Source organism: Corella eumyota, chromosome 2, assembly GCF_963082875.1.
Source record: "Corella eumyota chromosome 2, kaCorEumy4.1, whole genome shotgun sequence".
Lineage (NCBI taxonomy): Eukaryota > Metazoa > Chordata > Ascidiacea > Phlebobranchia > Corellidae > Corella > Corella eumyota.
The window spans coordinates 8181133-8295826 of NC_137491.1; the positions used below are offsets into that span (position 1 = coordinate 8181133).

At 31.6% G+C, this 114694-nt stretch overlaps 12 protein-coding genes across 16 annotated transcripts; 4 read left to right on the plus strand and 8 right to left on the minus strand.

The window, feature by feature from the left end:
- Positions 1-12532: 12532 nt before the first annotated feature.
- Positions 12533-15518, minus strand: LOC145743916 (nucleoporin NUP35-like). 3 transcript variants are annotated; one of them, XM_082561984.1, is made up of 11 exons: positions 15435-15518; positions 15244-15344; positions 14898-14956; positions 14620-14708; positions 14379-14455; positions 14107-14210; positions 13918-14030; positions 13688-13832; positions 13198-13399; positions 12849-13004; positions 12533-12700 (listed from the first exon to the last, which is right to left on the minus strand). In XM_082561984.1, the coding sequence occupies exons 1-11, from the start codon at positions 15445-15447 to the stop codon at positions 12626-12628; spliced, it is 1134 nt and encodes a 377-aa protein (XP_082418110.1). In that variant the 5' UTR covers positions 15448-15518; the 3' UTR covers positions 12533-12625. The 3 variants fall into 3 exon arrangements, with proteins under 3 accessions (XP_082418110.1, XP_082418109.1, XP_082418112.1); XM_082561983.1 differs by having other exon boundaries at positions 12533-12733; XM_082561986.1 differs by lacking the exon at positions 15435-15518 and having other exon boundaries at positions 12533-12733; positions 15240-15308.
- LOC145743917 (large ribosomal subunit protein eL27-like) lies at positions 15516-16248 on the minus strand. Its single transcript, XM_082561987.1, has one exon. It carries the CDS (start codon positions 16190-16192, stop codon positions 15782-15784), a length of 411 nt encoding a protein of 136 aa, XP_082418113.1. The 5' UTR covers positions 16193-16248; the 3' UTR covers positions 15516-15781.
- Positions 16249-16631: 383 nt separating this feature from the next.
- Positions 16632-19563, plus strand: LOC145741163 (tyrosyl-DNA phosphodiesterase 2-like). Its single transcript, XM_082558693.1, has 9 exons — positions 16632-16738; positions 16848-16978; positions 17143-17266; positions 17453-17571; positions 17679-17785; positions 17975-18067; positions 18197-18274; positions 18367-18501; positions 18713-19563. The coding sequence occupies exons 1-9, from the start codon at positions 16683-16685 to the stop codon at positions 18854-18856; spliced, it is 987 nt and encodes a 328-aa protein (XP_082414819.1). The 5' UTR covers positions 16632-16682; the 3' UTR covers positions 18857-19563.
- On the plus strand, positions 18796-25454 carry LOC145741162 (putative sodium-coupled neutral amino acid transporter 6). The gene is made up of 13 exons (XM_082558691.1): positions 18796-18830; positions 21075-21152; positions 21263-21445; positions 21673-21839; positions 22028-22109; positions 22320-22461; positions 22890-22971; positions 23194-23381; positions 23677-23857; positions 24092-24216; positions 24372-24462; positions 24558-24706; positions 24967-25454. Exons 2-13 carry the CDS (start codon positions 21124-21126, stop codon positions 25042-25044), a joined length of 1497 nt encoding a protein of 498 aa, XP_082414817.1. The 5' UTR covers positions 18796-18830; positions 21075-21123; the 3' UTR covers positions 25045-25454.
- LOC145741164 (ankyrin repeat domain-containing protein 40-like) lies at positions 24952-27559 on the minus strand. Of its 2 annotated transcripts, none has more exons than XM_082558694.1 (6): positions 27417-27559; positions 27086-27242; positions 26830-26980; positions 26325-26504; positions 25648-25841; positions 24952-25591 (listed from the first exon to the last, which is right to left on the minus strand). In XM_082558694.1, the coding sequence occupies exons 1-6, from the start codon at positions 27533-27535 to the stop codon at positions 25523-25525; spliced, it is 870 nt and encodes a 289-aa protein (XP_082414820.1). In that variant the 5' UTR covers positions 27536-27559; the 3' UTR covers positions 24952-25522. The 2 variants fall into 2 exon arrangements, with proteins under 2 accessions (XP_082414820.1, XP_082414821.1); XM_082558695.1 differs by having other exon boundaries at positions 25574-25591; positions 25719-25841.
- Positions 27560-27717: 158 nt separating this feature from the next.
- LOC145742315 (histone deacetylase 8-like) lies at positions 27718-28824 on the minus strand. The gene has a single exon (XM_082560096.1). It carries the CDS (start codon positions 28822-28824, stop codon positions 27718-27720), a length of 1107 nt encoding a protein of 368 aa, XP_082416222.1.
- Positions 28825-29390: 566 nt separating this feature from the next.
- LOC145742011 (cilia- and flagella-associated protein 221-like) lies at positions 29391-35081 on the plus strand. The gene is made up of 22 exons (XM_082559742.1): positions 29391-29520; positions 29592-29718; positions 29845-30032; positions 30117-30212; positions 30381-30591; positions 30792-30960; positions 31086-31201; positions 31338-31466; positions 31605-31746; positions 31958-32138; positions 32333-32504; positions 32710-32774; positions 32872-33003; positions 33152-33340; positions 33434-33646; positions 33723-33808; positions 33936-33978; positions 34051-34151; positions 34285-34380; positions 34516-34632; positions 34737-34805; positions 34919-35081. Exons 2-22 carry the CDS (start codon positions 29610-29612, stop codon positions 35016-35018), a joined length of 2724 nt encoding a protein of 907 aa, XP_082415868.1. The 5' UTR covers positions 29391-29520; positions 29592-29609; the 3' UTR covers positions 35019-35081.
- A 138-nt stretch (positions 35082-35219) lies between these two features.
- LOC145742316 (uncharacterized) lies at positions 35220-41453 on the minus strand. Its single transcript, XM_082560097.1, has 13 exons — positions 41300-41453; positions 40535-40763; positions 40148-40371; positions 39946-40057; positions 39281-39855; positions 38788-39121; positions 38494-38670; positions 38273-38369; positions 38071-38170; positions 37829-37973; positions 37529-37723; positions 37129-37358; positions 35220-37003 (listed from the first exon to the last, which is right to left on the minus strand). Exons 1-13 carry the CDS (start codon positions 41451-41453, stop codon positions 35556-35558), a joined length of 4020 nt encoding a protein of 1339 aa, XP_082416223.1. The 3' UTR covers positions 35220-35555.
- Positions 41454-42067: 614 nt separating this feature from the next.
- LOC145741987 (CTD small phosphatase-like protein 2) lies at positions 42068-46399 on the minus strand. Of its 2 annotated transcripts, XM_082559703.1 has the most exons (13): positions 46219-46399; positions 45796-46000; positions 45493-45623; positions 45294-45367; positions 45009-45101; positions 44587-44721; positions 44072-44260; positions 43851-43990; positions 43684-43746; positions 43522-43601; positions 43291-43417; positions 43115-43210; positions 42068-43027 (listed from the first exon to the last, which is right to left on the minus strand). In XM_082559703.1, the coding sequence occupies exons 2-13, from the start codon at positions 45973-45975 to the stop codon at positions 42953-42955; spliced, it is 1383 nt and encodes a 460-aa protein (XP_082415829.1). In that variant the 5' UTR covers positions 45976-46000; positions 46219-46399; the 3' UTR covers positions 42068-42952. The 2 variants fall into 2 exon arrangements, with proteins under 2 accessions (XP_082415829.1, XP_082415828.1); XM_082559702.1 differs by having other exon boundaries at positions 45796-46399.
- A 7591-nt stretch (positions 46400-53990) lies between these two features.
- On the plus strand, positions 53991-66368 carry LOC145743694 (uncharacterized). Its single transcript, XM_082561726.1, has 3 exons — positions 53991-54107; positions 62884-63308; positions 64209-66368. Exons 2-3 carry the CDS (start codon positions 63000-63002, stop codon positions 65121-65123), a joined length of 1224 nt encoding a protein of 407 aa, XP_082417852.1. The 5' UTR covers positions 53991-54107; positions 62884-62999; the 3' UTR covers positions 65124-66368.
- A 10355-nt stretch (positions 66369-76723) lies between these two features.
- LOC145742919 (mannose-P-dolichol utilization defect 1 protein-like) lies at positions 76724-86260 on the minus strand. Its single transcript, XM_082560762.1, has 7 exons — positions 86098-86260; positions 85764-85829; positions 85501-85633; positions 85233-85293; positions 84853-84996; positions 77123-77305; positions 76724-77033 (listed from the first exon to the last, which is right to left on the minus strand). The coding sequence occupies exons 1-7, from the start codon at positions 86177-86179 to the stop codon at positions 76989-76991; spliced, it is 714 nt and encodes a 237-aa protein (XP_082416888.1). The 5' UTR covers positions 86180-86260; the 3' UTR covers positions 76724-76988.
- Positions 86261-87503: 1243 nt separating this feature from the next.
- On the minus strand, positions 87504-114215 carry LOC145742857 (uncharacterized). The gene is made up of 5 exons (XM_082560685.1): positions 113960-114215; positions 104754-105031; positions 97953-98048; positions 90180-90356; positions 87504-88921 (listed from the first exon to the last, which is right to left on the minus strand). The coding sequence occupies exons 1-5, from the start codon at positions 114088-114090 to the stop codon at positions 88527-88529; spliced, it is 1077 nt and encodes a 358-aa protein (XP_082416811.1). The 5' UTR covers positions 114091-114215; the 3' UTR covers positions 87504-88526.
- Positions 114216-114694: the final 479 nt, after the last annotated feature.

Sequence of the window (114694 nt, forward strand, 5' to 3'; positions counted from 1 at the left end):
TGAAATCTCAAAACCTAAAATTTTGTATTTTATTAGACGCGCATTGGCCTAACTAACATTCAAGATAAAACATTTCGGAAAAATTTTCAGTAAAACAAAAGTATGAGGTAATTTTTATTTTGGTTTTCATTATATTTTTGGCCAATGATATTGCATATAAATTTTTTAAAAAAAAATAAAAAATTTTAAATCGAAAAATAATTGTTGTGTTAGAACCGCACAGGTCCAATCACCGTGTTTACAAAATATTTTTCGAAAATATTAATATTCATAAAAGTTATGAAACTTTTATTAAAAATTTATGAAAACTCAAAACCTAAAATTTTGTATTTTATTAGACGCGCATTGGCCCAACTAACATTCAAGATAAAACATTTCGCGAAAATTTTCAGTAAAACAAAAGTTTGAGGTAATTTTTATTTTGATTTTCATTATATTTTTGGCCAATGATATTGCATACAAATTTTTTGAAAAAAAATCAAAAATTTTAAATCGAAAAATAATTGTTGTGTTAGAACCGCACAGGTCCAATCACCGTGTTTACAAAATATTTTTCAAAAATATTAATATTCATAAAAGTTATGAAACTTTTATTAAAAATTTATGAAATCTCAAAACCTAAAATTTTGTATTTTATTAGACGCGCATTGGCCTAACTAACATTCAAGATAAAACATTTCGGAAAAATTTTCAGTAAAACAAAAGTTTGAGGTAATTTTTATTTTGGTTTTCATTATATTTTTGGCCAATGATATTGCATACAAATTTTTTGAAAAAAAAAAAAAATTTTAAATCGAAAAATAATTGTTGTGTTAGAACCGCACAGGTCCAATCACCGTGTTTACAAAATATTTTTCGAAAATATTAATATTCATAAAAGTTATGAAACTTTTATTAAAAAATATGAAATCTCAAAACCTAAAATTTTGTATTTTATTAGACGCGCATTGGCCTAACTAACATTCAAGATAAAACATTTCGGAAAAATTTTCAGTAAAACAAAAGTATGAGGTAATTTTTATTTTGGTTTTCATTATATTTTTGGCCAATGATATTGCATACAAATTTTTTAAAAAAAAATAAAAAATTTTAAATCGAAAAATAATTGTTGTGTTAGAACCGCACAGGTCCAATCACCGTGTTTACAAAATATTTTTCGAAAATATTAATATTCATAAAAGTTATGAAACTTTTATTAAAAATTTATGAAATCTCAAAACCTAAAATTTTGTATTTTATTAGACGCGCATTGGCCTAACTAACATTCAAGATAAAACATTTCGCGAAAATTTTCAGTAAAACAAAAGTTTGAGGTAATTTTTATTTTGATTTTCATTATATTTTTGGCCAATGATATTGCATACAAATTTTTTGAAAAAAAATCAAAAATTTTAAATCGAAAAATAATTGTTGTGTTAGAACCGCACAGGTCCAATTACCGTGTTTACAAAATATTTTTCAAAAATATTAATATTCATAAAAGTTATGAAACTTTTATTAAAAATTTATGAAATCTCAAAACCTAAAATTTTGTATTTTATTAGACGCGCATTGGCCTAACTAACATTCAAGATAAAACATTTCGGAAAAATTTTCAGTAAAACAAAAGTTTGAGGTAATTTTTATTTTGGTTTTCATTATATTTTTGGCCAATGATATTGCATACAAATTTTTTGAAAAAAAATAAAAAATTTTAAATCGAAAAATAATTGTTGTGTTAGAACCGCACAGGTCCAATCACCGTGTTTACAAAATATTTTTCGAAAATATTAATATTCATAAAAGTTATGAAACTTTTATTAAAAAATATGAAATCTCAAAACCTAAAATTTTGTATTTTATTAGACGCGCATTGGCCTAACTAACATTCAAGATAAAACATTTCGGAAAAATTTTCAGTAAAACAAAATTTTGAGGTAATTTTTATTTTGGTTTTCATTGGGTCACGTGATATTTTTGGCCAATGATATTGCATACAAATTTTTTGAAAAAAAATAAAAATTTTAAATCGAAAAATAATTGTTGTGTTAGAACCGCACAGGTCCAATTAACGTGTTTACAAAATATTTTTCGAAAATATTAATATTCATAAAAGTTATGAAACTTTTATTAAAAATTTATGAAATCTCAAAATCTGAAATTTTATATTTAATTAGGCGCGCATTGGCCTAACTAACATTCAAGATAAAACATTTCGCGAAAATTTTGAGTAGAACAAAAGTTTGAGATAATTTTTATTTTGGATTTAATTAGGTCACGTTATATTTTTGGCCAATTTGCATACAAATTTTTTGAAAAAAAATTAAAAATTTTAAATCGAAAAATAATTGTTGTGTTAGAACCGCACAGGTCCAATTACCGTGTTTACAAAATATTTTTCGAAAATATTAATATTCATAAAAGTTATGAAACTTTTATTAAAAATTTATGAAATCTCAAAACCTAAAATTTTGTATTTTATTAGACGCGCATTGGCCTAAATAACATTCAAGATAAAACATTTTGCGAAAATTTTCAGTAAAACAATAGTTTGAGGTAATTTTTATTTTGGGTTTAATTAGGTCACGTGATATTTTTGGCCAATGATATTGCATACAAATTTAAAAAAAATAAATAAAAAATTTTAAATCGAAAAATAATTGTTGTGTTAGAACCGCATAGGTCCAATTGCCGTTTTTACAAAATATTTTTCGAAAATATTAATATTCATAAAAGTTATAAAACTTTTATTAAAAATTTATGAAATCTCAAAACCTAAAATTTTGTATTTTATTAGACGTGCATTAGCCTAACTAACATTCAAGATAAAACATTTTGCGAAAATTTTCAGTAAAACAAAAGTATGAGGTAATTTTTATTTTGGTTTTCATTAGGTCACGTGATATTTTTGGCCAATGAGATTGCATACAAATTTTATAAAAAAAAATAAAAAATTTTAAATCAAAAAATAATTGTTGTGTTAGAACCGCACAGGTCCAATTACCGTGTTTACAAAATATTTTTCGAAAATATTAATATTCATAAAAGTTATGAAACTTTTATTAAAAATTTATGAAATCTCAAAACCTAAAATTTTGTATTTTATTAGACGCGCATTGGCCTAAATAACATTCAAGATAAAACATTTTGCGAAAATTTTCAGTAAAACAATAGTTCGAGGTAATTTTTATTTTGGGTTTATTTAGGTCACGTGATATTTTTGGCCAATGATATTGCATACAAATTTTATAAAAAAAAATAAAAAATTTTAAATCGAAAAATAATTGTTGTGTTAAAACCGCACAGGTCCAATTACCGTGTTTACAAAATATTTTTCGAAAATATTAATATTCATAAAAGTTATGAAATTTTTATTAAAAATTTATGAAATCTCAAAATCTGGAATTTTGTATTTTATTAGACGCGCATTAGCCTAACTAACATTCAAGATAAAACATTTCGCGAAAATTTTCAGTAAAACAAAAGTTTGAGGCAATTTTTATTTTGGTTTTCATTGGGTCACGTGATATTTTTGGCCAATGATATTGCATACAAATTTTTTGAAAAAAATTAAAAATTTTAAATCGAAAAATAATTGTTGTGTTAGAACCGCACAGGTCCAATTACCGTGTTTACATAATATTTTTCAAAAATATTAATATTCATAATAGTTATAAAACTTTTATTAAAAATTTATGAAATCTCAAAATCTGAAATTTTATATTTAATTAGGCGCGCATTGGCCTAACTAACATTCAAGATAAAACATTTTGCAAAAATTTTAAGTAGAACAAAAGTTTGAGATAATTTTTATTTTGGGTTTAATTAGGTCACGTTATATTTTTGGCCAATAAATAATATTGCATACAAATTTTTTGAAAAAAAAGAAAAACATTTTAAATCGAAAAATAATTGTTGTGTTAGAACCGCACAGGTCCAATTACCGTGTTTACAAAATATTTTTCGAAAATATTAATATTCATAATAGTTATAAAACTTTTATTAAAAATTTATGAAATCTCAAAACCTAAAATTTTGTATTTTATTAGACGCGCATTGGCCTAACTAACATTCAAGATAAAACATTTCGCGAAAATTTTCAGTAAAACAAAAGTTTGAGGCAATTTTTATTTTGGTTTTCATCAGGTCACGTGATATTTTTGGCCAATGATATTGCATACAAATTTTTTGAAAAAAAATTAAAAATTTTGAATCGAAAAATAATTGTTGTGTTAGAACCGCACAGGTCCAATTGCGGTGTTTACAAAATATTTTTCGAAAATATTAATATTCATAAAAGTTATAAAACTTTTATTAAAAATTTATAAAATCTTAAAACCTAAAATTTTGTATTTTATTAGACGCGCATTGGCCTAACTAACATTCAAGATAAAACATTTTGCGAAATTTTTTATTAAAACGAAAATTTGAGGTAATTTTTATTTTGGGTTTAATTTGGTCACGTGATATTTTGGCCAATGATATTGCATACAAATTTTTTGAAAAAAAATTAAAAATTTTGAATCGAAAAATAATTGTTGTGTTAGAACCGCACAGGTCCAATTGCCGTGTTTACAAAATATTTTTCGAAAATATTAATATTCATAAAAGTTATAAAACTTTTATTAAAAATTTATAAAATCTCAAAACCTAAAATTTTGTATTTTATTAGACGCGCATTGGCCTAACTAACATTCAAGATAAAACATTTTGCGAAATTTTTTATTAAAACGAAAATTTGAGGTAATTTTTATTTTGGGTTTAATTTGGTCACGTGATATTTTGGCCAATGATATTGCATACAAATTTTTTGAAAAAAAATAAAAAATTTTAAATCGAAAAATAATTGTTGTGTTAGAACCGCACAGGTCCAATTACCGTGTTTATATAATATTTTTCAAAAATATTAATATTCATAAAAGTTATGACACTTTTATTAAAAATTTATGAAATCTCAAAACCTAAAATTTTGTATTTTATTAGACGCGCATTGGCCTAACTAACATTCAAGATAAAACATTTTGCAAAAATTTTGAGTAGAACAAAAGTTTGAGATAATTTTTATTTTGGGTTTAATTAGGTCACGTTATATTTTTGGCCAATAATATTGCATACAAATTTTTTGAAAAAAAATAAAAAATTTTTAAATCGAAAAATAATTGTTGTGTTAGAACCGCACAGGTCCAATTACCGTGTTTACAAAATATTTTTCGAAAATATTAATATTCATAATAGTTATAAAACTTTTATTAAAAATTTATGAAATCTCAAAACCTAAAATTTTGTATTTTATTAGACGCGCATTGGCGTAACTAACATTCAAGATAAAACATTTCGCAAAAATTTTCAGTAAAATAAAAGTTTGAGGCAATTTTTATTTTGGTTTTCATTGAGTCACGTGATATTTTTGGCCAATGATATTGCATACAAATTTTTTGAAAAAAATCAAAAATTTTAAATCGAAAAATAATTGTTGTGTTAGAACCGCACAGGTCCAATTACCGTGTTTACATAATATTTTTCAAAAATATTAATAATCATAATAGTTATAAAACTTATATTAAAAATTTATGAAATCTCAAAATCTGAAATTTTATATTTAATTAGGCGCGCATTGGCCTAACTAACATTCAAGATAAAACATTTTGCAAAAATTTTAAGTAGAACAAACGTTTGAGATAATTTTTATTTTGGGTTTAATTAGGTCACGTTATATTTTTGGCCAATAATATTGCATACAAATTTTTTGAGAAAAAATAAAAAAATTTTAAATCGAAAAATAATTGTTGTGTTAGAACCGCACAGGTCCAATTACCGTGTTTACAAAATATTTTTCGAAAATATTAATATTCATAATAGTTATAAAACTTTTATTAAAAATTTATGAAATCTCAAAACCTAAAATTTTGTATTTTATTAGACGCGCATTGGCGTAACTAACATTCAAGATAAAACATTTCGCGAAAATTTTCAGTAAAACAAAAGTTTGAGGCAATTTTTATTTTGGTTTTCATCAGGTCACGTGATATGTTTGGCCAATGATATTGCATACAAATTTTTTGAAAAAAAATTTAAAATTTTGAATCGAAAAATAATTGTTGTGTTAGAACCGCACAGGTCTAATTGCCGTGTTTACAAAATATTTTTCGAAAATATTAATATTCATAAAAGTTATAAAACTTTTATTAAAAATTTATGAAATCTCAAAACCTAAAATTTTGTATTTTATTAGACGCGCATTGGCCTAAATAACATTCAAGATAAAACATTTTGCGAAAATTTTCAGTAAAACAATAGTTCGAGGTAATTTTTATTTTGGGTTTATTTAGGTCACGTGATATTTTTGGCCAATGATATTGCATACAAATTTTATAAAAAAAAATAAAAAATTTTAAATCGAAAAATAATTGTTGTGTTAAAACCGCACAGGTCCAATTACCGTGTTTACAAAATATTTTTCGAAAATATTAATATTCATAAAAGTTATGAAATTTTTATTAAAAATTTATGAAATCTCAAAATCTGGAATTTTGTATTTTATTAGACGCGCATTAGCCTAACTAACATTCAAGATAAAACATTTCGCGAAAATTTTCAGTAAAACAAAAGTTTGAGGCAATTTTTATTTTGGTTTTCATTGGGTCACGTGATATTTTTGGCCAATGATATTGCATACAAATTTTTTGAAAAAAATTAAAAATTTTAAATCGAAAAATAATTGTTGTGTTAGAACCGCACAGGTCCAATTACCGTGTTTACATAATATTTTTCAAAAATATTAATATTCATAATAGTTATAAAACTTTTATTAAAAATTTATGAAATCTCAAAATCTGAAATTTTATATTTAATTAGGCGCGCATTGGCCTAACTAACATTCAAGATAAAACATTTTGCAAAAATTTTAAGTAGAACAAAAGTTTGAGATAATTTTTATTTTGGGTTTAATTAGGTCACGTTATATTTTTGGCCAATAAATAATATTGCATACAAATTTTTTGAAAAAAAAGAAAAACATTTTAAATCGAAAAATAATTGTTGTGTTAGAACCGCACAGGTCCAATTACCGTGTTTACAAAATATTTTTCGAAAATATTAATATTCATAATAGTTATAAAACTTTTATTAAAAATTTATGAAATCTCAAAACCTAAAATTTTGTATTTTATTAGACGCGCATTGGCCTAACTAACATTCAAGATAAAACATTTCGCGAAAATTTTCAGTAAAACAAAAGTTTGAGGCAATTTTTATTTTGGTTTTCATCAGGTCACGTGATATTTTTGGCCAATGATATTGCATACAAATTTTTTGAAAAAAAATTAAAAATTTTGAATCGAAAAATAATTGTTGTGTTAGAACCGCACAGGTCCAATTGCGGTGTTTACAAAATATTTTTCGAAAATATTAATATTCATAAAAGTTATAAAACTTTTATTAAAAATTTATAAAATCTTAAAACCTAAAATTTTGTATTTTATTAGACGCGCATTGGCCTAACTAACATTCAAGATAAAACATTTTGCGAAATTTTTTATTAAAACGAAAATTTGAGGTAATTTTTATTTTGGGTTTAATTTGGTCACGTGATATTTTGGCCAATGATATTGCATACAAATTTTTTGAAAAAAAATTAAAAATTTTGAATCGAAAAATAATTGTTGTGTTAGAACCGCACAGGTCCAATTGCCGTGTTTACAAAATATTTTTCGAAAATATTAATATTCATAAAAGTTATAAAACTTTTATTAAAAATTTATAAAATCTCAAAACCTAAAATTTTGTATTTTATTAGACGCGCATTGGCCTAACTAACATTCAAGATAAAACATTTTGCGAAATTTTTTATTAAAACGAAAATTTGAGGTAATTTTTATTTTGGGTTTAATTTGGTCACGTGATATTTTGGCCAATGATATTGCATACAAATTTTTTGAAAAAAAATAAAAAATTTTAAATCGAAAAATAATTGTTGTGTTAGAACCGCACAGGTCCAATTACCGTGTTTATATAATATTTTTCAAAAATATTAATATTCATAAAAGTTATGACACTTTTATTAAAAATTTATGAAATCTCAAAACCTAAAATTTTGTATTTTATTAGACGCGCATTGGCCTAACTAACATTCAAGATAAAACATTTTGCAAAAATTTTGAGTAGAACAAAAGTTTGAGATAATTTTTATTTTGGGTTTAATTAGGTCACGTTATATTTTTGGCCAATAATATTGCATACAAATTTTTTGAAAAAAAATAAAAAATTTTTAAATCGAAAAATAATTGTTGTGTTAGAACCGCACAGGTCCAATTACCGTGTTTACAAAATATTTTTCGAAAATATTAATATTCATAATAGTTATAAAACTTTTATTAAAAATTTATGAAATCTCAAAACCTAAAATTTTGTATTTTATTAGACGCGCATTGGCGTAACTAACATTCAAGATAAAACATTTCGCAAAAATTTTCAGTAAAATAAAAGTTTGAGGCAATTTTTATTTTGGTTTTCATTGAGTCACGTGATATTTTTGGCCAATGATATTGCATACAAATTTTTTGAAAAAAATCAAAAATTTTAAATCGAAAAATAATTGTTGTGTTAGAACCGCACAGGTCCAATTACCGTGTTTACATAATATTTTTCAAAAATATTAATAATCATAATAGTTATAAAACTTATATTAAAAATTTATGAAATCTCAAAATCTGAAATTTTATATTTAATTAGGCGCGCATTGGCCTAACTAACATTCAAGATAAAACATTTTGCAAAAATTTTAAGTAGAACAAACGTTTGAGATAATTTTTATTTTGGGTTTAATTAGGTCACGTTATATTTTTGGCCAATAATATTGCATACAAATTTTTTGAGAAAAAATAAAAAAATTTTAAATCGAAAAATAATTGTTGTGTTAGAACCGCACAGGTCCAATTACCGTGTTTACAAAATATTTTTCGAAAATATTAATATTCATAATAGTTATAAAACTTTTATTAAAAATTTATGAAATCTCAAAACCTAAAATTTTGTATTTTATTAGACGCGCATTGGCGTAACTAACATTCAAGATAAAACATTTCGCGAAAATTTTCAGTAAAACAAAAGTTTGAGGCAATTTTTATTTTGGTTTTCATCAGGTCACGTGATATGTTTGGCCAATGATATTGCATACAAATTTTTTGAAAAAAAATTTAAAATTTTGAATCGAAAAATAATTGTTGTGTTAGAACCGCACAGGTCTAATTGCCGTGTTTACAAAATATTTTTCGAAAATATTAATATTCATAAAAGTTATAAAACTTTTATTAAAAATTTATGAAATCTCAAAACCTAAAATTTTGTATTTTATTAGACGCGCATTGGCCTAACCAACATTCAAGATAAAACATTTCGCGAAAATTTTCAGTAAAACAAAAGTTTGAGGCAATTTTTATTTTGGTTTTCATTGGGTCACGTGATATTTTTGGCCAATGATATTGCATACAAATTTTTTGAAAAAAAATAAAAAATTTTAAATCGAAAAATAATTGTTGTGTTAGAACCGCACAGGTTCAATTACCGTGTTAACAAAATATTTTTCGAAAATATTAATATTCATAAAAGTTATGAAACTTTTATTAAAAATTTATGAAATCTCAAAATCTAAAATTTTGTATTTTATTAGACGCGCATTGGCCTAACTAACATTCAAGATAAAACATTTCGCGAAAATTTTCAGTAAAAAAAAGTTTGAGGTAATTTTTATTTTGGGTTTAATTAGGTCAAAAGGTCGCGGGAACAATTTAATGTACGCGAAATAAAAAAATGTTTTTTTGTTCTTTTAATTATTTTCGAAAATTTCTTTATCTTGAGCATTAGTTATACTAAAACAGTTCTAAAAAAATTTAAAAATCAGTGTCATAAATTTGTCATAACTCTCGGAAATATTAATGTTTGCTAAACAATTTTTGCAAGCACGGCTGTTAGAACAGTGCGGTTTTATTAGTATAGTTACCTTTTTATTTAAAAAAAGAAAAAATTTTAAACTTTTTTACTAGTGTGCTAGGTCACGTGATCATATGACCACCCCTATGTACGCAAAATACAAAAAATTGATAGGTTGATTATTTTGAGGAGTCTATGTTGGGAATCAATCCTCGGAACTCAGTACTGAGAGTTGTGGGCCTTTCGCACTGAGCTAACTGCCACGACCATTCAATGATGCAAAATTGTATACATAGCTTAAGTAAGCACTTGTAATAATAAAAAAAACTAGATTTATTTGATAAATAAAATATGGTTCGAAAATATTTGATTATTTTTAACATAAATTTTTATAAATAAAATAAGATATGCATAAACATTAACTAAGAATATTACAAACCTTTGATTTTTAATAAACAAACAAGCATTTATATATATAATATAAACAAAAACTAATATTTAACCCAGTTTTAAGTTGGTGATATTAGGATATAAATTATAGTAAATTTTAAATTCTTAAAATTGATTTTTATTAAATAAACAAGCATTTGAATATGATAAATAAACGAAAATTATTTTTCTAATATGTTTTTTAATTACTTATATTATAAAATACATCATACCAAATTTTTAATGCTTAATGTCGAACTTTAATTTTTAATGAACAAACCAGCATTTAAATATAAAAAACAAACAAGAAATATTTTTTAATTTATTTTCGAATTATAAATATTATAAGATAAAACCGACCAAAAATTGAAAACCTAATAACAATCTTTAAATTTAAATAAACAAACACCTATTAATTAGTAATTAGTGACAAAAATTAAATTCGTTTTTGAGTTACTAATATCATGATATACAATTGACAAAAATTTAAAAAATTAATAACAACCTTTAAATTTTAATAAACAAATACCTATTATTAAGTAATTAGTGATAAAAATTAAAATTTTAATTTATTATTGAGTTAGTAATATCATAATATACAATTGACCAAGATTTAAAAAATCAATAACAACCTTTAAATTTTAATAAACAAACACCTATTAATTAGTAATTAGTGATAATTAAATGTCGTAAATAGGAGGTTTGCAATTCGTTGGGATAATAACAAACATACTAAAAATTTATAACTTTTAGAAAATTTAATCTTTAAATTTTAAAAATAAAATATATTAATTAGTAATTAGTGATATTTAAATGTCGTTAATAGGAGGTTTGCGATTCGTTGGGAAAATAACAACATACTGAAAATTTAAAATTTTTAATTTTAAAGAACAGAAGTTATCGTCCCTCAAAATTCGGTCAAATAAGAATAAAAACAATAATAATAAATATAATGACAATAACAATATGTTTCGAAATCTAAGATTTCGAACCATAATAAATACACTGACAATAACAATATGTTTCGAAATCTAAGATTTCGAACCATAAAAAAAGGTTAGAGCAATTTTATATCTTGCGTATTAACTTATTTAAGGTTTATCAGGCAATAAATTTTTGATAAAAGGCAAATTTTTAAATCAAAATTTTACTTTAATGTAAGAACAACAGTGGTTTAGTTATTATATATGTAGAATATTTAAAAAAAACATTATAACATGGTAAAGTTATTTAACTTTTATTAAAAATATGCAAGGTCTCGAAACTTAAAATTAAGTATGTTAATTATATATAATACTCCAATAAACATTAAAGATAAAACAATTTGCGAAAATCTTCATTCAAAAGTTGAAGCGATGTTTAATTTCGAGTAATAACTTACAGCCTTATCAGGCTTACCCACGTGACTATATGACGTCATTGCGTAAATAAATATAAAAAAAGTCAAAGGTTTAAATTGAAATTTGACTTTAATGTAATAACTGAAGTAGTTTAATAAACACATTTTTGGAATGTTTCTAAAAAATATTAATATATAGTAAAGTTATTAAACCTTTATTAAAATTGTGCGATGTCCAAAACTTTAAATTTAATATTTAAAAAAGGCGCATTGTTAACATTTAAGATAAAACATTTTTTTATTTAAAAAAAAAACAAAAGTAAGAGTAATTTTGAATATGAACTTACTTACAGCCTTATCAGGCCCACCCAATTTGGCGGAAAAATTTAAAAACAAAAAAGTTAGGACAAATTTTTATTGGCCTATTTTGACAGTTTACCTTCAAATAATGTTTCTCTTTTTAATAGTTTACCTTTTTAAGTGATTTCTCTACACAGGCGTTTTCGTTGTATTAAATCCAATGCACGACTCAATTTATAAATTTCTTTGCAAACAATCGTACTTAAACCACATGTTTACCCTAGGACATGCAGACTTCGAATGAAGAGAAGTTTTGTTTCACGGTTGATGATTTTAAAACACGTGTTCAAAAAAAAGGCAATTAAATAACGAGCTAAGAGCTTTGAAAATGCTTAAAATCTTATTTTTAACGTTAATTAAATTATTTTTTTGCAACCAATTATTTTATTAGTGAGACGTTTATATTTTGTAGTTTACATAATACTAATAACCTTTTAAAATATTACTCCTTTTACCTTTTTTTATTCTAATATACAATAAATGTGTTTGTAAAATTATTAGTAGATATTTTATTTTAAATAGTATAAAAACAGTTGCAAATAAAAAAGCTTAAGAATGCAGTGATAAATACATTAGGAATAAACAAAAACACTAGCCAAACAGATAGTCCATCGCCTTTGTTATAACTCCATTTGATTTTTGTGGAGTACTAACATCATTTACAACCTTTAAAAAAATGTCCAAAATCCAAATCAATAACTGTTTTAAAAACATTTATTTAATTGTTTTAAAAACATATTAAGTGTATTTCTCACATTTTATACTAACTTTGGCAGAGGTAGTTATTTATGTATTAAAATGATGTATTTATTACCTTTGTTTCAGAGGCAGAAGCATTGTAAGCGGAAGTAAGAGGTCTGATATTTGTTCGTCTTCCTGTTGGTGTGAAACAAGGGGTGGCATCTAAGGAAGGAGAGGTTATTAAGGTACTGTTGGATTGCACAAACGAGGCACATTCTGGCACAACTTTCTGTAAGACAAAATATTAGGAAATTCAGTTTCAGTTTTGATAGTCAATCTTAGTGTAAAATTTAAACCACCAGTTCATTGTTTAAGGAAAGGTAAATTGAATGATCTTTTTAAAAGCAACGAACTTAGGTCAGTTTAGCAATTTAAACAAAATGAATATATTATAAAAAACAAAAAGTTTCGAATTTATTTACCATGTCAATACACGGTATAACACCAATTATCATATTTCCAGGAAAAACTTTTCCATTTTTACTAAGAGCTTTTTTGGCTTGCAAGGAACTTTCAAAATGAATATGGACATAATTTCCCTCATTATTGGCCACTTTGTGATCTAATATCGAACCATATTGCGAGAATCTTTGCAAGATAAATGAAGCACTTGAAGGGGGAAATCTAAAAAATTAAATAAAGTATATAAGTATTTTTGAACCCACTACTAGACCTAACCAATGCTTTGTTAGCAGATAAGGACAAGGTATATATATTTTATAATCGTTTTTGTATATATATATTTTAAAATTGTTTCTTTTTTAACATCAAAATTAAATAATTGAATCACATTTACTCTAGAGTAAAAAAGGAACAAATAGAAATATAACTTAACAATCTACTTCTAACAAATTGGTCATTCTTTGAAAAAAATAACAAAATACATATATACTATGTTAATAAATATTTTACCCAAACACAGTAACCCAGGTGTTATCAAGTTGTACATCACTGGTTAACCTTTCACCCTGTGAGTAAAATGGGTCAATTTGGTTGGGTGACGAAGGGGCGGGATTTAGTTGGGATTGACAGGTTGTATTCATACTTTGGTTTGGACCTGCGTAACAAATCATGATAACTTAAATAAGAACTGAATTTTTTCAAGATAAAAAATAATTTTGAATGTATATTCATTTTATTACCAGTAAAAGGAGATCGATGTGATTGCGATCTTTCCATTAAACCAACTGTGTCGTTTAAGAGTGTTGCAACAGGCGGAGCACCTGCGACCTTTTCTTTTATGTCATTTTGTCGCCTGTACAAAAAAGGATAAATTTAAAAACACTTTAAAAACAAAAAAATATATAAACTAGGAAAGTTTATTGTCTTACATGGCAGTGTGAATGGTATGGTGTAGTCTTGATGTGGGTGAAGTTAGTCCTGGTATCATTGGTGAAACGCGCTGGTTCGGTGACACATTTACACTTCTTACATTCTAAAATAAAATCAAATTCTAAAGTTTTACCTTCAAATTCTATTTTAAATGTTGTCGAAGTAGTATCATGCTAAAACATTTAAACACAAATGTTATTTTTTTCATGTAATCCAAATCGAAATTTTAAAAGATAAAATTCAAATTATTTTAAAAATAATATTAGTGTACCGGATTAGGGGAAGGATTGTAACTATGTCTTGCTTGAAAAGACAAATTTGAGAGTTGGCTTGTGTATGTATCATTACCTAAATAACAATTCAGAATTAATACAAATATATACACCAATTAAACAAGAAAGAACAGAAATATTAGTATTACAAAATATTAGTATTACAACAAAAATTGTTAAATTACTTTTTTAACCATTCTTGGAAATAATAAAAACATCAAAATTAAACGAACAACTCACCAGAGTGTGGTCGTTGGGAATGAAAGTCGTCCATCAAAGTTGAAATAGGGGGAGCTCCTGTTCTTTCTCGAATATTTCTATGACCACCACTGTTAACGAAAGAAAATGTTTAACAAATGAAAATATAAAACACTTAAAATTTTTCACACAATACAATCACATTTATTCGCACAAAGAGTAAAACTAAAAAAAAATGCCCTTAAAAGGTATAAGTTAATATAAAAAATCGTAAGTTTTAGTTTAAAATAATGTTTAGCAGTTAGCATGCTCATTCTAACCTTACAGATGGTGATTGTTTGTTTGATCTATAATTGTACATCTGTGATTGTGGGGACATCTAAATTGTTTATTTTAAAATGTAATAAATTTTTATTCAGCAATTCTATATAACAACTTTTTTCTATATAACAACTAATCAGTAGTTTGAAAAATACATATAAATATATATGTTTGTACTGTATGACAATGAAGTGATTTAAAAATACCGCATAACAAGTATATTTGTGCAGTTTCGCATTCTAAAGGCAAATTTTACAGTTACACTGTTAAAAAAAATAAAACTACAACATGTGTAACTAAAATAAAAAAAGATATCCATATTAAAACATAAAAAAACAAACCTACAGTGCTTGTATTGGTGATGTCTCCCATGAGATATCCGGGTAGAAATTGACTTCCATGAGATTGAGGAGAAGTCATGTTAGGTGATCCTATCGACATTGGTTCTATAAAAAAAACAAATCAATTTGATTAAAATAAATTTAAAAAAAGGCTAAATAAAGTAACTAAATTTTAATATAAACTTTAAAATGTACCTGTAAAATCCATTTTCAAGTAGTTTTAAGTGATTTATTTTACAAATTAAAACCGGAATAACACTTGCCCTATTACTTAAATCTACAGCAAAAAACACCAAAGTTAAAAAAACAGTTTAATAACAAACAATTGGTTATATGTAAGTAAACAAAATGATTATTGTGAGCAAAACCAAAATTAAATGTTTAAAGTTGAGCAAGTGGTATACAATAATTTACATAATAAAAGTTGTTAAAATTAGAAGTCCAAATCATTTACACAAACATTAATACACCAAAATAATGTTTTTAAAAGTTTTTCTATTTTGTGATGTTTTCTCTGTGGAGGTTTTGTAAATGGATATAATTTAGAATCTTAATTTTTGGAAAAACCATTTGTTTTTGCCAGATCTGTATCGATCTTCAAACTTTGATTTCACCTCACGACGAGCCTTTCTTCGTCCTGCAGAATCACGAATTGCCTCTTTGTTTACAGTCGCTTTATCTACCGGAACGTCGACAGAGTAACGTGTGGGCATTAAGTGATTGTAATTTACGACTTTGACGAAGGTCTTGATCTTGTTTCGCTTCTTGATCTTCTTTTTTGACATTCGCTTTGTTACTTTTCGTGGGTAACGGTCAATTCCAGCAACCAAAGCATGTCCATATGGCCTGTCATTGGTTCCCTCGTCTTGGTTCTTAACAATTATACCCTTTCTACCTGCATAACGCCCAGCTAAAACCAAAACAACCTTGTTGGGTTTCATAAACTTACCCATCTTTAAATATATGCCTTCACTAAATTAGCATAGGCCAAAAAGAGCGCAACGTGCTGAGAAAGACTGTGACGTCATGCAGCGCCCACTTGTAAAAAATTAAAACTAATAATTATTTGTTTTTCCTCAAAATTTAAATAACTTAAATTTAAAATTTTGTATTTTAATCTTAAATCATAATGTGTAATAAAAACTAAAATAAATTTTTAGTAATTTAATATAATTATTTAAATTAAATAATAAATTTTTTTAAGTTTGGAGTTTTTTTTTAGTAATTTTTGTTCATTGTTTTAACTATAAAATTGCACAAAATTTTAGTTCATTAAAACAAAAATACAAACACAACAAATAATTTTTTTTGTAAAGTTTTTTATGCAGTATTCATAAAAATTTTCAAGCGAAGTCATATACCGGGGATTTCCCTATTTGGATTGCCCGCGTGCTTCGAAACAAAGCAAATAACAATCATATTCATCCAATTCACCTTTTAAATATGAGTGCTAACGATGCTCCTCAAAGATTTCAAGAGATTGTCGGAATAGACAATTTGTGAGTTAAGTTCTCAAAAAAACTTTAAAAAAGATTTGATACTATAGTTCAGTTCTTATCTAATATATTTCGCTATTTATTAACTTTTATAAATCATTAAACCATATAGAGAAATTGCTAAGTACTATCTGGAACTTGCGAATGGAAGTATTGAACAAGCTGTTGCTATATTTATGGACGACACAACTGAAGATCAACCAACCGTTTTATCCACGACCACAAATTCTGCAGACAAAGACAGTAGGCTTGACAGGATTTTTGGAATTATAGCTTTAAAAATACTTTACCTGTTAAACATTATAAAAAAGACCTGTTTTGTGTAGAAATTTGAAAATATTATAAACAGCAATTTGTGCTGTTTTAAAAAAAACATAGAAAAAAACTTATATATTATATTTGTATAGCCACAGGTAACCAAATGGTAGCAAACACAGCTTTGGGAGTAACTGTATTAGAGTGGAATATTCAGGGTCTTCATCCCATGTGTATGAGAGAAAGAATGGTTTCGGTTGTTAATGAAATTAGAAAGTTTGTTTCCTCAATCTACCTAAATTTATCTGAAAATTATATATTTAGCAGTACAAAATTGTTTTAAAAACCTTAAAACATTAAATGTCTGACATTAAATCTTACTATTTGTATGCTGTATGGTTTTTACTAAGGTCGTAAATGTACTTGTTAATAGATTACATACAATACTTGATTAAATTTTAGATTAAAACCTGATGTTGTGATGTTTCAAGAGATGGTGCCACCAATTCTTCAATACCTGAAAAGTAGCTGTGATGACTATTTTGTGTTTTCACCCCCAGTTCCACATACAAACACAATGGGTTTGTGTATTCACACTACTTTGCCATAGTATTTAATTTAAGTAACTATTGTTTTTAATTATTGTTATAGTAATTATATGTATTAACTCACATTTTAATTATTTTAGGAGATTATTTTTGTTCAATGTTGTTCCGAAAATCAACTTTTGATGTTAAATCCTTGGACACATTAGCTTTTCCATCTCGCCAGGGAAGGTTCCTTTTAAAATGTGCAGTAAGTATATATTTTTTGAGTAGTATTTAACCTTTAGTTTAATTTACAAATTGTATACCAAATTAATTTTGATTTTAAGCTAAAATTAGCTACATAGATTTGGAAATAATTATTGTTAATATTATGTTATGCCAATTTTAATTGCCATGTTATCCTAATTTAAATAAAATAGAAAGTTATTTTTATTAGGGGACTTGCAATGGCAATGAAGTTACTGTAATGACTTCACATTTGGAAAGCACTAAACCAGGAATGAATGAAAGACTTAAACAATTTCAAATAGTATAAAAAAAATTTTAACCACTAATAAAATTTGTAAATGTTAGCATATAACCTTTCCAAATAAACCTAATAGAATTCCAATATTATCCCGTTTCACAAAGCGAATTTCAATCAGACTTGAATTTACAGGTATGCTCAACAATGAAAAATGAATCAACACAAGACACTGTAATATTTGGTGCTGACACAAACCTAAGAGATTTCGAGGTAATATAGACAATAAAACACAGACAGTGATGTGAAATTACAAAACTATTTTTATAATTTAAAGTGCCCAAACGCATTTTTTAAATGTTTAGGTTGCTAAAGTAAAAAAAGAAAATCCAGAATTATTTGGCCACGTTAAAGATGCATGGGAGCAATTAGGTTCACCTATAGATCTTAAATATTCATGGGACTTGCAGAAAAATGACAACCAAATAAAAGGCGGAATGGTATTTATTATCTATTTATTAGTAGTAAACACCTCCCATTAAAAATGATACTTTTTTAAAACCCTCATTTTATATGTTTAACCGAAATTGTTTTTACATAAATGTAACATAGTAAATGAACGTAAATAAAAAAAATATATAAGGGATGTGTTTACGAAGTATATAAAGCTTATTAATTATTATGATTATAATTTATTTTTTATTTTTGCAGGCCCGTTTGCGATTCGAGCGAATCTACACAACCGCTGAATCACCACTTAAAATTCAATCAATGAAATTCATTGGCACCGAACGATTAGAATGTGGTTTATTTCCATCTGATCACTGGGGTTTGTTTACTGAATTTAAACCCTAATCAGTTGATGTTGTTTGTAATTTTGAACGTGTGTTTGCGTACACTTGTATTTGACTATGCCACGTGTATTTGCTTGTTCAACACAATTATCGTAATCCAACAGCAATTTCATATGCTTATAAATAAGGTAACTGCATCAAAAATGACTACATCTGAGCTGATCGATTGCAACGCGATTGTTTTTATAGTATTTCGCGAAAGTTTTTGTAAAAGTAAACTTACTTTGCCTTTTGTAGTTAAAAGACTTTTGTTATAAGAGTACTCAACGTTGAAAGAAAAAATATATGCTCGGTTGAACACGTATAAAACTTGGCATTCAAACCTGTCTAACGTTGAATATCGCATATTATGCCCTGGGATACATAACATACTTGCGAGAAAGTGAACGCTGTATCCGCCTACTACGCTAACCAATGCTAAACGATTAACCGAAATTTAAGAAGGGGGAAGGGACAAATTTTCATTGATTTGTATTGATAAGCTTAAAAAGTAACTCAGAAAAAGAGATAAGGCCTTCTCGTTCTTCTCATTCAAGACTTACTATAGTTTACGCCCCCTTTAACAATGAAATACTTAGTTGTCAAGGATGGAAAATCGAGACAAAAGCCAAATACTTGCTTTGATAGTGGTGGTAGTTGTAGTAAAAGGAATTGCGACAAAAATAATATTATTTTGCTCTCTCGTTTACCTATATGGTAATTATGTATAGTAACTAGATAAGAAATGCGTTGCTTTTTTGTGGATCAGCAAAATTTGATTTGTTACCAAGTTTGCATTTCGAGAGTGTGCAAATATTTTTCAAAGTGTTGGCGATAGGTACAGAGTTTACATGTGTGATTATTTTATAATTTGCAATGTGTTCAGTAATTATTAACTTACGAAATCAAGCAACGAGTAAAAAAATTGCAAAGTGCAATCTTTTAAATAAAAACTTTTCAATAAAGTCTTTGCCACGTTTCTAAGGTAGACATTTTTGAGATAGCAAGTGGGTATCATATAACCTGTGTTTCTACTGAAGTGATGCAATGTTTCGCTAGCAAATACCAAAGCTACACTACATTGCTGTTTCTTGTAAGAATTTAATCAGAATTGTCATAATTTTAGGCCATGAATACATTCGTTTCAGTTTAAATAAGGCAACAAGTGGCTAGGTTACCAAAAAATCCAATGACTAAAATTGATTATTTGTTTGCCTTTGTTTATTATTTTTACTAAGAATAAAGAAATGATTTATTTTTATTTTTGATATGCAAACATCAAAAGAATTTTTTGTAAAGCGTTGTTTTGTTGTCGCCTGTGTTAAACATTGACAGCAAATTTTGCTGATGCATTAAATTTCATTGTAGTATGACCGGAATGTCCAGTTGATTGTGTGCAGTTAGGTTTGTCAACACAAAAGTGACATCATTTTGAATAAACCATCAGCCTTTCTAAATATTTAAGACGTTTTTTCAATTTATAAATAGAAGTCTAAAAACGTTGAAAAAGTTGTCGAAGTTAGCGTATGTTTATGTCTGGCGTGGTTAGGAGGTAAATTCAATGCGCGCCAGTGCAATTTTTGTAGAAAAAATGTTAAGTTTGGTATTAGCTTTGTTTATGGAAACAGCACGTTTACTTTTTTTTTATCTACGGCTATGTCCAGGTCAAATAACTTTTTCAAAGAAGTATGTAATAAAATAGTTTAATAAAGTATAATATGATACATGTAAAAATATAAAAATTGTTTTGCTATTCTTTGAAATATAAAATATTTGTATACGTCAATTGTTTTAAAATTAAACATGGAGTTTTTCACATAACCAACATTAGGCTATATAAAAGAAAACATATTGTTTATAGTTAAAGTTAAACTCCACAGCTCATCGTATGTTTTACTAGCAATGTGTAAACTATGGTAGGCCAGTAGTCAGGACATGTCGGAAATTGGTTTGATATAAAGCAATCAATTTTAACAAATTTGCAGTTTTGAGTAAACCACTAATCTTTGCACGGGTTTTTACCACAGCTGTCAGCGTTTGGTATCATATTACACATATTGAACTAGACGGCAGTTTCCGAAACGCAAATACATTACCCTTTAGTGGAAATGATGGAAATATCAGTGCGGTTTTTGTTCTAATTCAAGCTTTAGAAACAGCCACTAACAGTTCTAGTAATGAGAATTTGAATACTGTGAACGCTTTTGTTTAACAATTTAAATATTATTTTTATGTTTAAGGCTAGGTAATAAGATATATTTGCATTGGTCATATCTTACTATAACCATCATGGAAAAAGTAGAATTAACTTACAAGGGGTACGTTGTATTTATTTTTAACTAACATTACAAATTGCCAATATTGTAAAATATATTAATCTTGAGAATCTTTTAATACCTTGAAAATTGCATTTTTATTTTCTCAATAGAAGTTCACGTGGTCGACTTAGTCAGGCTGAACTAAGTGCTTTAAAAGAACGTCGCATGAGCCAATATGAAGGAAATACCGCCGGTATGCCGTTATGCATATTCAATCTTATGAATGCCATTTTGGGTAGTGGTATTCTCGGGCTAGCAAATGCTGTGGTCAACTTGGGAGTTGTTTTATTTTCGTGAGTTTATGTCAAGTTTAATTCTTTTGATAGTTCAAATAATTTAGGTATATTGTTAAGATATTTGTGGCGAAAAAAAGACCACAAAAAACTAAATACATAAATCTAATATTATCATAAATTTATGGTTCAGGATTTTAAAACATTTTGTTAATGCGAATAGATTTATCATTAACATTCCCTTTAGTATTTGCTGTTTGTAATAAACTGGTGCTTATTGTTAACAGCATTATGTTGGTTGGTGTATCTGTGCTGGCATTCAATAGTATTCGATATCTCATTGAAATGTGCGACTACACAGGCATATCATCTTACGAAGCCATAGGGCAAGCAGCGTTTGGAGTCAAAGGAAAAGTTGTGACAGTGGTCAATATATTTGTCCATACGCTTGGAGGTAAAATGCACAAAGCTGTTACCTTTAACTTTTAAATAAAAAAACGCTTACTTCATTTCTACGAAATAATGGTATAAATGCCTTTTTGGTATATGTAAAATGTGTTGATGGCGGCAAAAAAAATAAAATATTATGAAATTTAAATTGTGAAATCCAGACTAACTCTTGCTAATTTTTTTTTGTTGCAGCCATGTGCAGTTTTCTCTTTATTGTCAAATATGAATTGCCGGAAGTAATCAGAGTGATTGTAGGGGCTGGAGAGTGTGATGTGTAAGCCAACAATTTATGTTTTCAACTCTCTCTTTTAAATAAAATACTATTGGGTGTTAATATAATCCAACCATGTTAAATTATCGATTTTTGGTTATATTTAATCCTTTAATCAATAAAAATATCGTTAATTTAATTGACATCATACAGTACACCTTTACTTGACTACTGTTTATTCTGTTATCTTACGTATTTGTCGTTTTAATATAGGGCATGGTACTTAAATGGAAACATATTGATAATCATTGTGACCGTGGTAATAATTATGCCATTAGCAGCTGCCAAAAATATTGGCTTTCTTGGGTACACAAGTGGATTTGCAATGGGCTGTATGATATTTTTTACTGGCGTGGTAATATTAATAATTTAACTTTTAACGTTTTTATGGTTCATTTTTTTTTAAATTATATTTTTTTTTTTATAAAATTATAATTATATTTTTTTATAAAATTATAATTTTTTTTTTGTTCAATATTAAAACTTTAAAAAATCAACATTGTTGAATAACTATTTAACTTTTTAGATTGCAATGTTACTATTTACTTTTAAAACCTTTAAAAAAAACAATTAAAAAAAACGACTTTATTGCGGTTTTATTATAAAAACATTTATTTTATTGTTAAGGCAAATATTATTTTACGCGAATTTAATTGCATTTAAATACCTATCTATTCAGATTTGTATGTTAACAACACGTTAACGACGCTGTTGCGCCAAATTTTGTTTATCGCAGTTTAACAACATTTTTTAGAAATCACCTTTTCCCCGTTTATATTTTAGATTGTTGCTGAGCATTGGATCATTCCGTGTCCTATTAGAGAAAATGAACATCACGATGTAAAAAGTGATCAAGTTACAGAAGGTTTTTATCACAAGTTTGATCTAAGTTCTATATAAACAACAAACTTTGTCATTTTTGTTGTGGTTAAAATTCAACCACCATTTGCGTCATAGCAGCAAAATTTTTTTCTATCTTTAAGCAGTCATGGCATTTGTTGTTATAGTATATTTAAAAAGTGTTGAAATAAATCAAGTGAAGTAGGCCCAACATAAAAGAAAGTACCTTATTTTTTTATTTTTCCAGACTTTATCTCGAACGTAACAACCATGGCAGCGGGTGTCATACAAAACTTTACTGATAATATAGTGACAAAAGTTGAGGTAAACCATACAGAAATTTGTGAATCTAGAACATCTTCGATATATCAAGAATTTGAAGAGGGCCTTGAAACTCAAACATGTGACGTCAAATATGTAACTTGGAACAGCAAGGTAAGTTTTTAATTAACTTTCTATTTGTTTTTCTCTTACGTTTTTTATAAATTAAACAAGCCAACAGAATTTGAGTTAGCATAACGTTCAAATCTGGCCAAATTTTTTAGAGAATTATTACATAACATTACCACAAGGTTTTTACTGCCACAGAAATGTTTTTTAACACTGGTTAAGCAAAAACAAAGTCAAAAGGTACCCTTTAAATAAAATAATATTTAAGATTACCGACATTTTTTCCACGTATAAAAATATTAAAGGCCTACTTTTAAGATTGTCCTTAATGTTTGAATAGAGTGCCTACGCCATACCAACGATGATATTCGCATTTCAATGCCATGCATCGGTTCTACCTATCTACACAGAACTAACCAATCCTACCTCTGGGCGAATGAAAAAAGTCTCGATAATCTCCATCACAAATGTTTTTATTCTTTACTTTTTAGCTGCTCTTTTTGGTTACCTAACATTTTACAGTAAGTAAAGTATTATTATTTTTGAAATGCAGGTATATCAAGTACCTTGACGTAGATGGGATTATTTTAAACAAACTACTATTTACTGTGTTTAAAAAAGTGCCTGTTTGCGTGGTGTACCCATTAACGTTTAATGCACATCTATTAAACGCACAAAGGTTTTAAAATTTTTATGTCTAAATACGTCGCAAGCTTATAGTGATAACTCGACAAGTTGTGTTCTCTAATTTGCAGGTGCGGTTGGCCCCGAATTATTGCTCATGTACAGTGCTTACGATCCAACAAACCCAGTGATTTTAGTCTCCAGAATAATGGTGTTGATTTGTGTTATATTTTCTACGCCATTACTGCATTATCCGGTAAGTAAAGCGACCTTACATAAAAAACTTTCAAATTAGTTATCAAAAATAGATGTAAATGTTTTGCAAGTATGCTGCATACAATGCAGAAAAGACTTATTTAAATAAGACCAAGTGTTTTGGTACTACTGTGTTTACAAAAACCTATTTTACAGGCACGAAAATCAATCATTATGATGTTTTTTGAAGATAAACCATTTTCATGGTTCCGACATCTGGCAATTATGGTTATTCTGCTAACCACTAGTAAGTGCATAAAATGTTTAGAAATTTTAAGGTGTAATTACACATAAAATTTGTGGCTTTATAATCTCCACTTGATTAACAATTTTTGTTTGTAGCAAACGTTTTGGTTATTTTTGTCCCAACTATTCGTGACGTTTTTGGTTTTGCTGGTGCAACCTGTGCATCGATGTTGGTTATTATTTTACCTTCGTTGTTTTACGTAAGACTGGCACCTGGGAATCTAATGTCAGCTAAGAAAATAGTGGTAAGTAAAATATTAATTTTGCTTTTCAATTCGATTTACAATTATCTGTTTAAAAACAGATATATTTAAAAAATGGCATAGTAACCGACAGCATAACCACATCACTATTTTTAAGTATTCCTATCGGAAAATTACTATGTTTGCCTATGGCTATATAGTAAAAATTCCTAAACAACAGTCTATGACAATTAACATACAAATCTGTTTTTATTTTTAGCTGTGGTAAGAAAAATAAGTAACGTTTTTATGTTTTTTTTCAGCCGATAGGTTTAGTTATAATCGGCGTTGGTTTCATGATATTTAGCATGGTTCTTATTATCATGAGCTGGTTTAATTAAACCAACCAAAACAACCATGAAAATCAGTAGAAATAGAAGTGGAATTTTTAGAAAAAAGTTTTCTATTTGTAATAATGCTTTTTAAGCAGCATGTCCATAAACATAATTATCTAAAACAAATTAATTTTCTAATTTTTAAAATGTCATCCATTAAAAAATGTGAGTAATAATTTCGTATACGGCACCAGGTAAAACTTGCATCTATTCATATAAAAGTTTTAAAAAAATTATTGTAAATATCGTAATTTATTTAGTTTAAAAGTAAAAATTCTTGTAGTTGAAATTCTAGTGCAATGCAATTACTTCAGAGTTTAAGCCTCTATTGGCTGCTGCTCTACATTGTAAATTATGTCATAATTTTCCTTAATTATTATTGAACAAATGTTATAGCTTTTTAATAAATAAAAATACATAAAGAAATGGGTATTTTTTGGTTGGGCAGAAAAAGGCTCGTTTAAAAGATAGGTAGATAGCTCGTTTAAATGATAAAAAATTGTAATATCACTTCAATTTCTTGATAATCAGTGAACCTTAATACATCAGTATCCTAAAAAACAACAAAGTTAAAGCATATTTCAAATATAAAATTAAAATATAATTCACCTTGTTTAATATTGTGTCAGGAAGTTTTCGAATATTTTTAATAATTTGTTTTTTTTTATCAATGGATAAACCTCTGTACAATTCGTCAGTTAAGTCATCCAGAGTGATTTTAGTTTTCCGATTAAAGGAAATTTCAATAAAATCTTGATTCTTAGCAGATTTATCAAAAATTCTAGCTTTTAAGACAAGTTGATCTAAGATATATAAAACAGATTTTATTTTTTTTTACTTTTACCATGTTAAAACTTGTTTTAACCTTTAGCAAATACTAAATGTTTTAACCTTTAGAAAATGCTAACTTAATAAATTAAAAAAAAAAATTTTTCAATTTTTTTTTGTATATATTTTTATCCTTTATGTGGTCGAATGCGCGACCTAAACATAGAGTAGCATTAGGTACTTTGACCCAGTCTCGAGTTGCCTGTGGCAGTTTGGGATATTATAGATTATAATTGGTAATTTTACTGCTGAGTAAGTGTTGGCTCAGCAGGAGTTTATACTGTTTATAGCGCCCTACCTAAGGGCGATACAGCATGAGAGCAGTAAGGATTGAACCCACGACCTCATGGTGGTGTAGCAAGTGTTCTTACCACTACACTACGCTGCCGGTTAAATTTCTAAAATTTCTACTTGATATTTTAAATAAACATTTGTTGTTCAAAAATTTTCCAACTTACCTGGATGAATAACCAGTCCCAACGGGCAATGTTGTAAAGTTTGAGCTGTCTGTATTAACATGATTGATTTGGGTTGATACCAAAACCCATTCTCTCCATTAGAATTCGTTAAAATCAAATTATTTTCTTCATTGCTGGTATGTACATTCCGATGCTCAATTGTTTTATGGTGCGAGGATGCTTAACAGAAACAGTAACAATAAACTAAAAAACTTAATATATTAAGTAGTAAATATAAAATATATATTTTTTTTTTTCAAACCAATTTTCTTGTCAAAATATAATGTATGCAACGTGTGTAATACAGTGTAAATAAAACGCTTTGGTATTTTGTAGCTGTCCAGTTTAGTTTCAGAATACTCATTTGTGTGTTAAGTACATTTAAAGGGACCTTACTAACAATTAAAACAATCAAAATAATATTAATTAAAATCTTTTCCACTTTGATTGCACACCGTATTAAATTACAACTGTTTAAACGACAAATATTCTTAAAATATATTACCTACACTAGATGTGGGTGGTTTAGGTGTCTGAAATGGAAATACTGGGTTGGATAAATAATTTGGAGTAAAATTAACTGCTAAGCTCTCGTTGTTTGTTTGACTTGTTTTCGCGGATGTAGTCTCATAGTTTTGTGTTGTGTTATCCTTGTTCTTCGGCAAATGATTTAAAAAATGCAATTATTTATGAAATATAAAAAATATTTCCCTTGGTTTATACCAACTACAAAAGATAACGTATCAAATAAAAATTTTTACTATATCTTCATTTAAAAGTAACTTTATTCCTTCTTTGGTTGCAACTTGGATTGCTGTTTTCCCATCAAAGTTTCTGATGTTCGGATCACCTCCTGCTGCTAGAAGTTTCTTCACAATTTGGGTGTGTCCTCTTTTGGCAGCCCAATGAAGAGGGGTCCTAAAAATTAAAAGAATTGGTTAAAAAAATTATAGTTTGGTATCAATTTGTTATTATAAAATTTAAAGCAAAATTAACTTTAGTATTTAATAGAAACTGAGAAAAATATGAAGGTAAGGGCCCATGCTGCTTTGTTTAATTTTGTTTTTAAGTATAAATATAATATTAGCTTACCATCCATTTGAAGAGTTTTGAGAATTGACAAAGATGCCATTTTCCAACAAAATTTCAACATTTTGAGTGTCACCCACACAAGCTGCCTCCCTTAAACTTTCTTCCATATTTTCTTTCATTTATTTTCAGATTTAAACAATGAAAATTTTCTGCAAAATATTGAAAAAAATCACATAATATTATTTTAACTCTGCAGTGAAAAATTTTATAAACTATTAACAAAGATTAATAAACATATTTTTAATATATATACTTAAATAAAATAGGCAACAACAACTGAATTATTTGTTTTAATCTGTTTTTAGTCTGGTATTTGATCGACATTCTGAAGAATATGTTTAATAAGAGTTGTAACATATTCTTTAGTGTTTAAGTCTGTTTTATAACTTTGAGTTATCGGAAATTCAAAGTCCAAGCCATACTCCAAATAGTAATCATGATCTGGAATTTCTTTATCAAGTTTTACACCCAAAATAGCAGCAGTTACTTCACACCAGCATTTAGCAACATTAGCTTCCTTATAACCTCCTCCACCTAGTATCAAAGTAGGAAGATTCCAACCAAGAACTAGCTCAACACACGAAACTAAACTTTTTGAGGTTAAATTAAACGACGCCATTGGATCACCGTTTAAACCATCTGCACCAACTTGGCAAACCACTGCATCTGGCTTAAACTTTTCTTTTAGCCGCTTTAAAACTTCATTACAAATTGGAATGAAAGTTTCATCTTTAGCCCCATCTTTTAGGGGGATATTCACTGTATGCAAGCGCCCCTTTCCCATTCCAATGTCCGCACAAAAACCAGTACCAGGAAAAAACCCTGCCTCGAACTTGTGAATAGAAAAAGTAAGAACTTTATCAGTCGTGTAAAAAGCCTCTTCTACACCATCACCATGATGTAGGTCCACATCAATATACATTACTTTTTGGTAAGTTTTCCTTAACTCCAATATGCCCAACACACAATCATTGACATAACAATACCCAGATGCCTGATCACGTTTCGCATGGTGCCAACCACCTGCCCAATGTATAGCAACGTCACATTTCTTTTGACACAATAACCATGCACCACAAATACTACCACCAGCAACGACGCAGCAATATTCAAACAGATTAGGATAAATTGGACAGTCATATCCTAACCCATAAATATTTTCACTGCTTTCATCAAAATTTGGTGTTTCAGTTTTTTGCAAAAATTTTAAATAGTCTTGTGAATGAAACATGCTTAGTTGATTAAAACTTGCCTTAAAGGGTAAAACATTTCTTGTTTTTTTTAAGAGTCCACATGCTTGAATTAAGGAATGAACCATAACATTTCGTTTTTTAGGTGGAATATATTCATCAGAGGTAGGAAGATATTTTGGATTGCAAATGTAGGCAACTTTTCTATACTCGGCCATTGTTGTATTATAGATTTAACATAAAAACTTCAAATAATGTTTAAACTTTGCACGAATCTTTCAATTAAAAAAATCAAACCACGCGAAAATTAAAATTTCGGTGATTTCCCAAAGTAACAAAACATTAAATTTTTTTTATAATCAAAAACTATCCTAACCTTTAAAAAAATAACCTTTATATTTTTTTTTAATAAATAAAATTAAATGAACAATTTGGTTAAAGTTTATTGTTTTTTACAATTTTTTAATCAAAGTAGTAAGTAAACCTAAAACGCTTGTTGGCAAATTTACACCTGGGTGATTACCAAACGGTTGCTATGATACAAAGACACCAAAATGTGTTTCATTCATTCATATTTACAAAATAAATCAAGTTAATAATCATTTTACCTTATAAAATTAAAACTTTATGCCTTATAGTAGTGTTACTTGTATTTAGTTGTATAGATTTATTATGTATGTAGTTAAAACAGTATTGAAATTTGTTGTTTTAGTTGTTTAAATGTAACTTTAATTTATTAAATTAATATTTTAACATTTACAATAATCCTATTTGTTTTTTATTGGTTTTTGTTAGATTTAAAAGCAATTTTGTTAAATATTGGTATGACAATAAATACAAAAAGCAGACAATATTTCTGCTTTTTGATTCAATAATGTTTCTTTAAAAAAGTTTTATTGTAAGAAGCCTAAAATGTAAGTATTTTAAACTCTTTATTGACTTTTAAAAAATTTAATATATAGCTTAAAGTTTAACTTATTTTTAGACGTAAAAAATAAAAACAATGGCGACTTCATTTGAAAAACAAAGATTTTCAAAACCTGAAAATATGTTGCAAGATTTGGTTAGTCCAAGAAAGAAATTAAATGTTCCTAATCACATTCTTGATACAAGTAAGCTATGTTACTAATGAAAATGTCAATTGGGAGTTTATAAATGCATAACAGCTATTAAAACATAGCATATTGTACATATAAACCTTTCTTTTTTAAATTTTGAAATTTGAGTTATTTTTTCAGAAATTTTTAACAAATTGTCACAAAATTCAATAACCAAAATCCAACCCAGTGTGGTACATTTTGCTGGCTACAAACTTCATAAAACAAAGAAATTGACGATAAAAATCTGCAATGCTTCGGCTGAGAGACAAAACTTACATATTGTACCACCAGCAACAAAATATTTTAAAATCCAATACACAAAACCAGTAAGTTTATAAAGCCTTTTCAATTTTTTACAAATATTTTTAAATAATATCTTAATTTAAATTTGGTAATTTTAATAAATTTAGACTCGATTTGTTCCCGGTTTTACAATTGATGTTGTGATTAGTTTTACAGCAGATGAGTGGAGATATTATTATGACTGTATTCGAATTCACTGCAAGGTAATGCATTAAAATCAGTGTAAATTAAAAAAAAATATATTTCTAGAAGAAATTATTTTTTTAAGTTGGACGTTTATTTTTTATTCAGTAGCATTGAATGGGCTCAAACTACATTACTGTAAATGTTCTTTAATATAAACATGTTTTATAATTTTAATATTGACACAGGGCGAAGAAAACCTTATTGTTCCCCTCCATGCCTTTCCTGTTATGGACACATCCCATTTTCCTAAGAAACTCGTATTCCCTCCAAACACAGCAACGTTGGGGGAAACATCTGTGAAAAGACTCCCGCTCTATTCACATTGTCCTGTTGATTATGAATTCCAGGTTACAGTGTGTCAATCCCACCCAGCATTTCATGTCCACCCTCTCAGTGGTAGGAATAAGATTTATTTTTTAAACAAAATTGTAAAGTTTGCCGGTTATAGCCCATACATTTGTAACTTGTATACAAAATTTTTACCACATTTACTTGTGGATGGTTTATTTATTTGGTTTAATTAGGGGAATGTAATAAAGTCCAATTTAAAAAAGTCGTCAACTGGAATAACTAAATTGTTTTCTTGTGTTTTTCAGGGATAGTTCCAGGAGAAGGTAGAAATGATATTGAGGTGACATTTACACCAACCGAGTACATCACAGCTCACATGACTATACAACTCGCCATATCTCAATTCAACAGTGAACCACTGACATGTAATATTACTGCTAGCTGCGCACCATCTAAACCCATGCAGTTTTCAAAGTATATTTATGTGTCTAAGATCTTTAACAAATTCTTGCCCCCTAAAAAAAAGCAAAAATTTTCCATAACTTCATAAAAAATATGCGTTTCATTTTGTATCTTAATGTATGTTGTGTTATTGCCAGATCTGTTAGAGATTTGGATGAGATCTACAAACAATCCAAATTAATTGGGCCAAATTCATTTACCCCCTCTATCCTTCCAAGAAAAAGTTTAGCTGCTCGCAAAAGAAGATCACCAGGTACTTATTTAAAAAATTAATTTTTATTTAAATAGTAGCCTGTTTTGATTTCACTATAGCATATCTCGTTTAAAAACTAAATTTATTTTATAACATTTTTGATTTTTAAAATATGTATTTGTTTATTGTTGTTAAGGTGTACCTTCCAAAAAAGACTTTGAATATGATGGACTACAGTTCCCTGTAAGAATAAACACTCAGCATGCTGTTAACAATGTTCTTATTCAACAAAAGGGAAAACTAAGAGTTAAAGATTTAAGAGAAGGTTAAAATATATATTTATGCTATTTCGAATATAAAAGAACAGTTAATTGTTTTTAGATGTGTTTTTTAGGTATTCATGCTTACAACTTTAATAGTTATTGGTTTAAAAAATCTTTTAACAACCTTTTTTATCTTTTAGCTGTTCTTGCATCCAATGTAGCTGCAGTCAAATCATCGACATCATTGGTTTCAGTTGAGAGCACACGACAGATGAAAGAGGCTGAGTTTGAGAAAATTGTTCGACAAGATACAATAGAAGAAAGAGCAAATCAACTTCGATGGTAATATGTTGCTAAGATAGTAGCATTCACAAACTTATAAATTATCTTGTCATTATTAATAGACCAAAAAAGTTAATAGAGAAATTTTTATAACCAAATATTTTTTCCTGCATTTCTTATCGAAGCAATCCCGAAACTGGTTGTAAATTAAACTATGCAAAAATAATTGCCCGGTTAGGATAAAAGTTTAAGTTTTTTAATATTTCTTTAGGCAAGTTCACTTGGGACAACAACCAATGAGCAATGACATGAAAGATGCTGTACTGGACTTTCGAAAGCTTTCTCAAAATAATTACAAGTATTCAAAAATAAAAGATCCAAACACGCAGGAAGAACTTCTAAGACCAATAACTGAAAAAACTTTTCGGCGTTCAAGGAGAATAGCTAACAAGGTATATTTTGTGACCTTATGCCATTATTTTACTCATTTTCATTTAAGTTTTTTAGAATATGATATTATGTTGTTTGCAAATAATAACTATTACATGTATGCACAAAACATATAAAAAAAGTTTTAGTATTTGAGAATGGCATATTATAAGGTGAAGTGCAAACTCTTAATTTTGAAATCAACTTTTTTATACAGAACAGTGAATTCTCTCCAACATTTGACTTGTACAAAAACAATCCGTGGTCAGTAAGACATCGAGCTTTATCACGTTTTCAACAAGCTGCAAGAACTATTCTAATTCGAGCAAGAGCCGATAAAAAAGTTGTGATGCTGCAGAAGATGGTGCAAGACTTTAAAAATGGTCTTGGTAAGATAACTTGTTGCATTTTAACAAAACATAAATAATTTTGAACAACAATAATATTTGGTATTACTGTGTTTTTTTTGGGGTTAGTTTTTGCTTTTCTATGTAGTTATGGTAGATAAAATATAGGCGGTGAGAGAAAAAAATAATAAAAAGTGTATAAATGTTTAACAATATGTATATATACATACATATCTTCTTTTTTTAGCTCCAAATAACCTTCCAGTAGTAAAAAGCAGTGAACTTCTGCCAGCTGGAATGTCACCTTTTCAGGTAAAACATTTTTAATATTTTGTATTTATTGCTCACTGGTTGTTTAAGTAATTACTTTTTTTTTTTAACTTGACTTGTAATTCTACCATTTTTTCAGGTTGAAGCACATGATCAACACGAAGGTGCACTTAATTCAGATCCAACTGATCTAATTTCCAACTTTGTTCCAGCTAAAGTTAAACCCTTCACCTTTCCTGTGTATGTTTCACCCGATACTAAGGACGACATTGTAAGACATTTTAATCTTATTACTTTTACCCATTGGTAAACCATAGTTGTTTGCGCATTAATTATCATAATATTGTTGCAACTTGCAGCCATTTTACTTGAGCACTACAGCATTATTTTATAGATTTTAAAAACACAATTGTACACAGGCGCCTGATGCTTTGGGTGAGGTACCTATAGATACAACAGAGGTATTGGCAAAGCGTGATGTTCCATTTAATGACCTCGTCGTGCCCCAATATTATCAACTTGCGGGCTACAAGAGATATGATATTGCTGATGTACTGAAAAATTATGTTCCACCAGGTCTAGCGAGGAAATTAAAAACCGGAGCAGAAGTAATTGTTTTTAACTGTAAAAAACTTAAGAATAAATTACTTTTTTATCAAAAACCTTTGTTGGATTTTAAAATATATTTACAATTATTTTAGGATGAGATAATTCATGTCACCTTACCTTCTCAACTAACCCAAGACAAAAAAGCAGATTTGGATTATTCTGAAGATACTAAAAGTGGAAAAGAAAGTGAAATTACCGTGTTCTCTGACAAAGAGCAAAGCATGCAGGAAGATGTGCAAACATCCGGACTGATTCCTCCAACTGGTTTGTTTAAAAATCCAACCCCACACAGACTTCACATTTTTGTAAGTAAAAAGAAATAACTTATTTTAAACCAAATTGTAGTTGTTGACTAAATATTTATAACCTTTTCTTTTTTAGAACCGAGTTCCTGGTTTGCAGCAGAATTATCTTCCATTACCACAAAGTGAAGTGGACCAGGATTACCACTTATGTCCAATACCACAGTAAGTACTATAAAAGAATTGGCATGCTATTAAAAATGAAATATTTTAAAGAAAAACATTGTATTTCAAAATCTAAGTTCTTTAGAGGTCATAATTATCAAAGTTTTAAAATTCAATTTTTCTTTAGATACACAGTTCTTCCTGGAGAAAAGAAATTTTTAGACAGAACAGTAAGTTTTTATCGTAACATTTTCAGATATGTATTTTTAAATTAAATATTAATACCCACATCCATTTTTTAGGATGTAATTAAAGGTGTCATGTCTTGGAAAAAGTTCTCTTCTCATGGAATTAATGCTTTCTCCAAAAATCTCACTCTAACCAATGTCTGGCTTCCACGATGGTAATAACTAACATTATATAAACATTGCTTTTAAATTTTAAACAGCTAACCCGGTAACATCAATACGTTTAAACACCCCAGGCGTAAAAATGTGGGATTTATATAGTTGTGACTTAATATTGTTTTTTTTTAGGAGTGATTGCTTCAGTCAAGCAATAGTACCATCTTTCACACCAGCTTTTCTTAACCAGCTACCATCTGAAGATGAAAAGAATATTATACCAGATGAGTAAGTAACACTTTTTTTTATAAAACAACCCCTTGATTTTAAAAATTTGTTTTTATATAAAAAAGTGGTTTAAATAAATCATTACTCAGGTTAGAAAAACTGCTTAAACATACACATTTTTACACTTTGTCTCAGGGATCCACATTCAACTTTTCCACTTCTAACACCTGAAATGGTTAACTCCCAGTTTCAAATGGAAAGAGAACTAAAAGAAGAAGCTGAAAAACTTAGCAGCGAAGAAGACAGCAAACAGTAAATTTACAATGATCATAAACTTCATACTTACCTAACTATATTTGTTGACTGAGAAATAATTACAATATATGTCATATAAAACCTTTTTTTCATATTGTTAGGGATACTTCTATAGCAAATCAAGCATCTTCAAAGAGCATTGGTATATCTTTATTGGGACCAACTTCAAGGTAAAACATTGGTATTAGACAAATAATATGATGTCTCCATTTATAAATATACATTTTAGCATAATAGCCAGAATTTCTTTAATAATTTTAGATTTAAACTCTTTTCTGTTTAGGGTTGAAAGGCAAGAGGAGTTGGAATTATACACACATAACCAGTTTGACAAACTTGGAGAGCAAATAAGAGAAAGGCACAAAAACTTGGACTTTAACTAATAAGTTTTACATTTGATTGTAATTATTGTTTTATATATTTTTATTACAATAAAGTTTTATTTTATATTGGTCATGCTTTTTTGTTGAAAACTGTGGTTTCCAAGGTATTCAATACATGTATAATAATTTTATCTCATTTAAAAAAATTAAGGTATCTAACCATATATCATATATTACCTTAAATTTAAAAAGGAGTTTGTGCTAGCAAAAAATATATTTTGTGTGAAGAAAAAACAAAATTAAAACAGCATAAGTGCATTATTAAATTAGTGCAGTGCATAACAAAATAAATTTCTAATCTTAACAAATAAGAAAATGGGGTTCCCTAAATACATACTATATTAAAAGCTAAAATGGTTAATTGACCCATTACAGTCAAACATTGCTAGTTGTACACTACTTTTTTAGAATATAGTTAGTTTTGTAGTTATGTTTCGCTTTTGTTTGGCTTTGTGAAAACATACAAACAAATGTGAAAGATCCTTACTTTGTTATTCCATATTTTTTTCTGCTAGAATCACTAAAAAAAGTTCAGTGTCAATTTACCAAAGCATTTAAAGTGGAACTATTTGGCTCACTCACATATTTATTTAGATTTTGAAGATCATCATTGATATTTGGTAGAGTAATCACATGTTTAACAGATTTCAAATTAACGTCTTCATCAGTTACCATTTCTTTTTTGTTTGAAAAAGAAATATCATTGTTCATAACCAAATCAGACTTATGACCTTGGAGATTAGTTTTGGCATCTGAAGTTTCAATTATGCTCATGTTTGTAATCGAACTTTCTTTTTTAACAGAGTCACTTTCAATGGTGCTTAGATTTACAGCATTTTCCTTGTCCACTGGGATAGTTTCTTTCTCCTTTGCCTCATCTAATAATATACTTATTTCTTTCTTTAACTTTTGGTGTTTGCTTGTGCTTATCCCTGACTTGGGTCTTTTATTTGAATTATTTTTTATTTTCTCTACAGACATAACTTGGGAATATGGGTTTACGTTTCTGTTAAACACATTTCCTTTTGCGTGGATGTTTTGGTTTAATTGTAAACTAGCTGGTAAGGTTGGTTTAGTTTGTAAAACTCTTTCTTTGTGGTTGCTTTGATTTTGAACTTCAGCCATCTTATTGTCGCTAGGCTTTAAACCAACTAGATCATTATTGGCCTTGTCGGGTTTTACAGCAGTATTTTTAGTTACTATGGCAAGATTATCATTGTTTTTGGTTTCTTTGTTGATGCTTAAATTATCTTGCCAATGCTTTAATATTTTGTGCCCTTGTTTGTTTATAGGGTGAACTACAATAGTTTTTTGCTTTATTTCATTACTGGAATCCTTTTTAATTGGAACAGGTTTGAATTTTATAACACTTTTGCCCTCAATTGTATTTTTATTTTCTTGGTGATTTACAGGTTTTGTTATTTGGAGTTTTAAATTTTTGGGACTATCAACAATACTTTGTTTGGTGATTTTAGGTTTCTTTACCAAGGGTTTGGGTTGTTGGTTGGTATGAATTTCTTTTGAATTCCCTTTTTTTCTTGAACGAGTTCGTTTGTTTTTTTTCTTGCGCATTTTTGTTGCAATTTGGAGAAAATCTGGTATTGGTATTTCCTTTAATTTGGGTGCATCATTCACTCCATGCAGGTCGTGTGTTTCAATATAATTGGACCTCACTGTATTTTGGATATCCATGCTCTTTGGCTCAGTAACTTCGTTAACTGGGTTTCCACTGGGAGGTAAGTCTTGATTGGCATCATCCACAGTATTATCTTTGTTTTCTTCTGCCTCACCAGTTACTTTAAAGTTGCCTGATATTGAAATATTGTACAAGATATTTACACTTTCCTGTTTTTCCTGAGGATGTTCATTATCGTCAGAATCACTTTCAGATGATGAATTTCCTTCCTGTTGGTGTTTTATTCGATGAATTAACTCACTAAGGTCAGTTTTACTTGCATCTCCAGATTGTATTTGTCTCCATTTTACTAAAAATTAAGCAAATTGTTAAAAATAGCCATTTATTACACAAAAATAACATTTAGTATACTGATAGCATAAAATAAAATAAAAGCTGTTTCATCACCAATAATAAATGTTAATCATAACTTACACATCATTTTTGCTTTTCTCAATGCCCTTCTTAATTTAGCTTTTCGTTCAGCCCTTTCTCGTAAGTATTTAGCGTCCTCCAACTCTCTTTCAGCTTGTTCAAGAGATAATGATTCTTTTCTAAGCAACCATTTTTGGAAAGCAGACTCAGCTTTCATTTTCCGATTCATTTCCATCCAAACATCAAGGTCTTCGTTACTTTCTTGCTGTGCTTGATCTATCTCATTTAACCTGGAAGCACATTTGTGGTTGAAAATTAACACAATTTAGTGTATTTGCATAATGAGTTTACCCACCTATATCAAATTATACATTAGCAAGCCTAATTACTACAACATAGTAAAACTTTTCACAAAACTAAGGATCAGTATGTTTAGATGTTAGTAACAATTTTTTATTACCTTTTCTCATTTTCTTTCCTCTTTAACCATTCATCAAAAGATAAAACTTTGTTTTGCGATTTCCAGGAATCGTAATCATCTTTGATATCTGAGAATTTTTCTTGTTCCAATATTTTACTTTTTCTTCTCTCAATTCTCAATTCCTCATCTTTCTTTTCAACCCAGATGGAAAATTTGCGCTCTCGTAAAATTTTCCTAAAACAGTAAATTGTAATATTTAATTAATCTTGACTGTGACAAAAATATTTAAATATTTTTATACTTTATTTAAACTTTAATAAAATTATACATCTATCTTACAACTCGGTTTCATCTTGATCTTTTGTGTCAACATTTTTCTCAGGTAATTTGTCATGTTCTTGTTTTTCTTTTACCCATTCTTGAAAAGTTTTTCCGTTTCTGTGAGATTTATTTCGCTTCTGATTAGTATCTTTGGCAGCAATTTCTAAAATATAAATAGTTCTAGTACAAAGGGGCAAAGAAAATAACATTCTAACAAATTACATTTTTAAATGTTAAAATATGCAAAGTCAATAAATTACCTTCTTTAGATTGTTGTTGAACATTCTTTGATTCCAACCATTCATCAAATGTTTTCCCCCATTTTTGCCTTACACCATATTGATATGATTCGTTTTCATTCTACAAATACGAAAAAGAATAGTGTGTAAACACAAATTTTGTTTCTACAAAAGGTTGTTTAAAATTACATAACAATTTAATAGCTGAAAATTTCAATCGAACCTGTATTTCTTTGCTTTTTCTTTGTCTTTGCTTAGCTGCCATCCATTCAGTAAAAGCCTTTTCATTTTTTTGTCTTCTTAACTCTTCATATCTTTCTCTAAATATTAATAATAATAAATATAAATAACAAAATTAAATCACTTATTTCTACAACTGAAATTAATGTGTTGTACCTGTTGCTTAGTCTTTAAATTTTTTTATTGTACTAATAACAAACTTACTTTTGTGCCTTTTGAAAGCTCTCCAAGTCAATAGTATGTTTTGGCTTTTCCTTTAAAATTCTTTTTCTTTCTGGTGCTGTTTTTGGAGGAACATATTTTCTAGGTTCTGAGTTAATTGAATTAACAGAAGTACTGGTGTCACTCTTGCTATAAATGTGTTGCATCGTAACTACAGATCTATAAATACAAAATTAAATATTTATAGATAAAATTCTTGTCCAAATTTAAACATAAAAATTTTTAACAAAAAAATTAATACTCAAATTTAAAAAAGAAAATTTAAAAAATCCTTACTTGCAAGATGAAATGTCCTTGATTACATCAATGTACTCTGGGTTGGGTTGTTCCCTTACCAATACTGGTTTTAAAACAGAAGGTGTAACTTGTTTAAGAGGGACCAGTGGGTTTGAAACAGTGGTTACTTTTTCATCAAGCAGGTACAAATTTGTAACAGATGCATGAAGTTGGTGTAATTGTAAATCTTCTGTCTGTTTTTTAAATGTGCTGGTTGTTTCAGACAATTTGGGTTGTATTTTGGAATGGATTTCAGAAGTCTGGTTGATTTTTATTGGTTTTATGGGAGTTGGTGTTTTTACATGAAAAAGATGATGTTTCAACTGGAGAGATTCTATTAAAAAATTAAAACTAAAATCACAAATCAGAATGAGCAAATCAATTTTTGTAGGTTTCATTATGTAAGGGATATCGAATCTATAGTACAACATTAAAAAACTAATAATACAATCAATAAATAATAAAACAAGAACAAGATAAAACAGCATCTTACGTTTTAATAACTGTGATCTTCTCTCCTGCTGTTCTGACAATTTGACTTGAAAATGAAAATCATCTCTGCCATTTCCAACTGATTGCATTCGGCTATTGTATTTAGAAGGAATAGAACGTGTGGGCAACCTTGTGATTTGTGGAGGCAATTTCGGATCATTTTGTTTTTTAGCATTTTGCTGATAATTGAGAATTTTTCTTTCATAATGAATGCTTGACTTCGGTCTTTGTCTTAACTTGACATCATTTAATAATTTTGTTTGGTTAACGGTTGAACTTGTTGGTCTTTTGGGCTGGTGCTCTTTATTAAACTTTTGCCAGGACTTTTCCAGCACAAAATCCTGATTACTTTTTTGAAAAAACTTTTTAGCTGGCGGAGATGGGGGCTTATGTTGAACTTCTTCAACGTTTTGTTGTTGAAGTAATGTCGGTTTTGTAACATTGCTAAAATGTTGTGGGGATTCAGAACGTGTTATGCTTAGTGACCATTGGTTTAACCATAACCATCTAGCACAATCAATAAAACCACATGATACTGCGATATCCAAAGCTGACTTGTTCTTGATGTTTCGAACTCTAAAAATAAATTGAATTTAATATTACTTTATACATAATCTATTAAATTACAATTTCTCTCAAAATATATTTAAAACTGGTTAATTTTACCTTATATTTGTCCCATATGCTACAAGTAATTTAATAACTTCAATTTGACTATGAAATGCTGCACAATGTACTGCAGTGTTGCCTAGGATTGAGTTTTGATTGGGATCAAAATCTAAAAAAAATTATTTTTTTTAAATTTATTCAAAGACTTTTTTTTTTAGATTTGTATGGTCAGTGTTTTTTAAATTTAACTAATTTTTACCTGATTTCAAAATAGTCTCGCAAATTTTAGTATTTCCTCTTGCTGAAGCAACAAACAATGCACAAAAAGCATCTTCCCTCAGTGAAATATCTTCATTTGTTTTCACATCATTCCAAGATTGTCCTTGGAACTTACCAAGCTTAGGAATGGCATGCAGAAGCTCTTTGTTATTTCCCAACCATGCTGCTCTTACAACATTATCCCATTGGGGTGAGATTTTAATGCTAAAATGTAAGACCTATTTACTAAAACCAGTACTAGATTATTATGTGTAAAAACACTAACTTTAATATAGATAACACACACACACAAATTTAAAAAAAAAAAAAAAATTAAAAAAAAAATTAAAAATATAAATGAAAAGATTAAGTACAAATGAAACCATACCATAATGTGGCTGCATTGTTAATGTTTTTTCCCAGCTCAAGTCTCGTTTTATCATCAAGCTTATTTTCTTTAACATCGACTAATGTAATGATATGAGCTGGAATGCCACACGAAAGTTCAAGAATTACCTTGATTGCTGATATCTCAGTGCCATTTGATATGTTACGTAAGGTTCTTATTTCAGGAACAGATAATTCTCCGTATTTTGATGAGTCACTTCGGCTGTCGCCTGCTTTAAAGGGTACAGAAATATCCAAGGTTTACAGATAGAGATTATAATTAATAATATATCAAGTAAATTACGCTTATTATGTGAAAATACTGCTTAATTTCAACGATTGCATAACTTTTTCACTAGTACACCTAACATGTTACTTTTATCCACGTGCCTCGAGTGAATCACGTGACTGTTTATTTACGTAACGCTTTACTAAACATCCCCTTTTAAAATAGAAACAGTAAACAAAATGTATGTTGAGGAATATAAACATCTTAAGTTACTTCATAAATGAACTATTAACCCTAAGTATCTATAAACAACATTTGATAGACGTACATCTAAACAACATTTGATAGACGTACATCTGTTTTAGATTAAATAAAATTTATCAATTTTATACCGAACTTGAGCAATAACCCATTGTCTAAATAAAGAAATTTTCAGAAAAAATAAAAATTGGCTATGTTTTGAGGTTTTTAATGTTGTAATAATTAAACGTCAGAAAATAAATTATATTCTTTTTAATGACGAAAAGTCGAACTTACCTTTAATTTTCCAAGTTGGTAGACGAACGAATAAAACAAAACTTTTAGCTTTGATTACCGGTTTGTCCTTTTCTTGTTCTTGTGAAAAATCTTGTGAGGTTTTAACAGCATCACGTAGTAAAGGACGCCAAGATGTTGGGTATTTAACTTCCATTTTCGACTATTTTAATAAGATAAAAAAGGTACTAAATTTTCTATTAACATATTTTAATATATTTTCTAGTCAACATGTAGCTTTTCTTCCTAAAATGTAATAAATTACTAGCGTCCGTATACTTAAATACTTAAAGGTAGTAAATTTTAACAATCAATAAATTTTATTAGCGTTTGACTATTTGTTTTATACGAGGCTACATCGTGGTCATAACAACATCTCGTCCCGTCCAAATCACTAGGTTAAGTTTGCTTACAAAATCCACAATCCTTCCTATAAGCGAGAATCTATTTGTTCGCAAATACAATCCGATTGATCCATTTACATTGTCGTTTACCTGCTTATTAACGTGATGGCTTCTTTGTTTGCTATCTACGACATATTGTGGAATAAGAGTGGTGTTGCCTTGACTACTTGTCGATTGGTATCACATTGTTTGAACAAGGATGGTAAAAATCATTCCTAATGTTTGTAAATGGCTGTGATCTACGTCAGTTTCTCTTAAATCGTGTTTGTTCTATGTTTGTTATCACACCTAAGTACTAATAAACTAGCGTATGCCTAACGACCTTAAACTTGTACAAAGTCGCAATAATATAACTAAAAAGTTCGGTTATGGCAGATAATTTATTTACAAGCAAGCAATTTTAATGCAGCATCGACAAATTGATGTCAGAAATGGGTGATTATTAGGATTTGTTAGTTTTCATGATAACACATAACACAACAAATAATAAGATGAACTTTTCGTTGGTAAAAAAAATAAAAAGTTTGGCTTAAACTTGAGTAAAAATCATACAATACTAATAATACCAGTTTGGTTATATTATTACACCTTATTGTATTTTTATTACACGGCATTACTTAAAATTATGACAAACTTAACATAATATATAGAATTACCGGTAATGTAAAATGTTACCATGTATAAAAAAAATAAAACCCATATCTACTATTATAAAAAAACAAAACATATGGAACAACTTCTAATTTATAATATTTGTTACTGTTTTTTTGTTTGTTTGCATACTTCATAAACAACAATAGGCAGAAAACGATAAATTTAACATGACAAAGTACAATGTAGGTTGTATTAAACGTTCATAAAATTTGGTAAGTCAACTCTATTTCAACATTAACATCATACAAAAATAGTTCATAAACACAAGGGGAATAATGATTTGTACAAGAGTAGTTAAACAATTTTTAAATCAAACTTTTAAAAAATTTAAACCAAATTTATAACATTACAAATAAAACAAAAAATAGGGCAGTGATTGCTAACTGTGAAAAATCAATTATGGCAAAATATTACCATTTTTTTTAGATCTAAAAAATCTATAAAAAGTTCAACAAAGAGAACAATAAAATCTGTTATAAACTTTAAAAAACTTTTCTTACTCTATATAAACACATATAAAAACTGCACTATATAAGTTCATCCCAAAAAAACACACTTTAAAAAAGTCTCGATTACAAGAAATTTGACAACTACATGTTTATTCGTCATCGTCACTTGGCAGTAGGTCGTGCATTTGAAATTGTTTTTCCACTAGGGGTCGCACATCTCCTTTCTATAAAAAAATATTAATATTGTATAAATCTGACATAGTTTATAACAACAAAAATTGAGTTTTACAAATTTTTTAAGTTAAATGTACCTGTTTGGTTAAAGACTCCAGAAATGGGACTAACTTGAGAAGTTCTCCATCATTTTTGTCACTAAACCAACTTTCGATTGGAATTCCGTTTGATAACTAAGCATTATAATAAAACAAATAATTTAAAAATTCAATTTTGTGCTATATTTTGAAGGTTTAGGATAATTAAGTTATACCTGATATGCAAAAGCTTGTGGAGAATTATCGATGATAACAGTTTTGCTTAAATCTCTTCCTAAAATGTTTAAGTCCTTAATGTAGTTACCTTGAACACAAACACAATGCTCACGAAATAACCTGTGTCTGTTGGGTCAAAATATTTAAATATTGAGTAAAAGAATATATTTAGACATAGGTCCTTCATACATGTTACAAAAATTTATTGGTTTTGACCATTTTTTATTTACCTGACAAATTGTTTTCCACCATCTAACATATTTAAAAGTTTGTCTGCATAAACTCTTTTTGAAGCAGTGAATAAGATGATCTGTACAAATAAATAAAAATGTAAAAATGTTGTATAAATCAGAAATTATTCTGTAACAATTAAATAACTGTACAAGCCTTACCTCATAAATTTTTGCCATTTTCTCTAGAAACTCTTTATAATCAGGTCGGGTTCGAACAAAAACCTGTAAAATAAAAAAATGTATTTAAAAAACAATCAAAAAGAGCCAATGTTTTTATTTAAAAAATTCTGACATATAAGTAATTCTTTATAAAAATAACTACTTACTTGATAAACAACATCTTGAAACAGAACTGAGAATGTCAAATCAGCATCTTCCATTTCATTGAGACTACAATGCACTAATGTTTCATCTAAATCCAGAACCAAAGAAAACTCAGGAGAACTTCGAGTTTTAAGAGGAAGGGCTTAAAAAAAATATTAAATTTGAAAATTTTTTTTATATTACGCTTTAGTAAAGAAAGTCAAAACAACATAGAGAAAACTACCTGGCTGACGACATCTTTGCTCCTTGGTAAGTGGAGGAAGATGTTTAATGAAGTAGAAAGGGTCGAACACCTCCCAATCCTCATCCTGACTACTGGATGCAACAGTGGCCGGGGAGGAAAGTTCATAGGACACAGATGTGGTGGAAGAGCTCAATTCAGGAGTAATCTCCTCCTCCTCAACCAAGTAAGCTAAAAAAAAATTATAAAACAAAGTTGACCTACAAGTTAAAGCTAAGCATGTAAACAAAGGCATTTATTGTTTAAATTTTAAGTTTAAACTAGGTTTACTGTTTTGCCAAAAATCCATGTTTCAAAAAAGAAAACATTTTATAGAAAATATACCAAATTTAAGTTACAAATACTTTTACTTTTTAAAGCTTTCTATACCCCATTAGTTTTACCACACAAACCACAAAATTATGTAACATCAAAAAAGTAAGTAAACACTAAACCAACATTTACTTTCAGTTTCTTGTAAATGCCAGTATGTAAAAAGTATTATAAACAGACATTACCGCTACTTATTGGCTGATCAGGAACTGAATTTGAATCAATGTCGGTTGTTGATGAAATTTCTGGGACTTGTTCTTCTAAATGTCCAACCTGCTCATCTGTGCTTGTACTCGATTCACTACTACTTACTTCCTCATCTGAAAAAACAAGTAACTTAGAGTAGCAAAAACAAGTAACTTAGAGTAGATTATTATAAGACATGTATTGACAAAGATGAATGGAATATAGCCAATCAAGAAGTTGTTCAAAATACTGTTAAGGAAATAAAAACACAAAGCAATACATTTTACATATGCAATTTCCAACAAAATTTTCGTGTGTATATGTGTTAATTTTTAAATCACTTACTTTTTGTTTATTTTATTAATTTATTTTTAAATATTTTATCAAAAATTGCATCATAGAGTTTTAAAACCTGGCTTACCTACTGCCCCAAATAACTTGTATACAGGTGAGAATATAGCTCCTAACAACGATGTCTTTTTAACAGATTTCTTTCTTTTACTTCTTCTTCTTCCTATTAATAGCCATGAAAAATATTTATAAAAAATTTACATTAGTTGAATTTGATTTAACATTGCGCAACTTAAAACTACTAATTTTTTTTTAAGTAAATTCCACCAAGGCCCTTTGTAGTAATTTTGACATAAACTAATTTAAAATCTAATAAACTATGCTAAGTATTATATATATAATAAATTTTGTTTACCTTTCTTTGGAGTAGGTTTAATAACTTTTTCTACCTTTGCAATTGGTTTTTCTTCAGTATTTGACACTGTTAACCTGAAAAAATATTCACGGTTTCACAAAAATACTAAATGCACAACCTAAAAATTATTTAAAAGGGTAACAATATAAATATATAAAGAGGAACCAAAAGAATTTAAAAAAAAAATGTTTAAAACCACCTTTCATCAACTTTTTGGGTTACTTTAGGAGTTGAATGAATTAAATCATTATTTTCATCAGCAATGTAAGCACATCTTCGTCTTTTCTTTATTCTGTCTGCTCTTTGCAGTTGTGGAGTCCGATTTTCAGTCTGCAAAATAAGAACCACATAAACAAAACAAATTTTAGCCCAATATAAATATTATTAATTAAGTACATTTCATAAAAAAGGGCAATACAATTTTAATCAACACTTTATATATCCAAATATATACATAAATTTTTTATTCTAAAAATAAAAAATTTTATTTTAAAATTCTTACATCCTGATTTGCAATTCCTGATCCAGAAATAAATCTTTTTAGAGAAGTGAAAATACTTTGGGGAGTAGTTTGTTGTGAAACATCACCATCCCCATCATTTGACAGCTTTCGTTTATTTGGTCTTCTCGCAGGACTGGTTTTTGTTTGCTTCCCCGAAACCTGCCTTTCTCTCAACTTCATTTTTATGAAAAGTATCAATTATTATCTAAATGGAAAAATGCAAACCTATAACCAGCATATTCCTATAGTTGTGAGCCATAACTTGGTTACTGGGCGGCTGGGCGATAGAAAACAGTCGTTTATGTTTAATTGTGGTGAGTCCTTTAGATTAGTTTTAATTTGTCAAAATTTACATTAAAATTAACTTATTGACATCCAAATTGTACTTCTGCAAAAAGGAACTGCTTGACCATACTAACGCACCTGTCCAGTCTGCCAGTTGACTTTACATAACGTAAAAACAAATTTAAAATACAGACCAAATTCGAATAATTGGCTGGTTTATAACAAACTGTATTTAAAACTGTTATATATTTGCACACTCATATAGCTATTTGTTTAAGCACTAGACAGCTAGACTATACCAAACATTTTCATTTTTATATAATCCTAAACGGTAAAAAACGTGAAACAAATTACAAATCAAAACATCAACAAAACTAAAATTACAACAACATTCAAAAAAGTCCCGGATGTAGTAAACAAGTAGCCTCAAACCAGCAGAAATATAAATTGGCGGCAATTTTTTCCCCAAATTCCAAAAATTCTAACGTTGTCTGTAATGTTGAAAATAATAAATAAAATACATTGAAAAAAATTAATTGAAGCGTATGGCACCAAAACTTGAGGCTAAAAGTTGCGTAAATACAAACGGTGGCTTGGTGATTTTGGGCAAAAGAATTACGCCCTTTTTTTATTTAAAAAAATATAAAGCATATATTGAATAATTTTAAAAAATACAAGCTACACAACGATTGATATTAAAATAATATAACTTATATTGGTAGGTATTGAAGGTTAAATATATTCTCTGATTAGCAGTAGCCGTATCCAGTATTTTATCACTAACATACCCATAATGGTTTTTTGTAACCAAAAACGGCAAAGTCTCTTTCGTATATAGCAAAAAGTTTCCGCTTTGTTTTAAGTGGTATAGTTTTAAACATTTCTTCGACTTTTTCGGAATTACTGCGATATGTTTTAGGCCTAAATAAAGCCTCAGAAATTTCAGCGCGGATTCCCTGTACATGTTTAATATAAGAAATGTCTTCATTTAAACTTTCAAATTTCGCAATGTAATTGTATGTGAACATGCACGGTTTGCAAACGTGAACGTAGGGCAACCAGTGGTAGTCATTTTTAACCATTTTATCGTTTGCAAGAATTGCATTTACAAAATCTTCGAAAGACGCAGTTCCTACTGGTGCAGCAGGGTCGCTTGGATTTGATCTAAGTTCTTTGTATTTTTCGTAAATTTTTTCTGACATTGGCCCGTAGTAGCTTGTGTAACCTTCTTTACCAGGAATCATTTTGTTGTTAAACGCCGAAATCAAACGTTCAAATGGATCTCTTACAGTTATAATCTAAAAAATAATTGTTTAAAATAAGGTAGAATAGATTTTTTTCTACTCTAAAAACGCTTATAAACTCACATTTAAAGCATTTTTCCAAAATAGATGCACTTCTGTAAAATTCCTTAGCGAATTTAATCGGTGTTTAGATTTAATTGTATTAAATACATCCATTCCAGTTATTTTGTCAGCAAAAAAATCATCCAAATTGTAAACTCCATCTAATACCAAAACACCTTGCTGCCAACTCGTACTACCACATTTTTGAAGCTCACATACTGTAAACTAAACAGGAAAAAAGTTGTTTTAGGTAACAGGCGCAAAATATTTAGAATTTGTGTTAACCCTGGTCTTGGGTAATTTATAGAAAATTTACAGGCTAGTGCTTGCTAAATACACGTAATTGTCACAACTTACATTATAGTTTCTTGAAAACAGTGAAGCTGGGTTTGCATTTAAAAACGTATTACCGCATTTTTGTTTATATTTCTCACACGCTTTTGCCATAGTTGCTTGCCTTTCTGCTTGCACGTGTTCCATCGCCGCAAGAAATGCAATTGTATCGTTGGTATTATTTACAAAAGTAGTCGGTACAGTTTGAAGATCCACCTCGTCATTTTCTGTGGTCGTGACGTTTTCATATTTTATTGTAACTTGCTGCTCCGATTCGTAATCTCGTTTTACAACTTTAACACGCTAATAAAGTATAAAAGTTGTATAAAAAATTAAAAACTCTTTCCAAAGTAGTACATACTGAGTTACATATTTTTTTAAACAAGTCAACTATTTTTACAATTTTTAAACCACACGAAACGTGCAATGTATATCAAAGTTTTGATCGTTTACCTGAATATCTTGAATTTGAACACGGTATATAATCTGCACTACGAACGAAACGGTAAGACCAATTGATATACCCAAGATAAGGCCATAAGAAAATTTCATGGTATTTACTATCTGATCTTACACTTTACACAATTAACTGGTTTACAATTACCACCATGCCCTTGGTTCTAGGCGATTAAACCTGTTAATTTAAACCACCAACTTAACCAAACGAAGGTTTTGTGTACAATGTATTTGTTTCTAAGCAATGTTCTAAAGAAATTATACTCGTTGACCATTTTTTTGACAATTGTTTACCGCCTTAGGACATTACGTAAGACTAAACTTTTAGCAATAAAAATTTATTTTTGTTTTGCGGTTTTTATATTTATCTTTTTTTGCGATGGCAACTCATCAAACAGCCTTGGATAGCCGTTTTACGATATAAATTTAAAACCAACATTTTTACCGAAAAGAAACTTTATAAAATATTTGAAAATAAAAATTTGGGATTTTGATGTTAAAAAGTTGGTTTAACTCTTTTAGCTTTTAACGTTATTTTATATGGAGGAAAACGACCTTTTGAATTGTTCCTATTTAACAAAGAGCAATTGTTGGCTGAGATTCACCACAAAGCAGAAAACAGACTATTTTCATGTCGCATTGTGTACTATATAATATAAAACGTTTTTGTGACACGTGCATTGTACAAAAAAATTATATTGTTCAAAATTACACATAAATCGACGGACAATGCTTGTAAAAAATCGTCTAATGGATAAAAATGGGGTTTCAAAAGACTCTTTAAAACTGTTTTTGTATTCGCTTAGTCTTGGCAATCGATTGTAGGCCGCCTTTATAAAGAATGATTGGCTTTTCTTAATAGCAGTGTATACAATTTACGATATTATTAATAAAGAAGTTTTTAAATCAGAGAACATAGTATTGTGGGCCTGCTTTTGTCTACAACATTAACACTTTTATTCCTTTTCAAAGCTGTAAAAGCACTATTGAATAAAATTTCACTTTACAAAGGAGTTTTATTCGGGTAGAATATAAAAGCATAGCGTTTTGAAGAATTACGAGCGTTCTTTAGGAAAAGCTGCCGTTAATAAAGTTTAAATTTTGTTGCAGAAGATTTAATATAAAAAAAGCTATTTAGAACAAAACTAAAAATATAAGTAAATCTATAAAGAACCCTAATTAAATGTCCCTGAGCTTAACCAGAATTATTGCCATCAAGTACGTCGATATTTATAAAAGGATATTACAAGCTAGCTTAACAAGCACTGGTGGCTTTTAGATGGCGGTTAAACTATAATTTAAATACTTGGATATTTTAAGGGATGTACGATATTGACCAAGACTGCAACTTTTTTATCAAAAATCGCAATCAAGATTGATCTAATCTGTATAGATAATTGTAAGTAGCATCAATAAACATAAGTAAAAATAGAATCTGTATCATTATAAGCGTAACTAGAAAGCGCCATATTAACATAATATAAAATTTATTTATTTTAGGTGTTTAACTAGAATTATTGTTTTACTTGGAAAAAATGTTATATAGGGTGTTTTCAAGATTAAAATATTTAGACTAAACAACAAATTTTAAAATAGGATAGCTCCGTGGCGCCTAGTTGCGGATTAACGTTTATAATATTTCAATCCACTTACTGTCCCCTTGATACAAAAATAAATAATATGTTGTTTTTTATATATTTTAGCCACCACTGCGCATATTGACATTTACACGCTTTTGTTTGACAAAATATATTAATGGATTATAAAATATTTTAAAAGTTTTACGTACGTTAAATTGTGCAGTTAAATCAATTACCGAAAATTGGTTAATGTTTAATTTCTAACAGAACGTACCTACTTTTTACCAAATAGAATTTTAAATTCGTATTGACCAAAGTTAACAAGTAAAGCAAAATAACTTTTTTGACCTCAATTAACGTCTAATTTAATTTGCTATACCTTCATTGAACTTAAAAGCTAGTTAACTGTAAGTGGTAATAAAATGTGAAATAACACGGTGTAATTGAACGGTTTATATTTGCTGACGTCACAAATTTAAAGCAGGTGCGAGGTAGGGATAAATTGCTATGACAACTTATTAATTTCCCCAAGGTTATTTCGACATGTTATGAACGGCAGCCATGCGCAACGCATAACCAAATGTAATGGTTTTAATATTAAAATCATAAACATATAATATAAAGGCCATCTGTAAATCAATAGTAAATGTTAAGGGTACATTTAATAATAAATAATAAAACCTATTAAACCGGGAGATGGCGCTAGGTGCTCTTAGACGCTGTAGCTCGTATGCGACCCATTGCCATGTTTTCCTTGATACTCTTAAGGGTATAACTGTTATGCGATATAAAAGTTAAACTTAGGCTTGGACAAAAAATTGAAAAAAATTATCAATTTTTTTATATTTTTTAATTAAACTTATGCCTGGTCATGTTCTTATTTTTCTCTTTTTAAATTTTAATTACAAACAACAAAGTGAATGTTAACAAGTTTTAAAGTTGCTACGGTTTCGATATCAAACAGAACCGTTTTAATTAATTAGCCACCGAATCAAATTATTTTTTATTAAATCAAGTTAGTTTGTTATTGTTAGTTATTACATGTGACGAGCCCAAACCTGAAAGAAATTAATTATTCTGGCATGTCTATACTTGCACACATAGTTTATTTTTTAAATTAAAAACATTTTTATTACGTGTAAGTAAAATTGCATGAAATCATGAAAATAAATAAATTCTTTTAGCGTTTTGCGATTTTAAATTAAATGATTTCCCTTAAAAAATACAGAAATATTTCTTCATATTTTAATTGGAAATCATAACATAATCCAATTTTCCCATCTCACTTCAAAGTTAACGAATGTGTTTATCATAACTCTAATATTCCCAAGGTAAGCGGGGCCTAGTTCAAAGCTGAGGGGAGATATTGAAAAGCGCAATTTTCTTGCAGGATAGACACTTAAGGACCGAATTATCTATTCTGAAAAGCTCTTGACTGACATTCAGTTTAGCCGCGAATTTATGATGAATCCACACACTTTAGGTTTTTTAATATGACTCGAAATTGAAATTCCTGCTAACTGTATACTAATGGATATCGACAAATTGGTAGTTTAGCAACACACATGCAAATTAGGACTGTGTACCAGGAATAAATTGCTGGCTTTAGGGCCATTTTGTTCAATTGCCCATGTAAAATATACGTAACGCATTTCGATATAGAAAAATGTTTAAAAACAAAGCATATTGATCCATATTTTTGCCTGAGTACTGTTTATCGTTCATAGTTTTATTTTAAATACTCAATTTTGTATTTTAAAATGTTGTGTAATACAAAAAGACTGTCTTGGTTTTGTTGAACACTTACGTAGTGAATCGGGGAGGTCTTGGCGGTAGAAATGGCGCCAGGTTTATTGGATTCATGCTGTTCACTACTAAACTGTGGCTCATTGGGAAGATTATGAAGTAAACTTTTAAAAGTATCTTAAAACCGGTTAAATTCCTTAATACCAAATAAACTTGGACATATCTTTAAGTTTGGTTTATTATTTTGAAATTGTGGATGAAAGTATTCGAAAGTATTACCTAACAAAATGTTTAGGGTCTTTCTGAATACTTTCAAGTAAAAAATAACAAATTGAATATTTAACCACGCGACTTTTTGCCGCTTTAGAGCGCTTATCGGATCCAAAATTTCCGCAAAAAATTCCAGTGTGGATTTAAAAATATTTGTAAATGATTTATCATAAAAGACTGAGCGCGAATATTCCTCAAATATTTTTTACGACAACAGCAGCAGACAACGATCGGCGCTATAAAAACATTTGTTTTATGAAATTTGACAGTTGAAAATCGAATTGAATCGCATTAAAACTACAAAATTTTTATCATATTAAATGTGTATAAATTGAATATCTATTATCCTTAAACACATTTGAGCTTGTTGCTTCAAATGTCGTAGGCGTTAATGCCAGATATTATTTTTGCTTCAAAAAAAATGTGTTTAAATCTTTCGTGTTTATATTTCTATATGACGTTTTTTGGATTGGACTTTTTCAACAAGCGTGGGTAAAAGTGAAAGAAAACATGCTCATCTAAGTTTGTATTTATAGCGGTACTAATCGCCCCATATAAATATTATTATATCTCGACTTAACAATCGGGTGATAAAGCACGTTGAAAGTAAATGTAGTTTAACTACTAGCCAAATGGTCTCCTGTATTGTTAAATGCACGTTGATAATACAATAGTGTATAACGTTGGGCCGAGCACGTAGTTATTTTGCCAAGGCATTTTGTTGATTCAATTTTTGGCAGTCTAAGGCCTAGCCCAACCGTCTATTAAAAGCGTGTGCTAATCATAATATTAACCCAACGCTTTTTTATTTTGTTTTCAGCCAGTCACGTTCGGTAGAGGGGAACGACAAAACGGGACGTATTTGCTATTTTAACCGTGTCCTATGGCAACCAATCGTTAGCACAAGCAAAATTCGAATATTAAATTCGCTTATGATGTGTTTGTGCATTTATTTTTTAATCCTATTTTAACGGAAATTTTGTGTTTATCGTTTGCCCAATATTTATTTGAAAATTCGATAATTTTAAAACGGTAACACTTATAGATTACCTTGTTTTAAATTGATGTTAACCCCAACAAAATTCGAAAAATAAGGAACGCTACGTAACTATGGTGTAACGAGTGACCTGTCGTACTCAAGGAAATAAACCCCACCATGCGAATCATAAGGAAATAATTTTCACGATTGACAGAAGGCGAATTAAAATAAAAAAATTATGGCACATTAAAATTTCTAGTAGGCCCCACCCTTAATATATAAAATCAATAACTTAAAATTCTTTTTTTAATAAGACTTTTGCCTAGTTTTGAGTGGTATAGTCTATTTCATAAATTCTACTTTTTTTCGTTTTGGTGATTTAATAAATAAACAAACAAAAGCATTATTTTTGACACGTTTTGCCTAAATTGAACATTCTTTAAATTTTTAGTCATTTTTTTTATTTTTGCAAATTTTCCAAAAAGAATAAATTCTCCATAACTATAAACTTAAATCACAAATTAACCTATAATAAGGGGGTTTATACACATTCAAACAATTTTCAATACAGCGGAACGAATGGCTAAAAATAAAAGCCATTCATATCTAAATATAAACTCAATTATTTTTCACCTTATTTTATTGCCAGTTGTTTACAAAATAATATTTCAAAAATTATAGTGCTTTCCAAGATGTAAATATTCTCTTTTGTAAAATTTTTCTTTGGGCTATAATTTGATACTATGTGCAAAATGGCTTTAAATAGTCTAAACTTATTGAATTAATGAATGCGACTGGGTCACATGTAACAATATGTCTTTTATCTTACAGTTTATGGACACGATAACTTAGTTGTAAAGGCCCTTTTATCGCGAATAAACAAAAACCGACAAGAAAATGCTCAAAAGGGTCGCAATTGTTCTCAAATCTCTATTGAAAATTTCAATTGATTATATGAAATGAATGGAACATCATCATAAAGTGACAAACAAAATAAAGGATCTTTCAATGAACGACCCCCCTTCCATATACATACAATTTCTATTTAGTAGAGTAAGAGCACATTTGTATAGAGCACTAATTTATTTTGTTGCGATTTGGTTAATTTGATTTTGGCAAAAAGTTAGTTTAATTTCCTGTAAAAAATTGTGTAGTAATTTTCGTTATTTTATATTGACAAGTTAAATATTACTTTAACAGGTGACATTGTAAATATATCTAAAGTGTTGGGATTATGGAGTTATATTTATATGGAAATTAAATGGCGACGTATAAGACCTACAATTGCAAATTTTAATTTGGAATAACACATATAAGGTAATTTTGAAAAATAAATGATAAAAAATTAATAAAATTGTTGAGAAAAAGTCACCCTAAATTTGAAGTTAATAATTTATCGTGAGTTGTTCAAAACAAAAAGAAAATCGTTAGAAAAGTTTCTAGTCAACCAACTTTCAAAAACGAATATTTTAAACTAAGACGAATATTTTAAACTAAGACGGAGCGTGCTCTCAGCGGTTTTAAAAGTGATGTTAAGTAAGACATCGAGCCCGATGCCTGTTGACAGACTAAGTCGTCACTTAACTTACGATGTATTCGTTTTTGGATCAAACCGGACGTTTGCTTTTGAGTTATATTAAAAGTAGTTTGTCATTTCGTTCGGCACCAAAATTTAAAAGCTAGTGGTTAAATCACAAAAAAAATATCTTGAAATTTGTAGCTTAAATTTAAAACACCCCCTTAATGTTGCGAATTCTTTTTTTGCTTTTAAAATATTGTTAATAACCCCCCAATCTTACAAGGGTATAATAAGTACAGTTATTTTGCCATAGTTGTAAAGACGTTATTAAAATCGTCTTGGGAACCTTGAAATGAGCCCCATAATTTTGACATTCCTAGATTTGTAGTTATTATTAACGTGAATATTATGACAGTTGGTTGAATTTTTGTTTGGAAGGATGCAACATGTCACAAACTCTTGCGCCAATCAATATTATGCTAGCAGGTGCATATACGTAAATGAATAAAATCTCCCTCAAAGCTTTCACGTCACACGTGTTATTACAAGCATGTAACACGTGATAAGCAACGCGTGGGGACCGGATTTTTATTGGCTGAACCCGGCGTGGGCACGTTAGGGTTGAGCTAAAACGTAAACAACTGGGCCCCGAATATTAAATCGGCGAGGAACGCCATTTCTTGGTTCTTTTATTATTTCTGTCGCTACGCAAACACATTATAACACGGTGAAAATGATTTGGAATTGGAACGTGTCGACCGACATAATTGCCATACAGCGTGACAGGCCTAAATTGACAGCCAGCAAAAAAGGTGTGTCGCTTAATATATGCTTCCGCACTTATTTCGGCAAAAAACTTTCCACGTAAATATATTTGGAAATCGGATCGTAGCAAACGATTTCTTTCGCAAAATGGGACAACATTTAATGGATTGTGATCTCGAGTTCCCATAGGCTATTAGGAGCGCAGGACTTCATTAGCGGCAGCCTAAAACGTATGTCCCGCGCCAGCACTAACATGGGTCGGAGCTCGTACATTGTTTTAAAATGTAGAATGACGCCATCACTCTACCACATGAATAAAAACGGATAGAGTTGCAGTATTCAGCAAGCGTAATCGAACACCTCTGGCCCTTTTCCAACCGTGTCCTTTGTTTTTATCCACCTGTCAACAGGGAAAGTGTAGCAGGAATTAGACTTCTCAGCTCGGCCGCGCCCAGGCCTAGAATACGCAACGAGCACACTGCTATTAAGTAACCACGCAATTCCTAATTAAAGGAAGTTTTCCAATACAGGCCGCGCGAGATCTTTTGTTTTCTTTCAACCGTTCTGTTTGGTGCGAAACCTGACCCGACGAAATCTCGCCTTGTCTTATTAGTGTCGCGTAAGCTAACACGCCAGCATCTGAAGGCACATGTAACTGAATAGGGCAAGGAATTGTTGATTGGTGTTTTAAACATAAACGCTGATTCGTTTCATTGAGGCGAGTACAAAACACCGTTATGTTTTCCAAACGATATCTATAAACCGGATAACCTAACCCGGTGAGAACTGGATGGAAGTAACTTAAGACAACGTTCGCTTGATCTACAAGCTTTCAACAAAGCTGGGATCCAGTTTGGAATCTGTTTGAACGTAATTAAATACCAAACTGATTGGTAAACTGAAGTTGTAAAGTTTGGCAACACTTTAACAGCAAGCAACACAAAAATGACATCATTTAAACTTGCATGACATTCGTAAAATCTTACAATATTGATAAGAAGTTAAACTTTTGTCAAATATTTTTTAATATTACCTTAGTCAATCCTTTTTTTAAATACAAATGTGAACAAAATTCGTTTTCTTTTAATCTAAACCCATTTTCAAATTTTAATTCATTAATCGATATTCTTACTACATATACATACAAACAAAAACGCGCGGTTTCGTTAAATCCTTGCCCCACATTGTTTAAGAGCAGAGTATTTAAAAGTCATTGCATTCATTGAATGGTCGTTGATCTGCCAATCCGTTTACAGCCGTGACACCCCCGTATGGCAAAGCATTAACCGCTTCTTGTAATCCTGTTTGTAGGATTTCTGGCGTCAACTTCAGTACACACTTGCGTCTTAAAGGTAGTAAATTTAACCAAACAACGTTGGGGCGATGGAGTAAATACTTGTTTTTTTACCCGAAAATTTAAAATGTCAAATTGTTTTTTTTTTTTAATTTTTACATTAATTTTGTGTAACTATTTTATTTGAGATTAAGATGCTTTAAATATGTTTTGTTACTAAAGAAAGGGATGATCGATATATCTGAAGCGTTGTTTATCAAAGAACTATTTTTATTTTTCGCTGCCATCCTAATCCACATTTAACGAGTCAAATTGACAAGACATACTACACAAAAACAAGGCAAAAACTAATGAGACATGAAATGATTGGTGTTATGAGAATTTGTCGTTAAACTAAAAATGAGAAAATTTCTTGTCGGGATGATCCAGGTTACTGGCACCTGGTCACGAACCAGGATGTAGGTAAATCTTTGGATTCCAGCAACGAACTGACGACAGCACAAAAGAACGAAACTCGCGGCGGATTTGAAATTAAGGTGAGCGAGCTTTCGGACTCCCCTGTTGGCTTTGTTCTGTAAAGATCGCGTGAGAATTACTTTGTCTTGTTTTCCTTTTTCATATCTCCAATAAAATATGGAAATTACTACGGCTCTATATGTTATTATATTAGGAGAAATATAAAACGAAAATACACATTTTTTTTCAATTGACATACACTTTAACTTTACAAGATTAGGTGAGTTATTAGTCTTAAGGTGTCTTTTATGGGTGAAATTAAACCACATCCATTATTAGCTACTCAATCCAGTGGTCCCAGTTACATCACATCTTATCAGGCAACGCGATATTGCTGGTGTACCCAATATCCTGCAACCCTAGTCCTTGAGGTGATTTATCCATTAGCGTTTAACAAAAGTTAAAAGTGTTACACTTTTTATATTTCTCGTACTTTGCGACAGTCGGAAATTAAAAACCAAGTGACTAAAACACGTTACGTGTGTTTTATTTTAAGACTGATCAGCCCCCCTTTTGCGGAATTTGGCAAAAAAATTGGTGATATATTTTAATTTTATTTTTTTCGGAATTTTAAATTTTTTTTGGTAATCCAAAATTTAATTTTTTTTAAATATTCACGTAAAAGAAAATCTGTTGATTTTTGGGGATTTTAAATTTTTGGTGGCGTTGTTTGTGTGTAATGTCGCCGTCAAAGCCAACGTCGCCTAATACCGAGGTTAACAGACGAGTTAATGAGATTTCAGTAAAAATAAAAGTCAAATCGGAATGATTTAGCGTGTCGTCGCCGCACATTATGTTGGAGCGAATTCGTTTTCCCACGCTGGGACAAAATCGAGCTTGGAATGATGGAGAAACAATAGGAGAGATTAACCCCGGCGAGACCTGGCGTGATTTGTCGAGCGAAGCGCGCGAACCGCAAGACCAGAAAAAAATAAACGGAAGAAATTTTTCTTGGAGGGAGAGGCGCAGTCGTGACCCTAATTTTGTTGCAATGCCCGAGGGAGGCTTTCGCTGAAACGCGATAGTTATAAAAACGTCGAAAAACAGTGGGGTGCCTCGACCTACGTTACGCGCAAACCTAAAAAAGCAAATTCGCTAAGGCCATAAAACCTAGATACGACTTCCCTTTTTGACTGTTTTAAGACGAAAGCTCCTTGATATTACCGCCCGGCAATAATTATAACATAATCTTTTATTGTAGGCTGCTTTGTTCTTCGGCAAGAAAGAGGGCAAGTTGTGTTGAAAATGTGTTCTTATACAAGCCTATGTAAACAAACAACATACCTGACTAAATACTTTCCGATTGCTTTGTCAATTGTGTTTTAAATTCACACTTACAGTATAGAATTTAATGAATGTAAACATTACTATAATCCTCCCCGCTTTGTTTTCGATCAATTGAATAATCGCGAGTAAAAGTAACAAGGCGTTACAATGGCCAAGGGTACTTCGCATTGTAGTACAGCATATCACAATGCACATGAGAGGGATTCAGTAGGAACTACGGAGCGTGCCTGGAATATGATGTAAGGGCCGTCATAACAAAGGGCATTATGTTGTCGTTTATTGTAATCGCACCCACCAGTTCAACGCACAATAGAGCAGAAGTGGCGATTCTAATAGACAACGACGTATTCATACTTTCCACTTCCAAAGATGATATCCTTTTACAACTATACGAGCACTTGCATGAATGGCTCCAATGGGCCATTAATTAGGCTTGGAGTATTTGCCTGCAATTTGTTCCCATACGAGAGCGGTTTATGGCCAGTACAAACCAATTTCATGCCCGAAATTGTGTGAATATTTTTGGATGATTAATTTTGGAATTTAAAAATTAATAACCTAATTTTTTGTTTTACGAAATTAATTTAAAAGAATAAGAAAAATCTGACCGCAGACCTATACATTTTACTCGTCTTTTTCCATGATAACTCTAAAAAAGAAATTATTGAAATAACATCACGTTGCCAGAAATATCAAAGTGTATGACATAATTCAATTTCGATCGAAGCAGAGGGGTTTGTTGTTATTAGGTGGGCGTCCGTTGCTAAAATAACTGCCTTATTTTCAACATCGCGTGCGGCTTCAGTCGGCTATGTGCGGTTTTATTCCAGGCCTGACAGGACTTGTCGTTTAAAATGCTTTTTGGTTGGGCTTATGATAGAAACAACTTTGGGCCTATGAGATTGGAATATGAAAATAAATGTACGAGACTTGCCTACTTCCATACTCATCTGTTTGTTGTTGTTTTAGAATTGAAGATTGTTTTGTTTTACGGTCAAAGGCTTGCGCGATTTTTTATGAGATTCAACGAATTTTTTTTATTGCGGATTTAAATTAGGATTTCTTTCGTTTGCATTCCAAGTTAAATGCAAAATCACGAAACTCGAAATTGTTGTGTATTGCTATTTGTGTCACTTGTCAATATTCCGTTGTCGAAAAATGTGAGTCGTGATGTTAGATAACGATACCAGGTTAATGCCGAGCGTTATCCAAACAGACAACAACGAAACAAAAACAAGCAAACAAACGCGCAGCGCGAGCTTGCTCAGTGCCGGATTATAACCACTCATCACATCGAATTAACGCCAAGGGTGATGTTGTTTTCGTTTTGGAGCATCAAGTTTATGTACACTGCAGATTGCATGTCATTATCCAGCTACAACAAACATTAGAAATGAGGGTGCGCGGTGGTAGTGGTGTACAAGCTGCCATGCGCAGTGCCATCTCTCGAATTGATTTGTTTGTAAGTTGTTTTTTGCCCAGCGTTGGCCTATCGCGCGTAGTTACAAGTCTTGATAAGGTGCACGTTGACGAACAATAGAGATATTCGCCCGCAGGCATTCTAAATATGACCGTGCGCCCAACTTATCGCCGGGGTGATTGCAAGCTAACCCTCTATTGTCTAAAGGCTCAAGTTTAACACGATACCAGAAGCATGCGTAAGAAACAAGTCCAAATATTTTTCTTCAAAATATTACGACGAAAAAAATAGTTCATGGCCACCCAAGTAAATGATATGACATGCGAAAACCAAGTAATAATACTTGTTGGACTGGGACACATTATATTGGGATTACGACAGGCTATATCATTGAAGGTAATGATATCCCAACTTGCGCAAAAACACACATTATACCTTCCCATTATATTAAGTGTACGGATACATCACAAGCTGTAATTACATTATATAGATGACGAGTCAACTTCCTAGTATTATTACTTATTGGTGACTTCAATTTTACTGTATAAGGAGAAACTGTTGAAGTAACATTTTGCCTCATTGAACACTCAAAGCATTTGTTTCTATTTTATTTGTATTTCATGGCATAGTATTTTGGTTAGATAAAATAAATAAATACACGTGTGATATATGGAAAAAATCAAGTGACATTATTCACTTTTCGGTTACTCAGCAATCTCGTTACTCGACATGCATGACAAATATTCAGCCCCAGCCCCCGCATAACTGTTCAAAACCCCCAGGTGGGCCTTAAACCGTTTTCTCCCCACTTTACGGGTCGCATGGTCGACATGTCAGAGTTAGAAAATTGTTTAATAATAAAACACGACCGTTTTTCAGGGGGGACTTGCGTGGAAATGAATCACTTCAAAGTCGTACAAAACTTCTACACTGAAAAAATCAAAGTCCATATTTGTCGCATTTGATTTCAATTAAAAGCAACCACATTGTATTAGGTGCATGATATGGCCAGGACCCATACGCGTCATTGATGGGATATGTTACAAGGGTTTGAAACCGGGTGATTTCTTCGAGACGAGAAGTGTGCGTAAAATGCCACAATATTTCGTTTTGAAGCTCGGGTCATGGTTTGTTGAGATAGGAAAACAAGCGAAACGAGTTGCTGACAAGTGACATGCAAACGCCTATTTCATAATTGGGTTCTTAAATATAAAGATAGAGTAAAACTAAGGGTCCAACATTTGTTTTTTTTAAAATGTTAAAATTTAAATCGAATTTTTATGGAACATTTTTTTAATGTCTATTTTAAAAAAAATCACATTAAATTGATAAATTGAAGGAATAACGATGGCGTGTTTAGGAAAATTTAGAGCGGATAACGCCAATTTCAGCTTCACTGTGCAACCATTTGACCTACTTGTGCTGAAACATTACAAATGTATTTTCCCACAGAATATGATTATAAAGTAAATGACATGCCCAATAAAGTATAAACTTAAACGAAATGAAATCCCCCTATTATAAACAATTACACTAACAAGCAACACCAATAACAAAAACCAATGCTACATTGTTTTAGAATTGACACAATTAGCAACAACAACAACAGATTAGTGTAAGCCTGACACAAGGGCCCGGTGTATAAATGTCACGTGACCCGGTTACGTAAAGTCGTGTGCTTCGAGCAAGCTTAGCCTCGCTAAAAATCGCCAATTATTTTTCGATCGTAATTTGTTCGTAGTGAAAAAACAAACAAGCGAAAAATCCCAAAAAAGCGCACGAAAGTGCTTGAACACCACTTGGCCAAAAACTCGTCCGCTGCGCTGAGCAACTCAATAACTTTGGAACACGTGTTTTGCTCCCAAATCAAGGACCATTACAACTGCTTCTGCTCGGTTCTGAAGAGAGTTTGAGCTGGCTGGGCGACTGTGAAGGATATGTGGCTAAATATATCGAACTTAATTGCAAAAAAGTTTAAATGAATTTTAAAAATTTCTGGTTTTGCTAAAAAAAATTAAGGTTGTATTTTATAAATATAGTAACGTTAGACCTTTTAGCAAAATATTATACAATTATTAATATAAAAATACAATTTATTTTAAAAGACATCTTTTTGTGTAAATATATCATATAAAGAGGCGCTTTAAATTTATTTATAAAAACAATACAAGATTTTTTAATTGTAATTCAAGAATTGTCAATAGTGTTTAAACATAACAACAATAAAAACTCGACTATTTTTATGCCATTCACAACAACTGAATGCCTTTTTATTAGTTGGGCTGTGAATTGAAGCAAGTGGCTATGAAGAGTGTCGTGAATAGAATTTAAAGTGAAAGGAGTATTGTGAAGCTTTATTGTGCATTTCTGATTACAAAAACTCGGATATAGTTGTATAAATTATCGTGTAAGCGTTCATGTAAATAGCCTATCAGCCTTTGTTGTAATGCACTTGAGCACAATATGGCAAAAAATCAAAGGGTATATACGATTTCTATCACAAAAATGTCTAATTTGTATGGATAAAAACCTGCTAAAACCAAATACCAAAATATTTTAAAAGTTAATAATCGAGACTAGTTTTAATAAATTATTTAAAGACTTGATTAAGTATGCATAATAAATTGTCCTTCAAATTTATTATTATTCAAATTTTAAAATACGAAAAACTTGTAATCAAAATATTTTTTCGCGATAACGCGTTCCCGGACTGTAGCCTATCATTTTTATCCATGGAATTTTATTTTAGAGGGTCGATCGCTATTTCGTGCCCGGGTATGGAGCGAAGAGAAAAAAAGCGGGAACGCTAGCGTAAGATAACGAGACGCGGGCTGAGAGAAAGGCGAAAAAACGATCTAATAAATGCCCATTTCAATTGGCATTATTCATTCAGTCTTCTCTATTGTGTTGTACAGTCACACAACAATGTTCAATATCGTAAAATTTGAGATTTCAATAGGCAAAGCCGGGTAGCATTGTGCTAAAGTGTATTGTTCAATAAAGTTATAGACCTTTCGAGATTTAAAGACGCGATATTTTTCGATTTTATTGAAGAAGAGGGCAAACAATTAAAATAGATATTAAGTGTGTTTAGGGATTGAAAATTATTTAACGAGTTTACTAAAGTTTGGTTTGCGATTTTTTATACTTTGAGTGCCTAGTTTTTATCATAAAATTAGCCCACAAAAATATTTAAAACTTCGAGAAACAATCGTTTATTTTTACGAGTATAAAATTTTAAACCCTATGAATATTTAAAAATTTTTAAAACTTTATTTTATTTTTTTCGCAGAAATTTCCAATTTTATTAAGTAGAACAAATTATTTGTGAAACAAATCGATTGAAAAAAAAACTCGCTACAATTTTTTTCTGTTTTCAACTTCAAAAAATCCGAAAATAAATTGAAGATGTTGGCAGTCGATTCTCAAAGCTGGATGCAGATCCCTTACGCAGGCACTGGGGTTCCCGTGGTTGCCAGTAACTCGCATTTACCCCCACCCCCACCTATGACAGGTAACACGACCCCTATCTCTTCGTCATCGATGCATCAGGTCGACATGAAACCCTACATCGAGGGACCGCTCGCGATCGGCGGGGGTATGACGCAGCTAAGCCCGCAGATGATGCACCAAAGCCAAAACCATAGCAGCACCAACTCGGTATCATCAAAGCAAGCGCAAGAGCAAAGAGTAAAGCGACCAATGAACGCATTTATGGTGAGTTATAAAAATATAAAACAACATATTGTGTAAATTCTATATTTAATATTTATTCAATTAAATATTTTTTTACGGAATAGTGATTGTAAATGTAAATTAAATTTCGCGACAGAAGGTTTCGGTAGCGGGGTAGCATGGCGGTTGTAGGAATATATTGAACTCATAAAGTTTTATAGCCTTCGTGTATCAGTCAGCGATTTCGTTAAATTTCACGACGGGCTAAACAATAAAATCCACTTAAATGTTTGTAGTTGCCAACTGTTTTATCAGTTTATTGCAACGCATAGTTCGATGCAAGAATTCGTAACTTTATAACTATATTACATTTTTATATTTATAGAGACATTTTTAGTATGCTTAGCATTACAAACCAAATATATTTAAATAATAAGCTATTTTTTTAATGAATTGCGTTTTGTTTTTAATATTTAATTGCGTTAAACTTTAATGATGGATAAAGTTATATTATTTATGCTTATTTTTTGGTTGATTAATATTTAAGTTAATTCCATTCGCCATTTTGTTTTTGAGCTTGACGAATACACACGTGCTTTTCGCTCGATGACGTCACGCGGTTAGTTCCAGACGTGTTTAAATACAAGTGGAAAATAAATAGGCAGAACGCCAGACATTTGCGTAAAATTTAAACAACAAATTAAGTTTGTGTTTTGCTCGTTCCATTAATTGTCGCTTGCGAAAGCCCCATTGTTATTCGAACAAGTGTAACAATGACTAGTCTGCCGCTCCATTGTTCGGCAACGAAAAGCTTTGCTACAATTATTTTCGGCCTAGTTCAACGCGTTTTGAACATGCGCTTGTCCTAAGGCAATTATTTTTTAATTGACCAGTTATTTCGCGGAAACAAGGTAATAACCCACTTTTTGTTTTTTTGCCCAGGTTTGGTCACGTGGTCAGAGAAGAAAGATGGCACAAGAAAATCCCAAAATGCACAACTCTGAAATTTCCAAGCGACTCGGCGCGGAATGGAAAACTTTGTCCGATTCTGACAAACGACCTTTCATTGATGAAGCTAAACGACTCCGAGCGCTTCACATGAAAGAACACCCAGACTACAAATACCGACCCCGACGAAAAACCAAGGCCATTCTTAAGAAAGATAAATATGGTATGCCAGGTGCGGGTATGATGCAACCTGGATCCGGGCTCCAAGGTTCCGCGCCACGAAGCCACATTTCCCCTTCTCCACTTGACTACGGTTACTATGGTCAGTCGATGATGGCTCCCCAAGACCATATGAGCGGATATGGCACAGGTGCACCACATAGTTTTTCGCATCCCGGTATGAGCAATCCAGCAACACAACGATACGAGCCATCTGCAATGTCGATGTACTATCCAACATACACGGCCCCAACCTCCCTACCAAGCATGAGCTCGCTTACAAGTCAACACAGTGGTTACCCACAGTCTGCATACTCAGTTGGCTCACCTGCTTACAGCCTTGCACAATCACACACTCCAACAAATTCCATGCACAGCTTGAGCGCGGGCTCTCATCACAGTAGCAGTGGCGTACACTCGCCAGCAAACACTAGCCCAGGTGCTTCGTCGGTTACATCGGCCGCTGCTTCATCAGGTGGTAGTCCACTACACCAACAACTTCTACCACCAGCCCACCAGTTTCCCCTTCATATGTACGCACCACTAGGCGAACAAGCAAGCGCAAGTGTAGGTAGCAACGATCCAGTCAGTCCCGGGATCCCACGATTGAATGTTATGCAACCTTCTCACTACCAGATTGCCAGTACAGTTGGCCAAAGTCAGATGCCAATGCATGTCCCACACATGTAAGTTTGTTGACCTAACACCAACATTAACATGTTAAGGCTGACCATGAACATTGCTGTTGCGAAATAAAGTGGATACCAAAGTCTGTAATAGATTTTAATACTGCGCCGAGAGATACCAGCTCGGCTTATAACATACTCTAGCATTCTAGTTCAATTTTAGGTTAGCCTATGTAACTTTCTGTACCTATCACGTTAAGAAATCGCTCCTTGATATTGCTTACATGAAAATCACACGCATATGCTTGGTCCCAACTGTGAAAATCCCTTGTACATAACCAAAGTCACTTATTGTAAGCTCAGCAGTGCTGGCTCAAGGACGCTTTTATGTCCTGTTTTAATTTTTTTAATTTATGGCGCCCGTTTCTTGATGTTGCGGACAGCTTTTGTGGATATTGATTTATTTTTTATAAAATGGAATGCTTAACTCATTCAGTCCAGGTGATCGTTCGTTTTCTATTTAATTTTATTGCGATGTGCCTTCTAGTTTTGTAATTTGCATTTGACGTCTACAAGTACTGTAATGTCCAATCACTGGTTTTATTTTATCAGTACATATTTGATTTTTGAATGTCGATTTTTAATCTTATATTGCATGTCGATACGTTTTTTATTTGCTATTTTTTGTTGTTTATTTCAGCACACCAAATATTGCAGTCAACATGGACATGATTAAAATACATGAGCATGCATTACCTATACAGTTCTACATGTTCAATGTTTGTACAAAAGTTACACAAGTTTAAATTATTTTTTATATAACACATACAGGTGTGTCTGAGTAGATATTTTACACTTTAATTCTTCATAGCAAAAACCAATCGTAAATAGTAGATGCTTAATAATAATTTTGCACTGTATGCACAACTTCAAACAATTCTTCATAAGAACAATTCAAAACTTCATGTAAATTCAGTAATCTTTACATTTGTTACTTCAAAAAAACTTTTAAATTCTTCAAATCAAATATCAAGTTGCTTTTAACGGCTTATTTATTTGTTTTCACTGTTTTGTGTGCTTGTCGTTGAGACCAGCATTTTTATCGCCCTTACACGTACTGCTTTTGTTGTTTCAATATAAACTTGATGCCACAACATTAACTCATAATTATAACAAAAGAACCAACAATTTTTGTATACCCTTGGTTAATTTTTGTTGTTTTTTTTTCTCTGTTTAATCGAAGCACCCTATGGTTTATTGTTTTGTTTGTATGTTTTGCTGTTGAGCAGCCTAAATAGCAAGTTGTAGAAACCAAATAAAAAAATTATAACAAAAGAACTGGTGTGTTTAATCGGCCATTGAATAAAAAATTAAACTTGAACAATAGGTAACAAGGTATACACATTGTTGCAAAAACGAAAATAAAACAATTTTACTACTCAAGGTAGATCTCGTATAGTAAAAGTTATAAAATAGCTCCAAAGGGAAAGTAGTTTTCAGCAAGATGGTCGTTATGCCTATAACCAAAGAACAAACCGTGACGGTAAACATAAATGCTTTTAAAGTGGGTCCCAATATAACTAAAGTATTACTGGCAATTTTACACATAAAAATAAATTCTTTAAAAAGTACATATGCATAAACTTCCAGGAATTAAGCATATAAGAATAAAAAATACCCAACATTATTATCCAGTCTTGTTCAAGTTATTTTAAATTAAAATCTAGCAAAAATAATAAGGTGACATATTTCTGGTCAAATTAAGTCGAAGTAAATTTAAGTACATCTGCTTAGATGCATGGTATTAAATAAGTCCCAGTGGGTGATCTCAATGAATATTAAATAGCTTGTTATTTTGTTCGAGAACCGTGTAATCCACCTAATTCCGTGCAAACAAAAACCCTGCTGGTCCCATAGGGAAAATTGAAAACAAAGAAAATTGATTTAAATTCGCACGACATGACATACCTCTATTATGTTCAACAAATTCTTATTATAATCCAAATTCGATGTGGTGTCAACAAAACAATGAGTTTTGGTAGGATTTGTTTCAATAAATTTATTCACAAAAACACACAATACCCAAAATATGACGCCATCTTTATATTACGGTGATCTATATATATTGACAAGCGAGGCGTATATATATCGACAAAATCTACTTGATTAGTAGATTAAATTTGTCGTGTCTTGTAAATTGAAAGTGGAAGCTTGAGTGTAAACGTACGCCTTAACACCGAGCGTTTGCCAGCCTTAAGTTTTTTTCTGAAGGGTTTTTATGTTCGATGACCAAGCTAAAGGTATGTAGATAAACAGGCATTTGTTAAATATGTTATAAAGCGTTGGTATTTCTACCAAGTTTTCTTAGTTATGATAACACTTTGGTTTGTAAAATTATACATTAAATGATAACCCAATAACTTCGGTTTATGCCTTTTAGGAAAATTTAAATTCTCGCCGTATCGTACTGGGATCTAAATTTTCAAGTGCTTTGTTTTAACTAGTGTCATGACTGACCGTGTAAGCCCCTTGAACGAAGATAAACCAAGTTCCTTATCTTTCCAGGTTTCCCTAATGGTAATTACCTGTCTGTTGGCTTTTGTTTTTCTCACACATTCATCCAGCGACTTGATTTTTTACGCTCATTAGATTTTTGGGGCGTGAGACTAAAGACATCCTACTCGGCCATGCGTTGCGGGCAGGCCTTACATTGGTAGTAGTCGGTTTGGAAATCTATAACCGATTGCGTGGAAATCCACAGAATAAATAGTTTACAGAAATTGAGCCTTAAGTGTTTGGTTTTTGGTGTTGGGTTAGTCAAAGTCACCTACACTTGCTTACATTAGCATTGTGTTTCACACGGACATAATATTGTTGTGTGGTGTATTAGTCGACTCCACTTCAGCTAACGTAAGTAACTATGCGTCATACTCCAGATTGCACAGTATGTAAACAAAGTCTTACAATTTCCCGACATTTTCATATACTGTTACTAAAACAAAAACCAAAGTTGTATTTGTACTGATCAAAACTCTTCAACAGAAGTCAATCTTCTTGCAATGTTTTCCTAATATGTAAACGTTTGCAGTGGGAATAAAATCAAAGTAGGCATAGACTCTTATGTTTGAGGTTTCTTATTTCGGAAAAGTGGGGTCCTCGGATTACTTAATGTGCAATAAGTCATTGCAATCTCACCGTCCCGAATTACATTCACGGCGATTGCGCTGCATTTGAAGCACTTTCCCATGATAAAGGTGGCAATAAAATAACTTAAATTTTTCAAATTTTGGAGGCTATTTAATTTTTCAACAAAAAAAGATTAGTTGGTTATTTCGGCAATATTTATTTAAGTGATATAATTTTATAAATATTTGCTAAGTCACTATATAAATTAAAATAAGTATGTTAGGAGAATAAAAACTTAATTTCAACAAGACTCAAGTACCCTAGAATTACTTCACGACGTTTGTTATGACATATAGCAATCTTTAAAAAACGAAATATATAAGCATATCTTCATCATATATCTTTCATTACTAGACTGTGAGTCCATATTGTTTTGAAATTGTCGTCACAGCGGATATGCTTTTTGCAGCTCCAAAATGCGTCGTTTTGCGACAATTTTATTTTTGTTTAAAAGCCATTTTTCACCGAGACGAGTTAATTGACCGACGCTAGCCTCCGTGGCGCAGTGTTTTTGAATGCATTTGCCTTACAAGCGTGCAAATGGCATTTTGTATTAGCTTCTGGCTTGGTATATGAAACTTTAAAATATAACAGCAAAGTTAATGGATAGTTTTTCTAATAACAAATAAAATTTAATTAGTGTATACCACCATTTGTAAGTAAATTATTAATGTCAAATATTGCTTTTTATAGAAATAAACAAATGTTCTAACAAAATACTATTTCTTTTACTTTGAATGAAGTAAAATACCCATTTTAGGTTACAAAAAAGTTATTTCTAACTAACAAGTCAATTATTTTAGCCACTTTAGTATTTTTGACTAATCACTTTGGTTAAGAGTGCCGACTTAAGGCCCGTGTCGACTCTTTTTGAAATGTAATGGGTCAATGTAATAGTTCAACAACGAAATAAAAAGGTACAATTTCATGCTTAAGTGTAAAGGCTATTGGTGTTTATGTTTTTAAACTGAAAGGACAATACACGTCGGCACACCCTGAACGGTTATTTACAAATCTATTTACTAACTTTTAAAACAATTTCGAGATTGCATTCATATATACAAGTTAGCGGCGTCTGTCTTTTTATTACATCAATTTGGGGTAAGGCATTCATGGTGTAGAATTACTAGACAGAAGCTAATCGTACATAGGTATGCATATATCACTTGGGTTAAATCTTGCTGTAACCGCAGAGGCTAAACTGCTTTGGCACGCGCGTGACGAGCGTTTTACATGTTATAAGTGCTAAAAATTAGCGAAATTCGACACCGAGTAATCGCACCGAACCAGAAACAAATGTGAAAGTTTAAGCGCATATTTCTGTCTGAGATTGGAGGAGGTTTATATGTCACCGGGGCGCGACTGGGCGAGTTTCTCGATAACGTGACGTCATCAAAAAGTGTATGACGTCATCGGAAGATACTGTCATGAAAAAGGCGCGATGGGTTTTTGGCAAATTCTTTGTTAGTATAAGACATCACGCTAGGTTATATTTGTAGTAAATGATAAAAGACAAAACTTTTTCAGTGATTATGTATTTAAATAAACAGTTGTGACAGCACATTTCCTAAGACAATATTGTTCTTAAATCAGCATTCTCTTATTTGCCAAAATCAATCCCAAAAAAAAATGGTCCAAAAACAAGCAAAAAATCACAGAACACGGAAGTGGTAATCACGTGACCACGTGTTCCCACGGGGTTAATACTATAGCTTCCGCATTTATTTAACCCCATCATTGTTATGGCAACAAATTACAAACCAGCTATACTTATTTACATGGAGACACTCTACGGTGCATGTTATGACCATAACACCTGCACCCACGTATGTAACATATGATTTTATTGGGCAATTTTTAAAGTGTTTCTCCCCAAATTACGGTAACCTGACATATTTCGCATTGTTTCAAGAGACATCACTATTAAATACCTTCACCTAATAAATAACATCAAACAGCTGGACGGATAACTATTTATTGTTAACGATAAATAAATAATTGCTCGTTTTAAACAGTAGGCTCTGTTGAATAAATGTTTAATAAATTAACTTATAATGGTATGCAGTTAACTGAATTGCCTTTTATTTTATGTCCTATAAATTCGATTAAAATAGTTGACATAGGGTAGCCATTCTGAAATTTGCGCTCAGTAAGTGACGTCATTAATACACACGCGGCTCTTCTGTTTTGATGTGGCAACAAGTCGTTAAAATTTAATAGTTTAGTACACAGTTTGTGATCTGATTAGGATATTTGTTTTAGTAAATTTTTGTTTACCTTTTTCTTTTATTAACAGCTGTGTTACTAGATCATTTAAATAAACGACCTTGAAATTTTACAACTACAGAAATTAATCACAGTTTTATATGGGAGCTGAATAATTAAACTATTTATCTATATTTAAGTTTGTTATTAAGGGAAAAATGACACATTAAATAATATAGAATATATTTTAAAATGATGCTGCCTTTAATAAAAAATAGCAAAGTCATGATTAACTCAAATAGGGCAAAGGGTAAACAGTTCTTGACATTTTCACAATTAATAATAAAACGATTATTTATCCTATTCAGGTGCTCCAAAATACGCAGAGACTTCATACAAACAGGAATTTCTCAATAACTTACACACAGAATAGTTATCGAGTCGGCTTTGTTGAAAAATACGAAAAACACCCTTACGTGCGCGGGTCTATCATTAAACTTAATCCCTACCGGTTTGCGAGGATCATTAATGAAATTTTGATGGCAAACAACTGATCCGAGTGGATAAAAATTTAATGAAGATTTACCAGAAAGCTGTTACAGTCATTTAATAACTTTACCTCAACACGCGACATTTAAACTATGTAACCAAATTACAGCGTTTAAATGGTCAGATGTTTGTACATGTTGTTTTATCAGTATAATATCGTAAATTGTGTACTATTACATAACGATATAAAAGATGCGTTGTGGTCAGTATAAATCCCCATTCATAATAACACGCGCTGTGACATTTAAAGTATATAAACGAAACAATTATAGACTTAGCGAGATTGCCCGGCATTAACGTTATGGTGTCCGCTGGCTTATTATATATTTATGGGTTAATCAAGCTGCAAGTGGGCTTCTTAAACGCAATTACAATTAAGCGTCTTCAAAGAGTTTCCTTTTGACCACTTCTGAAATAGGCATTTTTGTTTTCGGGTCACCGCTTTTATGTTACTAAACAGTAAGGAAAATAACCAACAGGTGACGTGGTAAGGATTAACTTCGTCACATAAAGCCAAATGTTGAACAAAAAATGAAATTCGAAATTATTTTTTTAGCGATAAAATATCGAAAATGTTTTTTTGGCTACATAATCATTTTTCACTGCAAATCTCTTTTAATAAACCTACCGTGCTTTTTTTGTGGAAAAGCGAGCCTCAAATTTTAAGCTCCTTTCTATATACAAACCGGGCGTGTTTGGTAAAATTTCGTCAATGATTTACGTGCTAACGCGAGAGCAAGACGGATGGATATCAGAGCTAAGCCTCGCTTGATCAAAAACCTAATAACTCATTAAAACCTTCGGCTGGGAAGTGTGCTTAACGCTAGCACAGTGCGGCCTGTGCACACAACAAATATATTGGTCGAGGGCGGTGTGTGATTTGGCGACGAATTAAACATTTCTCGGGCAATTAAATGATCGCAGTTCGGTTGTCAGACGCGTAACTTTTATGGATTGATTCTGGTGTTTGTTGCTTTGCGTTTTTACGAGTGTTTAAAAGAATAAAGTTTGTTGACTGTGGGGTGCTACTATACTCGCTAAGACAACATAAAACAAAGGAGTTATAAAAATCACGTGGTCCATTTTTTTATTATAAAACTATAAAAAAAAGGTATGAACTTATTTTCTACCGCCAATGACCGCCAGAAACTTGTCTAAACGTCAATATATTAAACTTTAAAAAAATCCAATAAACTGACACTAAAAATATTTTTCAAAGTATTTGGGTAATTAATTTTCGGCCACTTAACGGGTGATTTAATTGCGATTTATGTAGTGCTCTCGGAAGCAAACATGCATTCATCACTTGTGCGACGTCCATACATCACAGCGTTAACTCTTGACTTGGCTAAAAAACACTCGCTGACCTTTTCTTAGCACCCACTTGGCTTGCATGTATATAGAGCGTACGATCTCAAAAACGAACGTGGTGGTCACGTGATTTGGAAACGGGGGCTTACTAGACATTGTATATTGTTGTTTGGTAGATATAATTTTACATGTGAATTGCGAATCATAAACATTGTATATTTAGGCCAGGTTTGACTTGATTTTGAATTTGTTGTTGAAACAATACAGAAACCGTTACTTGTTAGAAAAACAAAAAATAGAATAACGAAAACGGAAAAAATTCACCGGAAAACTAACGATTTTCTGTTTTCTTTAAGTCAAGTTGGCATCCATATTTCGTGTAAATCAACCCCGCTAAAACAACAGGACTAAACAAGCAGTTATTTTAGGCTCCCACTCACTTTCCCGAGCAATATCATCATAAAAATCTTTCGCACGTCACAGATCCGATTCGCAGGCGTTTTATTTGCCAAAAAGAACATTAAATATTATTTGCCTTTTCGGTAATGACGACGCAATACCAGAGCAAATAATAAATCAAAGGCGCCAAGCTCGTTTGAAGTCTATCAATAATCGAATCTGGAAACGCAAAATATTGCGACGAGGCCAGCGCCTTGTATAAGCAAATATGTCGTGGCTAAAATCTACGCAGAACGAAAGTAAATGAAAAATTCCGTGTAAGCAAAAATAAGCAAAGCAAAAATAAGCATTTTTTAAAATAAGCAAGCAAAAATAAGCATTTTATTTAAAATAACTAAAAGGAACCTTAATGGCCTTATATGCTGAACTTGCAAACACATGAAGTAAATACTTTAGCAGATTTACCAGAGTAAAACTTTAGCAGAGTTACCAGAGTAAAAATATGTAGTTGAGGTTAATCTGCAGTTTACATTTTCAGGAAAAAAATTTAAAATAAAATGTCATTTAATACATTAACTTAAATTCTAATATTTGCTAAAAAAATTTGAAATTTAAGTGTTAAAAATGTTTTCCACCGTTCTACACAGTTTTCCAATGTTGTTTTACGATTACGTGGCTTAGCCTGGTCGAACAAACAGCTGTTTCTATAGAACCTGGCCCGATCTATTTGCTTATCATTCCTCACAATATATTCGGTTAAAATAGGAAGTATACACACACAATTAGTCACATAGCACATACATACACCACTTCATCATTTCCAGTCGGACACAAAACAAACTTAAGATAAAACGCGATAATGTGTGCCCTTCAATTAGAAAACAAATAAAAGTAATTAATAAACAAACCTTGGCATGTTTGCACTATATGATGCTCTCAAATTCGCGCCTCTTGAATGATTGTTTAACTAATTAATTTACGATTTGATTAGTCAACTGATTTAAATTTTTTACCGACTATCAGATTAAACAAAAACACAAATTCGAAGTGAAAAAACAAAAAAATAAAATTATGTTTTCAAATTGAACAATGGTTAGGAAAAGCAAAACTGAAATATAGCTCGTAAACACGTGCTGGCAAATACACTTTAAAGAATAAAATCGTAATTGGTTAAACCTACTTACCCTAGAAAAGCAAACAGGTAGAAGATTTAAACTGAAGTGGCCGTTTGATCATTTAGAGAAGTGCTTAAAAATTAGTTAACCCCGTTTTAGTGATAATCATTATTTAAAAAAAAACTTGTCTATTTGAAAAGTTTTATCTAATTGGTATGGGGCGGGGTGATAGCTAATTTTAGTCCAGTGCCACACCTCCCCTATTTGCGCAAGTCATCAAAGCAGAAGATTTACAGGTTGGTCAGCAGAGATCACTGTCATTAGTTAAACCAAATTGTTTGCTTTAAGCAATAGGAGAAACTCAATTTAAAAACAACGCACGTTAATATAACTTATATCCTTTGGACTTTGTAATTTAAATCTCGGCCAGAAAAATTTAAAATAAGAGCTATTAATTTACTAAATATGTTATGTTTAATAATACAATCACTCTCAATAGTATTTTTAGAAGTTTTGCCACTATTAATTACATGCTTTTCAACGGAAGGCTAAATCTAATAACATTCGTGTAAAAGTTAATATGTTTTTGCAGCATGTGGAACGCGACTTCATTAGTTGAGCGGTAAGGTTCCTATTTGTGAGATTGTGGTAAGGCAAGCCCGAACAACCGAGTCCAGGCCTCTCACGCAAACCCGCATCAAATTAGAACCTATTCAGGTTCACTACGCAAGACCTCGTGGAAAGCGGTGTGATGACGTCATAAAGAAAATAGCTACACTCGCGATTTTGGCCTCTGGAATAATTTTCCAAGCGCCGTTTTGCTGCGGCTCATTTAAAATATACTAGGCAGCCCGATAAAAGTAATATCAAAATACATCGATAAAAAAGGGTTGGTCAAGTCATAATATTTTGTTTATAGATGAAATATCGACTTTAAGGGAAATCTGATTGGCACTGATGCATGTAGTTGACCTGAGCTACTACAGTTTCCAGATATTTAAAACGAAATTAGAATCCATCAAGCCCGCCCTAATCATTAATCTAATCCCAAAACTCGTAGCCATTCCTTTTTTGTGCGGTCATTGAACACGTTGGGGCACCTGCACAAAGGCGAATGACGTCAATCGAACACGCTAAAGTTGAGGCAAAATTTCAAGTTTCTTGCAAGCGTCAATTAGATCCAAATTAATGGGAACTAACAACGTTTGAAATCAAATATGTTTACTTTTTATCAAGTGTAAAAAAACAGTTTCGCAAAGTTATCTATTTTATTTCTTTGTGGGTAACACAAAACCATCAAAATTGTAAATGATTTTACAAAAAAATGACGTAACAAGGAAAGAGTTTTTAGGCCTTAATAAAAATTCGCCCGCTGGTTTGCCAATTTATCAAGCACCATCAATCCACATGCCTCAACTTAAAGAAAGACAAAAGCGTCCCGTGGTGTGTCACAGCCTCACGAATTACTCTCTTTATTTGGGTAAGCAGCAAACACTAAAAAATCGAAGAAAAGGAGGCTTGTTCGGGCTGCTATTTAGATTGCGGTTGAAGTCATGGCAACCACTATTCCAGTGTAATACGTCAATTTGCTAGTTTGTACACACTGCTTGCGATTTGATCAAATGTTTAAATTCAAGTAAGTAAATACAACACTAAAGTCCCCCCAAGAAAAATCTCGAACCGCCATTTTTTTAAAACTAGAAATTTAGAAATTTTTTAAAGTCTTAAATTTGCTAAACTAAGTGTATATTTGTTTAATATAATAAACTATGTAGTTGCCAATTGTCCAATGCGGATATACATTGACAAAAGAACCAATACAAATGCAGTAGTAGCCTAGTCTTTTACCTACTTGGCCGTTTCCATTTATCTATTGTCCCCTAGTCATCAAATCCTCGTTGACAGCCTGGGAGAATCCTCAATGCAAAAAATAGAAAGTCTAAACAAGTTGAGGTCTTCACTGTGAAGCCTTTTGTATTGGCTTGAATACAGCGGCGCGCTATCTATAGGCTATTAACTCGCGGCCTTCATTGTCCCAGGCCGGGACGAACAAAAAGCATCGCCTTGCACGGTTTAAAACGAAGGCCATGCCCATTGTGAGGCTGCTATCCATTGACGGTGTGCATGACGAAACCAACGGATTGGAATAATGGAATACTCCTGAATGGAGACAAAGAGCTTTGTATATCTCTGTAAGGGAAGGAAACAAAGGGTGCGGAGTTGGGAGTCGCGTGGAGACACTTACCGTACAATTGACTAACCGGTGAGAAGCAATTGATTCATTGTTGAAAGGTTTGTACTGTTGTGCTGTTGCGAATTCGTAAATGAGAACGTGAAATTGAAGAATAAGTTTCCCACTTTTGCGACAAAGGATTCGGAAATAGTTGCTTTGTGATAATTCGGGCACAATAGATTTTTACAAGGGGGGCAATAATAGGGGAATGACAATAAAAAAATCTATTTCCAGTTTTATAGTAATTGTTAAACCCAAATTTTACAAACCAAAAATATTTAAAATACTTACCATTTTTTTAATTTTTAATAAAGACATAAACCAGTTTAAAAATCAACAAATTTAATTAAAAAAAAGGCTCGTCAAAAAATTGTTAAAAATGTTATTGGTAAAAGTGGAGGGACACGGTAATGAATGTGCTGCTGATCGCTTGTTGTCAAAACAACTTTATTTTAGGTTTTTTATTAATACCCCGATGTTACGCCGGAAAAACGGGGTTAGGTTTAAAACAAATAACCCCAGAATTAATTTAAGGCTGGGTACTTAAGCCTAAGCCCCAAACTTCAGCCAGATAAAAATAGAACCCAAAAAACTTGCGTTTGATCTTGAAAATCAATTTCTTTTGGGTTACCACCCAAAAAAATATTTTAGGTAAATTATATTTTTTTATTGCTATCATTTAGGCGAATATTTATTTATAGCATCATTAAAAATTTATTTTGCATAAAGTAGTTTAGACAAAGAACTTAAATATTTTAGTTATTCTAAAGGCTTCATAATTTAAAAAGGTAGTTTACTAAATCTAATAATGATTAAAAAAATAATAAAGAATTAAAAATGTGATACTGTTGTTGTTTTACCCATTTCTAAATAATCAAATATATTTGATCAATATTGGTAGCAAAAAATAAAAACATTTAATTAAAATGTTTTATTCTTTTTTGGGTTTACTTTTTGCATTCCAATACCATAACATCTAAAAAAAAAAAAATTAAAAGTTAAAAAAAATCATATAATAAATAACGACTTCCAGTAAAATTACTTAAGAAGGCTTTTTAAGGCTACCTGAAATGCGATAACGCCATTAGCGGTGGAAGAAACGACGTAGTTGAGAATAATCAAGTTGTCTCCCGTCTCCTGAATAGATGTGAAAATACGAGCCATGGCTCCCATAAACATAAGGAATACGGTGATGGCAGAAAGCTGGCCAGTGTGCCCGTTTCTGTAGTTGTCAATCGCTTGTAAAAGCTAAAAAATGGCCAAAAAAATTTTAACAAAATATTAAGCCAAAAAAAACATTTAATTCGGGTCTATGAAAGAGTATATAAACTATCCACAATTTTCCCTAAGATTTGATCTTCTTTTTATGATAATTACACCATTTATTAGAAGAAGAAAGTTATGTTTTAATATTTTTGTTGCCATAAATAAGCAAAGCGACTAATGGAAAGAACCACGCCTTGTGTAGCACGTGCTAGCCCATGTTGAATCATAACAGGAAAAAATAAAAATCATAAACATATTAAAAATACAAAAGTGACTCAGAAAAAAAAACACGTTCAACGCCAGTCGGGTCGTCTGGTCACCGTCTGGGGTTTATACAGTTAAAAATAAACACATTAGCGCGGCCTTGTTATTATTTACCCAAGCCCCGCGCCCCTAAATGTAACACCTATAGTGTAAAGCTCGTTTGAAAGGCTAGCTTGGGCTGGTTAAGGCAATACAAATAATGAAAAAGGGTTGTTTATTTTTATAAGCATTTCAGCGTTATTTTTGTATCTGTTTAAATGCGTTGGGTCGCCCACGGTTAATTTCAAAATGGTTTCAACGGAAAAATATGAATTAAAATATGTAAAAAGTCACTAATGACAGTGTTGAAATAAAATGTTAACAAAATAATTTGTGAAGAATTTTGTATATTTGGGGTCACATCCATCACCTGATCTCTAATAAATCAAAATAACACCAAAATTAAGAAGACAAAAAATCAACAAAGAATAACAACCTCATATTAATTAAATTCAAAAAAAACTTTGATGTTTTTATTTTTTTGTATCCAAATAAAACAAAAATTAAATTTCCCGAAAATAATCTTACTCGACCCGCGTCATCGACCACGTGTTTTGTCTCGGGTTACGTCACGGGCAACTGAAAGTGCAGCGGGGTGTGACGTAAGTGTCACGTCACAGGTTAAGGAGAGATCAAAATCGGGGGAACCGGAAGTTGCGTGAAGTTGTTTTAGGGGACAGCAAAAAACAAACATTTCAGATGTAATTCAAACCCGAAATTTTATAGTTTTTCAAAGGGTTTCGATATTGACTGAAAATTGAGCTGGTAATGATGTTTTGAGTTAAATAGGTTCCGCTTTTTTAAGCAACACGATACTTATTTTAACAAGGAGAATTTCTAAGTTTTTTTTTTTTTTTTCCAAATTTTGGTGCGTGCAAAACCGCAATAAAAACACACCCTTAAAAATCGTAAAACGGGAAACTAATCGAACAAACAATTACCCGAAACGGTCGATTAAAAGCGAAGAATAAAAATATTCGCGACCTAGTCATTTCAGTATCGTCGTTACGAGGAAATGCGTTATCGGCCAACGATATCAATCGGGTTTCGATCCATTACTTTACACTCTCAAATCCGGGTCCCAATCCACCTGAGTAAAGAAGCCAGCGGCGCCGAGGTCCACCCTTAATCGCATTATACCATCGCATCAGCACGCCACACAAGACGTATTGAACCCGGAAACGTGACGTCATAAGGATTTTATGCTTGTGTTAAGCCGTTGAGGTCGGGGCGTTGATAGGATTTCCGGATCGCGTTTTTTCCAAGGTTTTTATTATAGGGTGTGGTAATGACGTATATTATGGCTCCACATGCCACCAACGGCGGCCCTAATCACGTGTCACGCTGACGTCACAATGTTGTTGTGTTTTATGAAAAGTGCTTCAAAATATTGATATATTGACGCTGGAAAATGTATTAAAGCCAGCTTAACCACTTTAGATAATAAAAACAAATATTATTTGGTAAAATTAGTTGTCAAAACAAATTTAAATAAAATTCTTTACAAAACATTCTTTTTTTTCCAAATACAAGTTCAGTTAAAAACCTATTTTATTTTGAATTAATAAGAACTTAAAATTAAGTCTCGTAAAATTAGGGTGGTCGTCACGTGACTGAAAATATTCACCATTTTTTTAATAAGATTTTGTAACAAAACTGAGAGGAAATGATAAGTTTACACGTTCCAGCACTAACATGATTTTTAAGGGGTAAGGGATTACAAGAGATCCCGCACAACGAGCGGGAGCTTTACCCAACACAATAACCACTTCATTAAACCAACACGACTTTGTGTACGTGTCACAGTGTTGAGATAACCAATATCCACATTTCAATGGCTAGCTTGCATACGCGCGAAATCCGGATCAAACTGGATCTAGCCGGATAAGGAGGGATGTCATATGCACTTAGGTAGAAAGGCTGTTTGTAGGCTCGCTCCTATAGGTTTTTAGATCATATAGCTAAGTGAATAATGCACGAGTAAAGATTCCTAATGTAAACAAATTACCGGGGAATAATAAAGTTTGTCGGTAAACGATCAAAAATCGCATGTTGACTCGTCATATGCGCTAAGCCAGGGCGAGTTTACATAAGAAGAAGGCAAGTCGCCGCCCAGATGAGCGATCATTCCATTAAAGTACGACGCAAACATGATATTAAAAGCTCTTTCATCCGATATCGCACCCCAGCCCAGCAGTGAGAAATCGAATGTTATTTCAACGCTGTTGTTTCAAGCAGGGAGATTACTTATGGGGAGATGTGGCGTTTAAGTAATGACAAATCGAATCGATATTGCCAGTGGCGCCACTGATATGACTTATCTCAGAGAGCTTGGGTTCGATGTTGTATTACGCGAGACGCGGAAACGCTTATGCCGGCCCGGAAGATATTCGTTGATAAAATGACGAAATATAATTCACACGAAATAAAAATTGAAAAATCTAATTTAGTTTTCGACACTGGCCAACTATGATAACACATCTGTAGAAGCAGCAAGTTAATAAAATTATCGATTACCAACATAAAAAATATTTTAAATTAATGATGGTAAAATCCTACCAATAATCAAAAAAACATTCATTTTGTTATTATCATCAACTCGGTGACGTGACTGACTAGAGTGTGGGTTAATGAGTGGTTAGCTGGCTGAAAACTGTCACGTGATCACCCAAACCCATCATATGAGTTCTATTTCTGTACCGTAACTGCGTGAGAACCAAGTTAATGTGGTGGATCGAGTATTTCATTTCGATTCCAACCGATATTTCGATGCTGCGCTCAGGCAGAGCACGCACGCCGTAGCGCGGTCTCAACCGCTTATTACCCGGCCGTACTAATGCTACATAATACGTTGTTGCCCTGGTGTTGGTCGGGCTAATGACAAGGCGACAGCGAAGCTTATTACGGACTATATTGATAGCGGTTATTACACGAGCACCAGCGTTGATTGCCATGGGAAAATTCGACGAAAGAAATTACCTGTTGGTCGGGGATATATCAGCGTCCTGTTTATTACCCTTTATCACCTTTTCCTAATGGATTTCAAATCGGAATATTAAAATAAGTGCATTTTCACATGGTGTAAAAATAAACTTAAGGTTGAAATAGCTACATGTAAGTGTGTAGGCGTATTCAAATATCCTGGTTAGTAAATTAAATAGGGTTAAAAATAAACCCAGTACAAACATTTTCTATCTCACAACAGGGTTATTGGAACAAAACTATGTCGCCATATTGCGGTTCAGGCATAATTAGGAAACAAATAGCGGTTACGAAAAGCCACTTTAATTCGGGAGCAATTTGTAAGCAATTCTCACAAGTACAAAACAATGAACCCACGGATAAATACAAGTCTCGTTCGATCCACGAAAAGTCATTAATGTCTCCGAAATGACCACCCCTGACTTGGCAGTAATAAGGGCAAGGGTAAGGTTATACACAAGCGCAGGTGAAAATTGGGTATCGCGTAGATAAAGCAATTAATTTACGGTGTGAGAAGCGCCAGAATGGCGTACCGTATACTAACGGATATTAGGAACAGTCAAAAAATTTCAGAATTAAAAAAATCGCTACTTCGCCATTTTTTTAAATTGTTTAAAAATTAACTGTTTTAGAATTGCAAATGGTTACGCCCCTTCTTAACTATGACGTAGATTTAAGACAACCGACTGGTCAACTGACTATAATGATCACGTGACATGCAATCATGGATCCGAAAATGTCGCTTGAGTTATTTTCTCACGATAGTTCCAGGACATGGGACACTAAGTTGAACGTTATACAACTGTGTCCGAAGCAATTTAAGTGTGCAAAACATGGAAAGAGTTAATGCAGTTAGAGCCGGGGGATTGGGAGAAGGGTGTAATTACTGCACCCGCGTGTAAGTTACATAACGACACTGTAACCGCAGAAACATAAAACGCAATGTTTGTTTGTTTTAAAAGCAAATAAAAACAAACACATGCAAATTTAACTCGACCTAAACTTATCGGATTTTATGATTAAAACCTGTCATTTTTAATTAAAATATTTTAAAGGTTAAAAAAGGCGGTACCAAAACTGTAACTTATAGTATATGCCAAGGTAGTAGTACACTTACCTATACTGAATAACCGTAAAACACCCCTATAGTGCATATATGGACAATAGCTTGCAATTAACTCTAACGAAACGCGTGGAGGGGACCCACCCCCATTGTATGTTACTGGTCCAAAACGTATAATATTACAACCACGCATTTGCGCAACAATAAAGAAAATGTGGCATCCATCAAGCGGATTAATTTCGTGACGTACGTGACCGGCCGGGTTGCAACACGTGATACGAAAATGGGTGACGTCATTTTCGAGATATTTTTAAAGAGGCCGAAATCGCTACAAAATTTTATTGACACTTAACTAGAAGGGGTAGTTTTCAATTTTTTAACAATTAATTTTGCTGTTCTAAGATACTAAAATTCACCCTTACGTATAAAAATGATGTATTATCTTTTTCTGTCCAATTTGCAAAAAAAGCTGGGTCTGTAATATAGTCGTCATTGGCTAAAATTAATAAGATTGCAGTTCCGGGTACGGAGCGTTGATGGCAATAAGGGGTGACGGGCAAACAAAGCAATCAAGCGACCTGGATCTACGGTAGAACAACCATGAAAGACTTTGCTCTCAACGGTGCGGTTTAAACGGTATATGGGGGCTAAAAGTTTAAGAAGGAACTAAAAAAAAACGGGAGAAAATTGGAGATCGGCTCGCACGAGCTGGCTTGAAAGACGAGGTCCTAGCAAAAATAAACACACGACAAACTGTCGCGCGGATCTCGAATATACCGAGCTGGGGCTGGAAATTTTTGGGACAGTCCTGTTGTGACACGCTGTCCTTTTTTCAGTAAAAGGGAAAATAGGAGCTGTTCGGATAGGAATGTCGTGTGTAAACCCCTTGCCTATGTTTAAACAAGACGTGACATAACTGTCAATGGTAAGATAACAATCAAAATAAAAGTTTCCAGGCACTTATCCCAACCGGAAAACTGAATTTTTAGATGAGGGTTAAAACAACAAAGTTACGGAAATTTTTTATATACCGGGTATAACGTTAGAGTTGCATTGTATTTAAAAACCATACAAACACGTGACCCTATACCCAATATGATAAAGCAAAACAAGGTTGCATTATAGCTTTGCAAATAAAATTATTTTAACTTAAAAAAAAACAGGGCAAAAATCAAAATAAAATCCCCAAATTTATGCAAAGTTTTTATTCTGATGAACCACTTGCACGCAACATTGTATTCGATTCTAGATACAAAAATCACAATAGGAATTTTAACTTTAAACCTTTGGTAATCTTATTGTGCTGCAGATTCAATTTCTCATTGTTCCATACTTGTTTTTTCATTGTTCTCACGCAACAAAGCAAGTCGCCATTTTGCATGCCGAAAAATGTTTTGAGTAAATTTTTAGTATTTTGGAGTTTAAAAATAATCGCCAAAAGAAAAAGATAAAATATTTCTGCTTGTTGTAAATTTAAATTTTCCAAAATATTTTTTTTACATTTATAAACGTGGAGCAAATGTATTTATTTTAAGACATTTTTGTTCGGTTTCGTTTCTTTTTTTTTACGAATGTTGTATAATATTTAATTTAATAAAAACCAATTTTTATAAATTTAAACAAGCTACAAATGTAAGACAACTCGTTATTTTTACAAACAAAATGAGTCATTAAATTAAATCTCGTCCGCCATGTTTAAGAAAAACAAGAAACTTGACAAAAAGTCCGCGCGTGCCATGAAGAATGGTTGATGAGGGTTTAATTTCCGTCTATTGTTGAATTCTATCAAATTCGTGTTGTTCAAATTAGGGGTGAGAAGCCTGGGAAAATTTGCACTTGCAACTTTCGCAGGCTCTTGGCCTGTAGTGAGATAAATACAAGGCATTGTGACTGTGTTGTTGTTACTAGTGATGTACAATAGACTGGCTACACGTTCTACAACTGAACCCGAATAAATTAAACTTCGAATTGAATTTTTTCGAAGAATAAACCAGTTTTGCATAAAAAAAACAAGATTTGATTCTAAAGAATGTAGATTTGTTGAATAAAAGAATTATCAGTAATCTCTAAAGTAAAGAAATGTTGTTAAAACAAAAATCTGCCAAGTAAAATGTCGTTGCCTGTTTTTGTTTAAAAGGCAAATAAAGGGAACAAAAAGAATTTAATTTTAAAATCTAAATATATCCCAGGATTTTCTATTTGTATCTTCCATTTAAGCAAATTTTACCTAAATATCAAGGAATATTGATATTGTAAACCAAGAATAAAGATATAGACCCTCCCTGTAAATAAATAGATGACATAATATTATAAATAATGAAAACCACATCAAAATCGATCTTTTGTTAAGAAATGTTCGACTTTAGAATAAAAATAATTTCAACTTAATCAAACAAGATTATTTAGTATTATTTTTGAGAGCACACCGTGATTTTTGCGTAATAATTTTCCAATTTTTTTTTTTGGATTTAGACATCCCGACTCTGCCCACTAACGATAAAAGTTAACAAAGAGACAACTATTGGTAATAAGTATTTACTCAATGCTGCAAACTAGCGGCGAAAAGTTTAACAAAAATAATTTGCCAGAAACTACTCCATAGCATCTTCTAGCGGATTAAATTTTTTTGAATTTTTATACCATGCGGTTTTCTAATAGAATGAAAATTCTGTTTTAATGGATTTTATATTAATTTTTAAAAGAACCCTTATTAAAAACATATAAAAATATATATATATATATATATATCGGTATATACACCCGTACATAAGTATGGCAATTTTTTGAATTTCATAGAAATGAATTGTGGCTTTGTTGTTATCATAACACCATACAAAAAGAATTGCAAGTAACATATTTGCACTGAAATCATTTTGTTGTTATGTATTTGTTACATATTACTACTGTAACATAATATTTATATAGATGTCTTTTTAAATAAAAAACAACTATTTTAAACACAAAAGGAAGTAACCACATGTTACTTAGACTTTTATATTCATTTAATTCTTACTGATAATACATAATACATTAATATATATATGTAGTAAAAAAAGTTTAAAACTATTTTGTACTAACCTTTTGTATATGTAGAGTATTTATCATATAATTAATATTAAAAAAAAAATTAACAAAATAATATAAATTTAGAATATGGAAATAGTAAAAATTCAATATTTACCTTTGCGATAATAACTGCAGGTAAATTACATGCTTGTAGTGCAGTTAATACTGAAATAGGAGTAAAACCTGAACCCAGAACAAATACGATGCTTGTGGTAAATATGACAAACAACAATCCAACAGCAGATCTTTTGTTGTAATACTAAAAAAAAATAAAAACATTAAAAAATTTAACTACAACTCTACATGTGGATAATTTTGTATGGGTTATTACGTAAAAAGATTTCAAAAAAATATTTATATGTTTTTATATGTTTAATAGATATTTCTTAAATTATGAATTAAAAAATTAAAGATTAAAAAAATTTAAAAAATACACATATATATTGATATTAAATTTACTTTAGTTTAACATATTACTTCATAAGTTTAATTTACCTGTATAAGAAATCCAATAAGAATATTTTGAATCAGCAAAAAGAATGAATCACCCCATGAACTATAAACAAAAAAATGTTATATTGCAGTCAGTGGTTTTGTATTGCCAATTCACCACACTTAAGTTAAAAGATAATATATAAATCGCTATACAATAACCCAAAAAAATCGTTTTTGATGCAACAAAATGACACGCAAGTTACTCGAAAATTTTTACTGTTTAATATTTAAAGTATACTAAAAACAAAAACTTTGAAAACTGAATCACCTGAATGGAAAGCCTCTGACAAAGCTGTAAGTCAACATAGATGTAATGGCATACATTTCTAACATCAATGAATTAAAACTAACACCCTGGCCACTTTGTGCAGAAACAATCTTCTGGATTTGTGGAACCTTAACTATAACATCGAATAAATACGGCAATATTTAAACAGCTCATTCATTAGGTAAAAAAAACCTTAAATTGTTAAAATATTTAAAAAAAACAAAGAGTTTTAATCCAAAAATATTAAAAGAGAATTTTCTTACCAAGAACTGCTCCAAGAACAATTGAATAACCAAGAAGTTTGCTGATAATTGCCTTGATACATGGTACTACATGAAATAATTAAAAATTTTAAGACAAAAAGTATATATGTTTTGATAAAAAAAGTTAAAATAAAAATCATTAAGTCTCTAAATCCACAAATTACCAAAGTGGTACTAAAATGACAAATTTTAATAATCAAAATAATGATAAGTGCAATTAATAAAACATCAAATTTAGTACCATAGCAAACAACTTAAGTAATAACCCAGTAGACAATATTTCTATATACAAACAGACAAAAACAAATACCCCAAAAAAAGAAAAAACTCTTACCATCTAGAAAGTTGAAATCCACAAAAAACTTGTTGTAGCAAGTCTCAGTCATTATTAGATTCATTGCAGACTGAAATGCCATCTTTATGTTTAACCTTCAAACCTTCTGGAATATTACAATTTACAGAAACACTTATACCTTTACTGTTTAAAATACTTTTTTGGGTCTATTATAAAATAAAACATAAATTAAAATAAATTACAGTTTAATTCACTAAACAATGTATAAATTTAAGTCTTAAGTTTCAAAACACAACTTGACCTACGATAATGCAGTTCAAGGTGTTTTATTAACATATAACAAATACAAACACATAGAAACAAAAAATATGTCATGCTTAAATAAACACAAAAATTTCAAAGTTTGCAAAAATACATTTTTTAAAAATCCTATATCTTAAAAACTAACCAATAAACACCTCGCCATATTACAACGTGGCAAATTTTTTACATTTTTTATTATTGAACCAGAAACCTTTGTTGCAAAAATCTATAAAAATAGGAATCCGTATGCTAGCGCCTCGGAGCTATTCAAAAACTTTAACCGTTTACCTACGTTAAACACTAAGTTCACATTACTTAACTTACATACTTGAAGAAAACAATTTTTAACTTTACAAAAATAATTCATAATGCATTAAACCTTTTTAGTTTCTTGTAATATTTTTTTTTTAGCAAAACAGTTTAACAGCTTATTGATCAAATGAAAATGCTGATGACAAAGAATTTAAACTTAGGTATGTTGTAAACTCGTACATAACGTAACTTAACGTAAACAATTTGTGATAAATGAATATGTTTTGTTAAATAGCATAATAGCTATTTGTCTTTCCCAACGATAAATTAAGTCAAGCGTCGAGAACGGTCTAGCGATTTTGTGGCACTTGATAAATATTTGCAAACGTTCAATCAGGCACAAAACCAGCTATTTTCAGGCGTTTATGAATGTTCATTTTTGTACCATAATGTTCATATTTTTTGATAAAGTGTTTTTATTGAACTTTAGCCTTTACGCCCATTTTCAATTAATAAGATAAATGATACTTAAAACGACGGTACACAAAATTTATTCCAGTGCCTCAATCGTTTATCAAATATTATTTGATAACCACATCCTGACTCTATATCTATAAAGTAACTTTATTGATTGCTTTAAGAAGTGTTATTTTTTTAAAACACACACATAATATATTTATTAAAGATAGTCGAGACTGAAAAATATTTGCTTATTAAGATAGCTCGCGACACTGAACTCAAATAACTATTTACTTTGGCTAAGATAAGGTAGATGGCTATATACCAGTTGCCTAACTGACATACTTTAGCTATTGTTTTGTATATTTTTACCGTATTAAAGTTCAGTATAAATAAACAAAAATACTACAACATAAAAAACCAAGTTAGTTTTTCCAATTATTTGGAGAATTATATTGAACAAGATAGAAATTAAAATATTCGAAGCAAAAATGAAAAAAGCGCAAAATGGCGAAACAAAATAATGTACTTTCGAAATAAAACGTTAGTAAAAGTAAACATAGTTTATCTAGATTTTTTAATAAAGACTTTATATTTTAACTGGATTTAATTATTTATTATTTATCTAAAAAAATTCATATTTTGACCGGGTATTTCTAAGATGCAGTCCAATTTTCTATAACTTTAATTTTGTTATTGCACTCAACAATTTCAAAGATTTACCACTCCAAAAATCATTTGTTACTGCAATTTCAAAAACAAAAAATTCCATTTTTCTAACCCTTAACTTTTAACCCACCTTATTAAATAGAGAATAAAAAGAACAAAAAAAGAAAAACTGCATAACTAATTTAGAAGCAATAAAAAATAATATAAGATTGTTTAACGTCAGTATAGCAAGAATTAAATAATTAAAACAGAATACTTGATAAAAAATTCACGGCATTTTAGCAAATTCATTAAAACGATAAAAATGAATTTATAACACAATGGCGGTAGTAACAAAATGCTAAAACTAGCAAAAATATCCAATAAAAACAATGCTTTAAAAACATTGTTCATAAAATGCATAAGAAATAAGATTATTTTTACGGTATTGTTTAAAATAAAAATCTTAATATATTGTTTTTGTTTTTTTTATTGTATTTGATATTAACCTTTAAAAAATATTTTAAAAAATTATAAACTTGTTTAACCAATGGGGTTGACAGTAAGCGAAAAATTTTAGCATGACCGTGGAAAAAAGGCAGCTACATGTACGACGTCATGAAGAATCATGTCGTCATGTAAGTGCTTTCTTGCGTGTCCTTGAACGTTAAGATAGTGGCTTTGCCTATTGGTTGTATACGACTTGTCCCGTCTAACCACGACTACCAGTTCACAGTTGAGCTCTCGCTGGACGATTGATACCATTACACGGCCAAGGCGACGGCCGATGACGTCATTTTAACACGTCACACCGCCACCACGGGGCCGTTAGTGTCCAAAAACGATTCGTTATACGAGGGAGGTGGTCTCATATCGCCGTGGTGAGAGGACAGAGTCGACGGCCGATGGCGGTCGTGGTCGGAGCCATGCAGGCGACTGTGTGACAGATGGTGATGTGACGACGGTGCGATGGGGAGGAGGGTGACTTGTTGAAGAGGGGTCGACCCTCGAGTGGGGGTCATAGGCGGTGATTGATACTTCTTCATGTGCCGCCGCCTTCGGTACACTTTGTATCCCAAAAAACTTAGTAACACAATAAAAAGAACTGCGCATGCGCCAAGTACGATTCCAATCACCAGTCCGTTACCAGCTGGTGCTTCTGGTGCAGTTGGGGAAACTGCATTAACAACAGGAACGCCACCTGAAATAATAAAAAATAAAATTTTTAATTTAAATTCGAGTTATTTAATTAAATGTTTATAACAGTTTGAAATTAATCCTACTAAGAGAAAGTCCACTTGAGTGTGGTCAAATATACATGAATAAAAAAACGTGACGCGCTGTCGAATCGATATACAATCAAGTCATGATTGTTTCAGGTTTACACGTACACAAACATTACAAAAGCACAAAGATAGGCGGCATGGTGCAATATAAACATTGGCACCAATTAAAATTAAGCTATGTAGCAACAGAGTAGAGTGTATGTTATGCACACAAGTGCTCTGAATCAGTAACAATAATCACATTGCCCAGTTCTCAACAAAGTTTTGGTATTACGTCACTAGAAGTTAAATAAACATGGGGTTTTAGTACTTGTTGCGCTACATTTTGATACCAACTTGCCGGTGTTAGTTACATTCCAATCTACAACCCGGAAAAAAACGTAAAAAAAACAAATAGGAAAATAATAACTATCCAATAATACGAAGCTAATAAGGAATAAAAACTACCCATGTAATTTAACACGCACTTTTTAAGCCTACCAACAACTGAATATACGGTTAATGATAATACATCACATTTTGGAAGTGCGCAAGACACAAATCCTGTTTTATATACTGAGGTAATAACGACTTGATGCGACTAGGAGGTCTTACTGGTATTAACCCGCAGTAAAACGTATACAAACTTTAAGACATAAACAATAAATAAATGCTGGATTATAGAGGGCATTTAACATAATGTTAATAGTAGGCTAATTATACTAATTAAACTTTTGGTATAGGTAAATGTTAAGTAGGTCGATCTATCAATTTAACATGTCGTACTTGCACTTGGTCAGTAACGGCGCCAGAAGCAATTTAAATGTTAGGTTAAATAAGTTGAAATGTATCTTCAAACGGTCAGTTTTGCGACAATGTTTTATTAATAGGATGATAATAGTAACAATTGGCAGGGGTCAGGCTTATGGAAATATTATACATTAATCACGGGTCATTGTGCAAACAATTTGCGGACGTTTAAAGTGGACATCTTATGTCAGAACGCCACGCGATGTTGTTGTATATCAGGTCAGAAAACCTAACCTGGTCGATGTAAAGTCACGTGACTTATCTTTTAAGTTTTTGTGACTTAATATTCCGAAGTATTGTGCAATTAATTTTAACGGAATTTTGATTTAATGTGTCTTATTTAGCTTAAAAAACGTAACAGATATTTAAAATTTGTTGAATTACCTTCGTTGTTGTTGTTGTGGATATTGACGTTGTTGTTGTTATTGTTGTTGTTGTTTGTTACTGTATGGGGTTTCGAAACTGTAGGTTTGTTCAAATTAATGCTGGGTTCTGGCCTTTTAATAACAACCGGTGGTCGTACTGAAGGTTTCACTACAGCTGGATTTTTGGGTTTTGAGTCTAAAACATAAAAAAAAAATTGAAGACATCGACACGATTACTGACAAAAGTTTCTATTTAGTTCCATAGCAATGGATTAATGGACCACCTATCTCAAATCAGTCAAAACAAATCAAATTTAAAATCCAGCATTAAAGAATATGTTTGTTTATCGGAAAAATGACGATCGAATTATAACGGCACGATGCTGTGTTTTCACATCACCGGGTAAGGTGTATTAAGCCTCATTTATTTATAATACCACACACATTATACGGCCTCAGACCGGAGGAGAGGCGAAAATTGTCTATTACTGAGGATTAGCTTTTGAATACAAGCGTTATGGATTAGAAAGGTCAAGCAACTAAGTTCAATGTACACCTGCATGTTAAACTCGAGATATGTATTTAGTTGTAAACTTGAAAAACATCACTATCCTCTTATACTTAATTATCATACAATATATTTTACCGATAGAGCATTTTTCCGAAAACAAATTCAATAAAGCTTTTTAGGAAAATTGTGGGTCAAAAAAGTTCTTCATTACCAAATTATAGTACATCATTAACGGCGATGCCTGTATACTGTAAGCACATGCATAATTTACATTTAGCGAAACAGAAAAATCGTAACTGTAGCTAAGCTTGATTGATGATGGCGTTGATGACTTTCTTAATAGTGGAGCTTACAAAAAACGTTAAAAATATAAACCTCAGCAGGTGTTATTAATCGGCGTAAGCTTTCAGTAATCAAGCCGATTTGTACGCGTACATTCTCGGCAAGGTAAAAATCTCCCACTAAGAACCTAGTTTAATTTATAGTGACGTCACTGAAATGGCAACATAGCTGTTGCTAACGCTTTAATGTAATAAACACAAATGTTTAAATTTCACAGGTGCAGTACATGATTTAATAAGGATTCAATGATTAATATTTAAGAATTTGAACACCTGTAAAAAACCTTCAAGTGCTACTTGTTTATTTACATATCATTCGGCTATGCTGACGTAATCGCAACATGTTAAACCTTCTAACTTAAAACGTGTAAATATTAATAAATAAACAAAGTGAGAGATTAAAAATTAAATTTGCGGCTAAATGAGAAAATTTTAAAACAAAAAATTTAGGTTTCTCTATCGGTGTGAACTTGTTTAATTATTCATAATAAAATCTATGCCAAGTTTAAAGAAATGAGTAATATTACCGTTTTGCCAAATATCAATCAATGCTTCATCGAAATCAAATATTGTTTAACATAACAATAGTTCGGGGCTATTTTTGGCAAATGCGATAATGCAAGGGTATACATTTCACGTTTTTCCATGCATTTTAAATGCAATCTCGCGATGGGCGTCAATTTTAAAGGCAAGAGCGCAAAAATACGTCAATAATCGCAGTTACAAATGGTCCGGCCGATAAGATAGTTGAATTCGGCATGCCGTTTCAGCTGATTGTTTGGATAGTAACTTAGCGATTTCGCCTTGTATAGACCGCAAATCGGCCGACTGTTAGACTGGGTGTCGTCAGCTCGGCGCATGACTGTAAATTTGGCGGAGAAATCCACGCTCCATTTGCCGATTAAACCCATGATAATAGTACGAAGTGACAGACAACATGGCCTAAATGAGGCGGAGAAGTTTTTAACCTTTTTTAAGTTAACAGCAACCCAGGTAATACCTTTATCGTGTAATATTAAAACCTAATCAATTCCGCAAAAATCAAAGATCTAAGGAAGATCACATTGGAACAACAAACTACTTGTCAGTTTGTGTATTTTCATTACAGCAGTCAAAAGACAGTCGAGACTAAACTACCAAGAATGGCAAACCAAAATGCCTTTCGGCGTTAATCAATTTGCCACTAAGATCTAATCCAACACCTGTTTACCCCCCTAACTCCTGGGTACCACTATCTGATAACAATGATGACGTGTTTTCATGTGCCTAATGACCCAGCAATGACTTTAATAAAAACAAAATTCGCATCCATGGAAAAACTGCATTTTTTTAGGGCCAGGCGTCTCGCTATAATCGATGCTAGATCAACAAGCAAGCTGTTTACCCCTAGCCTTTGGCCCTTTGTTCCCCGAGATAATGACCCGTCATAAACGCATGGGACGCACTGTCACTCGATATCCGTTCGCACACAAAGTTTCTTTTTTTATTTTCCAAATGTCGCAGTTGACACCGCACAAAAGGCACGTTCAGACTTAGAAGAGAAACATCCACGGTATTTATTTGTCCCTGTATCTAATCTTAACTCGATCTCCCATCTTCAGGTTATAGATGGGAATGGTTATTCAGCATCACTCAAACTTTCACGTGCAGGTTTAATGTAGGCCCAGACCTTATTTTAACAACCACATCAATACCGTTAGCCTTGTAAGTTTTAGGTTACACAAACACACAACCCAACTGACGGATAAACAAGTTTATCCAAAAGATAACATTTTGAAATTGCTGAAACGACCTTTAAAAGCGTTTTAAAGACGATTTTTTATCTTGTCTGAAAAAAACTAAGAGGCAATCGAATTGATAATCGTGCATAGCGATCTTTAAATTTATGTAATTATTCGTTTTAAAAACTTCCCCAGTTTAAAATCTAGTAAGCGTATAAGATAAAATTTTAACTAATGATATTTTTATCAAAAATCTTCGAAGCAACTAAAGATTTTTAAATTATGGCCTTTTAATAAAGGTGTCATTTGATAACATATGCGGTTGTAAGTTTAGAAAATAATTCTAAATATAAAGTGACAAAAATTATCCTTATATTTTGTTTTTCGCATTTTTTTTTACCAAAACTGACATTTGAGTTTTTATTTTATCGATGTGTTTAAAGTATTTGTGACTTATGTTCCACAAATGTTCGTCATCATGTATTGATTCTAGCTTAGTTTGGAGGCTAAATAGAGACTGCAAAAGTGCATTAAAAACCACATTTTTCCGGGAAGTTCACTATATGTAGTTCGCCCTTTCTGATCGAAGTGTTAAATTTACAGAAATGTTAAAACTTGAATAAAAAAACAGTTGAAAACATAATTTTTGTAAAAATAAATAAAATTCTTCCATTCTTCTATTTCCATGCTTAACACAACTTGGCGTTTTGAAAAATCCCAACTGCGATTTATTTTTAATATGTTTACAGCATCCGATGCAAATCAATTAAGATAACATTACCGGGTTATAAGATCAATTTATATTAAAAAGTAAATTTAGGTTTCATGCTTTTTAAGCCATCGTTTGTCAATTGTCGTAGTTAGGGGGGCATTGCTTAAAAACAAGGTTTGCCAATTAAAGTGCTAAAAATTATGCCGCAAAATTTAATTGTGTCACGGCCACTCAATAATGATTTGACACATTACATTGTTTCGCGCATGGTGTACTCTAACTACAATTTCAAAATCCAGTTACGCGAGACCAAGTGCTTCTAATGACTCACAAAGAGGACTAAAACAACCAAGATGTTCAACAAAAAAGCAACCGAAGCAATTTTAAATATGATACAAAACGTGACGAAATGGCTTCGTTATTTACAAGTCGAAGAATAGCTGTGAACATCTGCGGTTATTTTTTGTTTATTTCATTATAGACCCCGCTGTATAAACGACAAAGTTATGTTACCGTGGCAAGGTAGTTAGGGGTCAAACCGCATCGCTAAAGTCGTAGCAAGCAAGGAAACCAACCCAAATACTTCTCAGTCTGTTGTATATTTTCTTTTCGCGGTAAATAATATTTATAACTCAAAGTGATAAGATTATGAAATTTCGAATTAAAATGAAATCATTGTTAATGTTTTGTTTCCTTTATTCGCTTATCATGACTTTTTATAGAATCATGACGTCATAACTTGTTCATCATGTGGTGAAACGTAAGATTAATAATAGGTGAAACATGACCAATTTTATGGTCCGAATCCTGAGGTTTGAATTGCTTAGCAACATTCTATGAAAAAACATGACGTCACCATGACGTCAATTACACATGGCGTGTCGCTAAAGAAGAGGTGTCGTTTAACACTATGCGTGTAACCATAAAAAGCCGGGTAAGCGAAAAGCAAATACTTCGATTAAAACGTGTAAGACGAGAATGGGACAAGACGGTCCCCGCCAAAGCTTTGCTCCCAATAGACAAAACAAGTCAAGGTTTCTATGTAACTTGATCTTGAATCGGTGGAACTGTCACCGCACAACAACCACAAGCGCAGAGTACAGCGGAATTTGGGTTCTAAAGAAAGATATTTCAGAAAGCTCGACCTCTGTAAAGCTCTGCATTTAAACCGTCCCACGTCTAATACGAACGATTATTATCGGATAATGGAACCAACGCACTTGGTAAGGGAACCCCGCATATACGTAACTAGCCAGGTGCAAGATATCAAACCCTCCCAAACCGCGGACCAAGGAGCTTATGTGACAGAGCAAATGCAAAAACTGTTAAAATTTGCTACGTTGGGTGGTGTACTTCTTAAAAATGTAGCAAATAAAAATCCATTTGCAAAGTACAGTAACACCCAAGTGACCGCTTTATACTTCCATTAGGTTTTCAATGACAGAAACACGTAGTGGAATGCTCCAAATCTCACGGACGACTGCGTTAAAAATCACGTGACGACAGGTCACCTTAAAAAAGTTATTCTGAGCACGTCCGCGCAAACACGAGAATTGTTTTGAAATTATAGATAGTCAAAAGCTGGCAAATTTAAAACACGCTGCACCCTCATTAATCTTCGTGAACGAATCTCTTAGGTGACGTCAAAATATTACCTATCTAGCCCACTCGTCACAGTTCTCGCAAAGTAAAAATTTCAACAAAGCAGTTAGCCCGTGACGATGGAATTTGATCATACGAAGTCGCAATGTAAAACTAATTTCAAAATTTTACATCACTTAAGCAGAGTGACGTGATTTAACGAGCATTAGCTCTTCAATTGTGAATTCACTGTTGTGATACGCTAACAAGTAATGACAGCGCATTATTGCGCTAATGGTCAGGTCTTAGTCTGAAAAGTATTGTTGCTACCGGACGTACAGTGTTCCCAGGTGGCAAATTACCACGAAACCGACACTTGTACTTGAAGTATGTCGACTATTGCTGGATTGCGTTTCAAAGATATTATTGAAGCTAATTTTCGCTTTGCGCGATCAATGTCATTAAAAAAACACACACGCACAAATATTTTGTGTCCCCAGCTTCGCCCATATATAGAAATGTTTATTGAACAAAAAGGGGTAACACATACGGTTTCCTTATCAAATATCTTCAGTTTTATTGCTTTTTTTAATAAGCTTTAATAGCTGTGATGCGCTGTAATTGGGGCTATAGGACTAGATTGCTAACAACTTGAAAAGACGAAAGGATTCGCACGTATAAGCAAACATCAAAGTGGCAAATGAAGATTTACGAGAGGTTTCGTTAAACTTCATAAGTTGACCGAACTGTCGACACACCAGAAAAGTTGATAGATGTTATAGGGTATACAGCTTATAAAGAGGTGTGAATCCTGGCCGGTTTACTGCCTCTTAGATTACCTAAATTGAGGGTAACCTTACCCAGCCACAATGTTGACTTTTTTCTCGGAAAAACTTGCCATTTTGTTTTAAATCCCTGGTCCGACGTTTTGAAAAAATTTAGGTCGACTGGTCAACCAATTTTAAGACCACGGATATAAAATGCAAACAAGAGGTCAAAGGGGGCACTTAAAAGGTCGACCCCATATACCATTGATACCACTAACGCATCTATCCGTCTGTCAGCAGCAAGCATTATAATTCGAAAATCGTTACTCTAAAGCTGAGTATATACACTTTGTCTACCATCCCTAAACGCCCCCAAGAAAAATAAAAAAGCGCCAGACACACAAACATGTTAGTCACGTGATAAATAAGAGCACAATACACTCCATTGTTTCCAATAGCCTGGATTTGGGCACGATTCACTAAACTTGAATGAAATAGAATTAAGGAAAAATGAAATGTAGTAAAATAGCTTTATTTTGGCGCGGCCAGAAGATAGGAAAAACAAAAATATAATGGTGTATTTATAGTACAAAGGCTTATCAGGAGTTTGTGATTTTAGGCCGATTTAGTCACTTTGAATAAAAGTCAATTTTCGCCGGCTTTGGATACAAAAATATCGACTTTACTGGTTTTTGTACAAACAAGATTAACGTTCAAACGTACATCCAAAATCCTAAACGCAATGACGATTGCCTAAAAGAGCGTTTAGAATTTCTTTAATTAAAAATCGCTTGCAAAATTTTGCGACGAACCCAAGTCGATAATGTCAACAAAACGCTCCGATCCTACTGCTCTGCTTTACATTATGAGTGAAATTTAATCCAACTAAATAGAAGGGGGGTCAAGTACTGATCCCAGCGTAGACAGCGGTCCCAGGAATCTTAAGTCTCTACAAGGGGCCTACCTTTACCCGGAGAAATGTTTATGCGCACGTTTTAGGGCAAGTGCGTGAATCTATAATCTTGTTTACATGAGAGCTATGGGGTGGCCGATTAACGACCAAACAGTTGACTTTTAACGATAATCTTAGCGGAGTGAACGTGCAGAAAATAGGTTCAAATATAGACTCTAACCAGTTGGGTGAAAGGTGACCTATAGGAATGTTTGAATATAGTTTTGGCAATTTTTACCCATGAAGTTACTGTTTGATGTACTAACAACACACCTATATATTCTTTTCACGCATTACTAAAAAAATAACCGAAAATAAAATAAAAAGGCTTTTTTAACTTGTTTATTATTTAGGCTTTTAGTCGTGGTTTTTATTGTGGACCCAGCATTAGACGATTTCCTATACGTTTTAGCAAGACTTGTCGCTATAATTAAGCTCCACAAATGACACGGTTTACATGCAAACAAGTATGTATTATGGGACGCGACCTTGTCCCTTGCAATTCTCTATTCAGGTATTCAGACAACACAAATATAGACTGTCCCAAAATTACTCAAGTGCTGGTCAAAGCTGCTACGAATTTACCTGGAAAATCTTTTTTTAGACACACAACAAGTTATTTTCGAGTGGGACTCAACTTTGCTCACTCAAGCGAACAAAAAGTAAATGCTTGCTCGTTCTTGAGAGCTTTTAACTTGACTAAACTTCGGCGGTTAGTTCCGCTAGGTTTTTAATCAAACTGAAAAACTGTATTTCTTTAAGCGTAAATTATACTTTACTTTAAACGACCATGCATAAACTATGAAGCCTATTACTTTAAAAAAATTGTGATGGGCATTATTGTCCGGTTACATGTAATAGAGATAGGAAATCTATTAATTACGTTGACAAAATATAATTTAGGAATTCGTTCCGACTTAATCCATGCTTAGCTGACAGCAAAGATCCGCATTTTAGATTTAGTATCTCTGCCCAGGTTTTACGACGCAGGTTTACAAAACAAAATTATTTTTGGTAATAGGGCTGGGTTTCAAAATAAAGGCCTATATTGCGAGCTAAAGTCGAGCAGCATTTTATATTGTTTAGGTATTTACAAAACCTAAAGGACAGCGCCTACTTTAATTAAATCAGGCCAAGGCCACATAAAGTCCATATAGTTCATCTACATTAAGCATTTTGCTTGTATTATGTTAAAATCTATGTTTACCTTTTTCGTTGACCGACATAGCAAGTTTCATGTTGTATTTCGTACAAACTCCTCCTTGAACTTTATTCATTCCATCTCTCTTACCATCCGATGTAGCTGTAAAATAAAAACAAAGTTAAACAACTGTACATAAATAATATCAAAAAGTAAAACAACGTTTTAAATAGGTTAAGCTATTTAAAATTTCCTTGAGGTTTGCTATGGATGATTTGTTATGGGAACTACTTAACGTGGAGATTGCCTAACGGCATTTTTCCCATGACTGCTGAGTAAAAAAGTTTTTTTTAAGGCGATAAAGTTATCTATCCATCTGTGGATTTTAACCGGTGAGTGATTGCTATAAGGTGTCACTGTAACTTAATGGGTTTGGACTCGTGACTGTGTCATACTTTTCGTGAAACTTTGTCCCAAACGGAAACTGAAATGAATGATTTAGTGTTTCAATCTAAGAAGAAATGTCAAAGTTTTGAAAAAGTGTGAAATTGGATATTAAAAATTTTCAGCTGGATGTATTCGTTTGTTGAATTTTACTTAAATTTTCTGCTGAAAAAATATTCACGCTAAATTAATTTATTTTAAATGTAAGGGTTTTATCACGCGAAAATTGAATATGTTTATAGATTGTTCAGATACTCGGCGACGTTTTAAGCCGTTAGCGAACGTTTATTACCAAAGGCCGTCAAAATGTGGTTTCATACCCGATTACTTGTTCCCGTCGATATTCGGGAACATAATGTTTTAACGATTTAAGCTCCGTTTCGAATTAATAACCTGAGCTTCACGTCTGCAGTAATTTACCGCATCCACTTATAAAGCAGTTTCGGACTAATGGGTTCAAATCAAAACCATTGTGGATTAGATCTTGACAGTATTTATCGCCAAACTTCTCTGCCAAAAGATAAAATTTATGATCGTCAAACCAATACTTCCTATTTCGCACAATTGATGATAACGTTTGCTGTAGAAGAATATAGGTTCTATGTGTTCATGCATGATAGAAATACCATGGCATTAGCTAGTGATATCACAATGCAGTATTCAGCCTAAAGTTCGGCGTCGACAGACGACATACGAACCTACGGCAAATCACTTTCATGTCCAGCAACTGATGGAGGGAAATTAGTGACCTTAACGAAAGACGGGGCATAGTTCCATTATGCATGAGCGCCATGCAGCCATTTCTGTATCGCATACAAGGTTTAAACTTAACCAAATCTCCGATAAATATCTCACGTTAAGCTTGACAGAACAAACAAAGTTTGCAGGACACTAAAATGTTGTTTTAAAAAAGCGTTCTGCGGGTAAGAGGTAAAAACAAACAAACAGCGGAATCATGATGGGGCGCTTTTACTTAAACGCAAGCGGGCGTGGTCCTTTTGATTGGAAGCGTTCTGGTCCCGACCCAAAGCGGATTTAAGGACAAAAGCAAAGCCGCAAATCAATTTGCTTCCGCCGTTGCAAACTAATCGTTTGACGTAAAGAGACACTTTTAATCCCATTACACGTGCTTGTTTACCCTGGCCTGGAATTTTTATTAAGTAAAAACAACCAAACGTTGCCAAGTACTCAAAAAACTTTGTAAACCTAGTAAGTGCATTATGTGGCCACACAATCTGTTTCTTTAACTTGTATAGTTCAGTCTAACCTTTAAAACAAATCTAATATTAATATTTAAAGAAGTGGTCTATGATGAATATTAAAGTAGGTGCATCTTAAAGTCACACAAGTATGTGGTTACTGGCTTTATTTTAAATTAAAGTTCACAAACTTCTTTTGGACTAAGTTCAATGGCTGTAAGTGCAATTTACAGACAGACGCACAAAAAGAAAATTGACTTAAGATAAAATCTCCTCGTTTAGAGATGTCGCATCTTTGTTTCGTATTATCAAGATTCAAGTAATCACATTTAAGTGGCCACAATTCGTGTCTATACGATTTCATTAAAACACAGAGGAAGCACTGTGTCGATAATTTAAATCAAATCATTTATAATACAAATTCGGTGTATAAAACAAGGATAAATTATTTATGAAAGCATGTTTAATGGCGAGATACAAGAACACTGCTTTAAGGGCTACAACATTCCTGTCTATATAAGTATAAGGAAGACCACCCTTGGTGTATGTTATGAGCAATTGTTTTGACTTATACTCGGTCGTGTGTTATGTGCAAATGCATATTTCGCTCGTCGCGTGAGTAGTGAGATACAGGAGACGGTTAATTTGAGCGGCGTTACGGGATTATTGCTTCGACTTAACAGAAAGGTCGATACGCTTAGGCAGAGTGCTCGGAAACAACCCGACCACATGATGTATCATGTACGTTATTTAAATGCTTTAAAGTACAATTGCATTACCCACAACCAACAGCACAACTTGTTGTGTTCTTATACGGAATATATCAGTGGCTTAATCCTTACGTTCTTATGTTACAACCGAAGAGTTAACCTCGACGTTAAACTGTTGTGAATCAAATTTCGACATTAATCCACCCACAAAATCTAATTAAACTCTCGGTAATGTTTTGAAAATGCAAAAATTGCAGTTTTTAAGGTAGACTATTAAGACTATTAAGTCTTATTTTAAGCTTAACAAGAATTTAAATTTCCTGGAAAGCGATATCGATTATACTTTTTGCGGAGCATATTACACAGTTAAGTGTAAATTTATGTGATTCCTATCTTATAATTCCGCCTCAAATAAGCAGAAAGCCTTAAAGTTGCCTATTTTAGTTTAGTAGATCGAAAAAATGTGGGTAATTGCATAGTCGTGTACAATGACGTATTAGGGTTTAAGCAAATAATGCGATAATGATTGAAAAATAAACATTGTGCTTGTAATCAACATTTAATATGGCCAGAATTTGACTAAACCAGATTCAAAAGAAATAATCATGTTAGATTCAAGTGGAATTTCCTTTCGCTTCGTAATTATTTTCGCTGGCACAATAAAATGCATTAGAGCGAGAGGTAATTGTTATTTGAGCAATTTGCATTACCAAACGGGTTAACAAAACATATACTGGCGCCATTGGTAATAAAATGAGGAAATTGGATCGAAACCGTTTGTTATTTTATCATTAAAAATTCCCATCTTTCGATCTCTTGGTTTTAATCCCAAATAGCTGATGACTTTTTACTGTTATCATCAGATTAATCAACAAGCAAAATGGCAAGTAATAATTAAATAACACTGCATATATAATGGGTTGTTCTGAATCACCTCAAAAATGCAAGTAAAACCGCCTCCTCAACCGCTGTAAGACGACACCCAAAGTTGTAATGCCAAGAGAAGTAATTAGTTGGCGTTTACGTAGGCTGTACGAGATACAACCAAAGTTTCCGGATTTTTTTGCTTACCAACCAAAACACTACCACAAAAACTTAATAAATGACATGTTTTTAAGTTCTCTTGCTCGGAATTGCGTTTTAAAGATAATTGATAGCTCTACCTATGATTACATCCACGACTACGTAGAAACTGTAAACAAAAATCGTCATCAGATCAAGGTTACATTGGTGCATAGTCTTAGAGATAATTCGATCAATCTAATCCGCTGAAATACAATTGTGTTTTGGCGAAATTTTAGACTGTGAATCACTATTGTTATTTTAATGATATCATAGATATCTTGTCTAACGCTCGAGTGCCAGTAACTACGTGCGATCGCGGCAAAATAATTCTAATCCAAATCCTCATTTTAATAAATTGTTGTTCATGCGCAACTAAACAACACGCGCAGCTATTTTAATCCAAGTAATTCTCTCTCCTCTATTCAAAGTAAATTTAGAACAAGCGCATTTTTAACGCCCAGAAAAAAATTAACTTTGTTGTTTGAAACTAAAGATTTATTTAAGCGGTTTGGGAGGAAAGCTGCTAATCCTTTGCACACCAAAACGTGTTTGTGTTTTTAACTAAAGAATTTAGGGGTTACTATATTTCCAAGCCCGGACTGGGGCTCCGTTCAAGTTCCGATTAGGTTTAGAAGAATAGAACGTTGAAAGCATTCCTCTGTCTGCCCGATGTGATCGACGAGAAAATTGCTCTTTCCAGAAGAGCGAACAGGGCCACAAATTATAGCCGTCAGATATTTGCGCCTTTAATTACAATGGGCTGCGGAGAAAGGAAGGCTTTCTACTTCTAACACCCGACCATTAAGTTACAATTCATCGCAAATCGTTCTATCCGACTATAGGTTGTATATTATTCATAAGTGAAACGCCTCCATAGTCGAGAGTCTACAGCCCTTTAGTGTGCCAATTGGCGCTTTTTACACGTAAAAATACACAGATATAATCGACCAAATTCGATCCTGTAAACAGACATTGTGCATTAGGCGCACTCAATAAGTTTTGAGTGGCAGCCCGTGCAAAACGAGCCTCTATTAGCGGTTAACTACGTGATGGTAGACCGAATCAGGAATGCAAGCGTGGCCAAGGTACAAACGATTTGAACATCAAAAAAATTAATCATCATGCAGGTGAATCCAAAGCCTAATTCGCTGAGATACTTTAATGAGCGCGGTGTAGACCTTAAGGATTTCTGAGCCCTGTATTAAGCCAGTGATCAAAATATATAATGTAACCTTATAAGACATTAAAGTATTATTTAAATAACCGATAATGCGATTTTCGAACAATAACAAAAGAATCTCTCAGGTTTAAACCTTAAAATTTTAAGCTAAATAATACCTTAATTTACCTTATACAAAAATTAAATTAACATTTTTTGCTTAAACTCTATAAAATTCCCAACTAAAAATAGCTATGCACACTTTAAGTTGGAAGAAAAGAACAAATCAAAAACCAAAACAAAAATATTTTTCGTTCGTTGAATCGTGTAACTAATTTTGGAGGATCGCGTAAGAAATTAAGGTAAGAACTAATTCGAAAAGAGAAACGTTGCCTTGTTTATAGCGACTTTGATTTTTTTCACCAGGTTTTAAATAAAAAACGTTTTTTGCGTTCCTGTGGGCCCTAATAAGTCGGGGTATCTTTTCCGGGTGAGCGGCCAACAGAAAAAAAATTCGATTTTAAAATTAAAAAAAAACGATTTTAAAGGCTGACGTCATTGGCAAATATAAAACTAGACAGTGGAAAGTAGTCGAACGTAAACAAGGCTGAAAGGATTGTAAATTTTAATAAACCCCGAAAAAAACACGCCCAAAAAGACAAATGTATCGCAAGCCTATCCTACAAACAATAACAATATGTTCATTTCGTTACGGCGCGGTAACAAATAAATAGGCGCACCAGTTGAACTGTCAACACAAGATTTATGCTATTGTACTTGATTGTATTGCGTTTAAAAAATAGCCTTTTTTCGCACTGTTACACACACGAAAATTTGGTATGTAAATTATAAAATTCGAACCATGATTTGAGTGTTATAGTCGTTAACATAAAGGCGTGAGAAAACGGTCATTCGATCTTTGCCTAATGTTGAGACCGGTATATATTGGGCCACATCTATAAGCACCGTACTTTTAAAACCTTGCGAGTTGCAAGGTTATGTATCAAGTCACAGCACAAATTTTCCGTCCCAGCGGATAGTGTTTCGCGAAAACAAGCCAAAAACATCAACTATTTTCACGGAATGCATTCGTTATTGCGCTAATAGGGACAACAATGGCATTTTTGGGTTGACTAAAGGGACTAATCTTGTAGAGTTTTAGCTATTAAACAACGTAGTTATACGCCTTCGTTCGCGACCCATGACTTCTCGATTTTAGCATCTGTTTTCTAATAACAAAACTTAGCAAAACCACGAGGCTGGGTTAGGCAGAATGGTCGGTTTCGCTACGATGGGCAATAAGCTAAGGTTACATTTCACCTGATATCAAGAAGCCTTGACAATAAAATCGTTTTTTTATGGTCTAAATGAGGAAACCGTGCAATTATAATTGAGTAACTTTTTTTAAGAGGTTGAGTGTTTTTGGTTGGGTTTGAAAAATAACTAACAATTACTTCTTTGTTTAAATATTATTATTACCCACTTCTTTACATAAAACAAGAGAATCTTATTGCTCGGTAAGCTTAATAATAACTGTTTGCTCGGAAAATTTAAGTTCGGGTTAATGCGAAAATTTTTCTATTGTGTTGTTTAGACTTATTAAGGCAAGCAGTGGGTACTGGCGCATAACCAATGACGTAATTCGCCACAACAACTAAAGCCTTAATTTTAAGACGAGAATGCTAGGATTATGCACAAGCCTTGGCTTCGTATAGACGTATGACGTCATAAGCTCATTTTAAAGGGGTTTCGTTACGGACTTTTAAAGATAACTTCCGACAGTGAGCTTCGGTCTCTCGGTCAATATTTATACTTTTCACATAGCCTAGAAAAAACAGCACCAAGAAAGATGGAATACTCAGACAATTGGCAATAACAGTTCTCGTGAATTTACCCCAGAATTACCCAATCGTGAGTCACTGTGCTGTGCCCAATACCGTGAAGCATTAAAAACAAAAATTAACTTGCCCCGCTGTACTAACTAGTAATATGATATTGTACTTGGAGGGTTCGTAATTAAAAGTTTATATTTATAGCTTCGGAGTTATGCGACTCATTAAGTTGAGATATTACAAAACCGTTGGTCGATATTAGTTTCAAATGAGACTTAAGTTACTATAATTGCACGCACATTAATAGAGATCTTTTCTCTAAGGAAATATAAGGTAATGATTTCCAATTTCAAACTAAACTCCGTAGGTTTTGAGCACTTAATCACCATAGCGCCTTTGCTAAGCCTTTTTCACAAAGCTTAATTAAAAATTAAAAAATCTAGGTAATGTTTACTTACATATGACGTAGTAGTCTTGCTTGGGTTTGAACTCGAGGCCCCACGGCGACGGCGAAATTTCGGTGAAGAAGAAAGTGTATTTTTTCTCCCTTAACGGCACATCACAAGTTATCAGGCGCCTACCCCCCGTGCTGTTACAAGTCTTGTAGTTTTCCTCAGTCACGAGGTATAGCTTAAAGTAAAAAAGTTCCTCGCCTTTATCCCGACCTTGTCTTGGGCAAATAATGTCCAATTTGTCGTTAATCGACACAGCGATGTTACGGGTGCCTCCCTTGAACCTATATAAACAAAAAAACAAGATGGTTACATTGCATTGTAAAGGACACAAATATGGTGTTTTAAATATTAAAAAAATAGAGAGGCTGGGTTGAATAAGTGCCAACCCTAAAAAGTGTATTGATACAATCAATTGCAGTAAAATCAATACATAACAAAATCAATGCATCACGCTCCGTTAAGTAATCGACAAACGTTTCAATTTGGATTTCGATCGATCGATATTTCACGCGATTTCAATCCGAGACCCCGAAATACAAACAAAGATTTTTTCGCATTACGACAAATACAAAAGACGTGTTAAAATTAAATGTAGATTTTTAATTAATTGTTTATACGTTTTATATAAATAAAAAAGACTAATTTCGCAATAACTATTACTAAAATAAAACCTTTTAACGCGATAAGTCCGAATAAATAAACAAAAAACAATCGTGTTAAAATTAATTAACTTTTCGCGGTTGGAGCGCTTTGTTTGCGATGTGTTTAGTTATTGGAAATTCGAGATTTGTATCTAGTTACAAAACTACATATTAATATAAACAGTTTGATATTCTCACACTATCGTTGATTGTTATTTAAACACAAGCGCACTAGCCCAAAGGCAAATATGACTACAACTGGCCAGTCGTAACTTCGTAGCACAGGTGTTAAAAACCAGTAACAGTTTAGACAAAAACAAAACATTTAGGCTGTCATGTACGAGTATTTACCAGCCCGAAGGCTTATTCTAATCGTGTAATTAAACCATTGCTGTATTTTCATTTGTCTTATGTGGCTTTGATAAGCTAGTGTATTTTATGTGGTGGTATGATAAGCATATCTTAAATTGTGTTTTTTGGCATCTTATAACCTAAGGTTAAGTTTAACCACAACTTATAGTAGCCCACCAATACCTTTTTAATTTTAAACTAGGTTCCCTAATAACAACGTATTTAGGTTAATTACAATTCAATTATAGTATAAGGTCATAATTATTAAGTTGACACAAAAACTATTAACCCTTGAACTTTGCGGACAAAACGGTAATAATATTTAATTAGCGCGGCTAACAACTAATAAATAGGGTTTATCATTGTCCTTGCACGAGACTTTAATAAAACAAAATGACGAATTTAGTAGGTTGAAATCCATCTTAAATTAAATCACTTATCATACAAAAAAAATTACATCAAGGAATTTAAAACCTTAAAATTTTAATTTGTAAATATAATTTTTTTAAGTATATAGCTTGGGAAATTAATAAGGCCATTTGGTGTTCATTAAAATTACACAAAACGTGTTGCAATCGTGGGAACTATGTGCAATATTTATCCAGCAACATATATTTACACCATTTAAAATCTATTTATAACAATATAAAACGCATAGATTGATTTAATTGCGAATTAATATATTTCAAACATTTTTTGAATATTTGAAACATTAATCTAAGTTGAAGATGATGAATGCCAGACCCAACCCTGGCTGATATCAGCCTAGATTAAGTTAGGAATTTTACGATTAGTTGGCCTGCCAAATTCTATTTCAAAATCAGCCGATTATATGTTGGTGATATTAAACATACAGTTGCTAATTTTGCAAAACTTAAAATGTTCCTTGAACTTAATTACGAATAGTATACGCTTGGCCCTTCAAGAGAAGTGCGCGTATGGGAACATTTTCTATACAACAACAACAACTCTTTTAACAAAGAAGAATCTATCACGAGACACTCCTAATCCACAAATCTAAAACCGGTTGCCCTTAACAATAGTATTTTCAATGGCCCGGTAATCTTATGAAGACCGTGTTTAACAAGTTATACCCCCTACTAGGACAACAAGCGAATTTACTTAAGTACAGTTCAAAGATAAAATTGCAACACAAAGGTTTAAGTTTTTGAAACCAATAAGCTTTTGATGAATTTTAAACGAACAACGTGCCAATTTTTAACCTTTTGTTACGCATAAGCAGCAAACTTGGCATTACGTTCCTGAAAATTATATCCCAAACCCAGCACGAGACTAAACAATTACAGTTCGTTCAAATAAGCAAATAATATCCGAAGACGGGATCTAAAAATCGTATTGTTCCCATTTTAGAGTTTCTTAACGAACAAAGGCCTAACCAACCGAAAAAAACTTGACATTAGCTTTTGGAGAAACAAATAATAAAATATCCGTTTACCTAGTTCAAAGTTTAGTTATATAAATCATTTGAACAAAGATGTCCTGTGTTGAATTCAACTAAAAACCTTGCTGTGTTTTACAAATTCGTGTCAAGTTAGTAAATTAAGGATGTCTATAGAAAATCCTTGTTTGCTGTTGAAAATTTGTTCGTCGTAATAAAAAAAATAAAAACCGCATTTTCATATTCCGATTGTTAAAATCACGCAATTAAATATAGCCTGCAGGTGCATGACTTCAAACGAAAACCAAACCAAATTCAAAGTGGGAGAAATGGAAAGGAACGAAGTCGACTAAGAACAAAATGTCGGGCTCAGTTCCGCCTTTGTCAAACAGCGAGTCGATTTTGCATTCAAAAATACCTCAAAAAAACAACCCAATTTCTAAATACATATATGCCGTGCGTGACTTCTTCAGCGTGAACTGCACGACAATATTTGTTGTGTTTAAAGACGAATTGATCCGTGATTACGTCAAGTTAAGTTGTAGTAGGGGTAGGCAGACTATCTTGTTTGATAACAGTTAATTTATTCCTTTAGCCTTGTAATCTAAAACAAGGTTAATTTACCCATAGTTGTGCATTTCTTATTTAAATTGCTATGTATTATGATAAAGCTAATATAAAATTTGACCAAGTGTTTTCAACGCATTTTAGGCTAAGTAGGTATTCAACACGTGTGGTATTTTATTCACCCATGCACTCGGCCCCCTAATCCCAACCGTGTCCATAACAATCGCTCCTGACACGCGATTGGGATGCAGTTGACGTACAGAACATCAAAACACAGGAATTATGCTCAGCCTGTACTATGCTAAGCATTGGGCTGTATGGTGCCAACATAACCTCAATTATGCAGAGTGTTTTGTTTTCATGCAAACTGTTTGCACCAATTCTAATCGCGTTAAAGTCGAGATATCTTTGGCTCAAATTGCGATGCATTTATCATTGCGTTCATAATTAGTCTGGTTTCAAAAAAAGTTTAGAATTTAAAAACGAGTATACCTTAAATTATTTTACTCGAATCATAACCTATCGGTGAGTAAAACCGCAAAAACAAATTAAGGTAATAAACAGATTCTGTTAAAACAACAAAAAACAGCATTGTGTTGCTGGTGGTATGCAAAAAGCAAGAAAAAAAGATTTTGTAGCTGAACACGAGTAATTATCATCTTAAGGTATTAGCGTCGACAACATTTTGTCAAGCTGTAATTAGTAATGCCGTCGTATCAAATTTTGTTAATTGCAAACATTTATTTTTAAGTCTCTTAATCCGATGGAACTACTTGTTTTATAGAGAAGGAAAATACAATTTTACCAAGTATTTTTAATACAAAACTCCGGAAATGTTAAAGAATTATTCCGCTTAATTTTTTATGCAAATATAATTATTACAAACCATGTAGAGATAGTAATTCAAAAAATAAATCTATTTGAAAATGCATATAGTATGTCTTCAAAATTTGTTACAGCGCAAGAGATTATTTTTAAAGATTTTAAAGAAAAATAAAAAGTAATTTTAGGAGAGATTTTAAGATTTTATATATTCTCCCAAAGGCTTTACGCGAAGCAGTTAAGTTTATTCATGATTTAGTTTCTTAAACATGGTCGACCAACCGTTAACTATCTAGCCCAAAATCAGATAAACCAAATTTCACGATTCACGGCCAAGTAGTTTGAAATAACAAATGTTAAAATCACCAAATTACCAAACTACTTTTCCTTAATTGGAAATTTAATATTTTAAAACGCCATTAAATATATTTTGTTGTGGAAGTAACTTTAATCATTAATAACAATTTCCTAAATGGAATAACTAAGTCGATAAAAAATAAACCAAACTAACAGGTTTCGTTTAAAAAAAATGGAAAACACAATTTTTAGTTCTAACCAATGCCACACAAGTATAAAAAAACGAGGTTGACATATTTTAAAGATTAGCATATTTCACGAATGAGCTATGATAACATGTTCCAATCTTATATTATACACTTCACATAATTCGCTTTATTCCGTTCATGGATGGCAGTTAGCTGATATGTCATGGACAAAATTGCCACCTATTCACGCAGCTATTTTTGAACTAGGTAATAATACGTTTTACTGGACTTAAGGTAAGCAAAATCAAGATGCATTTTACACGTGCTAAATTCCCGCTAATACGTAAGTGTAAACGTGAGAGTTTACAGTTTCCTAAGTAGACATTAAACCTCGTATAGCATTCACAAATGTATCGACCACAATAAAAGCTAGCCACTTGATAGAATATTATCCGTACCAGGCACTGTACGATATTCGCTGAAAATTCCGTCGCGTTTTGTCAACGCATTTGGCATGTTAATTGGCACCTTTAACGTAATGCAAGCTTAATTCGAACATAGCTTTAAAAATACGAAAAATGCTGATGATGTCACTTGTTATAGCATGTCAGTTACTACTCGCTAGTCACGTGACTACGATATTAAAAACATGAACAGAGATATGTGTTAATTAAAAAGAAATTTACGAGTCTAGATATAATTGGTATAGTTCAAACACTTTATGAAATTCCGAAAGACTGTTTAATTAAATTGCTGCACGCCCCTGAGAGTAAAAAGGTCATAAAAATACCTCATTAATTTTCACAGTCAAGATAAATATTTTTTTCCAACCGACAATTGAATTTATATAGAGGTAGGGTCATAACCAGGATGTGGTTTGAAAACAAACAGATAACTGTGCGCAGTATATTTGTTTTTTTCGGAGAAAATCTGTTTTCAGAAGGGGAGTTTTGAATATAAAAATTGTTTATGATGCATATACGTTTTAGGAATTTAAGTCATAAATGTCAGTCTAGTCCAATAACAATACTTTAATAACCCATTGAAAGAATTTGTAAACGTTTAATATAGGATTTAAACATCTAATTAATTCATATTATATTAATTAAGGGCAATATTTATTTTCCCATTAGTTTATTTCATAAAAAGTCGCAATGGTGATATAAAGGACTGTGATGTAATTTACGACGAAATAACTAGTTTGCGACATGGTTTTAAGTTACATTTACAACATCTCTACAGGGTTCACAGAGACTTGATATTCCCAAGTGGGTAAACTGTTAAGCCAACTAATAGATTTCAAATTTTGACACTCTTGTTTATTTACATGATGACGTCAGCAGCACCAAAAACCAGCCATAGTTCTAGGCTAAACAATCGCTTATTATATTCAGTAGGAACATCCAAATGTTATAAATAAGCGAATGACATCGACCTATTACCAATTTTGTAAACAAGGTGTACGCTTTAATTGATCCAATTAAAAAGTATAAGCATCGAGCCTAAACATTGAGTGAAGTGCAGTTCAGACAGTTCAAAAAGTCGGTATGAGGTCATCTTCATTCTAAACCAACACGACTCAAATAACAATAACATCATGCTGTTGTACTTAATTGGATCAACGCTTTGGGTGGCTATTTTCTTATTAATGACGTAACTCTGTAATTACAATGACATAAATTGTGCCCCCGCGTCGATATTATATTAATGCCGTTAAGAGTCGAGAATGGGTTGTAAAAATGTACAATTTTAACCGTTTCTTTTCTAATATTACGGGGCTATATTTCTGATAAGGAAAAAGTTCACATTTTAATTGGCAATGACTAACGAACAAATACCGCAAATGGTGCGATCTTCACTTTTAATCAATACGAGTTTTAATTAATTGGGATCTTTAGCCCGTTTGTGGAATAGCGATGAATTCATTACCAAGATTAGCTGGCGACAGCTGCTTAAACTCCTTTCGATTAAGCCCAAAATCGATAGCTCTGACAAAACAGTGAAACTGTGGCCTAAACCCTTTACAAGGTCCTAGATGAACACTTCATAGAACGAAAGTGCGTACACAGGGCGACTGTGTATTACCACTACGCTCGCTTTAGCTAATTCATTAATTTCGTTAAGGATCTTCGTCAATCGAACTTGAGGGGCGGTTGACAATAGACACACAGCACTTAAACATAAAGGGTTCTGTACAATGTTTAAAAGCCATACAGGAGCGCGCCACTTACGGCAAAACGTCGGCTCTCGTTAAGTTAGAAGGAACACATCGGTTAGGCTAACGAACGGCACAAGTAGCCGATTGTTAGGAATGTAAAGAGAAAAATCGCAACGACGAAAAAATCGAATCATCTCAGCAAATAAAGTAATCTCGTCAAAATAGTGTTTGATGTGTAAAAATAAACACGAAATCCCTTTTCATCGATTTTTTAAAGTGACAAATGCATTTTATTTAAGTTTTTAAATACACATTTACACTGAGAAAATATCTCGGAGATGAAAAGTTCAAAATTTTAATAAATTTCTTTTAATGATTTTCGTTGTGAATTAACAAAAGAAGTCCCTCACATTATTTTAATCGCAATTACGTCTTGATTACATATTTACGAATTCAACAAGACTTCTATGTTTAACGAGCAAATGTACATCGGCCTGTGATTGTTAGTTACGAGTTAACACATTAAGGAACGACTCTTCTAAACAGCGCGGGCTCGTAAAAGTTATATCTTTTACGAAAGTGTATGCCAAGAATGCCCCTGGACATAATCAGCAAATATTCGCCCTTCTATAAATCAAAATCGCCGTAGAATCTATCTTGTTTTGAGCAGTGTGTCGTTTTAAAGTGTGAAGCAGTTAGGAGAGCTCATTGTCCACGTCAGTTTGTTTGTTCATTTCACGATTCTCATATAAACAATCCCGTGTAAGCCTTACTATAATGCGTGTCCACTAAATAAAAGGGCGACGTCTAATATCGAGGGTTGTAATGACAGCAGCATTCAAAACCTCTTTATCGTGAAAAATTTATGACTCAAAAATTACAAATCCCAAGTTTAAAGCCTTGAGGGCGTTTTCCTTGCTCGCTGGACAGAACTGCAGTCCACGTAAGACATAATATGTTTACACAAGAATTACGGACCAACTTAAAACCCTTTAGTAGGAATAATCGGTGTTTACAACGATGAATTATAAATCATTTGTAAAACCCTTGACTAACCGGTCTTAAGGATTTCGATAAAGTTTCGAATTACATTTATTAATCACATATTAAGAACTTAACTTAATAAACTAATTTTGATTTTAATTAAATTGAGTATTACACTTATGTATATATAACCTAATTCCAATTATTGTAATCTTTAATAACTCGATAAACAACGGCCAAATTTACTTTACGTAAAGGGTTTAAATACAATATCAGATTAAATGTATATTTTAAACATAGTGAGATCGATTTACGTTTAGAGTATAATAACAATGCAACATATGGTAACCTAAAGAGCGTGTTATGTTAATTAGTTCTATTTAATCGATTAGCAGTTCTGTCCGGCATTGGTTCGCGTTTGTTTAGCACCTAATATTGACTTAGCATTAAACTCGCTCCAGTTTGTAGATAGGCCCGTAAATAAGCACACAACTTTCCACTACAAATTATCCATAAGCGACTGTTAAACTAGAATGCCATATGCGAGACTTCGTCAAGTACTAGAGTTGCTAATAGACTTATTTTTACGGTATTGAGACTATTTTAAAAAATCTGACAAATGAAATAGCATTTTTGAGGAACATTTGGCTAGCGATAACTACAGATTGACCGAAAGTATATTTGCACTATATTTCACCCAAAAAATAACATGTAAAGAATTCATTTCAAAAGCTTAACTAACTTGATAGAGAAACGGTTTCGTCTCATTTCATGTGGTGTGTACACATCTTGTCGGTCAAATCAAACAAAAACACGGTTTTAACGCAATAAAACAAAGTTTCATATTTGGACAATTATTCAAATGACATTTTATCGTGACCCAGTCCGTGTACTCATTTGTTGTAAAATATGTTTATATTTTTTTAAATTTGAATTATATATTCATTTTGATTATGGATATTTATGATCGCTTTCCGTATCGTGATTACGTTTAAAATTAAATCAACTTTTAACGGTACGATTCCTTTCTTAGCAAATGAGATAACAGAATTGGTTTATTCAATTAGGGTCTTTAAAATTAAAATTTAAACCAAAATAAAACCAACTTTTACTTAAACTACTTCATTTAATTAAAAATAAAATTAAGTATAATGTTAAGTTCGGTATCGAACTACTTTTAATTAAATCAAATAAACTGAAGCGTTTTTAAACATTATCTCATAGTCGCACAATAAGATGAGAGGCGTGGAAAAGAATCTGAGCCTTACAACAGGCAGCTAATTTCGCGGCCTTTGTTGGTTTATTATCCGGGGCGGTATCACTATTACTGGGAGCCTGCCCTGTTCGTACGTTACAGAACAAATCGTTTCCAAAGGTTTCGTGAAACAAAAGATTTCTTAAACACTATTCAAACAGACTGGTATTTCCTCGCGAGAGGTAGGGCAACAAAGCCCGAGAATTGAATCAACACTCGCCAAATAACACGAATTTACTCGTGTAAAACATGTCGAAGACTAAAAACTACAACTTGTACCTACAACGCATTCTAAGTAGCTAGTTCGATTGTACCACAAGCCCAGTCATAACAGCATTATCGCGGACACTTCACGACAAAAACGACAATTTTTTTGTAATCAGGTGCTAATGTTGATTTTATACAACAACGATGTGATTTTAGTAGATGGCTTCGCATTTAGTTAATACAAACACGTTTAACGTTTGAACAATGCAACGGTTTATGATATATCATATTCGATACAATTTAAAAGTCAAGTCCCACGGTAAAAATTAAAAAAACTTACATTGCGTTCGAGGAATTCCAGTAAATTGGATCCAAGGTTCGACCTTCGACCATTGTACATTCTAGGAGCCAAATAACGAAGCTAAACGACAACGCAAAAAGGGTGATTTCCTCCATTTTCAACTTAAACATTATACAAAAAGTAAAAGGACTCTTCCCGTTCTGGCAGAATGACTACCTTTCGCGAATATATAAAATCCAGCTAATTAATAGCTATGTATATTCATCCAATAAAATATTTGTTTTAATAGATCTAATTTCCTATAGAAAATGTACAATTTAAATGATTAAATTTAGGTTTAGAAAAATAATCCACTTTTTGAAGAATGACAATTTCCGGAAAAATTTTCAAGTATCTTTATTTTTAAGTGACCTATGCAAAATACCTGTGTGAGAAAAGATAATAAAATTAAATCGCACGGCACTTTTCTACGAAGTAGGTTTTTGATTCGGTTGTCTGTGACGGGCGATCGTATGACGGTAATTTATCATTTACCGGATTACGCCTCTGCACAATACAGCGCAATTTTAGACTTCGACTTAATATAGTATTTTTTTAATATTAAAATAAACTGAAAATACTACTTTAATTTGCCAAAAACAGACATAATATTGACAAACTATTTCAAAAATATATACCTTTAAAAATCTGCAGAGTTAACCTTTTTTTTAATTTGTTAAAATCCTATTTTGTTTATATTTTTTTTTAATGTTACTAATAATAACTTCAAAAAAT

Bases quoted from the DNA above. Each gene is read 5' to 3' on its own strand.
- LOC145743916 (XM_082561983.1), bottom strand. The intron at 14,031-14,106 runs GTAAGACAATAA...TTTTTTGTACAG, and splicing joins CATACCATTCACACTGCCAT to GCGACAAAATGACATAAAAG. The intron at 13,400-13,687 runs GTAAAATATTTA...TTAATTTTTTAG, and splicing joins ACCTGGGTTACTGTGTTTGG to ATTTCCCCCTTCAAGTGCTT.
- LOC145743917 (XM_082561987.1), bottom strand. From the start codon at position 16,192: ATGGGTAAGTTTATGAAACCCAACAAGGTTGTTTTGGTTTTAGCTGGG.
- LOC145741163 (XM_082558693.1), top strand. From the start codon at position 16,683: ATGAGTGCTAACGATGCTCCTCAAAGATTTCAAGAGATTGTCGGAATA. The intron at 16,739-16,847 runs GTGAGTTAAGTT...TAAACCATATAG, and splicing joins ATTGTCGGAATAGACAATTT to AGAAATTGCTAAGTACTATC. The intron at 16,979-17,142 runs GTAGGCTTGACA...ATATTTGTATAG, and splicing joins AAATTCTGCAGACAAAGACA to CCACAGGTAACCAAATGGTA.
- LOC145741162 (XM_082558691.1), top strand. From the start codon at position 21,124: ATGGAAAAAGTAGAATTAACTTACAAGGG. The intron at 22,110-22,319 runs GTAAGCCAACAA...GTTTTAATATAG, and splicing joins GGGGCTGGAGAGTGTGATGT to GGCATGGTACTTAAATGGAA. The intron at 24,217-24,371 runs GTAAGTAAAGCG...CCTATTTTACAG, and splicing joins CGCCATTACTGCATTATCCG to GCACGAAAATCAATCATTAT.
- LOC145741164 (XM_082558694.1), bottom strand. From the start codon at position 27,535: ATGAAAGAAAATATGGAAGAAAGTTTAAGGGAGGCAGCTTGTGTGGGT. The intron at 26,981-27,085 runs GTAAAAATTTTT...CATTTGCCGAAG, and splicing joins TACTTTTAAATGAAGATATA to AACAAGGATAACACAACACA. The intron at 26,505-26,829 runs GTAATATATTTT...GTTTCTGTTAAG, and splicing joins ACCACCCACATCTAGTGTAG to CATCCTCGCACCATAAAACA.
- LOC145742315 (XM_082560096.1), bottom strand. From the start codon at position 28,824: ATGGCCGAGTATAGAAAAGTTGCCTACATTTGCAATCCAAAATATCTT.
- LOC145742011 (XM_082559742.1), top strand. From the start codon at position 29,610: ATGGCGACTTCATTTGAAAAACAAAGATTTTCAAAACCTGAAAATATG. The intron at 29,719-29,844 runs GTAAGCTATGTT...TTATTTTTTCAG, and splicing joins TAATCACATTCTTGATACAA to AAATTTTTAACAAATTGTCA. The intron at 30,213-30,380 runs GTAATGCATTAA...ATATTGACACAG, and splicing joins GTATTCGAATTCACTGCAAG to GGCGAAGAAAACCTTATTGT.
- LOC145742316 (XM_082560097.1), bottom strand. From the start codon at position 41,453: ATGGAAGTTAAATACCCAACATCTTGGCGTCCTTTACTACGTGATGCT. The intron at 38,671-38,787 runs GTAAGGATTTTT...TTGTATTTATAG, and splicing joins AAGGACATTTCATCTTGCAA to ATCTGTAGTTACGATGCAAC. The intron at 37,724-37,828 runs GTAAGATAGATG...TTACTGTTTTAG, and splicing joins GATCAAGATGAAACCGAGTT to GAAAATTTTACGAGAGCGCA.
- LOC145741987 (XM_082559703.1), bottom strand. From the start codon at position 45,975: ATGAAGTTGAGAGAAAGGCAGGTTTCGGGGAAGCAAACAAAAACCAGT. The intron at 44,261-44,586 runs GTAATGTCTGTT...ATTTTTTTTTAG, and splicing joins TGATCAGCCAATAAGTAGCG to CTTACTTGGTTGAGGAGGAG. The intron at 43,602-43,683 runs GTAAGGCTTGTA...TTATTTGTACAG, and splicing joins AAATGGCAAAAATTTATGAG to ATCATCTTATTCACTGCTTC.
- LOC145743694 (XM_082561726.1), top strand. From the start codon at position 63,000: ATGTTGGCAGTCGATTCTCAAAGCTGGATGCAGATCCCTTACGCAGGC. The intron at 63,309-64,208 runs GTGAGTTATAAA...TTTTTTGCCCAG, and splicing joins GACCAATGAACGCATTTATG to GTTTGGTCACGTGGTCAGAG.
- LOC145742919 (XM_082560762.1), bottom strand. From the start codon at position 86,179: ATGGCATTTCAGTCTGCAATGAATCTAATAATGACTGAGACTTGCTAC. The intron at 85,634-85,763 runs GTAAGAAAATTC...TCGATGTTATAG, and splicing joins TGTTCTTGGAGCAGTTCTTG to TTAAGGTTCCACAAATCCAG. The intron at 84,997-85,232 runs GTAAATTAAACT...ATTTTTTTTTAG, and splicing joins TTATTGGATTTCTTATACAG to TATTACAACAAAAGATCTGC.
- LOC145742857 (XM_082560685.1), bottom strand. From the start codon at position 114,090: ATGTTTAAGTTGAAAATGGAGGAAATCACCCTTTTTGCGTTGTCGTTT. The intron at 98,049-104,753 runs GTAAGTAAACAT...TTTATTTTACAG, and splicing joins GCAAGACTACTACGTCATAT to CTACATCGGATGGTAAGAGA. The intron at 90,357-97,952 runs GTAAACATAGAT...TTTATGTTTTAG, and splicing joins TATGTCGGTCAACGAAAAAG to ACTCAAAACCCAAAAATCCA.